Source organism: Mauremys reevesii, linkage group 1 (genome assembly GCF_016161935.1).
Source record: "Mauremys reevesii isolate NIE-2019 linkage group 1, ASM1616193v1, whole genome shotgun sequence".
NCBI lineage: Eukaryota > Metazoa > Chordata > Testudines > Geoemydidae > Mauremys > Mauremys reevesii.
Window position 1 is genome coordinate 203,504,504 of NC_052623.1, and position 119,452 is coordinate 203,623,955.

Consider the following 119,452-nt stretch of genomic DNA (forward strand, 5'->3'; position numbering starts at 1 on the left):
GACTTCTGGGTTCTGCTATTCTGGCCACCCCTTGTTAAAGGAATTTGATAGTTTACTACATGCCCCCAGATTTTATGTGGATGAGGTTTTGAGGTAAAGACATGGAAGTAAGCTACAGTCCCAATCATTAAGCTGGGCCCCTGGTCACTGGTAGCTACAAATGAATGGGGAATCACTCTCTGAAGATCTCCTTGGACCTACAGATGGGTGTGTTCTACCAGTATTCTGACTGTCCAGTTGGAAGCTCCCCTTCTCGGTAAGACAGCGTGTGACTGGCAATTGTTGCAGTCCGGCTCCTTGTTACAAGACATTTACAAATCTTCCCTATTATCTTGTGAATGATGGACAGCTAGTGTTCATTCTTGCTGTTGTTCTGTTTGTCTAAGTACGAGCAGCTCCTGCTTGGCTGCCTTAGAAAGGTGACAGTACAGTGACAGCGCTTGGGAAGGCTGCCTTCCCAAAGAAAACTTCAGGGGGATGGGTAAGTGAAAACTTGGAATCTGTAGCATGTAGCAAAATCCTAAAGCCACCCTCTACTTTTTTGGCATATTCTGCAACTGGAAAGTACAACCAGGTACTGAAGATTCCTGAATTCTTCAGTTATTAACAATAATCTACTTAAGTGGATGTGGCACCCATTATGAGAGCACGTGGGCTCAGCTTCTACGCTGATGGAGACTGCATAAGAAAAAAGATAGATTAGATTTTATTGTCTCGTTGTCTCGTTGTCTCCTTGTATGCTCCCCCATATGTCTGTATCCACCTGTTGTCTTTTAATTCATACTTAAATCGTAAGCTCCTTGGAGCAGGGGCCATCTTCTTGTTCAGTGTCTGTATAGCACAAAGGTATCTTGGTCCATGAGTGCGGGGCATAGGTGCTACCATGACAATTATTAATAATAATAATTCAAAATACTAGTCACTGGAAACAATTTGCATCAATAATTCCGCTTGCCTGCTAGTGTAGATGGGGTGTCACAGCAAGCATGACTGGAACCTCGTGGAACATGGAGCTCAGTGGCACTTTCTGTAACAGTGTTGGAAATGGTTTTGGCCCTTCTGGACTAGCAGTTAACCAGTTTTCAGCACCAGCTGATGGGAGTGGGAACAAGAAGCACCGTTTGCTGCTAATCATTCACAGCAGCAACTTGCCCTTCTGATCCTGAGGTGGCCAAAAACACCAATGGAGCAGATACACGGCGTTAAAAGTCACTTGTCTGGCCATAAACAAACAGAAAAAAGGAAAGGTATAGAGCATGGCTATGTAATATCTTTGTGGCTCGATACAGTACCTGAGTTACAGAATCCAGTGCTATTACTATTCACCATTTTGCTGCTGCTCCTGCACTGTACGTACTATATAGCCATCATTCATTGCCATCCCACTGAAATCAGTGGCCTACGAGGACTACCTGGTACTGTATGTGACAGGTTGGATCACAGAACCCCCCCTTGGAAGCCACCACCTGATCTGCCAAGACTACTTCTACCCCTGCTTTCCCTGCCAGCTCCGGACCCCAGCACCCTGTTTTGCTGAGCCAGACACGCCCGTCTGCTCCAACAGACCCAGGGTCTGAATTACTTGCCCCAAAGCTGCAGGTTTACCTGAAAGCAGCTAACAGAAGTGTGCTTGTCTCTAACACCCAGATGCCCAACTCCCAATGGGGTCTAAACCCAAATAAATCGGTTTTACCCTGTATAAAGCTTATGCAGGGTAAACTCATAAATTGTTCACCCTCTATAACACTGATAGAGAGAGATGCACAGCTGTTTGCTCCCCCAGGTATTAATACATACTCTGGGTTAATTAATAAGTAAAAAGTGGAGGATTTAAGTGGTTCCAAGTAGTGACAGAACAAAGTAAGTCACCAAGCAAAATAAAATAAAATGCGCAAATCTATGTCTAATCAAACTGAATACAGATAATCTCACCCTCAGAGATGCTTCAGTAAATTTTTTTCTCAGACTGGACACCTTCCAGGCCTGGGCACAATTCTTTCCCCTGGTACAGCTCTTGTTCCAGCTCAGGTGGTAGCTAGGGGATTCTTCATGATGGCTTCTCTCTCCTCTTTGTTCTGTTCCACCCCTTTATATATCTTTTGCATAAGGCGGGAATCCTTTGTCCCTCTCCGGGTTCCCACCCCTCCTTCTCAATGGAAAGACACCAGGTTAAAGATGGATTCCAGTTCAGGTGACACGATCACATGTCACTGCAAGACTTCATTGCCCACTTGCCAGCACACACCTATATGAGAAGACTTACAGGTAAAACAGAGCCATCTACAGACAATGGTCCTGATTAATGGGAGTCATCAAGATTCCAAACCACCATTAATGGCCCACACTTTGCATAATTACAACAGGCCCTCAGAGTTATATTTCATATTTCTAGTTTCAGATACAAGAGTGGTACATTTATACAAATAGGATGATCACACTCAGTAGATTATAAGCTTTGTAATGATACCTTACAAGAGACCTTGTGCATGAAGTACATTCCAGTTACATTATATTCACTCATTAGCATATTTTTATAAAACCATATAGACTGCAACGTCACACTGTACATTCAACAACTTGGTATGAGTTTTCCAGGTGGATGTCCTTAGAATATCTAGCAGCACAGAAGGTTCGTTTTACATAGATGCATCAAATATATTCAGTGAAAAGCAAAATACCTTCTGCCAGAACATATGTGGAGCATGCCAGCATATCTTGTGCATTTCACCTGGATGTAGCTGGCAAGTTTGGCAGCACCCAGTGGTTTCAAAATGTTCTTTCTTGTTGACACCACATTTCACCAATTTTCACTAATATTGCACATATTCTCTGCCCCAGACTTGGAATGCCTTTTCAGAATGTCCGATCTTTGGCCCTAGCAGTAAACCAGCCCTGCACACGTTGACATCTCACCAAGGAACTGCGCAAATTGTTTGAAACGTGTTCTCCTAGCTTTCTCTCCTACATATATTTTCATTTTTTAAAATAGCTTTTCAGACTATTTTTAGTGCAGGGAAAAGGTGTGGTATTAGCAAGCCCTGGAGACTGGTACTGGATCTTCTGTTCTAAGCATGGGACAAGTCACTAGGGTGACCAGATCACAACACTAAAATATTGGGACAGATTAGAGTGCCGTCAGCCCCGCCCACAGTACACCCCCCATCCTTCCAGGTTCTGCCCCCACTATGCCCCAGGTCCCACCCCCTCCCCGTTCCACCCCACCCCACCTCACCCTTCCTCATCCCCCTGCTGGCTTGCTGCGTCCCTCCTCAGTCCCCTACCCACCGCTCGCCTCCTCACACCCCCCAACCGCCCGCCGCTTACTCGCCTCTTCACCCTCCCCGCCCGCCACTCACCTCTTCACACACACCCCGGCCGCCACTCACCCCTATGGTGCCGACTTCCCCTCTGCCAGGTGGGTGCTTGCCCACCCCTCGCCTCTGCCCGCCCAAGCATCCGCCCTCGCTCCATCCCCATTCCACCCCCTTCCCCCAAGGCCCTGCCTCTGCCCTGCCTCTTCTCCACCTCCTCCCATGAGTGTGCCACATCCCCACTCCTCCCCTCTCCCTCCTGGAAAGCGCTAAGCACCACTCAACAGCTGGTAGGCGGCGGGAAGTGCTGGGGGGGGAGGAGCGGGGACGTGGTGCGCTGGGGGAAGGGGGGAAGAAGGAGGCAAGGAGGGGGCTGTCCCATCTACTTAGAGTGTCTCTTCCTATATACAGCACCTAGCACAATGAAACCCCCTCTCAACTGGGGCCAGTGGGTGCTATTGTAATATAAATAATGAGATCAGGTGGACCAAGAGCTCCTCCCCCACACTGTCCCCTGTCAATGTGCCTCAGCACATATCTGAAGGGATCACCTCTAGGGATAAGGGTATAGTTCACTCTTTGTGACCCATTCATACCTGGAAATTTCTGCCAAACCTGCACACGATACTTGTGGTGAATTCTATGATGTTAGCATCTGTTCACCAGGAAATGGACTGGCTCCCAGCGGATCTTTTTCACATGGGCCTCTGGGGAGCAAGCAGATGGTAACAACTTTGGGCTACAAGTCTCAAGACCCAGGAATTTCTTTTACATTAAATAAATCTGATAATGACAGCAGCTTTCCCCCCCTAGTAACTGGGTCTCCTTTTTCCACCTACTCTGCTGTTCTGCTATGAAAAGTGGCAGTTGTGGGGTTCCATGTTCATTGTGTCTCCTGTTAAACTTTCACATTGCACAGGGACTGATGGAAAAGCTGTCACTGGCTGTGCTGGGCTCTGGATCAGGGCTATAAAAAGGCTTTCCTGACTCATGTCCCTGAAACTTCAGCCTTGGAGCTGAGAGTCAGTCTGGGTTGCTTAGAAACTAAGGGGTTAGTGCCATTTGGCATTAATGTGGATTACATGCCTGGGCAGTGAGGAGAATAAGTCACATAAGAAAAGGTGGGGACAGCAGGGACTGCAGCCTTCTCTCCCTTGCCGTTTCTGCTGCTATGGGGAAATTCTGATGTTGTAATGTGCTGCTCTGAGGGGCATGCGAATAGCACTTCCCCAGGACTATAGTGCAATCCGCGGTTCTGCTGCAGTGATTTTATTGCTCAGTGCTTTGTTTAAAAAGTCAAGTGAGATGACTGGCAAAATATAGAGTGCAACTTCAGATCCCAGCTGTATCACAGAAAAAATGCTGACCAAGGAAACACCATTTCTGATACATGCCCTGCACTGGGGTGGAGATGAGCCAGACAACAGGCAAAACCCCAGAGCAGGAGTCCCCTGTCATTGCAAAAGTAACTTGCAGAGAGCACAGGGAGGTCTCAGATATTATCTCTCTCCTCAGTGTCACAGGGTTGCTAGTAATCTCCATACAGGTGATACAGAGACACTGTTTCCTTATAAACACACTAGGATGTTGTCATACTATAAGTGGAAATCCAGTTAGGAAAACTCTCCTTTTCACTACTTCCTTGTACTCCCATTGTTTGTTTGTGGCATCCACCTATTGCATTGTATCTTATAGTAAGCTGTTTACAGCAAGAGCCAGAAATTATGTGTGTGCGTGTACAGTGCCTAGAACAATGGGGGCCCTGATCCTTGAATGGAGCCTCTAGGCCCTACCATAATAAACCATCATCATCACAATAGACCTTATTGACTTACGCTGAATGTCTGTTCTTTGGCTGGGGAGCGCCACTGCTGCTCTTCCCAACACTCACCAAAGCAGAGCTGCCAAGTTCTGCAGAGCTCCTCGCATGACATATTTCACAGAGGCGAGTGCCTTTTTTCTGAATCAGCCTATCGCCCCGTCTCTAACACCAATGCTGTATTCACAATAATATTTTGTCCTTGTACGGCACCTATCATCCAAGGATCTTGAGGCATTCCCACCTACCTGTGAAGTCAGGAAGTAGCATTAGCCCTATCTTACAGGCAGGGGAAACTGCAGCACAGAGAGGAGAAATGACTTGCACCCAATGTCACACAGCCAGTCAGTAGCAGAGCTAGATGCTCACCTGCCTCCTAGTCCTTTGCATGAGCCATGAGCATCTTCTCCGTTTTCTCCTGCCCTTTCTCCTCTCTTGGTCCCCATTTCTACCCCATCTCCTTTTCTCTCCACTATTGCTGACCTCTTTGCCCAGTAGGCCTTTCTTCTCACATTGATCAGATCTCACCCCATTCCTCCCCCTCAATATTTTCCCTCCCCAGTATGTCCCTGCTGTGGTCCCCTCTCCCTCCCTCTAATTGATCCAACTCTGTTCTCACATGCGCGCACACACACACACACACACATTCACTTTCACACACACACCCTGCCTTGCCCTGTCCTGCTCAGCCTGGAAGCAGTAACAAGATCTCTTGACTTCTGCAGTTTTTCTTTCCATTACTCACCATACCAGCTCGACATTAACACGTCAACGTTGGCCCTGGCAAACCACCACAGAGCAGGCAATCATTTACAGATGCTACAGCAGCCTGTAATGCGAAACCACCATCCATGGAAATAACTAGACTTGTGGCTGGGTACTTAAAAATATCCCTGTTTAATGTCCCCCATGAAACGGGAGTACCTAGTTCAAAAAATAGCCAGCATAGTAGATTTTCATGGATATAGACACTTCCTTATTATGTAGTTTGAATGAAGCCTAATTAAATTGCCTGGATAGATTTGATGTCCTGCTTTTTGAAACAGGGAAGGCAGCTCTTCCCACGCCTGCCAAGGAGGAGGGGGTGCTGTATGGGGAGCATGGCTTAGATCAGCAAAGTAGAAAAAGGGAAACTTCCTTCTGATTTTAGCAAAAGAGGGGAGACTGTTTGCCCCTCTTCCCTGCCCCCAGATTCTTTCTCTTTGCCTACAGGAACTCATGGGGCGAAATGGGAGTTCGCTCTCCAACCGGACTCACCTCTTGATCTTCCTGCTGAGGCTGCTAGCAATGCGATATCAAGTTACAACCTTATTTTTAGAATGTGGTTACCTCTCCATTGAACTAAGGCTACCAATATAGTTCCCCAACCAACCTCTCCTAAACACAACAAAAGAAAAACTCATCTTCTCGCTCAGCCCTGTGGCTAACGCTGGGGAAGCATCTTGCTGGGGTGATGTCTTTGGGCTGGATGCCCCTAATGGATAAACTATGACTTGAAAGACCTATACTTTCTCTTACCAGGAGTGAACCTCCAGTGACCCAAAGTGGGTCAAAACAGGTGACCTTTCCCTTGCCTTATAAAAAGAAGCAGCTAACTATAGGGGCTTTACTGGTACCACCTGGAGCTGGGATTCAATCAGATCTACCCAAATAAGCATCAGTGAACAAGGCCATAGCTTGGAGGGGAGCATTCAGCTGAATATATACAATATTGTAAGTGTTGCAGAAGATGGTGTTGATGATTTAGGATGGTACATAATGCTGTTTTGTCTTGGCAGTCCTGAACCGATACACCAGCAGCCTCATGTTCAGTGTTACTGTGCTGGTGGAGGTGCCATGTTTTAGAGGAGATAGAAAACTAAGTTCCCAGCCCTGGGGTTGTAGCCATATTAAACCTTAGCTATTATCTGCCTATGCATCCATCACTGCAGGCTGATTGCATTCTGTCTAACCCAAAACTCCACCTGAACTGTTTGTTAAATACACCACCCTGCCTCACTTCCGGTCCTAAACTACTGTTGTGCCATTAAACAGCTACCAGCTTCTACCCCAGAGGTGGGTGCATTTCAGTGATGGGTGAAATGTGCCCTGTATATACATAGTAAAGTATACAAGGATGAGAAATTCTGTGTAAATGCTAGGTGTTAATATTGACAACATGATGTTACTGCAGTGGGATCCTCATCCTTCAGTGGGGCCATTAGGTGCAAATATAAAATATAATATAAATCGGGGGGGGGGGGCGGAAACTGCTATACCAGTTGGAGCTCTATCGATGTTTGCAGAGCAGCTCCTCAGATTAGTCTCTTGTTCTCCCTTAAAGAATAAGTTCAACTTTTGAATGTAAACCATCCTGCTGGAGGACTGCCTAGATTTGCTTTGGCTTGCTTCTTCCCCTGGATTACCGCCACGGTCGAGACATTAGCTACTTTGCTTGTTGACTAGGAACATGGAAAATATGGTTCATGTAAGCTGGTGCTCAGGCTCTGCCCTGCTCTTCAAGCCAACATTGCCCTTTGCACTTGGCATCTCCTGCTCAAGGCGGCAGTTTTTCCACTTGGCCAAACCTCACCCTGGCGCCTGTTTGCAAAAAGAGCCCTTTTTCAGAGGCGACAGGGCCTGTTGTTTAAAGTCGGGAGGGGAACTGGCTCACTGGACAGATGTAACTTTTTCTGTCTGCCTCACAGGTCATCCCCAGAGGGCTTTTCTCCACTGCCCTCTGACATCCTACTTTCCAGGCTTTTAGAGGATGTCTGTTAATACCTAGTGAGTGGTCCAAGATGCCTGAGCTCCGGAGTGCCCAGGGCCAAATGCAATCCACAGAGTCCTAGCATGCAGCCTGCAGCAGAATTCTTCCTATAGCTTCAGAGTGAGGGTTAAAACCGTCTAACTGCAATGCTTATTGCTGGAGGATTCAGCCAACCAGCATGTCCTACTCCTGGGAGGAGGAAGATACAAGCATAAGCAAATACAACTGTGCAGTTTTGGTTTTGGTTTTTTTACTCAAACAACATCCTATAGATTTTTCATGCTAAATTAGGCTCTCAGATACCCTGCTGATGAGTGCGCTATAAACACCTACAACAGATCATTTAGTGGGAAGGCTCTTTGCTCCTAGCAAGTTGTCACTGTGACCTTCAGTGCCATGAAGCTCGGGCTTCCCTGTAACATACAGTTGAAGGCTAACCAAGAAGAGGTGACATGATGAGTTGACTCCTTCTCTTCTTCCCAGATTTTCCTTGAGTTGTGGTGTCTAGCGACAGGCATGGAAATGTGGTCTCAGCATCCAGTTTGAACTAGGGTAGGAAGGATGTTCTAGTACATGGGGGCTGGACTGGGCCTCAGGAGAACTGGCTTCAATTTGCAACTGTACCACAGACTTCCTACATCATTATGGGTGAGTCACTTAAGCCACCCCTTGCCTCACACGCAAATAATCAGGATATTACTTCACCCAGATGTTGTGAGGCCAAAATCTATTAATGATTGTGAGGGGTTCAGGTACCACAGTGTGATGAGGGCCATATAATTGTCCACATAGATGAGTAGGAATAATTGGCTCCTTAAAGCCAGATGTCTGATTCCAGGGTTAAATCAGCTCATAGAATATCAGGGTTGGAAAGGACCTCAGGAGGTCATCTAGTCCAACCCCCTGCTGAAAGTAGGACCAACCCCCAGACAGATTTTTACCCCAGTTCCCTAAATGGCCCCCTCAAGGATTAAACTCACAATCCTAGATCTAGCAGACCAATGCTCAAACCACTGAGCTATCTCTCATTTGCTTTCTGAAGTAAGTAAAATGAGTTCTGAGTTGCTTACTTGGTATGGCTCTTCAGGACAGAAAACTTAAAAAATAAGGTCATGCAATGGCAATTTTATGAAAATATGGACTTGCTCGGTGTCCTTGGACAAATGTCTCTGGTGAATGTCAATCTGCACCCCAGAGGTGGCTGCATTTCCCTGGCAGGTTAGGTGATTCCTGTGTGGGTAGAGCATCTAAAGTGCTTTGGGTTACTCTGGGATGAGATGCACTTTAACAACATAAGAGATTATGGGTGAAATCCTGGCTGTCTTGCATTCAATGGCAGAACTCCCATTAATTTCTTTCAGGCCAGGATTTGACTCTCTGATGACAAAGGCTGACCTTTCAGCAGTGGAAACAGCAAATGGATGAAATCTGGCTCAGCCACATCTTGGCAAGCTGAAAATGGGCTTCTGTGCAGGACAGTCTTTCCTCTTAGCTCATCTTGCTCGGAAAAGTAAATATCGTTTTAGAGAACAACCTCTCAGCCTCGAGGTCGCAAGCAGGTTAAGGGGGTGCGGGGCACATCCACTCTCCTTCTCTTTATGGCTAGCTCAGAGAGAGGCCACAAAACTTTTTCCATTACAACATACGGTCCCAATACAGAAAAGGTGAAGAATTGTTGTCCTAGACTATCTAGGGACAGGCCCAAACCCAGATCTCTCATTCAAATATCCTGCTCTTTGTGGGGGTCCCAAACCCAAACCTCACATGGGATCTGAATTGAGGAAATTGCTGTCTCTGTAGAATGACCCCAGGCCCCTGCACCGAACTCCTCTGAACTCATCCCTCCAGTAACAAAACTAACCAGGATGAAAGGCATCCCATTGCCATTGATGAAATAGTTCTGCGCTCCTCCCCTCCCACAAGTGCCCCCGAATCTCCCACTGAGTCAAAGGGGAACTGGGAGAACGGCTAAAATGATTGGCCGCTGTGTGTCTCATGTTTGCCACAAGGGAGTGAGTCAGTGTCAGCCTCTGGGCGCTTACTGGGAGTGTCCAAGAGCAAGTGAGTGTGCATGTTCAGAGGAGACAAAGACGGTGTGGGGGTGTCAAAGCATGGCTGGGGGTGAGCATGAAAGGAAATCTCTAACAGCACAAGCTGTGCATGGTTTAGCCTGCCCGCACTCGCTGGAATCCAGCTAGCGCAGGTAAAAACGGCAGTGAAAACAGAGCAGTGTGGGCTTCCGGGCTGGTAGTACAAGCCCAGCACGGACCCTGAGTACGTGCTCAGCTTGCTAGCCCGCTCTGGAGCCTGCACTATGCTGTCTTCACTGCTCTTGTTACCCAGGCTAGAGGGATTCAAGTGAGCAGGGGCAAGCTGGTCTGTGCACAGCTTGCGCTGTGTAGACATACCCAAAAAGAGTGAGTGCCATGTGAATGAGAGTGTCGGGGAATGAATCTGTGCACATGAGGCTGGAAGGAAAAACATTTGTATGTTTGTCAGACAGTGTGAGTGCGCAGATTGGCTCCAGAACTGGGGGAAGAGCACCTCTCCACCCCATCTTTAACATCTCTGATGGACAGTTTGCAATCCCATTGACTTCAGTGGGGTTGCACTCACTCACAGCAGGTCTGGATTTGACCCATAGGTTTTCCTTTTCCTTCAGAGGAAGAGGCTAGGGGGAGAAAAGATCCAAATAAATCAACTAACCTTGGTGCTATGGAACTAAGATCTTTTGTTCAATAAGAGTTCTCGGCCATCAAATGCAACTTCTGGGAGACAGTAACACTGACAAGAGTTTAATACACAGAGCAATAGTCAACATGGTTTCTGTAAAGGGAAATTGTGTCTTACTAATCTATTAGAGTTCTTTGAAGGGGTCAACAAACATGTGGGCAAGGGGGATCCGGTGGACATAGTGTACTTAGATTTCCAGAAAGCCTTTGACAAGGTCCCTCACCAAAGGCTTTTATGTAAATTAAGCTGTCAAGGGATAAAAGGGAAGGTCCTTTCATGGATTGAGAACTGGTTAAAGGACAGGGAACAAAGAGCAGGAATTAATGGTAAATTCTCAGAATGGAGAGGGGTAACTAGTGGTGTTCCCCAAGGGTCAGTCCTAGGACCAATCCTATTCAATTTATTCATAAATGATCTGGAGAAAGGGGTAAACAGTGAGGTGGCAAAGTTTGCAGATGATACTAAACTACTCAAGATAGTTAAGACCAAAGCAGATTGTGAAGAACTTCAAAAAGATCTCCCAAAACTAAGTGATTGGGCAACAAAATGGCAAATGAAATTTAATTTGGATAAATGTAAAGTAATGCACATTGGAAAAAATAACCCCAACTATACATACAACATGATGGGGGCTAATTTAGCTACAACGAGTCAGGAAAAAGATCTTGGCGTCATCGTGGATAGTTCTCTGAAGATGTCCACGCAGTGTGCAGAGGCGGTCAAAAAAGCAAACAGGATGTTAGGAATCATTAAAAAGGGGATAGAGAATAAGACTGAGAATATATTATTGCCCTTATATAAATCCATGGTACGCCCACATCTCGAATACTGTGTACAGATGTGGTCTCCTCACCTCAAAAAAGATATTCTAGCACTAGAAAAGGTTCAGAAAAGGGCAACTAAAATGATTAGAGGTTTAGAGAGGGTCCCATACGAGGAAAGATTAAAGAGGCTAGGACTCTTCAGTTTGGAAAAGAGGAGACTAAGGGGGGACATGACAGAGGTATATAAAATCATGAGTGATGTTGAGAAAGTGGATAAGGAAAAGTTATTTACTTATTCCCATAATACAAGAACTAGGGGTCACCAAATGAAATTAATAGGCAGCAGGTTTAAAACAAATAAAAGGAAGTTCTTCTTCACGCAGCGCACAGTCAACTTGTGGAACTCCTTACCTGAGGAGGTTGTGAAGGCTAGGACTATAACAATGTTTAAAAGGGGACTGGATAAATTCATGGTGGCTAAGTCCATAAATGGCTATTAGCTAGGATGGGTAAGAATGGTGTCCCTAGCCTCTGTTTGTCAGAGGATGGAGATGGATGGCAGGAGAGAGATCACTTGATCATTGCCTGTTAGGTTCACTCCCTGTGGGGCACCTGGCATTGGCCACTGTCGGTAGACAGATACTGGGCTAGATGGACCTTTGGTCTGACCCGGTACGGCCGTTCTTATGTTCTTATGTTCTTAGCTGATCCTCACCAAGAATCTGTTCATTCTGTGCTAGGCAGGCCAATGCTTGTTGAAATGACAGAAAAACGTGAGGGTAAAGAACTAGTTAAAGCTGACAAATGTCAGGATTGTGTTCAGCAGTGAGCTTCAGCAGGAAAAAGCCTTGGCATTTGATCACAGCCCAGAAGGGTGTTTAGGGAAATCTAGATAATGAAACTAAATGAGTTCTGAGCCACTGCCGAGCTCTTCAGATTCACAATTTCCAACCTCAGATTACATAGGAAATCCTAGAAATGTAGGACTGGAAGGGACCTCGAGAGGTCATCTAGTCCAGTCCCCTGCACTCGTGGCAGGACTAAGTATTATCTAGACCATCCCTGACAGGTTTGTCTAACCTGCTCTTAAAAATCTCCAATGATGGAGATTCCACAGCATCTCTAAGTAATTTATTCCAGTGTTTAACTACCCTGACAGTTGGGCAGTTTTTTCTAACGGCTAACCTAAAGCTGCAATTTAAGTCCATTACTTCTTGTCCTGTCCTCAGTGTCTAAGGAGAACAATTTATCATGCTCCTCCTTTATGACGGGGTGGCCAAACCACGGCTCATGAGCTGCGTGCGGCTCTTTTATAGCTACAGTGCAGCTTGCAGAGCCCCCCAGGTCCCCTTCATTCTCTGCCTACCAGACGGGGTGTGGGGGGAGGGAGGAGAGCTTAGGGCTTCTGCCCTGTAGCGCGGTGATGGAGCTAGAGTCTTCTGCCAGAGCCAACTGGTACCTGCTGAGAGTGGAGGGGCACAATTTAAAGGTTCAGGGCCTCCTCCAGAGCTTGACTCATGCCCCCCCACACAGACACTCACACCCCTCTTACCCTCAGTGGCCCCTCCCTGCAGCTCCCAGGTATAAGCTCCATGGGGAAAGTCAGCAGCAAAAGCAGCATCTCTCCCTGAAGCTCCAGCTATTTGCTGCTGCCTCTCCCCATGGCTTATTCCTGAGGACATTCTGTACCAAAAATTTTAAAATTCTGCAAATTTTGTCAAATAAATGTGGAGGCTCCAGCATGGCACAGGCCACTGGCTGCACAGAGGTGGCAGATCACTGTGCAGCTTCCCCCGGGACACGGACTCAGCGGTGAGGCTGCACCCAACCCTGACACAGCACAAGGACCAGGCCTGGCCCAGAAACACCCCAGGGCCCTGCCCCTCCATGCCAGGTGCACCAGGTGTGGGCAGGCAGGCTCAGCAAGGCAGGATCCAAGAGTGGAGGGGTTTAGTGTGGGGGGGATCCAGGGGTGGGGTGAGAGGGTTCTGTGTGGGGCAATCTGGGTGCGGGTGGCTCAGTGGGGGATCCGGATGCACAGGGGCTTGCTGGGGGGTTCTGGGTGCAATGGTAATGGGACTCTGCGGGGCAGTCGAGGTGAAGGTGGTTGGGGCTAAGCAGGGGAGGTCTGGGTGTGGGAGTCAGTGGGGCAGTGGGGTTCAGTGGGGTGGGGATCCAGGTGCAGCTGGTTGGGGCTCGGTAGGGTAGGGATCTGGGTGCAGATGGCTCGTTGGAGTGGTTCAGGTGTAGGGGGAGTGGGGCTCATCAAGAGGGGTTCTGAGTGCAGGGGGTGAGGCTCAGTAGGAGGGTCTGGGTATGAGGGGGTCTGAATGCACAGGGGTTGGGTGGATTTGGGTGCAGCTCCCTGTACAGGGATCCCTCCCCATGCAGCTGAGGAGCAATGGGTGCAGGAAGCAGGGGCAGGGCGGGGGAAGAGTTTGCAGAGCTTCTTGCAGCCAGGGGAGAAATCTGGGGGTGGGTCTGACCTGGCCCTGAATGCCGTGCAGGGGAAGAGAAAGTCCTGTCCTCCCCAGCCCAGCCAGGACTAGCAGCTGAGCCCGGAACAGGATAGGAGCCACCATCCAGGTCTTCCCCAGTCCCGTCTCCCACCCCACAGTGGTTTACCTCTCTGCCGACTGCCCAAAACATACTGCTGGGGATGGTCGCATGACCACCCTTGTGGCTTCCCTTTGCTTTCCCATCAGAAAGTCATTTTTCTGCAGGAAAGCAAAGAAATCTGCAGGGCATATAAATTCTGTGCATGCACAGAGCTGCAGAATCTCCCCAGGAGTAATGGCTGCAGCTCCCGCTTGCCGGCTCCAGCAGCTGCCATGCGGGGTGGGAGCCGGTGGCACTATGAGACCAAGTGGTGCCAGCAAACTCTGGCAAAAATCAGGGGGAAGTGGGAGGCAGGAGCAGGGCTGAAGCCCTGAGCCCGGGCAGGAACCTCCCATGGGGGTGAAGCCCTGAGTCCCCGCTCCCTGCAGGGCTGAAGCCCTGAGCTCCGGCAGGCATGCCCTGGCTCTTGAACTTCTGAAGATTGTTGTATGCAGCTCGGAGGTCAGTAAGTTTGGCCACCTCTGCTTTATAACAACCTGTTACATACCTGAAGACAGTTGTCTTGGCCCCAACTCCCGAGCCTTCTCTTCTCCAGACTAAACAAACCTAATTTTTTCAATTTTTCCTCAGAGGTCATGTTTTCTAGATCTTTACCCATTTTTCTTACTCTCCTCTGGACTTTCTCCTTTTTGTCAACATCTTTTCTGAAGTGTGCTGCCCAGAACAGTACTCCAGTTAAAGCCTCATCCATGCTGAGCAGAGTGGAAGAATTACTACTTGTGTCTTGCTTTTGTACGCTAAAAGCAGAGAGAATCTTTCCAAGGCAGCTTTTAGTTTTCCACACAAACCATACATGAGATTTATCAAGAATTAAACTGTAGCACAGGGATGTGTCACATAGGCAGGGGGCACTGTTGGGGTAGCTTATACGGATGCCTGTTTTGAAGCTATTACATGGATAAACAGAGGGCTTTACTCTCCAAACCCAGAAAAATAAAATATTGGCCCCCGATTCTCCTTTCACTTACAACAGCATAAATCAGAAGCAAACCCACTGAAGTCAGTGGAATTGTTCTGGCATAAGGAAGTGGAGAATAAATGCCATTAAGTAAGATTAAAGTCACCTGTTTCTTCCCAGACTGCATACAGCATGAGCAACAGCAGTGCTAGCTTCTCCACACCACCGTGCTCACATGCCTCAGCCCTGACCTTTAGGGACAGCCACTACAGCTGAGAGGATCGTTCCATCTCCACCCCCCCATTCGGACCTTGGCCTCGCAGTTGAACCTGTCAACCAGAGACCTGTTTGCGAAGTGGTCAAAGAGGCATCACCAATACAACTGACCACATGGGTATCCCTACCACACACGGTGCTCGGTCCTTGTCTGTGTATCTGTAAAAGGGCGCTTGTAGACCTTGTCTACCCTCAAGAATAGACCCAAAATGAGCCATCAGCAGGCAGCAATTGGTATCGCTGAGTGGCGCTGACCCCTCTGGGAAGACAAAGCCGTGCATGGGTTTGCCTCTGTTTGGCTTGCCCTTGTCTATACTTAGGAGTCAACCCCAGTGCTGAAATGGGGCTATTCCTGAGACTAGGCGAGGCTTTATTTACACACACTTTCTAACTCCTCAGTGCACCGCTTTCTGTTCACCATAGTGCATGCAGCAGGCACGGATCAACCAACACAGTGCTAGCAGCTACAGGTTTCTGCGGAACAGAAACCCAACAGCAGCAGGCTGAATACAGAGAAATGCCAAGTCGCTTTATGGAATATATTACACAGACTCCAATGAAACCAGGGCTTGCAATGCTTGCATTTTTTTTCCAGCAGAGACTGCAACCACCCCTGCTGAACGGGATGAGGATGCAACACGTGATGGCCCCACAAGAGCCTTGTTACACTTGGAGCTTGGTGAGCGCCCACTGGATCTATGCTGTTTGTGCCCCTCCAGCTGTTTAACTCCACTCCCCACTGCCTCAGCTCTCAAATCACCAGCTTTAGGAGGGCGTCAGGTGTCACTTTCAGCCTGCTGCTTACAGGAATAGAGTCTGTCAGTGTCCTGGTATTTGAAAGAAAGGGAGACCTTAAAAGTGCCAGGAGATTAGCTGTTGCCTATTGATTTCCACTTTCCTAAGTCACAGGAGGAGGATCTTTAAAACGCCCTCCCTCTCCTCAGTTCAGTAGGAGCCTAGATTTTGAACAGAGCTCGTCCAATTTTAATTTCATGTGACCATTAGTTTTAGCTTATTATTGTCATTTTAAAGAAGCAGTTTTGGTCCAATACCCTTCTCCTCTTGTTTAGTCATGATCTCCCCACAGTCCATGGGCAGTAGCAGCAGACCTTTTGGGTTGGACTAATTCAGTCTGTCTCCCTCCAATACCATTTTCTAAACGATTTTATGTAACCGTCTGAGTTGGATTTTTGCTACCCTGGACAACTTGAAGTCCAGGCCTCTGCACACCATGGTGAAAACATCTTTGAAGAAGTAACGGAGAAATCCACAAAGATAGAGGAGGAGAGACAGACACAGGGAGAAGAGGACAGATGGAGTACATCTTTCCCAGTTTGTGGGGATGTGTAACCCAGTCCTATATGGTATGGCATGACAGTGCTGGCTGGGCCACATATTTAGGGGACTGGATATAGAATTATCTATTGAAAAATGTGGATATAAAAATCAAAATAACGGAAATCCTGCTCTAATACGGAGGTAGATGAGTCTGCTACAGCCTGGGCTAGCAGAACTGGATCTTTTAGCTCAGGCAGTAGGGGCTCATGCTTTAAGAACCAGAGGCCCCAGGCTCACTCCCTGCTGCCAATGACCCAGCCGGGGACTGAGCATTACACTTGTTCTATGCTATTGTAGCACCTTGAATGGTGCTTGTGTCAGACTTTACCACCTAACCAGGGTAGGGTTGCCAATTTTCTAATTGCAGAAAACCGAACACCCTTGCCCCACCCAGTCCCATGCCTCCTCCGAGGCTCTGCCCCCCGCTGACTCCATCCCCCCCTCCCTCCATCGCTCAATCTCCCCCACCCTTGCTCATTTTCACCAGGCTGGGGCAGGGGGTTGAGGTGCGGGAGGGAGTGAGGGCTCTAACTAGGGGTGTGGACTCTGGGGTGGGGCTGGGGCCGAGGGTTGGTGTGCAGGAGGGGGTGAGGGCTCTGGGCTGGTGGTGAGGACTCCAGGATGGGACCAGAAATGAGGAGTTCAGGGTGCGGGAGGGGGCTCTGGGATGGGGTAGGGGGTTGGGGTGCGGGAGGGGGTGTGGGCTCTGGGAGAGAGTTTGGGTGCCGGAGGGGGTTCAGAGGGTTGGGATGCTGAAGAGGGTGAGTGCTCTGGACAGTGCTGACCTCAGGTGGCTCCGGGGAAGCAGCGACATGTCCCTCTGGCTCCTAGGTGGAGGCGCGGGCCAGGGCTCTGCGCACTGCCCCCACTCCCTGGCGCCGTCCCCACCACTCCCATTGGCTGTGGTTCCCAGCCAATGGGAGCTGCAGAGCCAGCACTCAGGGTTGGGGCAATGCACAGAGCCGTCCTGGCTGCCCCTCCACCTAGGAGCTGGAGATGCCAACTACTTCCCGGGAGCCGTGTGTAGCCAGGCAGGGAGCCTGCTAGCCCTGCTGCACCACCAGCCAGAACTTTAATGGCCCATGACTGGAGCTGCCAGGGTCCCTTTTCAACCGGGTTTACTGTCCAAAAACCAGACACCTGGCAACCTTAAACCACGGTGGTGCTAAGTCAGAATATGAATGGGTGCTGTGGAAAGTGGTTGATGACAGCTGATGACAGAGGAGGTGGCACTCTTCCCTGTAAGAAGGAGAGATCTTTGAGGGGGTAGGGACCTTCTTTTTGCTCAGTGTTTGTACAGCACTTAGCACAATGGGGTACTGGTCCGTAATGGGGGCTCCTAGGTGCTACGGTAATGCAAATACTAAATGAACAACAACAACAACTTCTGTGGATGTGTAAGCCACTGAACATAGTTTTCAAACAAACAGCCCAAACACAATTGCTGTAACTTGCAAAGAAACACCCGTGCCCAAAGTGTGGTGGGTGCAGTCAGCCAGGTGCCCCATCATCATCCATCTTCATTCTCTCTGATCTGCCATCCATCCCCACCATCCATCACCATCCTGGCTAGGACCACATTTATGATTCTCCTCCCCAGCCATTTACATTTCCTTTTAGCCATTTAGTTACCCACCCCCTATAAATCCCTCCATGCCTCCTATTATTCCACTTAGCTACTGTGCCTCCTCAGGTAAGGAGTTCCCTCTTGTTTTGAAATTGAACTTTTGAAGAACTTTTTTTATTATTTTTTTATAAGTTTGATTTGGTGAATAATATTTCTTGTTTTCCTCTTTCACTTTTTCAATATCAGTATTTTCACTTTTCCTTTCTTACTTTCCTATCCTCAGTCTCTCTATTTCCCTTTTCTCTTCCTCTCTCTAGTCTTCTCTCTTCCCTCTCCTCAGAATCCTAATCCTTCCCCTCCTTTCTTTTTCTAACTCTTCTTTTGAACCTTTCTCTCTTTTTTCTTTCTTTTTTCTAGGACTAGATCACATTTTTGAGAATTATTTGGAGATGTGGGCAGTACATGGATTTATATAAGGGCAATAATATATTCTTTTATATATTCTATCCTTTATTCTTATTCTCTATCCTTTTTTTTTTTTTGACCTATCCTGCACCCTTTTACTTTTCAGAGAACTATCATATCGATGACAAGATCAGACTATTTCGTTCCTGCTAAGATCTTGACTAGCCATGTGTATGTTGTATCTAGCCAGTTTTTTTCCATATGTATAGTTAGTTTATTTTTTGCATTCAATTTTATTTTTTTTTTGCCATTATTTTTTTATTTTTTTGTTGTTTTTTTTTTTTCCTCAGTTCAGTTCAATTTCTCTTCTTTCTCTTATCTTTCTTTACTATCTATCTCTAATCTCTTTGTTTCTTCATCTTTCTTCTGCCTCATTTATGAATTTTAATTTTCTCCTGATCATTTTATAAATCACTTAATTGGATGCCACCTCTCACTTTTCCCTTTCTCCTGACAATTTAATTACCCACTATTTACCCCTGTCCCTTTTCTTAACTAACCAGTTCTTCCTCCACTTTAACCAGTTCCATGATTTATTTCTTGATCTTCCTTTTTACCTTGACTTTATACCATGACAGCTCCTGGACCTTTCCTTCCTTATGGCTACCTGATGTCAATGTCCACGATCCCCCCATTCCACATTGTTTGTTGACCCTGTTGGACCCTTCAAAGAACTCTAGAGACTTAGTAAGAACTATTGTTGAACAGTTTAGACAGTTCATGTTTTTTACAGTTTTTGACTTTTTTTATTATTTCACAATTTTTTTTCAATTCAACTGTATTGTTTACCTAATTTGCTGATCTTTTAATTTGATTACTATTACTAAATTAGATCACGATTAGCTACTGCCTTTTTTAATTATTACATTATTACTGGGCAGTCATTTACTTTTTTAACAGCTGATTTTAAAGGACAGTTACAAACCTTTTACTAGTTCTTTTAATGTTTTACATTGAAACTGAGTTCTTGGTTTTTGTTTGTGTTGAGTGTATCAATTAATTCTTAATAATGTTTTGTGTCTTGATTGATTAATGTGACTCCTCCAATCTGTCTCTGTTCCTTCCAGTTGTCATTTACAAAGCCAGCTCAGGTTAGCTCTCAGCTTTCATCTCCTCAAAACGAGATATCCTCAGAAGTGAAGACTGACTTTCTCCTCTTTGACTTTTTCTTCTTTTTTTCTCTTTTTGATTTTTTTTTTTATTTTTTTCTTGGCTTCCCCTTTGGTTGTTTTTGCTTTTTGATCCTGCTTTTTATTTAAAAAAATTTTTTTTTTTGCTTTTGTTTTTTTTCTTAGCTCTTCTTCAAACTCCTCTTTTTCTCTTTTCTTGCTTGTGTTTTTGCTTAAGTTGTTTTGTTTGTCTTGCTCCTTTTTTTTTTTTTCTTTGACTTCTTTTTTATCTCTTTTCACTTCTTTTTTCTGGTTGTTAAGCCTTTTTTTGGTTGTTTTTTTTTTTATTCTTGTTTTTTTTTTTTTTTTTTTTTTTTTCTTATTTGGGCATACATATAATATCTCTAAAAAGGGCCCTGTCTTTAAAAGATTTCACTTTTTTGCAGGGTAACTTTTTTTTTTTTAACTTTTGTCTTTTTAACTTTGTCTAACTAATTTTTTTTTAGTTCCCCTTTTTCTTTGAAATTAAGTTGACATGTTTGTCCACCATGTTGATGTGGAATGCATTATTATTATGGTCACTATTTCCAAGCGGTCCTCCTATAGTCCCCTCTGCTACCTTAGCCCCTCCAGCCAGCTCCGCGCTCACTCAGGATTAACCTCTCCCTCCGGGGTTCCTGCATTAGCTGCCCATCCAAAGCAGCAATTTAAAGTATAGAAATTTTATCTCTTTATCTCTGCCCTGAAAAAAATGAAGTCAATATCCCAGGGAATAATGAAATCCCCATTATTTATACTATCTTAATTAATTTTGCTCTTTCTTCTTTCCTTATTTATTCATCTCATCATTACTTACTGTCCTGTCTGGTGGGTCGATAATATAGATGTTGTTTTTTTTTTTAGAGCATGAAATTTCTATCCATAGAGACTCTATGGAACCTGTGGATGATTTAAGATTTTTTTTTTATTTTCTCTTCTTTTCTTTCTTTAACATATAGTGCCACTCTCCTGCACGGCCTGTTCTGTCCTTCCGATATATTTTTATAATATGATTGTGTCCCATTGATTGCTTGATCCACCAGGTCCACCAGGTTTCTGTGATGTCTATATATCCTATATCCCCTTTATCAAGGCACTCTAGTTCACACCCATATTATTATTTATTTTTTTTTTTGTGTACAAGCACTTTAAAAACTGGTCCCTGTTTATTAGCCTGCCTTTTTCTGATGTGCCAGATTCTTTTTATTACACTGTCCCATGCAGCCAAACTTGTGCATTTAATTCAAGTGAAATACATTTCAGATGATTTTGGAAAGGTACTTTCCAAATTACTATTGCACATTATCAACCTCACAGAAACACTATTTTAGGGCTGGGTTTTTTTTCAGTGTGGACCTTTATTTATAACAATTGAAACCAGTTCTTAAGGGCTAGGTGCCTAAATAGAAGCCTCTAACCAAACAAAGTTTTGTATTCCCCCCCACACACACATCCGGCTCTGACAAACACATAGACATGCTCTAGCGCCATCTAGCTAGACATCCAATCACCACACCTTCATCTATCCCTATAGCCTTTTTCTTTCAACTTAGGGTGACTACCTGTCTTGTACTTCAAGGTACATCCCTTATTTGCTGTGTAATGTCCTGTATCCCCTGTCAACATAACGTGCTTTCTTCCTATCTCAAGGAAGTATTGTCACCCTGCACATCTGGCCATCAGGCAATTTTCAGCCATGGGTACCATTCCACCTAACAGCTCCCAGTGTAGAAGGAGTGGCTAAGTGAAAGAGGGTGTGGCTAGAGCACCCCTGCAAAATGGTTATTTTGAGCTGCTGAAACAGTCCCTTGGGGGTGTGGTCCCCAGGCATAAGTAGCACTAAGGCTGTCCTAATTTAGCCACCTTTTCCTCCCAATTGGGGCCTGTCCAAACACAGCTCAACTAGACCCAAGGATCAGAGTCACTGTTCCCACAGATTGTATCCAAGCGGCAGGGGAATTTTAGGTAGGCAGAAATAATTACCCAAGTGGAATGAGGCCAGGACACTGGGTTTATTGCCCCTACTTCCCAGGTAAACAGCATCCCAGTGTTCTTCTGCAGAAAATGACAGCCTACTCTGTGCAATCACTCTCACACACAGTTGAACCAGTGCCATCCAAATGCTGTGTGTGCTCCTTCTGTGTGGTGACATTGAGGTTGCACAGCAGGGCATGAGATGAGACTGCAATATCTCTGAAAACCCAGAGTCCTCGTTTCCTACATGCTAAGGTCCCTGACCTGGGTAAATTTCCATTGGATGCAGCACTTTCCCATTCCGACTCAGCATTTCTGACACTCCACTGCAGCTTTCAGAACAGTCTCCTCTTACTCGTTTGATCATTTCTTGGTAGAAGGAGGAGCTAACAGACATTGCTGGAGTGATCTGGCTGCTGTCCAGCAGTGTGTGTATTACTCACAGGTTTTCCTGCTGGCAGAGGGCTTTTCTTTTCTCTCTCTCCGGCAGCAGCCTCTTGTTATCAGCATCATTAGATAACTCAGAAGGCCAAGGCTAAAAAAGAAATCTCTCAGGCTTTTTACAATCAAGGGAGGAAAAAGCCAACCCCTGATGAATCTTCACTAGATTCGTTCTTTGTAGGATGACCAGATGTCCTGATTTTATTGGGACAGGCCCGATTTTGGGGTCTTTTTCTTATATAGGCTCCTATTATCCCCCACCCCCGTCCCAATTTTTCACACTTGCTGTCTAGTCATCCTAGTTCTCAGACACTGCTGAAAATGTGACTCTGGGAAAACGGATATTTATAAGATGTGCTGCCCCAACTGGGTATAATACAAGAACTAGGGGTCACCAAATGAAATTAATAGGCAGCAGGTTTAAAACAAATAAAAGGAAGTGAAGGCTAGGACTATAACAATGTTTAAAAGGGGACTGGATAAATTCATGGTGGCTAAGTCCATAAATGGAGGATGGAGATGGATGGCAGGAGAGAGATCACTTGATCATTGCCTGTCACCTGGCATTGGCCACTGTTGGTAGACAGATACTGGGCTAGATGGACCTTTGGTCTTACCCGGTACGGCCTTTCTTATGTTCTTATGTTCTTATGTTCTTATGGGTAAGTCTCAAGGTCATCGGGGAAAGCAATGGCCAATTAATGCTTTTCTTACCCAGCCATCAGAGGACTGCAAGACCTTCATCTCCACCTCTGAAATTTACAAACAAAATAGGATCCTACCCTTGTCCTGACAACCACCTTTCCTGAAGCTGTATCAAGGAAATCTCAGGGCCAGAAGCTGGGCTGCTCAAAATGTGTGAGTGACTTTGCACCGGGAGAATGTTGTGATGATAACGCTAATCCCCTCCGAGACAAAAGCCAGCCCATCCACAAATTCATTTCACATTCAGTCTCATTTGAGTTCGGCTGAACAAGTGAAGGATCCTAGGGGTCGAAATGCCGGCATTTCAGTTTGTGAGCCCTTTCTGCCTCTCGAGTTTTCTAGAGGGAATTCTGTATGAAAGCTGTAGGCCAGCCACTGTGGGGTTGCATGAAGGGGAGAGAGAATCCCAGGAATCTCCTTCCACTACACCCCATTGCGCTCCAGCAAAAGGCCTGGTCAGAATCCTGCTACTAGGCTGGAACGAGGACCGCATTCTCCTGTCGTCGTATCTGAGCACCTCACACTCTGATGTAATATAGTCACCCTCGGAACACCATTGTGGTGTAGGAACATGCTCCTATCCCCATTCTACACATAAGGCACAGAGAGGAGAAGTGACTCGCTTGAAGTCATACAGGAAATCGGGGGCAGAGCAAGAGCCATAAACCCAGGTACTCCCATGTATTAAGCGTGTGCTGTAACCACCCTAATTTCATAGTGTAGACATATCCTTACAATGCGGAACCAGGTAGATGGCAAGAAAATATGGCCCAGTGGAATTGTGAGAAGGCACTGGAGGACTACCAGCGCCCGAGTTGATTAGTCAGCATCCAGGCTTCAGTGTGGGTATGTCAGGGTTCCTTCCCCACTCTCAACTCTAGGGTACAGATGTGGGGACTCGCATGAAAGCCCCCTAAGCTTATTTCTACCAGCTTAGTACGCTGGTACGCTGCCACCACCAAGTGCTTTAACAAGAAACAGGGAAAGGACCACTTGGAGTTCCTCTTCCCCCAGAATATCCCCCAAGCCCTTACACCTCCTTTCCTGGGGAGGCTTGAGAATAATATCCTAACCAATTGGTTACAAAGTGATCAAAGGTCCATACCCCTGGGTCTTTGGACAATGGAAAAATCAGTCAGGTTCTTAAAAGAAGGAAAGAAAAGGGAAAAATCATGTCTGTAAAATCAGGATGGAAAATAACTTTACAGGGTAATCAGATTCAAAGAGTCCAGAGGAACCCCCTTTAGCCTTAGTTTCAAAGTTACAACAAAACAGGAATAAACATCCCTCTAGCAAAGGTAAAATTCACAAGTTGAGAAAACAAAGATAAACTAACACGCCTTGCCTGGTTGTTACTTACAAGTTTAAAATATGAGAGACTTGTTCAGAAAGATTTGGAGAACATGGGTTGATGTCCAGTCCCTCTTAGTCCCAAGAGCAAACACCACCAAAACAAAGAGCACAAACAAAACTCCCCCCCCCATCCCAAATTTGAAAGTATCTTGTCCCTTTATTGGTCCTTTGGGTCAGGTGTCAGCCAGGTTACCTGAGCTTCTTAACCCTTTACAGGTAAAAGGATTTTGGTGTCTCTGACCAGGAGGGATTTTATAGTATTATAAACAGGAGGGTAGTTACCAGGGGCAGCTCTATGTATTTTGCTGCCCCAAGCACGGCAGTCAGGCAGCTTTTGGTGGCATGCCTGCGGAAGGTCCACTGGTAACATGGATTCGGCGGCATGGCTGTGGGAGGTCCACCGGTCCCACACCTTCGGCATACCCGCCACCGAATTCCCACCAAAACCGCAGGACCGGCAGACCTCCCACAGGCATGCCACCGAAGGCAGCCTGACTGCAGCCCTCCCGGCGACCGGCGGGCTGCCCCCTGTGACTTGCTGCCCCAGGCACACACATGGTGCACTGGTGCCTGGAGCCACCCCTGGTTGTTACCCTTCCCTTGATAGTTATGACAGGGTAGATTACCAGGTCAAGTATAAGCAGCACCTGGGCCCTGTAGCTCCAGATGGGCCAGCTAGCCCATGCTGAAAGGACCACCAAAACACAGGTGAGAGGTTCTTGTGTGGGAGCAGGTTCGGGACAACACCTGAGTAAGTTAACTTTGCAGTGAAGACAAGCCTTAACTGTGAAAAGTGTGGTACTGTGCTGACAGGAATGTATGCACATGTAAGAAACAGAGAAATAGAATAAGACAGTGCTGCATCATCTAGATCATCAGAGATCAACCCACACTTGGTGCTCTGACAAGAAAGACCACAACAGACAGTCCCAAAACGCGGACTTAGATATAGAACATAAGAACATAAGAACGGCCGTACCGGGTCAGACCAAAGGTCCATCTAGCCCAGTATCTGTCTACCGACAGTGGCCAATGCCAGGTGCCCCAGAGGGAGTGAACCTAACAGGCAATGATCAAGTAATCTCTCTCCTGCCATCCATCTCCATCCTCTGACAAACAGAGGCTAGGGACACCATTCCTTACCCATCCTGGCTAATAGCCATTTATGGACTTAACCACCATGAATTTATCTAGTTCTCTTTTAAACGCTGTTATAGTCCTAGCCTTCACAACCTCCTCAGGTAAGGAGTTCCACAAGTTGACTATGCACTGCGTGAAGAAGAACTTCCTTTTATTTGTTTTAAACCTGCTGCCTATTAATTTCATTTGGTGACCCCTAGTTCTTGTATTATGGGAATAAGTAAATAACTTTTCCTTATCCACTTTCTCAACATCACTCATGATTTTATATACCTCTATCATATCCCCCCCTTAGTCTCCTCTTTTCCAAGCTGAAAAGTCCTAGCCGCTTTAATCTTTCCTCATATGGGACCCTCTCTAAACCTCTGATCATTTTAGTTGCCCTTTTCTGAACCTTTTCTAGTGCCAGTATATCTTTTTGGAGGTGAGGAGACCACATCTGTACGCAGTATTCGAGATGTGGGCGTACTATGGATTTATATAAGACTAATAATATAGTCTCAGTCTTATTCTCTATCCCCTTTTTAATGATTCCTAACATCCTGTTTGCTTTTTTGACCGCCTCTGCACACTGTGTGGACATCTTCAGAGAACTGTCCACGATGACTCCAAGATCTTTTTCCTGACTCATTGTAGCTAAATTAGCTCCCATCATATTGTATGTATAGTCAGGGTTATTTTTTCCAATGTGCATTACTTTACATTTATCCACATTAAATTTCATTTGCCATTTTGTTGCCCAATCACTTAGTTTTGGGAGATCTTTTTGAAGTTCTTCACAGTCTGCTTTGGTCTTAACTATCTTGAGCAGTTTAGTATCATCTGCAAACTCTGCCACCTCACTGTTTACCCCTTTCTCCAGATCATTTATGAATAAATTGAATAGGATTAGTCCTAGGACTGAACCTCGGGGAACACCACTAGTTACCCCTCTCCATTCTGAGAACTTAACATTAATTACTACCCTTTGTTCCCTGTCTTTTAACGAGTTCTCAATCCGTGAAAGGGCCTTCCCTTTTATCCCATGACAGCTTAATTTACGTAACAGCCTTTGGTGAGAGACCTTGTCAAAGGCTTTCTGGAAATCTAAGTATACTATGTCCACTGGATCCCCCTTGTCCACATGTTTGTTGACCCCTTCAAAGAACTCTAATAGATTAGTAAGACACGATTTCCCTTTACAGAAACCATGTTGACTATTGGGGGAGGGATAGCTCAGTGGTTTGAGCATTGGCCTGCTAAATCCAGGGTTGTGAGTTCAACCACTTAGGGATCTTTCCAGTTCTAGGAGATTGGTATATCTCCAATTATTACCTTTTTTATTTTATTGCTCAACAGTTTATGTTTTTCTATGTGTCTGACAATTTTATTCTTAACTATGGTTTTGACTAATTTGCCCGGTACTGACGTTAGACTTACCAGTCTGTAATTGCCCGGATCACCTCTAGAGCCCTTTTTTAAATATTGGCGTTATATTAGCTAACTTCCAGTCATTGGGTACCTAAGCCGATTTAAAGGACAAGTTACAAATCTTAGTTAATAGTTCCGCAACTTCACATTTGAGTTCTTTCAGAACTCTTGGGTGAATGCCATCTGGTCCCGGTGACTTGTTAATGTTGAGTTTATCAATTAATTCCAAAACATCCTCTAGTGGTTTTCTTCCTTAATGACAAGCCAGTACCATTCAAAACAGACACAGGAGCAGAGTGTAAGATTATTGGAAAGGATGGACTAAGAACTGAAACCTCCCTGTGAAGAAAACAAAGAAAAAATTGTAGCAAAAGGTGAATCCTTGTGGAAAAGCAATGCTGGCATGACACTCTGAAGAGCAATAAGCTTGGAGTATATGAGTGCCTGGTCTAGAATGTTCTCTTAGTGCTAGGACTAACCACATGTGTGATACTAACACACTTAAGAGAATCTATACCAAGGGTTGGCAACCTTTGGCACGCGGCTCGCCAGGGTAAGCACCCTGGCAGGCCAAGCCAGTTTGTTTACCTGCTGCGTCCGCAGGTTCGGCCAGTCGCAGCTCCCACTGGCTGCGGTTTGCCGTCCCAGGCCAATGGGGGCTGTGGGAAGCGGCAGCCAGCACATCCCTCAGCCCGCGCCACTTCCCGCAGCCCCCATTGGCCTGCAGAGGCGAACCGTGGCCAGTGGGAGCCGCGATCGGCCAAACCTGTGGACGCGGCAGGTAAACAAACCGGCCCGGCCCTCCAGGGTGCTTACCCTGGCGAGCTGCGTGCCAAAGGTTGCCGACCCCTGATCTGTAACATGAAGGCTGTGACTAGTGCACATGACATTCTCAAGTATTAAGAAGCATTTCATGGGCTAGATTGCATCAAAGGCATAGTCTCTGTCATATCAGGGTGAATCCTAATATCCATTCTGTACTCACACAGCAATGCAAGAGCAACATCAGGCCACAGTTAAAAAAAAAATTTGTGGAAGAGGATGGTGTTGTTGAGCACATCCCAGACCCTGCTGGTTGGGTCAATGGGTGACTAGTAAAATAAATCATAATTCAGATTTGTATGTAAAATGTGTAAATGCACCATAGAATCATAGAAACGTAGGGCTGGAAGAGACCTCGAGAAGTCATCAAGTCCAAACCCCTGCGCTGAGGCAGAACCAACTAAACCTAAACCATCCCTGACAAGTGTTTCTTCAACCTGTTTTTAAAAGCTTCCAATGACGGAGATTCCACAACCTCACTTAGAAGCATATTCCACTACACTTCTAGATAGAAAGTTTTTCCCAATATCTAATTTAAATCTCCCTTGCTGAGATTAAGCCCATTACTTCCTGGCCTAACTTCTGTGGACATGGAGAACAATTGATCAGAGTCCTCTTTAAAACAACCATTAACATATTTGAAGACTTATCAGGTCCCCCCTCAGTCTTCTTTTCTCAAGACTAAACATGCCCAGTTTATTTAACCTTTTCTCATAGATCAGGTTTGCTAAACCTTCTATCATTTTTTGTTGCTCTCCTTTTGACTCTCTCCAATTTGTCCAAATTTTTCCTAAAGTGTAGTGCCCAGAATTGAACACAGTACTACAGCTGAGATCTTCCCAATGCTGAGTAGAATGGGACAATTAAATTACCTCCCGTGTCTGACATACGACACTTCTGTTAAATACACCTTAGAATATTAGCTTTTTTTTTACTTTTGCAATGGCATGAAATTGTTGACTCATATTCAATTTGTGATCCACTATAACCCCTAGATCTTTTTCAGTAGTACTACTGCCTAGCTAATTATTTCCCATTTTGTAGTTGTGTATTTGATATTTTCTCCCTAAGTGTATACTTTGCACTTGCCTTAATTGAATTTCATCTTGTTGACCTCCATCCTAATAGATCTAGAGAGAATGTCTTTTCCAGAACTCACAAAGCAAAAACAATCTGTGTTCCAAAAACCAGGAGTATGATAGCTATTGGTGTAAATTCTGAAGTGATGCACGGGAGTGGGGCTTATATACCAAATATCTGTGTGTGTTTTTAGGGTTCATTACCAAACACAGGCAGGGGTGCTGGAATGGGGGAGGCACAGGACCAAGCCCCTCCCACTTTTTACCAGCCATAAGGGCAAGGGAAGGGGGAGAAGGGGAGGAGAGGAGCAAGCAAGGGGTGGGCCTCAGGGGAAGGGGCAATGCGAGGGCAGGGCTCAGGGAGAAGGGGCAGTGCGGGACCAGGGGCTCGGGGAAGGGGTGGCATGAGGGCGGGGCCATGGTTCAGGCGCCAGTGGCACCCCCACTTTTAGGGACCTTCTGCCACACTTGAACATGGGCATATTGAGCAGTCACTATTTTATGTCTGCCTTGTTTAGGCAGTGAGCTTGTTTTATACAAGGCTGAGCAGATTGTGAGGCAACACATGGTTGCAGTGTAGCTGGTTTGAGCTGGTGAAGCCAGGGAGCCCAGAATGGGGGCATGAGGTACCACAGCAGCACTTCCAAATAGAATTTGGGGGGAGGGGGGATTAGCCAAAATTGCAGGGGAAGGAGAGTGATTTTTCACAACAACAAAAAAAGTCTAAATTTTCGGGGGGGGGGGAGGGGGAGTATTTTCTGACTAGATCTAGTAATGATATATTTACTAGTCGTATACTATTCAGCCAGTAGATGCTCTGTGTGTTGTACAGAGTTCCAAGCAGGAAATGGCTCTTGGTAAACAAGGGAGACAACGCTGCAACGCAAGCAATGTAAAAGTCTGTCTGTCGTTTTCTTTCATTACATCTCTCACTGAAGGAGGACTGTGATTCCAGGTATCACGACATGAGGAAAAATCCTGGCACAACAGGCTTTTGCACTGGATGCAGAGCTAACATAGCCAGCTCTATGCACCCCAGGCTGGAGGCTTGGAGCCCCTCATACAAGTTCAGAGGCAGGGGAGTGTTTTGGCCAAGGCATTCCCACACGTGTGTTGTTCCCAGGCACTGCAACACCCTGTAGGGCCTTTACAGCTGGGGCACAAATTAGGGCAGCACCATTGTAGGCACTTATGTAATAAGAATAGTACGTCTCCTCATGCCTTATGCATGTGTGTGTGAGCTCCATGCATTCAGTCATCTTTCTCCTCTCCTTGAGTAAGAAGACACCCTTCCCATTTAAAACATGACAAAGCAGAGGATGGATTCTGCCAGTCCAGTCTGCATCTTGTGGCAGTGAAAGCTTACAGGTTTCTCACTGGCATTTTCACTCATTTTAAACTGCATGTTAATCACTCTGACCTTTCTAGTAATTTGATTCTGACAACAGGAAACGGAGCTCCAAGCTATCATTTTGACAAGGGCCAGCAGAGAAAATTATTACTGCTTTGAAAATCAGAGCAAGTGCTGTTCTTACAAGCCAGTCTGGGGCCCCCTTAGTGAAAAGACATCCTCCTCCAGCTCCACCCCATTAGCCCTGTGCTTACCATAGAGATGTTGCAGCCTGGTTAGCCAATATAAAGGCAAATGTGCTGCAATCAACTCAGGGTTCAATTTAGCCCAAGGCTTTAAAAGGAAGTGCAGAGACTAACATTGTATTTTGGAATCACCTTCTATTATTATTTTCATCCCAGTAGCAACTGGAGGTCCCAACTGAGATCAGAGCCCCATGCTGCTAGGTGTCCTACAGACATAGAGTAAGAGACAATCCCTGCCCTGAAGAGCTTACAATTAGAGCTGGACAGAATATAGGAGCTTTTCCTGCAGAAAATTTCAACAACATTTTCTCCTTCATTTTCATTAATTTCTCAGCAAAGTATTTTAGCCAGAAATTAGTTTTTCAACAAAAATATCAAAATTTTCTGCAGAAAGCAAACACTTTCCATCAAAAATGTAATTTAGACAAAAAAAACAGTTTTCCAGGGAAAACCAGTTTGAACTGCTAATTTTTGACCAGTGCTACTTACTGACAGGACAGGAAAAGATGGGAGAAAGGAAGTTGTATTCTCCTATTCTATTCGATATGGGTTCTTATACTGCACTTGCTGCCAGTAATATCTGCATTGAGTAACATGACCAACATCTGTCACGTGTTTCTCCTCATGTTACAGATGTGGAACTGAGGCACAAAAAGGGTCCTTGTCTATGACTCGGGCTCCTCCTAGGTACCACAGTACAAATGATACCTGATAATTAAGTGAATTACTTGATTTCACAGAGTAAATCTGTGACAGAGCTAAGAACTGAACACATTTTCATAGAATCATAGACTTAAGGTCAGAAGGGACCATTATGATCATCTAGTCTGACCTCCTGCACAATGCAGGCCACAGAATCTCACCCACCACTCCTGTATCAAACCTGTATCTGAGCCATTGAAATCCTCAAATCATGGTTTAAAGAGTTCAAGGTGCAGAGAATCTTCTAGCAAGTGACCCGTGCCCCACGCTGCAGAGGAAGGTGAAAAACCTCCAGGGCTTCTGCCAATCTGCCTTGGAGGAAAATTCCTTCCCGACCCCAAATATGGCGATCAGCTAAACCCTGAGCATGTGGGCAAGACTCACCAGCCAGGAATTCTCTGTAGTAATTCAGATCCCACCCCATCTAGTATCCCATCACAGGCCATTGGGCATATTTACCACTAATAGGCAAAGATCAATTAATTACCAAAATTAGGCTATCCCATTATACCATCCCTTCCATAAACTTATCAAGCTTAGTCTTGAAGCCAGGTATGTCTTTTGACTCCACTGCTACCCTTAGAAGGCTATTCCAGAACTTCACTCCTCTGATGGTTAGAAACCTTTGTCTAATTTCAAGTCTAAACTTCCTGATGGCCAGTTTATATCCACTTGTTCTTGTGTCCACATTGGTACTGAGTTTAAATAATTCCTCTCCCTCCCTGGTATTTATCCCTCTGATATATTTATAGAGAGCAATTATATCTCCCCTCAGCCTTCTTTTGGTTAGGCTAAACAAGTCAAGCTCTTTGAGTCTCCTTTCATAAGACAGGTTTTCCATTTCTTGGATCATCCTAGTAGCCCTTCTCTATACCTGTTCCAGTTTGAATTCATCCTTCTTAAACATGGGAGACCAGAACTGCACACAGTATTCCAGATGAGGTCTCACCAGTGCCTTGTATAACGGTACTAAAACCTCCTTATCTCTACTGGAAATACCTCGCCTGATGCATTAGCTTTTTTCACAGCCATATCACATTGGTGGCTCATAGACATCCTGTGATCAATCAATACTCCAAGGTCCTTCACCTCATCTGTTACTTTCAAGTGATGTGTCCCCAGTTTATAACAAAAAATATTGTTATTAATCCCTAAATGTATGACCTTGCACTTTTCACTATTAAATTTCATCCTATTACTATTACTCCAGTTTATAAGGTCATCCAGATCTACCTGTATGATATCCCGGTCCCTCTCTGTATTGGCAATACCTCCCAGCGTCCTATCATCTGCAAACTTTATTAGCACATTCCCACTTCTTGTGCCAAGGTCAGTAATAAAAAGATTAAATGAGATTGGTCCCCAAACCGATCCCTGAGGAACTCCACTAGTAACCTCCCTCCAGCTTGACAGTTCACCTTTCAGTACAACCCATTGTAGTCTCCCCTTTAACCAGTTCCTTATCCACCTTTCAATTTTCATATTGATCCCCATCTTTTCCAATTTAGCTAATAATTCCCCATGTGGGACCGTATCAAATGGGGCCTTACTGAAATCGAGGTAAATTAGATCCACTGCGTTTCTGTTGTCTAAAAAATCTGTTACCTTCTCAAAGAAGGAGATCAGGTTGGTTTGGCATGATCTACCTTTTGAAAAACAATGTTCTATTTTGTCCCAGTTACCATTGACCTCAATGTCCTTAACTACTTCCTCCTTCAAAAATTTTTCCAAGAATTTGCATACTACAGATGTCACACTAACAGGCTTGTAGTTACCCAGATCACTTTTTTTCCCCTTTCTTAAAAATAGGAACTATGTTAGCAATTCTCCAGTCATATGGTACAACCCCTGAGTTTACAGATTTACTAAAAATTCTTGCTAATGGGCTTGCAATTTCATGTGCCAGTTCCTTTAATATTCTTGGATGAAGATTATCTGGGCCCCCCGATTTAGTCCCATTAAGCTGTTCGAGTTTGGCATCTACCTCGGATGTGGTAATATCGACCTCCATATCCTCATTCCCACTGGTCATCCTACCATTATCCCTAAGCTCCTCATTAGCCTCATTAAAGACCGAGGCAAAGTATTTGTTTAATATTGGGCCATGCCTAAATTAAATTATCCTTAACCTCCACTCCATCCTCAGTGTTTAATGGTCCCTCTTCTTTCTTTGTTTTCTTCTTATTTATATGGCTATAGAACCTTTTACTATTGGTTTTAATTCCCTTTGCAAGGTCCAACTCTAAATGGCTTTTGGCCTTTCTCACTTTATCCCTACATGTTCTGACCTCAATAAGGGAGCTTTCCTTGCTGATCCCTCTCATCTTCCACTCCTTGTAGGCTTTCTGCTTTTTCTTAATCACCTCTCTGAGATGCTTGCTCATCCAGCTTGGTCTACAGCTCCTGCCTATGAGTTTTCCCCCCCTTTCTTGGGATGCAGGCTTCTGATAGTTTCTGCAACCTTGACTTGAAGTAAATCCAGGCCTCCTCCGCTTTTAGATCCACAAGTTCTTCAGGCCAATCCACTTCCCTAACTAATTTCCTTAATTCTTTGAAGTTAGCCCTTTTGAAATAAAAAACCCTAGTCCTGATCTATTTTTGTTTATTCTTCCATTTAGTTTGAACTGAATTAGCTCATGATCACTTGAACCAAGGTTGTCCCCTACAACCATTTCTTCTATGAGGTCCTCACTACTCACCAAAAGCAAATCTAAAATGGCATCCCCTCTTGTTGGTTCAGCAACTACTTGGTGAAGGAATCCATCAGCTATCACATCCAGGAAAATCTGAGCCCTATTATTACTACTAGCACTTGTCCTCCAGTCTATATCTGGGAAGTTAAAGTCTCCCATGATCACACAATTCTCATTAGTATTTACTTCCTTAAAAACATTTAAGGAAGAGAATGGCCCAGGATAGAAGACTATGGAGGGCATGAATGATGAATGAATGATAAAAACATTAAAGAGGTCTCTATCCATCTCCAAATCAGATCCCGGCGGTCTGTAGCACACCCCAAGCACTATCCCAGGGGAGGCTCTAGTAGCTTTCTTCCCCAATGTGATTTTTGCCCAGACAGACTGTGTCTTATCCATTCCATCCCTTCTTATTTCTTTACAGTCTACCTCATCATTGATATACAATGCTACTCCACCACCTTTGCCTTTATTTCTGTCTTTCCTAAACAGCACATACCCTTCAATACCTGTACTCCAGTCATGACTACTATTCCACCATGTTTCCATTATCCCTATAATATCTGGTTTCACTTCCTGCACTAATATCTCTAGTTCCTCCATTTTGTTACCTAGGCTCCTCGCATTGGTGTACAAACATCTTAATTTTTGCTGTTTGGCTTCGCTCACATTCTTTACCTGATTAGGTCCAGACATTCTACCACCAGTATCACCTATTAGACTGGTATCTACAGTACCCTTCCTCCTTATGTCCATTCTCCTACTCACAGCTGTATCCTTTCTTACTTCATTTTCTTCCCTCTCAATGTTAAAATCTGGCATTGAGATTACCTGGACATCTCCCAACCATCTCCTCCAAATTCCTAGTTTAAAGCTCTCTTAATCAGTTGTGCCAGCCTCCATCGTAGAAGTCTATTTCCCTCCCTACTCAGGTGAAGTCCATCCCGAGAGAACAATCCTCTGTCTATGAATGCTTCCCAATGGCTATACATCCCAAAGCCCTCCTTATAGCACCACTGCCTGAACCATCTGTTGATCACCATAATCTTGTCATGCCTTTGTTGCCCTTCTCTAGGAACAGGCAGAATCCCACTGAAGATCACCTGAGCCTCAATTTCCTTAAGGGTCTTCCCTAGTCTGGCATGGTCTCCCTTGATGTGTTCCAGCAAGAATCTAGCCATATAATTTCTTCCCACATGAAGGACAATCAGCAGATTCTTTCCCGCTCCTGTTAGGATCCTCTTCAGCCTCAGGTCCACATCCCATATCTTAGCACCGGGCAGACAGCACACCCTTTTGTTCTCTGGATCAGCTCTAGTTACAAGCCTGTCTATTCTTCTCAGTAAGGAGTCCCCAATCACATAGACCTGCCTTTTCCTGTTGATGGTGCAATTCTCCGGTCTATCCTTTCTTCCCTCTGGCTGCAAGTTCTCTCGATTCCTATTCTCCCTTGCAATCCTCTACAACCCATCCTGTATCCTCCTGGGGCTCATGTTTGGTGTTATCTCCATTGACTCTTCCCTTCTTCCTATAGGACTAGCTGCTCTTCTCTTCTTCCTTGCCCTCTCACCTTCAGCGACCACCTGCTGTGCCCCTTCTTTTTCCAACTCTGCAAACCTGTTCCTGAGCTCTATTGCTCCTTCACTAGCCCGTCTTTTCCTCTGCCTGGTTCTCTTAGTCACATGCTTCCACTGTCCACTTTCCTCACTCAGCAGTCTCCCCTCAAAGCTATTTGGTCCTGCTTCCATCTGCAAGTCTGAGCTTTTCCCTTCAGCCTCCTCATGTCTTTGCTCCATCATCTGCTCGAACCACCTTCTAAACTCAAACAGTTTCCATCTGCATCTCCAATCCTTGGATCTTTTCTTCCATCAGCTCTATCAGGTGGCACTTCATGCAGACAAAACTCTTTTCAGGTACCCCCTTCAGGATCACGTACATGCCGCAGCTTCCACATCCAGTCATCTTGGTTGTGTCTTCCACTGCTTGGGTCACTAACACTGCTGCCTCTGTATCTGTTATAGCCTTGCCACCTAAGTCCTGTTAGTCCGGGAAACACAAACCAAACCAAAATACCACCGCCCACCACAACTGTCATAAACAGATAGTTAAGGGTTAAAGTCTCTTTTACCTATAAAGGGTTAACAAGCTCAGTAACCTGATGAACACCTGACCAGAGGACCAATCAAGGGACAAGATAATTTCAAATCTCTGTGGAGGGAAGGCTTTGTCTGTGTCGTTTGTTTGATTTGCCGTTCTCTCTTTGGATTTAAGAGAGGCCAGACATATTCTTCAAGTTCTTCAAGGTTTCCTGAAGTATTTTCTTCTATTCAGTATAGTGAGTATTAGAAGGCGGTTTAGTCTTATAATTGTTTTCTACATTTGCAATTGTGTGTTTGCTGAAGAAATATCTTTATTTCTGTTTGCTGTTACTTTGATTATTCTGAGAAAGGAGGGGGGGGAAGCCTCTCCAGGTTTATAAGTTAGACCCTGTATTTTTGCATCCTGGTAATACAGAGATAGTGTACTTTTTTTTCTTTCTTTAATAAAATCTTTTCTTTTTAGAACTTGATTGATTTCTTCCCTTGTTTGGATTTTCAGGGGAAAGGGAGGGGGAAAAGTGAATCCCTCTTTGTTTGATTCAAGGAGTTTGAATCAAGGTATCTCTCCCAAGGACAAGGGGAGGGGGAAGGAGGTGGGGGGGAATGGATTATTTCCCTTTGTGTTAAGATCCAAGGAAGTTGGGATCTGTGTTCCCCAGGGAAAGTTTGGGGGAACAGGGAGTGTACTAGACACTGGAATTTCTAGTTGGTGGCAGCTTTACCAGATCTAAACTAGGATTTTAGTTTAGAGGAGCCCATGCAGGTCCCCATCTTGTGGACGCTAAAGTTCAAAGTGGGGAATAAACCTATGACAACAACACAAACCCCCAACGAGCACCAAAACACTGCCAGACCACCACACACTCCCTTTACTAGCCTGGCTCTCTTAGTCTTCCCCTCAAACTCCCCTTGCAAACTTCCACTCAAACTCCTCTGTTTGCTGGCTCCTGTGCCCCTGCAGCTGTCTATTCAGAAGTCAATAATGTGTAAAACTGGTGTTAGTAACAGCAGCATCGAGTCCTGCATTTTGTTTAAATCATAAAACATTTCCATTCATATTAGCTTTTATTTTAACATATCCTCCATTTGTAGCTTTAACTCACTGATAGTGTGTCCCCTTAGCAGTGATAGTTCAGGTTCTTGTTTTATTTTTAGTTTGTAACCTTCACATTTCAAAAATCAAACAAACAGTATATTAAATTAAAATCTAATTAGCTGTTCCACAAGCTTGGCAGAGGTATCCATGGCCTTCTCATTTTCTCTCCCCAAGCCCTTCTTGAGGACAGTCACTGGAAAGCATGGATTTAAAATAGAACAGGGTTGAATTAAAGTGGTTCAGAATCCAATCCCACTGTCCAAAGGGTAACTTTTGGCAAATAGCTACTTTAGAGGGTTGCTGGACTCTGAAAAGTGCCTGTAAAAATCACAAGAGGAAATTCTGTATTGATCGTCTGCCCTGAATTAAAATCAAATGTGTTCCGTTTACAAGTAATCAAACAATGATTTTTCCCCCTAACTGCCAGCCTGCAAAATCAATTCTGGGTTATTTCCTGATCACAACTAAACATCACAGCTGACAGAAAAAAGAGAAGTAGAATTTTTCATGAAAAAATTCTAAATTCATTTTTTAATTTTGTTTGAAATTTTCAGTGACAAAAAAATTGAAAGGGAATTTTTTGAAATTTTAACTTTGAAAAATTTAATTTTAGCAGAAATAAAAACACTTGCATTTAAAAAAAAAACAAACCTCTTTTCCATAAGAAAAAGTAGAGGAAAAGTGAGAATGGGAGGGTTTTTTCCCCCTATGAAACAAAAAATGTTGATCTGCATGAACATTTTTCATAAAAATTTTCATTGAGGCATTTTCAGTACCAAAAAAACCAAACCAAACCTTCAACGGAAAATACATGTTTGACCTGCTCTAGCCATCATCAACAATACAGAACATATAGTAGTCTGTTGGTTATGCATGAGCAAGAAAAGTCTCTACCTGCTTCTCCCAGAGCTCTCTTGGTTCTGCGGGGCTGACTTTTGTAAAGAGAAATAAAAACATATTTTAGCTCCCAATTTAGCAAGGTACTTTAGCATGTGACTAACTTTAAGCCCTTCCATAGTCCCATTGAAGTCAGACTGTAGTCAATGGAAGTTTTAAGATTGCAGATGGAGCTGGATGTGATGTATATGTGGTCTGCATATGAGATGTTTTACTGGCATAACAGAGGATTTATCTACACTGCAATCAGAGGTGTGACTGCAGCAGGTGGAGACTTACACAAGCTAGCTTTGATCTAACTAGTTCAAATAACCATAGCAGTGAAGCCATCACAGCATGGGCAGTCACTCACACATATATAGTCCTGCGCAGGCTTGTACAGCCTGAGCTGCCATGGCTTCATTGCTATTATTCTCACTACATCAACACTTGCTCAGTTACGTCTTCCTGTGCTGCAGTCACATCTCTAATTGCACCTATGTTGGTAGGATGCATAATTTTTTGTTAACATAATTATACTGGTAAAAGTGTTAATGTAGACCATTTTATTGGTATATAGGTGACTCAGACTGGTATGGCTTGTTTCATCTCCTGAACCAGAACAAGTTATATTGACCTGAGCACTTTTATACTGATAGAACTGCCTCCATAGTACATTATACTAATAAGCTTAAAGCAGCAGAAACAGTTAAAGCAGCAAAACTTTCTAGTGCAAACAGTCCTATCACTAAAGCCCAGACTCTACTTGGAATGGATACAGGGAACTGATTGAGTGTCAAAAGCCGCAGTGTTGCCAACCTGAAACATTCAAAGATTATTAGTCAGACTCCAAAATACTCAAGAGATTGGTTTAAAAAACATGAGCTTTAAATATATGTTGAATGTTGGGGTCTTTGTATTTGCCATCTGAATTCTGATCCTTTCCATTTACACTCAGATCCTGTTTTTAAGAGTTCCTCTGCAACCATAAGGAATAGACAGTTCCTTGTTATTTTTTTAGTGAAAGCTGGGGCTCTCAAATAAGCACCTGATTCCAGGAGCTGGGACTTTAAGTAATACACCAAATATTGCAAGACTTGTGATAAAAATGCATGTTAGCAACAGCAAGGTCCAGTTTTATAATCACTTTTCCAGACGTTAACTGTATAGTAAGGCTTTTTATCGCCACTAGTGCAGCCTAGTGGATAGTGCATTGGACTGGGACCCAGGTGCCCTGGGCTCTGCCCTTAGCCTACCTTGGGCAAGTCACATCACTGCCCAGTGCCTCAGTTTCCACATCAGTAAAATGAGGATAATGACACTGCCCTCCTTTATAAAGTGCTTTGAGACTTTAGATAAAAAGCACTAGATAAGAGCTAAGTATTATTTATTAATTATTATTATTATTAAACCCACTGTAGGTGGTTGGGGAGATGCAAAGAAGGTTTGCTAAATGCAACTGTAGAATATAGGAACAGATATTGGAAGTATATTTTACATTGCATTATTGTATAAATAATATGATCAGTCGTTTTCCCAAATAAGGTAATAATCACTCTTCAGATAACACAGAAGTATTGATCTGCAATTCACCATTCACACAGAAGACAGCATTCAGCAATGAAATACGGACACCACATTCTCCTTTTTGTACCACTAAAAGCTGAAGAAAAGAGCCAACATGTAGGCCCCAATCCACATCAAAGTTACTCAATAAGTGATCTGGTTTTTAGAGGTGCTGAACAGCTGTAGATTCCATTGACTTCAAGAACGATTCACCTGTTTCAATCTAATTAAACTTCAGTAGTTATGGGGACTCTGACTTCATGGGTGACAGCAGGTGTTCAGCCCCTCTGAAAATCAGGCCATTTATTTTCCGTGCCCTTCAAGCAGCCAAGTTTGAAAGTGTTGGCATTAGTCACAACAATCAAAAATCAATGTAGTTCTGATCAGAAATGTCACAGGGTGAAATTTTCAAAAGCACCTAATGGCTGGTATACACACAGCTTTTCTTTCACTTTAAACTATACCAGTTTGAAAGCAGTATAACTAAAGCAGTACAACCCTGAGTGTGGACACAGTTATACTGGTATGAAGGCCTTCATTACTTGGAGCTGGTAAAGCACCAGAGCAGAGCAATCCAGCACATAGTAATGGCTGAACTCATTAGGGTTTTGCCTAGCAAACATGCAGTTTTACACGTCATAGGTAGGCTTAGCAGAATTCGTTTTTTATTTTTGTTATAATTTTGATGGATAATATCAATGTTTATTTTTAAACATTTTTTTCAATTGTTATCTATTTAAATATTTATTGTTGTAGCATATTAGGTGGGCGGGGCAGGTCAGACAATAATAATTTAATAACAGTAGACACTGAGATTCAAAAGGTTAAAACTTTAACCGTTAATTGTCAGCATCACGTGTCACAATAGACAACGTAAATATCCTTAAACTCCAGTAAGTTTTCAAGCAGCGTTTTTCTTATTTTGCTTATCTGAAAATTTCAATTATTGATGAAAATATTTTTTCATTAGCTTATGTTTGTACAGTGAAATTGAGGTTTACAGACATTTACTGATAAAAATCTAATTCTTCCAAGCCTAGTTACAGGCACCAAGGCGTTAAGACTCGGAATCAAAGAAACGGTGAGTTTTACTAGAAAAGTCCAACCCATCTGCACAGCTGACTAAGCCCCCAAAGTCCCATACCAGCTGGCACTAGGCCCAGGGAAAACTTGGCATGGATTCTGTAATGGAGGCCGCTCTTTCAGTTGTTTGAAAGTCCTAGTCAAAGATCTCGAGTGGGGGGGAGGGAATCTTCCTAGGACATTACATAACCCACCCAAGCATAATATTAAGGAATTAACATTAATAAATAACAACGTTTTAATCTCTAAGTTACTCAAACCTGAAATGCAGAAAGGTACTAACAAACGATATTGGCAATAGATTCATAATGTGTGTGTAGGATTTTTCATCCATACTGTTATTTAACATTATATTGCAGTTTCATTTAGCATCCCCCCCCCCATCCCCAGGATCAGGACCCTTTTGTGTTCGATGCTGTTTAAACTAAGAAGTCCTCTGCAAAACATTTACAACCGGAAACATTCTCAAAGCACTGTATGAAGTTGAGCAAGTATCAACCATCCCCATTTTACAGATGAGGAAACTGAGGTACAGAGCGTGGAAGAGAGTTACCCAAATACCACGGCAGAGCAAGGACTAGAACCCAATGGAGGCCCAGCTCTGTGTGTTAATCACTAGATCATGCCACTGCCTCAGTGAAATCCCCACCATTACTACAGTTTGATCAGTTTAAGGTAGTTTGATCAGTTGGTGCCAGGGTTCTACAAGGACATTGCCCTTTGATCTAACATTTCTCATTGTGGGACCTTCTCCTTTTTTCTTCCAAAGGGAGTCTGGTGGGGGGAGTTGATTCTTTTCACAAGACAACATCTTTCTTAAATTAAAATAATCCCCTCTGGGCATTGTTGGCGTTTGGAACAACCCTCTCTGTTTAGGCACACTTTGTGGTGTTGAATGGCTGAATAATTCATAGACGCCACCTGGCAGGAGCAGAGACACTGACATTTGAAGAGACTCCGTGCTGATGACACAGGAACCTTGTTATCCCATGACAATCAGAGAATAAGTAGCATTGAGGCTAAGTTTATATCAGTTCACCTCTCTACTCCCCCTTCCCACCCCAAAACCCCCTCTAGCCCCTCCCCCAATCACTGACCCTAGCCTTCTCTGCCCCCCCGCCCCCAAAGAAACCAAAAATGTCCATTTGGACATGCCACCATGGTGCCTCATGGGAGTTGTAGTTCAAGTGCTGCTTGCCCCCATTCTTCTCCCAGGATCCCTACTCAAAACTACCACTCCCTCTGCTAGTTCCCTCCGTTTCCCCACATCCCTCCTGCTTCAGCCTCCAACCCATTCTCTCTCCAAGCCCTGTGCACACATGGTCCCTGTTGATCCACCATCCCAATCCTAAAGCAAGGTCAGGCATCTGTGGTGAGGAGTTGGGGGGGTCCTGTGGGAAGTGCATTCCAGGGGACTAGTGAGGCTTCCCAGTACCGGCAAGGTGCAGCAAGTTGGAAATCACTCCCAACAGAAATTGCCCTCTTTTGCAGCTACAGGAAACACTCCCAGAGCCCCAAAATAACGATCCCATGGATAACTTGTGCCCAGGTGCCTTGGAAATAGAGATGGGGCCAAGACATAGAATTCTGATTCCGATTTTGCCCACTCCAGAAATCAGGGGCTCTCGAAAATGGGGCTTTGCCTTGTGCCCCCATCTCTACTGGGAACTGACCAGTTTTCAAAGGGTTAATTCCCTCTAAATTCACTGACTTTTCAAGCTACTATTTTTGGCTTTTCTATGACATTTGTGGCTGTCTGGTATGCATGGCCCTGACCTAGATAAATTAGGAGGCCTTGTTTTTGCTGTTTGAGCAGCACAGGCATTTTTGCATTAATTAGATGTTAGAGTGAAATATACCAACTCAATATAATGTGCCTCAAATCTCAAGGAGAGTGAGAGAAGAACACATACACACGTAGACAGACAGACAATCAATCAAAGAAAGGAAAACAGAGGAAATTAAAGTTCTGTTCTCAATCTGGTTAGTTTAAAAATCACCATTGAACGTAGGGTGACCAGACAGCAAATGTGAAAAATCGGGACGGGGTAAGGGGTAATAGGAGCCTATATAAGAAAAAGACCCCAAAATCGGGACTGTCCCTATAAAATCGGGACATCTGGTCACCCTAATTGAACGCTAACAAATCGTGTATTATTTCCCTATCCAGAGAGCACTATTAGAATGTAGAGTATGTTGCATATTCATATCCACTGTCCTACTCTCATCACTTCCATCACTGCACCCTCCACTGATCTAGCACCAATCTTGTCTCCTCCTTGCCAGTTCACAGTCTGGACCCTGTGTATGTGTGTGAGCCCTTTCTTGCCTGCATCTCCTACCATCACCCTTCCTCTCTGTCTCCACTTCGTTCACACTCTACAACTTTTCCAATCTCATCTGCTGACAACATTTTTTTTTCCTTTTATCTCCTTAATTCATTTCTCCCTTTGCTCCTTCTCAGGATTTAATTATACTTGGCACCAATCTTCAAATTGCTTTGCAGATGTTAACTAGCTAAGTGTCATAGCAGCCTTATGACATAGTATTATCCACCCCAAGTTACAAATGGGGAAACTGAGGCAGAGAAGCTCAGTGACTTGCCCAAATATGCTAGTATCAAAACCAGGCTTGGAACTCAAGATGTTTTGGCTCCCTGTCCACTGATCTCACCCAAAGCATCCACTCTCTCATAAGTTTGCAGAGGTATGGACTTGATAGAGCCAACAGTCTTTTATTCTCCATCACTAACCTGTAGATGGGATTACTATTTAACTTTGCCCCTATACGGCTTAAGCAGCTTTTTGCGAACCCTCTGCCCAGGAGTGAACTGCACAAGGGTGAATAAGGCCCAGCCACTTGTAAATAAGGTCCACACTAGCTAGCTTTGAAATGAGCTATTTATTGCAGAAACATGCGACAGAGGGGAGCAAAACCAAACATTCTAATTCCTCTTCTAAAGGAATTGCTACACCTCTGCTATATATTTGTCCTCCTTGGAGAGAGCTGTTGAACGGCTGTCAGCACACGGAAGGTTTTTAAAGTACGCTAAAAGGGCCAACCTAAACTTCTCTCATCTGGTCTGCATAATCTGCCTGATCTCACTGTTCCTCCGAACAATGGAAAATTGCCTGAATATTTAAACACGTATTGTTCTTAGGGAAACAAAATGTTCAGCTAGTTCAGTTGCCCTGGCAACATCCACTTCTAAAAATACAAAAGAGACAATCCACAAAATAAAGGCGTTTGTAAAATAGGCTGCGGGAGAAAGTGCTTCCCTGTCCCTGACCCAGAGCAGATACCTGGTTGCTGGCTCAAAGTGCATTAATTTAGATTTAGTTGGTGTTTGTCATGCTTTGAGCAGGGGATTGGACTAGATGACCCTCTGAGGTCTCTTCCAACCCTAATTTTCTGATTCTGTGATCTCAGTAGAGGATTTAGAGCACGTCTACACACTGAAGTCCCACAGGTTTAATTTAAATCAGTTTAAATCCTGATTTAAGTTAAACCAATACAAACCCCTGCATGGGCACTCCTATTTTGGTTCAAAACAAGTCCTATCAGTTTAGCTTGCACCTGTAAGTTTACAGCAATATAAGCCAGGTTTAAATCAGTTTAAGAATGTCCATACCAAAAGTTGCACTAGTTTAAATTCACCCCTTCAGCTAAGCCAGTGCAACTCTGTTTGTAGAACAAGCCTTGGGGAATGATTCACAGAATGTTGGGGAAGGGAAGAATTTATCTCATTTCAATAGCATGCTCTCATAAGCTGCATTTATTGCTGCTGGTGAGAGGGAAAGCATCAAACTCACCCCACAGCTCATCAGTGAGGTCAGAATCTGAGACCTTCAGCGCCTGCCTCTACCATTTGAGAGCCCCCTAATGTAGCAGCTGCTGCATATACTTTATATGGGCCAGCCACTAGAGGGTGACAGGCTTACACACCCTTTACATATCAGTGTGTTATAATAGGGTTAAGTCCTATATATATTAGAGTCTGTCTACCCAGGATGTAAGTTGAGTCTGGTTCTTATTAGGGCTGTCAAGCGATTAAAAAAAGGAATCACGATTAATCATGCAATTAAAAAAAATTATCGTGATTAATCACACTGTTAAACAATAATAGAATACCATTTATTTAAATATTTTGGATAGTCTACATTTTCAAATATATTGATTTCAATTACAACATAGAATACAACGTGTACAGTGCTCACTTTATATTTATTTTATTACAAGTATTTGTACTATAGAAAAACAAAAGAAATAGTATTTTTCAATTCACCTAATACAAGTACTGTAGTGCAACCTCTTTATCATGAAAGTTGAACTTACAAATGTAGAATTATGCACAAAAAAATCTGCATTCAAAAATAAAACAATGTAAAATTTTAGAGCCTGCAATTTCTCTCAGTCCTACTTCTTGTTCAGTCAGTCACTCAGACAAACAAGTTTATTTACATTTGCAGGAGTTAATGCTGCCCACTTCTCGTTTACAATGTCACCTGAAAGTGAGAATAGATGTTCTCGTGGCACCATTGTTTTGTTTTTGAGTGCAGTTAAGTAACAAAAAAAATTGACATTTGTAAGTTGCACTTTCATGACAAAGAGATTGCACTACAGTACTTGTATGAGGTGAATTGAAAAATACTATTTTTGTTTATCATTTTTGCAGTGCAAATATTTGTAATCAAAATAATATACACTTTAATTTCAATTACAACACAGAATACTATATGAAAATGTAGAAAAAATCCCAAATATTTAATAAATTTCAATTGGTATTCTATTGTTTAACCGTGTGATTAAAACTGCGATTAATCGCGATTAATTTTTTTTAATCTCATTCATTAACTGCAATTAATCAACAGCCCTAGTTCTTATTGTTAAACACTCTAGGCACTTAGATGGCCCTTGTCACTCTTGTATCTAAGCACCTCATGAAGATTCCTGAATGTGTCCTCACAATACCCCTTCAGGGAAACATCCCCATTTTATAGCCTCAAAGGGATTGAGTGATTTGCCCAAGGTCACACAAGATGTCGTAGTAGAAGGGCACACCCATGTCCGAAGCAGGGTGTCATTTCAGAAAAATTCAGTGCGGGGATGGGCAAAATGTGTCACCCTACAGAACATTATATGTGATTATAATTGATCCTGCAAAGTCTGAGGGGGGGAGCATACAGCCCTCTGAAAAGTCAGGGGAGGGGCAAAGGTCTGAGGGGGACAACTGCCCTCGTTGCCCCATAGCAAATGAGGCCCCTGCTCCCAAGGCCCTAGCCAAAGCCTTAACCACACGACCATCCTCTCCCAATGACACTATTTCCTCTTGGTTTCACCCTCCCTCTCATTTAGTCTGACTCCGTCTGTCCTTCTGCTCCCCTGCACATGGTCTCTTTTTCCCCTGCTCACGTTGCCCGGTTCCCTACTCCTCTGCATACACCATCTGATTTCTCCGTTTGTTTCTTTGTTTGCCGCATTGCTAATTCTCACATAGTCCTTGCTATCACAACCATAAAGTGCCACGGGTGTAGTTGGAACATTTATATACAGTATTTGAGGCTAATCGTTGGCTGTACAATACTTGAAGGAAGTTAATTATTGAGACTCAAGCTGTGGGACCAGAAATGGAAGGTGGGGCTGCCAAGAGTTCTGGGAGAGCCCTTGGGCTACTGGCTTTACTTACCTGTCGACTGTAACGTTGTAGTTATCACAAGAGGTTGTTGAAACAACCTGAAAGGACTTTCACTGAGGACAGTTTTATGGACCTCTAAAAACAGATAAACTTGCACGTATCCCTCTCCAAGTACACCGAGCCATAGCTCATTGCCACGTGTGCTCTCTTTTGCAAGATCATCCAGATATGTACATTTGCAAGCTGAATTGTAATTATTCTATGCATAGGAACATGTTTCCAATGCAAAGTCTAGCAGGGTTTTGCTTGAACAATTCCATTACAAAGTGACACTCAGCGCAGGTTTGTGAAGTGCTGATGGTTCAAGCACCTGCATACATCCTCCCTAAAATGGGCACATTACAACTCATTAATTTTTCAGCCAGAATTATTGATAGAGGCTGACCTCATCACACCTGTATCCTTGAGGAGAGAGTCTCCAAACCATTCATGGTGTAGCCCACATCTAACAGAAAGACTGTCGCAGAGATACCTTCTTTCACAACGGCCCAGTCATTTTCTCATTTGTGGTCATGCAACATCCCTGTTGCAACTGTAGCAGATACTTACAGGGAAAACTATTAGTAGGGAACAACTCAGTAATTTGTAAGTGTGGTTTATTCCCCAAGTGCTTTTGTCCCTTAGGAAAATATTAATCCTCCTGGTGCAGATTTTCAGCTCTGTCAAGTTCACAGTGGTTCAGTGGGGAAGGGCAGGGTGGGAGAAGGTGACTCTGAGCCACCTTTCCATTCTTCCAAACTCAGCCTGCCAGAGAGCAAAAAATCAACCACAATATAATTTAAAGAGGAGCTGCTCTAAACTATGCTGGATGCAAAAGCCTCACAGAGACAGCTGCGCTGCCTGGAGACCAGCTTTGGTGGAGATGTAAATTCCAGCTCAAGGAGACATAGCCACATAAGCACTGATCAAGCTAGTGTGCCAAAAATAGCAGTGTAGTGGTGGCAGCCTAAGTGGTGGGAGGGGCTGGGCTCCCCAAGTATGTACCTACCATCTGGGACAGGTATGGACTCAGAGCAGCTAGACGCTTCCGCCACTTCAGCTACTCTCTGTTTTTAGCACGCTAGCTTGATCAGAGCTAGTGTGCGTCTATCTCCTCAAGATGGGAAGTATACCTCCACCTTGAACTGCAGATGCACTCCTAGTGTTCTCAGCTGTGCCCTCTCTGCCTCCTGGAAAGCCCCCAGTTCCTGGCCCTACTCAGCAGGAGGAGCAAGTGGCATAGAGTTAGGTGTTCTACACCACCCAAGAATTCCCCATAGGGAATCCTTGGCTGCCCCTTTAAAGTGGCTTCCTCCCTGCTTTATGCTGCTGAGTCACCATGCAGAATTGGGGTCAAGAGTCTGTCTGATTCTCTCCCTTTCCACTTTTTTCCACTTCTTCTGTTCCTCTCTCACCCTTGCTCCTCTGCACGTGCTTCCCTTCCATCTGGTCTTCTCGTTCCCCAGACACATTGTCTTGCTGCCAGGATCCTGTTTCTGTTTAGGACACCCATGTGCCTGGTTCATTTCATCCCTTCCCCCCAAACAGTGATTAAAGTAGGTTATGATAGGTGGAGGAGCTCAGCAGATTTGGAGGCTGTCATCACAGGCTTTGGCAAGTGAGGTGGTGATGTGACACTGTCCTCTTACATGGATGGGATGCAGTAAGAAAAGGAGAATGGGAACAAGAAGTGAACGCTGTCCAAGTGGGGGTCATAACCCCAGGCAGGCCCAGCAACAGAGTGGGTGGGTGTCCACGTGTGCAGTGTGCATAGCTCTGTAAGGCACCTCCATGGTGTTCCCTTCCCACTTTCTACTAGGATGGAGAATCTGCACTGATGTAAAAGCCAGTACCAATGGGAGGTCCTGGGGATTCTCCACACATGCAAACACACGCACCATATATACTTTGCTTGTGCTTTAAATTCAGAAAGCTCACCACAGTCTCAATGTTAGGGATTATCAGCCTGCTCGGAGCAAGAAGGAGATGGGGGAAGGGGGGGAGGGGATGTGTCTCCTTAATCTCTTCTCCCCTGCCAGTCAGGGAAGGCAGTCATGGGTCTTTGCCTCTTCCTCTCCCCACTAGGGGAGCCAGCTGAGTGAGGAGAGGAGGTGAACAGGGGACTCCCAGCTGGGCATCTCTTCTACCCCATCTGCCACTGTTCCTGTTTCACCCACTGGCAGAAAACGCTGGAAGCCCCAGGATCTCCCCAGCCAGAATCAGCTCCTCCTGCTGCTCCCTCCGATTTCCCTGCCTGGTGAGTCCGCACCTCACCAGGCAGTGATGGGAAGGAGCTGGGCCTCCTAAGCCTGGGAGAGGGAGAGAAGGAGAAAGAAGTTGGTCCATTCCCTCCTTCTTCCCTTTACCTTAATCCCTGATTGTGAGATCAACTGAAATGCAGGGAACTCATTGGTCAGCAGCAGACCAGAGCAGGTGGGATTGTCAGTAGGCGGCACAAGGGTGATGACCTTATCTCTCCAGTGTGTTGTATCAGAGCCAGGCCCTGCCCTTCAGTGTCAGTTAAAGAAAATCTGATGTCAGGACTCTGGAACATAGAGCACTGAAGCTGGATCTTGCCAGAATAAATACTACTACTCCCCTGAGGGGATTTCCTGCACCTACAAGTGCAGAGTCGGGTATTACTCAGCAGGGCTGAGAGCAATGGGTTTGGACAGTGACCTCCCATCTGGTGTGAGCTTAAAGGATGGTCTTGGTTTTTTCCTCCAGGTGTCCTGTGTTGTTAGAGGCACAGTAACATTAGTCCCAAGTGCTCTAGCATAGCTCTAGCGTTCTGGGGCAACTCTGGCCAAAGCAGGCGGCACCCTGGAGCCCAGCTGATCCTTCATAAGACCTGTCCTAGGTTATATCCCCTCCAGGGGGCTGTGAACCAGGAACTAACTACATTAGTGATAAGTCATGTCATATCCAAAGCGGAAAGAAGTAAATGCACAGCACCAAGATCTGTATTAACATTAGATGCAATCATTTGAATGAACAGTGAGTTTAAGGTCACAATTAATGAAACAGGGGCTCTCAGAAATAGTCTTTGGCCAGTGGGGAAGATTTATTTCACACTCTAGTAAAGGGGACATATTTCTGCTCTCTTGAAGGGTGTTTGGCAATTGGAACTAGATCGACACTCCAAAGAGAACATGACTTTAAATCTCTAAGGTAGCAGCACTATAGGTTGCCTTATAGTATTTCAAGTACAGCTGCTGTTTTTCACTCCGGTGAAAATATATGTACGAGACTGAAAAGTTGTAAGCAACAGAAAATGACCCCGAAGAATGGAAACACTAATGTGTCCTTCACTGAAGACTGCTATCACTGCACATGCTGCCCATATTTTACATAACATTCACACACAGTCAACTCAGATAAAATGCTACCAGATATTTTAAGGTATAGTGTTGTCGACAAGCTACCTGACGCAAGTACAGCCATTCCACTCCTGTACAATCTTTACGCACTTCTGCTGGAGTGGATCTTACACAAACAATAGACGCAAGAAAATGCATAACCATGATAAGATGCAGTGCACCACTGCACAAAAATCTTAAGGGGGAAAAAAAAAAGACATTGAGCAAGAGAAACCTACAAAAGCAAGGGAGTCTTTAGTTAATAGGCCTTCACAGAGCACCTTCACCCTGCTGCATCTGAGACAAACTACAAAACCTTTTATCAGAGGCTCCAATGAGAAATGAGTCAAACCAAATTTGGGTCTCTATTAAATAGCTTGTAAAACTGAGCATGAAATCGCTGATATCTGTTCACACAGGTAACAAGGACTAAGCCCTGATCTCTGATGCATGGATACACTAGTGAAGAAAGCAGGCAAAGGGAGTGGGACCGGTCAAAACTTTTCTGGAAGATTGTTGTTTTGGTTTTGACAACAACAAAAAGTGTTTCCATTTCCCATGGAAAATGGGGGCATTTTTCCTCAAAAAGAAAGAAAGAAACAAACAAACAACAACACCACACACCAAAATCAAGAAGTTTTAGCCACGAAAAAAAAATCAATTTGGAAATGCCATGCTGCGCCTCATGGGAGTTGCAGTTCAGTTGCTTCATATCCCCATTCTTCTTTATGGGATGGGTGTTCCCTCTTCCCCCCAGCTACAACTCCCATGATGCACTGCAGAGGCTAGGCAAAAGGGGAGACTATGATGAATCATAGGGCCTGTATTCAAGTAACCTGGTCAACAGCGGAAAATTGGGACATGTGGCATCACAGACACATTTCCAAACTGAAATAGTTTTCAGCCAAAAACATTAAATTTTTGGTGGCAATTTTCCAACTTTTGGCCAAAAATGTTGACATCTTGATTTTTCACTCTAGAGTTGAAATTTTCCATGGCGGGTGGGGGAATTCTGAACAGCTCTAATGGGGACCCACAGCCCCAGGAATCAGAGTAGGATTTTAACCTAGTGTTTAAGAGAGTTCTAGGGAAAGAGACCGGATTCTTCTCCAGTCAGGCCCGAAGGAGGCATGTTCTGTCAGCTAAGTGTGTCAAGTCCCCAGGTGGCTAATGTGCATGCTCTCATTTACAGTCTATGCTACGCAGGGACGAATGCTGCTTGTCCTGTACATCCCTTCCATCCCCCCGTGTGGACCATCCCGCTGCCTGCCAGCGATGGGCTTCCGGATGCACACCTGATGCTAGTCATTTCCCCTCACCCTACTAATAAGGGTAGGATTTCACCACATAAGGCTGTTTAAAACTCTCCAGTGGTGGTTCTCATGGACTTGTATCCACTGAGTGTACATTTAATTTGAACCCACAATGCAAAGGCCAATGAAAGCAGGAAGTTCTGTTCAGCTCCATGTGTTGCCTGTTAGTTCATGTGGTTTTGTGGGACCCAGAAAAGCTACTGTGCATGGGAAACAAAAAGCTTCATTATGAAACTAACAGCAAGTCACACAACTTGGTCTTGAAAGATTTGTGCCTGTCCACAAACAGCAGATAGCTTTGTGTCAAGATCTAATAGAACTGGCCCAGAACCAGAACAAAGTTCAGATGAAATTTTGCTTGTTTTGTTTCTAAACTGAAACCAAAATTCTCCAGATTATGTGGTTTGGGATTATGGAGCTAAGATTTTGCACATCACTAGTAAGTAACTATTTTCCTGAGTAAGAGTTACCATCAATCAGTGCTATAGCCATTGTAATACATGCGCATACATCATATGTGCTGTAATATGTACTGTAACACAGGCTTGAAGTTAAAGTTGCTGCTGAAACCTTCATTTAGAAACCCTCAGTGCAGGGGCGGCTCTATGTATTTTGCCACCCCAAGCACGGCAGTCAGGCAGCTTTCGGCGGCGTGCCTGCGGGAAGTCCGCTGGTAATGCGGATTCGGCGGCATGGCTGTGGGAGGTCTGCTGGTCCTGCACCTTCAGCGTACCTGCCGCCGAATTGCCACCAAAGCCACGGGACCAGCGGACCTCCCGCAGGCATGCCGCCCTCACGGCAACTGGCAGGCCGCCCCCCCACCCCCCGTGGCTTGCCGCCCCAGGCATGCACTTGGTGCGCTGGTGCCTGGAGCCACCCCTGCCTCAGTGGCATTAGATCTTTAATGCCTCTCTACCTGTGGGAAGTGGATTTCTTTTTCATGTATCACCCAAATGTCAACAGTCAGGTTAGTGAGAGTTTTGCCTTTGACTTGAATAGGGCCAGAATTTCACCCCCAGTGTCTGCTTCCTTTAGCACCACCTTCATACCCTCTCTTTATGCCTGGTATACCCTCCCCAAAGTGTTTGGCCTGCCACTACCCTCTTCACATTCACACCTACCGAGGTGCCCACAAAAAGTCAATCAACATCATTGGGGTGCTTTTATAAAACATTATTTTAGACATATTTATTTAAACATTTTTAATTGTTCAACCATTCTGTGCACAGGCCTTGGTTGCATAACTGGGGGATCTTATTATGGGGATCACTGGCCTTCTTCCCCAACCTCTCCACCTCACTGATTGGTTACCCCTTGGTTGCCTCACATCTGAAAATTAGATTCTAGGCACTTCAGGGTAGGACCTTTCCAGACACTGCAAAAACAATAGTAATCCACCAGAACAGTAGCCTCTAACAAGTTGCCTCAGAGAGACGAGCGCCACCTGCTGAATCACCAGCACTACTACTAACAGCTCAGCTTCGCTTTTGGAGGTAGGTCTCCTTCACTTTGTTTTTCTCTCGTTGGCTTCTGGAAGATCTGAAGGGATCACAGTACAGCAGTAGGCATTACACAAGACATCCTGATGACTGCCCTAGAAGTCATGATTTAGCAATGTTGTCAGCACACAGCGCTCATTCTCAAGCCACAGCGTTTATTCTGGGACCACCTGAGATCTTTAGAGGGCCAGCCTTTGCCAGGAAGCTATCCGCGCTGGTGAGCTCTCCTTCAGATTCTCTCACATGCCATCCAATAAATGTTTAGAAACCTAACCTGACGGAGGATCTGACTGAGAATTCTACTTCTGTCTGCTGACATCATGAGAGACAAACTCCAAGGGCTCTGTAGTAATCAAGAAGCCTCTCTAATAAGCATCAGCTTTATCATGTGCTTTCACTTGTGGAAGAAAGTCTTATGTTTCTGTATAACTTCAGGCTGTGCTCTTATTGGTTCCCAGCATGCTTTATAGGGTGGCCAGCCCTTGGATAGGAGACCTGCTAGGTGAGCAAATGGAAATTTCAAAATCCTTCCATGAGGTTAAAAGCTCTAGAGATGAAGGATGGTCTTGTGATTGAGGCAGTGGCCTGTGACTCAGAAAATATAATTCAGTTCCCATCTCTGCTGCCAGCTTCCTGTGTGGCCTTGGGCAAGTCACAGTCACCCTGTGTTTCAGTTCCCCATCTTTAAATAGGGGAGGATAATCCTTCCTTTCTTTCACCTTCTCACTGTCATACTTATTTCAGTGGTAAATCCTCTGAGGCAGGAACTTTCTCTCACGCATTTCTGCAGTGCCTAGCACGACAGAGCCCCCATCTTGGATGGAGCCTCTTGGCACTAGGAAAATACAAATAATAGGTAATAATTGGAGTAAAGGGCAATGCTTTGATTCTGTTAACTCCTTGGGAGCCTTGTTGTCTCCAGGCCATTTTGACTCTGTAAAGGTCCCAGCAGACACCTTAGCCCATCGATCCGAGCTACAGCTATCTACAGCTCCAAGTGGATATGTGCAGGCTGCTAAGAAGTCACTGTCAAATGCTGCATTGTAAGTGAAGGCACCTAGTTAACCCGCTTTGGCTGCCTCATCCAGGATGTCAAGATCCACTTTCAGCTCTGCTGACATGGACTTGAAGAGAGAAGCTAAATCAGGCTGCGTAGCACTCATGGCAAAGGCTTATATTTTGCGTGATAATTTGAAGGACAAAGGCATACGCGTCAAATACTCCTCTGAGGGTTGTACCCACCTTTGTGACATGACATCTGCAAAGGAGACAACCGCATCAGAAATGAACTGCAAAGTAGCAGTATCTACTGTAGGGGGAGACCTAAATGTTAGCCACATCCTATAGCGGGAGAGAGCATCCTTGATATACTGTACTTCCTCAGTATATCACACCTGTTCAACAGGCTGTGTCCCTGGGCCACGCTCTCCTGAATAAAGAGGCGAAAGCAGCATTGTTTTGTTCAGGAGACCTTGTTACACAGACATCTCTACCTAGCCTCCCACAGAGTCCTTGAAATGATGGGCTCTAGGTACACTGGACAAGAGGAGAGGGTCCTGTCAGATTCTGTTTCAATATAAAGGTTAACTAACATCAAGGAAACCCTTGAATATATATATTGAAAAGCTGAGGGGGATAGGGAGAGAGGGAGCTGGGATGGGCCAAAAAAGAGGTTTGTGAGAGGGAGAAGTTGGGGTCAGAGGATGAGTGAGAACAGGAAGGAAAAGATGGGACTGCGAAGAAGAAAGGGGCTGAAAGTGGCAAGAAAGGTAAGAGGGGTGTTTGCAGTCCTGGGCAAAGGAGTGAAAAAGGGGGTTGACTATGGGGGGATAAGAGAAGTTGTGAGAGGAGGGCAAAGGTGACAGGGAACGGAGTGAGAGTAGAGAAGGGTGGAGACAGGGCAAGCTCTTTGGTGAAAACATTTATTTTACTAGGTGCTTTAGATCAGGACTGTGACTTCCTATCTGTCTGGCGCACTTAGAACAATGGGGTCTCTCACAGTCCTCACTGGAGGCCCTGTGCCCTACTACAATATAAATACTTCTCTCTGTTCCCTCTGGACAGGGAAGATCATTGTTATTTCTAAGAATGCACCAGATCTCTCGCTCTTGACCTGCATAAGGATCCCAGAGCTGCAGAACAAGCTAAAACAAGGACGTTTTTGCAAATACACTTACAAATAATGACATTTTTTCAATGTCTGGAATTCCTAATGCCACCTGGTCCCATGCTAGTGTGGGGAGAAGGCTGATGCCCAGACAGCCATTCACTGACTCCCCAAGCAATTTACAGTATTGCCAACTGCCATGATATTTGGGATTTTTCTCTAAGTCCCACCTCTTGGAGTCATGTGGTTATGTGCAACTCTCAGCTTTCAATGTTTAATAAAAGTAAGTTTCTAGCCACTGTGGTTGTGGGGAAACGTGTGAAAACATGAACCCTAAAAGGTTCAAAAATCAGGAGGCAAATTAGAAAAAATGATTTTTTTAAAAAACTCTCAAGATTTTAAGCAAGTTTCATGACTATTTGAAGTCTAAGTCATGATTTCTGAATATTTGGGGTTGGCAATATTTTCCAAAAAGGAATGGCAGTCTCAGGCTATTTCCTCCCAGTCTGTTTTATTCCCAAATCCCGTTCACACTGAAGTGAGAAGGCAAACACAAGCGAAAAGCTCCACCAAGCTAATTCCATTAGTAGAACTGCAGATGAGGGCTCATTTCTATTGGGTGAATTTGCATGGATGAAACTACAGTAAGTTACTGGGGTGAGTCACAGTGGAGCAATGTCTCAACAATGGGGTTTGCACAAGCAAGTTTCCCTAGTCCAGATAAGCCCTAAAACGCTGCTGTGTACTGTCCTACTGTCCAACTCTGGGACCTACCTCCACTACTCTTGTCCCTCCACTTTAGCCCCCCCAACCCAAACCAACACCTCTACACACCTTGTGACCTCTTGTTCTCTCTACTGACCATAGTTTGGTCCCAGTGCAGTCAGATTCTCCATCCAGAGAAAAGACAGTAGTCAAACTGACACAAGTATCCTTAACTAAATCTTTGGCTGTGGTGGTCAGAGAACCTTATCCTAAAATGGATTATTTCCTTGAACAAATAGCTTCAATTTATACTTTGACATAATATCTAGTAATGATTCTTTAGAGCAGGGGTGGCCAACCTGTGGCTCCAGAGCCACATGTGGCTCTTCAGGGGTTAATATGCAGCTCCTTATATAGGCACCGACTCCGGGGCTGGAGCTAAAGGCGCCAACTTTCCAATGTGCCAGGGGGTGCTCACTGCTCAACCCAGGGGAAGCTCCAGGCCCCAGCACACCAAGCGCATGCTTGGGGCGGCAAGCCGCAGGGGGCGCTCTGCTGGTTGCCAGGAGGGCGGCAGGCAGGCAGCCTTCGGCGGCATGCCTGTGGAGGGTCCGCTGGTCCCGCGGCTCTGGTGGACCTCCCGCAGGCGTGCCTGCAGAGGGTCCACTGGTCCTGCGGCTTTGGTGGAGCCGCAGGACCAGTGGACCCTCTGCAGGCACGCCTGTGGGAGGTCCACCGGAGCCGCGGGACCGGCGACTGGCAGAGCGCCCCCCGCGGCATGCCGCCGTGCTTGGGGCGGCGAAATGTCTAGAGCCGTCCCTGACTCAACCCCTGGCTCTGCCACAGGCCTAGCCCCCACTCCACCCCTTCCCCTCCCCTGAGCCTGCCATGCCCTTGCGCCTTCCTCTCCCCCCCAAAGCCTCCTGCACGCCACGAAACAGCTGATCAGGAGGCACTGGGAGTGGGGAGTGGAGCTGATGGGGGGCTGCTGACGTATTACTGTGGCTCTTTGGCAGTGTACATTGATAAATTCTGGCTCCTTCTCAGGCTCAGGCTGGCCACCCCTGCTTTAGAGACAAGCATCCAAATAAGTGTTATAGACTATATATACATATATACAATACTTTAAGTACAGCCACTACTAGGGTGGAACAAGGAAACTGTTTAGTAGTTTACTGACCAACAGTTTAGGACAGGGAACGAAGTAAGACATTGTATCCACCTGATGCTACAAGAGGAACTATTTGACTAGTCACAACAGCAGGAATAACAAATTTACTTTTACAAAAAGTTTCATGAGAGGTTTACTAACTGCTAGTGATCAGTGTGATAATATGTGGAAGCACAGTCTGTCTTAAACAGGAGGTATTTTTAAAGAAAAAAATACAACTACAGAAAAAAAAGTTTCCACACAGCTTGAGTTCCAGCTTTGTCTCTTTTGTTTACCATATTTAAAGAAATCATGTTGGTCCCTCTTCTCTGCCTGCAGCACATAATGATTTAGTCTTCTGAGGGCTGTAATACCTTGGTCTAATGTCAGTTGTTGGGTTTAGCATGGGGGTCCTGGGTGGTGTTGGTGGCCTGTGATAAACAGCTGGACAGACTAGATGATCTGGCAGTCCCTTCTGGCCTTATGTTTTATGATTATGACTCTATATAGTTATAATCAGTACCATGGTTTTATATCTCATTTAAAAGACAGCACCCTCAATAAAGCACAGCTCCCCCCAGCACCGTGCTAACACAGTTCTTCACCACTGACTCAGATGCAAGAGTGTCACCAGCATTACTTCCTGCAGCACCCTGGTCTTCCTTGGAGGTTTCTCTCCGTGTACTAACAAGCCAGCCCTGCTTCACCTGTGAGATCTAATCAGCATATAGCCCAAGATGACATGGCGGCAAGATTCTCAGTGACTTGGCCAGTAGAAGGTTTAAGAAAAAAAGATTCTTGAGAAAAAAATATTTCACTGAGATTTAACAACTCTTAGCCTAGAAGGCCATTTGCCTCCCTCTCTCTGCCCTCCTGTGGGGAAAGTGAGGCAACTTTCAGGCCTTGAAATAATGAAGACTCTGCCTCCTGGGGGCAGGTGAGGCTTGGTGCTTTTACTTTGGGGTCTGCATGAAGTTTATAATTATGTAAGAATTGAAAGAATTACACAGAAGAACAGAAAAATATGATGTCCCACACAACCAGGGCCGTCCTTAGGATTTATGGGGCTCTACGCAGTATTATTAAACTGGTGCCCCTATGCTCCACTGAAGGCAGTCCCCAGCCAGCCCCACTGGCCCCAGTGTGTTGAGGGCACACAGCCACCCCACCTGCCCACCCACAGACCCCCTCCCCATTGCTGACACACACCGAGCTTCGTACACAGCAGACGCTGCGGCAGTGGCTCAAGGCAGGCTTCGCGCTGTCACATGGGAGCTGCATCTTGCCAGAGCCCATGGCCCTCCTGCAGCCCCTAGCCACTCCTAGCTCACCATGAGCATTTTGACAGGAAGTACCAAGCAGTAATAACAACAACAATAATGCAAGTGTGTGTGTGTGTGTGCATGCGTGAGAGAGTGTATGAGACAGAGCCAGTGTGTGTGTGTATGTGACTGGGGGGGGGGGGGGACTAGGGTGACCAGATGTCCCGATTTTATAGGGACAGTCACGATATTTGGGGCTTTTTCTTATATAGGCTCCTATTACCGTCCACCTGCTGCCCTGATTTTTCACACTTGCTGTCTGGTCACCCTATGGGGGACTGTGTGACAGAGTGTGTGTTTGAGACTGTGCGTGTGTGTGTGAGACATAATCTGTACTGAGGAACTGTGACTCATGAGAGGCAGAGTATGTGGTGTGAGAGAGACAGTGTGTGTGCGTGTGTTAGGGAAGTGTGAGAGACAGTGAGCTCACTGTCCCTTGAAGTCCCCTCCTCGCCTCAACCCGGCTACTCCCCCCACCCCGCTGACTCACATGGAAGTTTCACTTCTTCTGTCCTGACCTGGCCTGGCCCCCACCAGATAGCAAGTGGCGCAGGCAAGCAGGGTCCAGGGAGGGACTTCGCTCCAGGCGGCAGTGGGCCGGGCCTCCAGTGACCGGCCGCGCTGCTCTGGGTTCCCCGGGGCTGGGGCAGCAGAGCGGAGGCTGGAGCCCTCTGCCAGCCAGCTGAGGAGCGAGTGAGGGAGGAGGAGGAGTGGGGGGTGCGGAGAAGCCCACTGGCCCAGCACGGGGGTGGGGCCAGAGAAGAGAGGATTCCAGCCACGGCCAGCGAGGGGAATGGTGCCCCCTATTTTCAGGTGCCCCACGCAGCCATGTATGCCTAAAGATGGCCCTGCACACAACTCCCTTCCCCCTCATCTTCTTCCTCGCAACACACAATTAAGGAAGCAGCCACTTTTGTTTCATTTGGTGTTTTGTTGCACAGGTTGGGCACCAGTTTGTAATAATTCATGGCTTCCTACATAGAGAAACCATGGCCACTGGATAACGGGTGCCATGCAGCATGGGGAATTAGAATTTAGACCTTTGGCACTAAAAACATAGGCCTCAGACCTGGTCAGCTAAAAAAAGCAGCCCTAACAGGTTAGCCCACAGAGGGAAGATTTACTCACTGAAACAGAACTGAAATGGAAGTCAGGGGTATATACCCACAGAGACACATCCACATGCAAACATTCACATATACATGTGTCATGTGCAAACCTGTGCTCACGCACACAGGCACTCCCATGTACCACAAACACATTTATCCACTTGAACAAGCAGGCTTCTGCACACACACTCACATATAGCCACATGCTCAAAGCCACACAGTCACATACAGCTTTCCTTCTCCCTCAGCCCAAGGGGTGAAACATCTCCCTCAGAAACAGGCAGCTAGCTCTAGGTTCTCCTCCCCCTCCCTCTGCTGCTGGTAACTCAGTGTCTCTCTTTGCTTAATGAGCTGGTTGATTGATGGTCTCTTTGGTACGATGTTCTCACTGGCAGTGGACAGAAATGACAGTACTCCACTGTGCTGAATCCTAAGGTAACGGTTTTGAACCTGCTCAGTACTGACTGAGATCTGAGCAGCTCTCCCATTGCTTTCTAACTCCCTCCCAGACTAGCTAGCATAGCCTGTGGTGCTCATCACAATGGGCACTCCCTACGTCCTGCTCTGGACTTAACAGTCATGGACTGTAAACTTCATTACACTCCAGGACAGGGTTGTATAGAAGGAAGCATAGTAATATAGCCAGTGACCCTTTCCTTCATATTGTCCCCAGCCTCAGTGGAAGAATCACCAGTGGAGAACAGGGTGGGTAGGAAACTGCACCAATGAGGCAAGGCTGAACCAGGGAACCAAGAAGATGACTCAGCATCCGAATTATCAGGGAGCCGCATAGTCATCAAGCCTGACTCAGAGATGGAGGAAGTAGTTTAGTGACGCAGGGGCTAGGCAGGCGGTAACAGCAATGATGGGGGAGGAGAGAAGGCCCAGGAAAGAGAGACAAGGTAGCAAACTGTCTGTCTGTATGAAGAAATGGACAGCAATGAATAACTGGCTAGAGCTGCTGGAACACAGGGGTGGGGCACTAATAGAATGCTACGCGTGAGAAAGGCAAATTGGACTCTGTTCTGGTTTTAGTTGCTCCTAAGTAGATTGTATCTAAATGACTGAGAGCCCTGTTAGTAATAGATTTGTGTGTGTGATTTTATATATATAAATAAGCAAACACAGCATCTTTTGTCCCACAGGATTCCCAAATATTGTATGTACAATTCCTGGAATCTTAAAGTTCCACTTGCCCTGTAGGAAAGGAAAGGGTTTTTGTTGGTTTTTTTTTACAAGAACTCAATATTATTAAATGGGATTTTCACTGTGGGGCAGGAAACACTCTGCAGGACTGGAGGAATTTGGAGATTCCTGGACTTTACAAAATTAATTTCCCTCAATGCTGAAATGTGGCTTCTTCTGGGTTGGAAAGCAGCACCTGTTTAACAGTGCACAACATCCCTATGCAATAGTTCAGGATAAGAAAAGAAGAATCCTAGATCAGACAGAAGCTCCTAGGAGAGATTTACATAGGGAGGATGTAATTAGCCATATGTATTTTAGCCAGGACATATGGGTAACACCCTTGTGAAAAAAATACCTTGAGATTTTTAATAATCGCACAGAGGGCAACTTCAAGAACACAGCACCGGGGCTGCTGGAACAATTTGTATAGTGGAGGTGCTAAAAGCCATTGAACCAAACTGTAAACCCTGTGTATGACGGAAACCACTTCAAGCCAAGGGGTGCGGCCGCACATCCAGCACCTCTAGTTCCAGCACCTAAGCACAACATCACCCCAACACAATCCTAGGGACACTGGTTCAGCCCTGCTGCAGTACTCCAGTACCTACACCACTTCCAGGAGTGGCTTTCCCTTGAGTCCAATCCAAGGGCTGATCAAAAGTAAATCTGCTTAGCAGGTGAGATCAAACAAGATCACAGAGCAAAGTGGCGTGACTCCATGCAGGCATTAGAGAGGAAAACATATTTAAAGTCAGTGAGAGTATGACTAGCCATCACATGCTGAGCTCTTTTGAAAATCTAGCCCTATTCATTTCTAACAATTTCATTATTAACTTAGTCAAACAATTCAATCACCAGGCAGCAAAGACCCATGAACTGTAGATCTCTGGAAAGAGACATGGAATAAAAATGGTTTATAACTAATTCAACGGAAAGAACTAATTCATTTTTAACGTTCTGTCATTCCTGGGGGCGGAGAGGGAGGGGAGAAAAACAGAGGATGCTGTGGTAACTTGAAGCAGTAGTGTGACTAAAGTAATTAAAGTGGCCCATATGGATTTTCAGACCACCCACCCACCCAAACCTTTAGTTAAGTCAAAACAAAGCATTAACATTTTTGAAGAGCAGCAGCTACGGAAAAATATAGGCCTCTGAAAAGCCTGTTATTAGACACTGCCAAGAGGATTTTTGATCAGCAGTTCTGTTAATTTGGCAACCTGAACAAAACACCAGAGGTTTCAAGTTGATATGTAATATAGGCTGAAGCTGGAGTTTCTTTGAGTCTTTCCTTTCAAGACTTGTCTCTCATGCGTAGGAGGCACAGGCTGGGGCATGAGACCTAGTGTTGTCATGCATGATATATTGTCAGTACTGCCAAGTTTTCATGCACTGATCTCACAGATAAAGTAACACTCTGGGAGTCTGATTCTCCTCTCACTTACAGGGGGTAAATCAGGAATAACTTCATAGAAACCAATGGATTTATACAGGCATAAAACCAGTCTGAGATCATAATCAGACTCTAGACATATAATATAGAGCTGGGGGCTACAATGCCCACATTGTGTGCACCTCAGTCCCTCTTATCCTCTGCTTGTGGCATACAATGGTTTAGTCTCCTGAGGGCTGTAAAAGCAGCAAAGAGTCCTGTGGCACCTTATAGACTAACAGACGTTTTGGAGCATGAGCTTTCGTGGTTGAATACCCACTTTGTCGGATGCAAAAGTGGAAATGTCCAGGGGCAGGTATATATATGCAAGCAAGAAGCAGGCTAGAGATAACGAGGTTAGTTCAATCAGGGAGGATGAGGCCCGCTTCTAGCAGCTGAAGTGTGAAAACCAAGGGAGGAGAAACTGGTTTTGTAGTTGGCAAGCCATTCACAGTCTTTGTTTAATCCTGAGCTGATGGTGTCAAATTTGCAGATGAACTGAAGCTCAGCAGTTTCTCTTTGAAGTCTGGTCCTGAAGTTTTTTTACTGTAGGATGGCCACCTTAAGATCTGCTATTGCGTGGCCAGGGAGATTGAAGTGTTCTCCTACAGGTTTTTGTATATTGCCATTCCTAATATCTGATTTGTGTCCATTTATACTTTTCCATAGAGACTGTCCAGTTTGGTCGATGTACTTAGCAGAGGGGCATTGCTGGCATATGATGGCGTATATTACATTGGTGGACGTGCAGGTGAATGAACCGGTGATGGTGTGGCTGATCTGGTTAGGTCCTGTGATGGTGTAGATATGTGGGCAGAGTTGGCATTGAGGTTTGTTGCATGGATTGGTTCCTGAGTTAGAGTTATTATGGTGCGGTGTGCAGTTACTGGTGAGAATATGCTTCAGGTTGGCAGGTTGTCTATGGGTGAGGACTGGCCTGCCACCCAAGGCCTGTGAAAGTGTGGGATCATTGTCCAGGATGGGTTGTAGATCCCTGATGATGCGTTGGAGGGGTTTTAGCTGGGGACTGTAGGTGATGGCCAGTGGAGTCCTGTTGGTTTCTTTCTTGGGTTTGTCTTGCAGTAGGAGGCTTCTGGGTACACGTCTGGCTCTGTTGATCTGTTTCTTTATTTCCTTGTGCGGGTATTGTAGTTTTGAGAATGCTTGGTGGAGATTTTGTAGGTGTTGGTCTCTGTCTGAGGGGTTAGAGCAGATGCGGTTGTACCTCAGTGCTTGGCTGTAGACAATGGATCGTGTGGTGTGCCCGGGATGTAAGCTGGAGGCATGAAGGTAGGCATAGCAGTCGGTAGGTTTTCGGTATAGGGTGGTGTTAATGTGACCATCACTTATTTGCACCGTGGTGTCTAGGAAGTGGACCTCCCCTGTAGATTGGTCCAGGCTGAGATTGATGGTGGGATGGAAGCTGTTGAAATCGTGGTGGAATTTTTCCAGAGTCTCCTTCCCATGGGTCCAGATGATGAAGATGTCATCAATGTAGCATAGGTAGAGAATGGGCGTGAGTGGACGAGATCTGAGGAAGCGTTGTTCCAGGTCAGCCATAAAAATGTTGGCATATTGTGGGGCCATGCTGGTGCCCATAGCGGTGCCACTGATCTGGAGATATATATTGTCATCAAATTTGAAATAGTTGTGTGTGAGGATAAAGGCGCAGAGCTCAGCAACCAGTTGTGCTGTGATTCTTTTGTCTAATTATGGTGGTTAGACTTGGTGTGGAGGTGGCAGGGTGGTGTTTAGTGGTCTGTGATATACAGTAGGTCAGATGAGATGATCTAGTGGTCCCTTCTGGCCTTTGACTCTAATTACATTATTTCTAGGGTTGAGCCCAAACCAAATTAGAAGTCCCATGATATGAACAGCCACAGGCTTTGGGGTGTTTGAAATTGGAACCTGGATCTTACTATCACAAATGGTCCCAGGGTCAAATTATCTAAAGCACGTAAGTGGCTTAGGATCCTACTTCCCATTTACTTTCAATAGGAGGTAGGCGCCTAAGTCACATAGGTGCATTTGAAAAATTTACTCCCTTCAAAATGGGCAAAACCAGATTCCCCAGCTCCAAGCATAATTGAATTCTAATACATTCAAGATCTGGAACTGATTTTTTGTAGCTCAATCCTTTCTCATTATTCCCACTACACTGATACAATATTCTCATGTCAAAATGGTCAGGGAGTTTACAGAGTGTGGGGGTTACCATATAAACCCATGGACATCAATCCCCAGGACACTGCTTTCAAACACAACAAACAAATATATACATAAAAGACAATGCCTGCAAACCAGTGAGTGTGTTCATTTCTTACAAGACCAGTTTTCAGGTAGGACATAATGGACCCAATTTTCTTGAGGGCTAGAATATGTTCACCAGTCCAGAGACATTTGAACTACTGGGCCCTGATTCTCCAACCTCAGGATACAAAATAGCTCCCATTTAAGTCAATGGGAGCCTGAGCAGGTTGCATTCTCCCTCTGCTCTGAAAAAAAGCAAATATACTCCATGTACAGTCAGCTCCTTTGAACTTGGCCCAGTGTATAGAGAAGTGTGATTTGGGCAGTCAGAAAGGGGGTCAGGATAGGACAAAGTTTGGGATCCTTTGCATTAAACGGTGTGCTTTAGAATTAGTCTTTTTATTCTTGTTTTTGAGATGTTAAATTAAATTTTTGCCAGACACAGTCAGAGGTAGTTAGTGTGATACAGACAATGGCTCGGGAACATCAGTATCACAGGCAGAGCAGAGTGAGCTTTTCAATAGTCATTGACAAGACAAAGTGAAGAGACAGAGCAATTGCAGCAAGTACATTTTCAAGGTCACTCTATGATAGGGAAGCAAAAGACAGCAGACTTTGTGGTCTGGCAGCTGCTGGGTTGGACTCTGCCTGCTTTATGAGCTGGAACAAAAACACAGCCCTGCATATTATGCTTATGTTTCAGGTGGGTGAGTTTTGAGAGATACTCCAATACTTTAACAATCCAAGTTCCCACAGCTGTGCTAGGTAGAAATCAAGGTGAAAGATACTTAGGGCTTGTCCATAAACAAAAGTTTTACTGCTTTAGCTGTACGAGTATAGTTAAAGCAGTGCAACGTCCCTAACCTGGATGCAGCAGTATGAATATGAAGGTGCCTTATACCAGTATAGCTCTTCCAATGAGTGTAGACAAGACACACACACATTCCCTCTGAAGTGAAATAGATATGCCAGTACAAAAACTGTGTGTAGGCCAGGCCTCAGAAATACTTACACTAGATAGATGGTTTACACCAGCCAGCTGCAAAAAAAAAAGACACCTAGACATACAGCTGCTGCACCCATGCCCATGGCAGGGAGGGAGCTCATTTGGTTGAAAGTCACTCCACTGAACTTGCCCAGCTAAAAATCGGGGCAAGTTTGTCAACATTTTTGCTCAGGTATCCTGGCATTTCAAGCAAACCTGAGCTCAGCTTGGATTCTCTCTGGGAGTTGAAACAGCTGGGGGAGGAGGGTGTTGTTTTTTTTAATATAGCTCTGTAGGGGAGAACCTGTTACCTTGCTAGTGTGGAGTTTGTAACTAGGGTGACCAGATGAGAATTCCAAAAATATCGGGACCGCTGCAGGGGGAGCGCCTTTTCAGTTGTTACACTCACCTGTCCAAGTCTTCAGCGGCACTTCGGCGGAAGGTCCCTCAGTCGCCGATGGTCTTCGGTGGCGGGTAATGAACCTTGCCGCCAAAGAAGGAAGTACCCGCCGCCGAAGTGCCGGGTGAGTGTAGCAATTGAAAAGGCGCTCCCCCTGCTGGTCACCGCCGCCTAAGCAAAAAGAGGGGTGGGGGGAAACACCCGAAGCAAAATATCAGGATAAATGGCATCCTGACCGTACTTCAGTGGGGACGTGGGACAAACTACTTGATATCAGGACAGTCCCGATTTTATCAGGACGTCTGGTCACCCTATTTGTAACCCACCTTAGTTCCCCTCTGCTCAATCGCCTTACCTTGAAATGGTTTCTACTTGCCTCAGTCCACTGAATGAGAAATCTAGCTTGTCAGGGGCACTAGCGAGGAGCAGTTGTACTCCAGCTTCTGTGGGATGGGAAAGGGAAAAGACTCTATCTCATTTTGCTAAATAGCACTCCCTTCTAGCCAATTAATGAGCCACACTGGACGGCATCGAGGGGAAGTCCTGTGTAGTTGGTGGTCTCAATTGTGTAGACTCAAAAGGGGAGGAGGTACAAAGTAGAAGAAGAAGAAAATCATATGTATTAAATGTTAGGATATAGATATTTAGGCCTGTTTGCAAAGGCCTATACTTTAAGAATGTAGGTGCATTCTTATCACTTAGCTAGTTATAGAGGTATAAAAGAAAGAATTAAAATTTAAGACCCTGTTTTTAGGCTAAGCAGCAGAGGCCAGACATAAGCTGAAAAGCATATGGTTACATTTTTACATTATAAACTAGTTACACTGAAATTAGGTGCTATGGGCTGTTAGGAATACAATTCTGTTCTGATATTTTTATTACCTTCAGAGAAAGGGAAGAGCCTAGAAGATGTAAAAGAAAACTGAGTTTGATAGCATTTTGTTTCGCAAGAACTTACTTATTAATAGCTGGGATGTGAAATTTTTATTTTTGTATTGTTTTATTACTGTAATTTTTACTTTCCTATTGTTTGTTTGTATAATTTTTGTTCCTTTTTGTGATTGTTTTTGTCTGCTGTATAATTAATTTTGTTGGGTGTGAAACAATTAAGGCAGTGGGATATAATTGGTTAAATAATTATGCTACAATATGTTAGGATTGGTTAGTTAAATTTTAGTAACATGATTGGTTAAGGTATAGCTAAGCAGAACTTAAGTTTTACCATATAGTTTGCAGTTAATTAGGAAGTAAGGGGGGAATGGGAACAGGGAATGGGGGTGGGGGAATTGGAATTATGTTTTGCTAAGGGTGGGGGAATGGGAACAGGGACACAGGCAAGGCTCTGTGGTGTCAGAGCTGGGAAGGGGGACACTGAGGAAGGCAACTGGAATCATGCTTGCTGGAAGTTCACCCCAATAAACATTGAATTGTTTGCACCTTTGGACTTCAGGTATTGTTGCTCTCTGTTTATGCAAGAAGAACCAGGGAAGTGAGAGAGTGAAGGAATAAGCCCCCTAACATTGAATCCTGCTATATTAATGGCTGGAATGTAGAAGACCCTGTAGCTCATAGGTTACCCAATGCAGCCTGTGTTTGCTGGTATTATGAAAAGGGAACTTTACCTGGTTGATTTCCAGTTCCCTTTGCCTGGAGGGTTTCAGCCATCAGTCTCTGTGTTTTTACCTTTCATGAAACCTACAATTAGAACTCATTCTATTTAGTCCTCCCTAAACTCACATTACTTCATCAGAGTTGCAGTTAACTTATAATAATAATAATACAACCAGAATTATCTCAAATTCCTCCTCCTCCCTATGTAATATCAACAGATATTATTTAGTAGTCTACGTTGCAGTACTGGAAACAGATGACTATGTCCCATTGTATTTGTGCTACTGTATATAATAAAGGTGGCATGATCCAGTGGACTGGGCAGTGGAGAAGGAATCTGTAAACCTAGGTTCTAGTTGTGACTCTCTTGTGTTTGGCTGTCATCATCTGTCTGTGCCTCAGTTTCTCTTTCTGTAAAAGGGGTTTAATGATACCTGCCTGTGTAAAGTAATTGCAGACCTATGGTTGACAAATGCTAAGTATTACTGATCATGGAACCTATCTGTCTTGTCCACACTAGCAATGTGGAAGTCCACAAAATAAGTACATATTATCAAGATAAATTGCTGGCTAAAGAAACCCAGGATCCTGCAGACCAAGCGGGGAAGTGAGGCCCAGAATCAAAGACCTTTCTTTGTGATCACTCTGCCAACTGCCTCTACTCATTTAAACCAGGGAGTTTTACACTCAGCTGAACACAACAGTAACTGTACTGTGTTCTCAAATCCAGGCATATAAGTTAGGACACCCAGATCCATATCTGTATGCTCAAATGTGTGCTTAGGAACCTAAGTGAAGTATGAAAGGGGAAGAAAGATCTTGTGCTTAAGGTACTAGCCTAGGACTCAGAGATCCACCTTCAGTTCCCAGTTCTACCAGAGGCTTTCTATGTAACCTTGGGTAAGTTACATAATCTCTAGGTGCTTCAGTTTCCCATCTGCAATGTGGGAACAACAGCACTATTCCACCGCACAAGGGTCTGGTAAGCATAAATACATCAATGACTGTGAGATGCTCAAATATTAAGCTGATAGGGGTCACACAAGCAGCTAGATGGATGTGCCTAACAGCTGTTACCCTCATTTGTTTCCATTCCCATACTGACCTGGGCACTTTTCCTTACAGATAGAAAGCTATTGCATCTGCAATCTCTCATGGCTTAACTTTTAAATAAACAAGTTAAATGCTTATTAAACCCTAAGCACAAAGTTCATAAGACACAGTTCCCTCAGGAATGCTTATAGCAATAACCTGTAGGGTGAAGCTAAACTTGGGATCCACTTATGAAATCTTCCCATCACTTCTCTGTTTTTGTTTATCTTTGCTTGTTTTTATATATCACTACTGGGTCACTGAAGGAATACAAGGGAATACTCAGGGGTGTTTTTTTGGGGGAGACTCAGGTTAACAATCCAGGAGCTGTGCAGTAGTTCTCCTCCCCCTCCCACTTTTTTGAAAATATTTTTTGAAATTTTTTTTGACTTTTTGAATGAAATAAGCGAAAGCCTGAAAGCCCAGAGGATAGACTTTGCCAGTTGTTGGAGAGATCCATCCTCCAATTTTTAATGAGGTTATTTTTTATATATTGAAGTACTTCTTTTCTTCTTCTTTCTTCTAGTTTCTCCTCCTCCCAAAGATGACTCTTCTCCATTCTTTGCCTCACCCATTGCTTTGTGATGTAGCATCAGTACATGATGACGTTGCAGCAGCGTGGCACAACATTGCACAAACATGCAGGAGCTGACCTCTACGGAACTACTACTTTGGGAAATGATGGAAGGAAAAGGTGGACAGGAGGAGTTTCTGGTCTGCTTATTGGACTGGACTGCAAACAGAACTAACTCATTTCATTTTTTTTCTAAAAAACTTAGTTTAACTAAGGTTTGGAAAGCAGAAAGAGAAAGAGAAAGAAGAAAAAAAAAAAAAAAATAAATTAAAAAAGATCTGTAAAGATCTATGATGACTGTTTTTTTCACACTGCAGGGTAGGCAACCTAGGTAAGCAACCCATGGGCAAGCCTTAAAAAGCTGCAGCAAGCTGCTTTTCCATTTCAGTGCACGCAGCCCCAGCACAGCAGTCTGGCCTTTTATTTTATTTATTTTAATTAATTTTAAAATTTTTTTAAACATTTTAATTTTTTTTAAACTTTTATTTACATACAACAATAGTTTCAAGTATCAGAGGGTGGTCGTGTTAAGCCTGTTCTACCGTTTAGCTTAGTTTTAGTTTTAAAACCGAAAACCGTCCACACTACAAGGCACCCACACCTTATATTCGATTTTTATATTCTTTTTTAATTTTTCTCTGTACTCTCCTCTCTCCAGGAGTAACGGAGTAAGTAACATATTATTAACGGATTACATTTAGGTGGTGGATGCTGATCGACGGCATTGGCCTCTTGGAGCTATCCTACCCAGCACCAGTGACCGACCTGGACCGCAATCTGAACTCGGATGCAGTGGTCAGGTAGACAGGAAAAGCCCGCGAACTTTTGAATGTTTTTGTTGTTTGCCAGCGCGGGAGCTCCGATCGCACGGGTGGCGGCAAAGTAAAAAAAAAAAAAAAAAGAGCTCATGGACGGCGCATGCGTGATCACTGTAGGGCAGGCAAAAATCTGTTCTATCAGCGCTCCGTTACAGAAGACGAAATTCAAAATCATTTTTTAAATATCTCCAGACAGACGCCATAGCAGGGACTCAGCGCACTGCTGCGTGGCAAGCGTAACGGAAAGCCAAAGAATCAAATGGACGCTCATGGACTGGAGGACTCAAGCTATCCCACAGTTCCTGCAGTCTCTGAAAAGCATTTGCATTCTTGGATGAGCTCCAAATGCTTCTAGGGTCAAAAACAGTGTCCGCGGTGGGTCAGGGCATAGCTAGGCAATTTACACACACCCCCACCCACCCCCAGAAGTGAAAGGGAAAACAATCCTGTCTTGACTCTTTTACATGTCACCCTATCTTTACTGAATGCTGCAGATAGACGCGATGGTGCAGCACTCAACACCAACATCCTTGCTCCCCCCCCGCCATGGGTGGCTGATGGTACAATAAGACTGATACCCATTGTCATCATCAGCCTATTGGCACATGGGGCAATGCAAAAGGCCTGGTAACCATGCGTACTAGCATCAGTCAGGTCGATCAAGGGCGCCTGGCCCTAATTTTTCCTGGTAGATGGTACAATATGGCTGATAACCATCATCATCATAGCAACAGGGGGCTGAGCTTCATCAGCCCCCACCCTTCATGTGTAAAGAAAAGATTCAATTGCCCCTGGACTAGAAGCAGGATGCTGGGCTCCTCTCCTCCACACTCCTTAATGTCCTATGTGGACTATCATAGCAACTGGAGGCTGCCTTCCACTCATTTCTCACTAACAAGTATTCCTGCATTCTTTATTACTTCATCACACAAGTGGGGGGACAATGCTATGGTAGCCCAGGAAGGCTGGGGAAGAATGGAATGAACAGGTGGGGTTGTTGCAGGAGCACCCCCTGTGAATAGCATACAGCTCATAATCTATGCAGGATCTGACACAGAGCAGCTGTGCTCTCTGGTTCTCTGATACAGTGGTTCTCTAGTACACTTGCCCATATTCTAGGCAGGACTGATTCTATTTTTAGATACTAAAAAGGAGGGATTGACTCAGGGAGTCATTCCCAATTTGTTTTTGCGCCCCTGGCTAAGAGCAGCCAGGGGTACTTATGACAGCAGCAAATGGAACAGTGCAAAAGGACTGGTAGCCATGCCCATCTTATTACCAATTTATGGTATGGTAGATGGTACAATATGGCTGATAACCATCTCTGCTATCATGCAAAAGCAAAAGCATGCAGCTGTGTGCCACTGCTGAATCGCCTCTGTGAGCGGCATCTAGTACACATACGGTGACAGTCACAAAAGGTGAAACAGGCTCCATGATTGCCATGCTATGGCATCTTCCAGGGCAATCCAGGGAAAAAAAGGCATGAAATGCTTGTCTGCCATTGCTTTCCCAGCGGAAGGAGTGACTGACGACATTTACCCAGAACCACCCGCGACAATGATTTTTGCCGCATCAGGCACTGGGATCTCAACCCGGAAATTCAAAGGGGGGGGGGAGGCTGCGGGAACTATGGGATAGCTACGGAATAGCTACCCACAGTGCAATGCTCCAGAAATCGACGCTAGCCTCGGACCGTGGACGCACACCACCGATTTAATGTGTTTAGTGTGGCCGCGCACACTCGATTTTATACAATCTGTTTTGTTAAACCGGTTTATGTAAATTCGGAATAATCCCGTAGTGTAGACGTACCCTTAGTCTGGTTCTGTAGAAGCAGCAAAGAATCCTGTGGCACCTTATAGACTAACAGACGTTTTGCAGCATGAGCTTTCGTGGGTGAATACATTGCATCCGAAGAAGTGGGTATTCACCCACGAAAGCTCATGCTGCAAAACGTCTGTTAGTCTATAAGGTGCCACAGGATTCTTTGCTGCTTCAACAATAGTTTTGTTATATATTATAGACTTATAGAAAGAGACCTTCTAAAAACATTAAAATGTATTCCTGGCACGCAAAACCTTAAATTAGAGGGAATAAATGAAGACTCAGCACACCACTCCTGAAAGGTTGCCGACCCCTGGTATACTGTAATTATAATGTGATCCTGCCAACCACTAGTTCATGCCACTACATGACTGAATTACTTTATTATTCCTCAGGTTTGTACTTAATACATCTTTTCAGAACACAGATAAATTAATTACACTGTGATGACAACAAAGTTATCATTCTTGCACTTTTTGTGGAGGTTGCATGTATCCGAAAATAAAGCTACAAAGTAATTAGTGTAAACTGCAGTGTTTTTTAATGTACCTGGATTCCAAAAATGCATATATTAATTACCAAACTCTTGGGGTAGATGCAAGTAGTTTGATTTTTAATCATAAAACTTTGCAGCAAGTTTAACATGAGGGTAGTTACAATGCAGTGATTTAAGTATTTCAGGTCTTGTCTCCATTTAAAACTCAACAGTGGCACAGCTGTATTGCTGTCATGCTTCAGTGTAGATACCACCTACACCAATGGGGAGAGGGGGTTCTCCTGTCAGCTTAGCTAACCCACCTCCCCAAGAGGAGATAGCTAGGCCAACAGAAGAATTCCTCCACTGACCTAGCACTGTCTACACTGGGGTCTTAGGTCAGCTTTACACCACCACTCAGGGGTGTGAAAAATCCACACCCCTGAGAGACATAGTTAAACTGACCTAATTTTCTAGTGTAGACCAGGCCTCAGTCCTATAGTTTCAATTCCAAGTACATGAATTAGTGGATATTTGGGATTTTGAACAGTGTCATCACAGCATAATTACAATGCAACTGCAATGTAATTAGGGTGCACTTACAGTCACTGTATTATACAGAGTAAAAACCTACACACACTGTATTCACTTAATAAATACTGCACGCTGTGAGGCGGCCTGCCTTTTCACCAGGGCAGAAACAGCAAAATCAGACTGAGCCTGTCTTTGAAGGGCCCCTCATTGGTGGGGAAAGCACAAGAACTCTGAGAAATGATATACATGGTATCACTTCATGCACTGACACTTTTCTTCCAGTTAAATGAAGGAAGGAAGTTAATTAAGCTTGGTAGTGCTGCCTTAATGGGAAGATTGTGCTGCCTAATTCTCCAGGCTGAACTGCCAGTTTTTGACTAGAACACACAAAGGTTTTCAGAAACTTACTTTTCTGAAAATGCTCTGGTTTGTTTGCCCTTCAACTCTACACCCACACAGAGCACTCCCTAGATCAGGCAACTGCTAATCAGGTTTCTGGCTTGCCTAGCACAATGGTAAACGCTGACCTTTGAGTAACTTCACACTGCAGGTTTTACGTTACACTCTCAGCTCCTTGCAGCTCAATGAGAGGAACCTACGTCAAGGAGTAGTGGCTCTAATTATTGGGAATTTACAGCACTTACTCGGCAGTGTCGCAGGTAATGTGGGCAGTGATACAGAGGAGGCGGTGCTATGTCATAGTTAGAGCAGAGGATCATTAGAAAGCCTGGAATCTGTCCCCAGATCTGCCACTGACCTGTGTGGTGGCATTAGGCAAGTCACTTCACCTCTCTGCACCTTAGTTTCCTCATCTGTAAAACTGAAACAACACCACCAACACTTACTTGGTACAATCATAGTTGCTGAGGGAAAGTGCAATGCCCATGAATGGCATGAGGCTGCTCTCCTGATTTGTGATTCATGGTGCAGCCTGATCACTCTGATGGCTGGAGAGGCAACTCTAGTGAACTTAGTGTTTGTGACCAGGCTGTTGGCAGTCATGCCTAATGGTCAGGAAGGCTGGCCTAATGGTTGAAACAGAGGTGACTAGGCCTAATGGTCAGAGCCCAAATCAGGAGCCAGGTTTCCAAGTCCATTGAGTGAGACTGAGCTGGAGCCAGGAATTGGGAAGCCAGGGGTCAGAGCCAAGGTCAGAAGACAAATACCAAATCCTGGGAACAAGCTAAGGCCAAGGTCCAGGAATCAGTGGCAAAATGTGCAGATAACTCAAAGTTATTAATGTTAGTCGAATCCAGAGAAGACTGTAAGGAACTTCAGAAGGACTTAACCAAGCTAGAGGAATGGGCAACATGATGGCAGATGAATTTCAATTTCAATAAATTATCATTATTTATTATTTGCATTATCGTAGTATCCAGGAGCCCAAGTGATAGACCAGGCACTGTACAAACACAGAACAAAGAGAGAGCCCCTGCCAAAATGCTCAGTATTGGACATTGAAGAGGAAAATTTGAACTATTCATACACCTTACATGGGTCTAAATTAACTGTAGCAGCTGAGGAAAGGGACCTGGCTATCACTGTGGATAGCACAATGAAGGGTTCCATTTAGAATGCATAAAGAAGCAGGTGGAGAATAATGCAGAAATTCTTATAACACCATTATGTAAATCAGTGGTGCAGCCTCACCATGAATACCATGTGCATCTCAAAAAAGATATTGCAGAAATAGAAGGGATTTAGAGAAGGGCGACAAGTAGATTAGAGTGATGGAAAAGCTCTCATGAAGAGAGATTGAAAAGATTTGGACTTTATTTTAGAAAGGAAATAACAGGGGACATGATTAAATCAAATAAAATAATGAAAAGTCTTGTCAAGGTGGGTTGGGAGTTTCTGTTCTCTGTGTTTCACAACAAAGGAACATTCAACAACAAATTCAAGACAGCAAATTCAAAATGAAAGACAGCAAATTCAAAACTGATAAGAGGAAATTCTTTTTCACTCAGTGCTCAATTAGACTGTGGACCTCACTGCCACAGGATTTTTGAGGCCACAAATTTAGCAAGATTCAAAGAGGGATTGGACATTCTTCACAGTTCCTCACTTCAAAGGAAATTGTCCATCAGGCAAATTCTCAGAATGCCTTCTCCCAACAAAGCTGCTTCAGTTTCCCCTTTCTAACCATATGAAGCATCTAGCTGTATCATACCAGCTATACAGAAGGAAGTAAATAGGTCAGATGTCCAGGTGGTACCCCATAATTAAATCTTCTCTGTCCAGTGACAGATAATTTAATTCCACTCCATCTGATTGGGGGAATTTTGTGACTAATGAATAGGCTGCTCTATTTTCATTTCTTTCAGTGCCTTTTAAGGCCTGGAATCAAAACTAAACCGTGTTTATTTAGCACCCTCTCCCCATCATTCTGGTATTGGATAGGATATTCTGTAATCCTCGGGCTCTCAACCTGGAGGCCACAACCAGGTTTGTAGGGTTGGGACTACCCTCTCTTTCGTTATAGAAAAGGGATCCCAAAACCTTTTGCTCTTGTAGCATGGGGAAGGAAGAAAAGAGTTCAGGAGAGTTGGCAGTTTTTTTAAGAAACTTTATTAAACTCACAGGAACAAACTATCCCAACGCAGAGGAAAGATAGGAAGTATGGTAAAATATAATCCTGGCTTAACGAGGAGATCTTCAACAACCTGAAACTCAAAAAAGAGTCACGCAAAAAGTGGAAACTAGGTCAACTTATGAAAGATGAATACAGAAAAACAACACAAGCATGTAGGGACAAAGTTAAAAGGCCCAGACACAAAATTAAGATTAAACTAGCTAGGAACATAAAGGGTAAAAGAAAACATTTTACAAATACATTAGAAGCAAGAGGAAGACAAAGGACAAAGTAGACCCATTACTCAATGATGGGGAAGAGACAATAACAGAAAATGCAGCAATGGCCGAAATGTTAAATGCCTTTTTCTATCGGTTTTCATCAAAAGGGCTAGCAGTGATTGGAAGACTAACATAGTGATTATTAGTGTAAATAGGGTAGGATCTGAGGCTAAAATAAGGATAGAACAAGTTTAGAATTACTTAGACAAGTTTTAGATGTCTTAGAGTCATCAGGACTTGATGAAATACATCCTAGAATATTTAAGGAACTGGCTGAAAGTGATCTCTGAGCCATTAGCAATTATCTTTGAGAACTTGTGGAGGACGGCAGAGATCCCAGAGGACTGGAAAAAGGCAAATAAAGTTCATGACTATAAAACAGGAGTAAGCACAACCCATGGAATTATAGACCAGTCATCTTAACGTTGGTATCTGGAAAGATAGTGGAGCAAATAATCAAAATCAATTTGTAAGCTCCTAGAAGATAATAAGGTGATAAGTAATTGTCCAACATGGATTTGTCAAGAACAATTCATGTCAAACCCAGCTAATCTCCTTTTATGACAGGGTAACAGGCCTTGTGGATGGGGGGAAGCAGTAGATGTGACATATTTCAACTTTAGTAAGGCTTTTGATACTGTCTTACATGACCTTCTCATGAGCAAACTAGGGAAATATATCCTAGAGATGAACCTATTATAAGGGGGGGTGCACAATTGATTGGAAAAGCATACTCAGAGAGTAATTATCAGTGTTCACAGTCATGCTGGAAGAGCATATGGCGTAGGGTCCCATAGGGATCTGTCTTGTGTCCGGTTCCATTCAATATCTTCCTAAGTGATTTGGATAATGGTGTAGAGAGTATACTTATAAAGTCTGCGGATGATACCAAGCTGAAAGGGATTGCAAACACTTTGGAGGAAAGGATTAGAATTCAAAATTATCTTGACACACTGGGGAAATGGTCTGAAACACATAGGATGAAATTCAATAAGGAAAAATGCAAAATACTACATTTAAGAAGGAATAATCAATTGCACAAATACAAAATGGGAAATGACTGTCTAGAAAGGAGTACTGCAGAAAAGGATATGGGGGTTACAATGGATCACAAACGAAATATCAGTCAACAAAGTAATATTGGTGCAAAAAAAGCAAACATCATTCTGGGATATATTAGCAAGAGTATTGTAAGCAAGACACGAGAAGTAATTGTTCCCCTCTACTCAGCACTGATAAGGCCTCTACAGGAATACTGTGTCCAGTTCTGGGCAGCATACTTTGGGAAAGATGTGAACAAATTGAACAAAAATGATTAAAGGTCTAGAAAACATGACTTACGGGGAAAGATTGAAATAAATAGGTTTGTTTAGTCTGGAGAAGAGAAGATTGATGGTGTATGAACATGATAACAGTCTTCAAGTACGTAAAAGGCTGTTATAAAAATGAGGGTGATAAATTGTTCTCCTTATACACTAAGGGCAGGACAAGAAGTAATGAGCTTACTTTGCAGCAAGGGAGATTTAGGTTAGATATTAGGAAAAACTTCCTAACTATGAAGATAATTAAGCACTGGTACAAATTACCTGAGGAAGTTGTGGAATCTCCATCATTGGAGGTCTTTAAGAGCAGGTTAGACAAACACCTATCAGGGTTGGTCTAGATCAGTGGTGGGCAACCTGTGGCCCGTGGGCTGCAGGCAGCCCATCAGGGTAATCCACTGGTGGGCTGCCAGACAGTTTGTTTACATTTGCGCGGCCAGCCACAGCTCCCAGTGGCCGCAGTTCGCCATTCCAGGACAATGGGAGCTGCAGGAAATGGCGCAGGCCACAGGGATGTGCTGGTTGCCACTCTCCGCAGCTCCCATTGGCTGGGAATGGTGAACCACAGCCACTGGGAGCTGCGGGCGGCCGTGCAAATGTAAACAAACTGTCTGATGGCCCGCCAGTGGATTATCCTGACAGGCCACGTGCAGCCTGCGGGCCGCGGGTTGCCCACTACTGGCCTAGATAATACTTAGCCTTGCCTCAGTGCAGGGGACTGGACTAGATGACCTATCAAGGTCCCTTCCAGTCCTACATTTCTATGATTCTATGAGGTCAAGGTATGGAAAAGATTGACAATCAGTGCTATATTTAATCAGTGCCATGTGAGAGAAAAGAGGTGTAGGACTAGATCCTCAGGGGAATCAATGTAACTCTACTGACTTCAGCTGAGCTACACTGATTTATACCAGCTGAGGAACTGGCCCATTCTTTCAGTTACTGCTGCACCCAGAAACTAACCCAAACACTCCTGTGAGATGCAGCACCACATCTGATAATGTTTAGGGTTACCCTGTTCCAGAAACAGGTAGGGTCCACTCACAGCATCATTTTGCACATTCCTTGGACTGAAGTTCCCCATCTTCCTTTTTTCATGTTCCATTATTTAGCCACAATCAACCCAAGACCTCTTGTTTTAAACACAAGAGGGGACAGCTGGACAGCCTGGTGCTCTTGTAGGAAATCCATAGTCATGTATCTACAGGCACCACCTGTGCATGAGCCCAAGGACCTTCTCTTTCCAAAAGACAGAGCTCAGTCATTTGAGCTAAAACTGAATTGCCTTAAGCGTACTTAGATCCCCTTTGCAGCCCCTCCTACCATCACAAACTCTTGAGTCTTAAACTGCTTCGATTCTCTTCAGTAGAGGGCAGTCGTGTTCATCATACCAGCTGGTACATTACACCACATTTCAAAAGAGGGGAAGAAGCCTGTAAGCTGTTTATTAGTGATAACCTTCAGCACTGATCCACAGCAGACAATCTACACCCGCTTTGTGAATGAGAAAGTAAATGAAATATGATCATGCCCAGTTCCCTATCTCGTGTTCATTCATTTATTTCAATTATATTTATTCTTCTGTGATTCCTATGCCCATCTGTGCTGTAGGTTCTTATATATACCCTCCACTCCCACTCCAACACAATGAGCCTTGGGTGTGGCTAATCCAAGGAAAATAAACTGCTAAGGGCCTGATTTCCAGAGGAGCTCCCATTGATTTCAATAGCACTCTGGGGGACTCAGCACCTCTGAAAATCCAGTGCAATCTGTTTAATAGCACTTTCACTTAGTGCAACATTCTAAGGACACCAAATTGTTTGTGTTCCTTCATATCTTCATATTATTCATAAATCTGATTTGCTCACTCCACACCACTCTCATCAAAGATGAAATTCATCCCTTTGCAAAGCCTGTGCACCACTTAAACCCTATTTTGAAAGTTGAAATTGGGTTTAAGGGTAACATAGGCCCCTGTACACTAGTGAATTTCACTCAAGTAGAATTTTATACACTAAAAATAGGGTGACCAGATGTCCCGATTTTGGGGGCTTTTTCTTATAGAGGTACCTATTACTCCCTGCATCCCCATCCTGATTTTTCACACTGCCTATCTGGTCACCCTAACTAAAAAGATCCCATCTTCCAGTTGCAATGAGAAAAAACTGATTATCCCTATCACAGATCTCAGCAGAGATCTGACAGAGACCATGTATCCATTCACAATACTCTGATCAAAACAAGCCATGCCTCACCTTGTGGTTTACCTGAATGAAATGGCAGCTGTTTATTATTTCATGTACTATGTATAGCCACATGTTATTGCCAAGAAATTCTGAGCATTATACCTTGTAGCAGACCAGATACTACTCTCTGTTCAGAAATCCTATTTGTGTTTGAATCCTAGGTGTTACGGGGAATTCTACATGTATTGAATTATCATTTTTTTAAATTATGATCAGAAGAAAGATACTGACAAAGTGCCTTGTTGACACAGAGCCTGACGAATGCAAATTCAAAAGAATCCCACAGTCATGGGAAGAGAGCCGTTCTTGGGGTGCAGAGATGTTAATTTTACTTGGGATGATAAGAGATATATAAATTATATTATTATTTACTACTTGCCTTATCATAGCACGAAGAAGCGCCAGTAATGGAGGAGGTCTCCATTGTACTGGATACTGTACAAACACAGAACAAAATGTTAGTCCCTCGTTCTGACCTTGTGTGATAGGAATTGGCAACATCCAAAAAGAAAAGGAGGGGGAGAACCTGTGTCGGCCTATGGGGACAGGAACTAAAATTCTTTACCCAGGAAAAGAAATGGAGTCTTGGATGAAAATGAAACATACACTATATATTGGACCAGAGCAAAGATGCTGTATGCAATAAGAGCAAATGTTATTGTCCAAGTGGTACGACAAGGAATGCCTGGTATAGTACTGGGCAAGGTCACATCAGACTACATCAAAGTGGCCTGCAGAGTATAATTGACAAACCTGCACTACACCTGGAGTGGCTTCTGGCAACTCATTAAACCTACAGCTGGTTGCTGAAAAATTCTGACATTCCAAGATAGACCCAGAACTGGAGAAATATAGCCATCCTATTTTCTGATTTTGTTTCTCTACCTTCAAGGGTGTGGGCCTAGCTGGATGAGTTTAGGGAGTCTTAGATATAGGTGTGTTTTCTGGTATCATTTGTCTTTTTTTTTATTTTTGAGTTCTTGATATTTTTGACAAAATTTCATTTGATTAACGACATGTTTGGGTCTTGGTCTCTTTGAAGGAACAATTCACTACAACACATTCTCCGAGACAATGAAAATCAACTTCTGTTCTCTGCTGAGTGACAGAAATGGGTGGGGAGGCGGTGGAGAAAGATACCTGGCCTGGGGCACTCCCCAAACCCAAAGATGATACCCCATAGGGGTCACCAAACACTGCATAGAATTGATAAGGTGTATGAGCAAAACCTGAAAACCACAAGGAGAGACAGGTACAGGGGATGTTAGCTGATCAACATAAGGGTGAGGGAGGAATTTTTTCCTTGATGTCCAACATTGCATTGTCCATGTGCACTATGGGTATTCTTCGTCTGAAGGATTATGCATTGCTCCATTCCAGAGACAAGATACCAGACTTGGTTGGCCAATGGTCTGATCTGTTATTGCCGATCTGGTATGTTCTAGAAAGAATCCCATCAGGAATCTACTTGAAAATTCTTGTCAGACAGCCCAGTGAGATGTACAGCAAAACAAATGTGAGAAAGATAAGAGTACAAAAAATATAAGCCTCATAACCAACATGTTCATGAAAGAATAATTGCTTTCATCTGTTTAAGAAAAGCTGAGTACTCACTGCAGACTGCCCCCGAGTGCATTTCACATTCTAGCTCTTCTCTTTCCATTGAGAGTCTGGCTAAGTCCAGAATAATTGGCAGAAATTATATTAGTCCCCTTGACTGAGGGAGGGTGCCTGCAGTTTCTTACTGAGGCTTGCCACCAAGGAGTGTTATTAGATCCCCCACTGCTCCTAGATATCCCGGTACTAGCTGTTGCCAAGACTGTGTTTTACCATCTGTGCTTGGCATCCTTTCCTTTTGGCTGTGGACTTTGGTACCATTATTCATGCTTTTGTCACCTCGAGAGAAACACAAACAGCACAGCTGCATGCAGAGAACACAATGCAGTTCTGGAGTTATACAAAACTGACCGATCTCCCCGCCTACTTTCATCTACTACCATGAACCAGAGGATGTCACTGGAGGGATTTTTTTTTCTTATTATTCCAGTTTTTCTTTCCATAAAAGGCTGGCAATTGCTAAAGGGTCTCAAAACCTTTTTCATGAGGCATGGTCTAAGCATCCCATTTCCCAGCTTTCAAGTCTATTTACACCATGATTAGGATAAACAAACTACAGGCAGTTGCCGCTCTCTGCTCTGTTCTCTGGCTGGAATTTCACTGTTGACCCAGGCCTGATCCAAAGCCATTAAAGTAAAAATTCCAAGTGACGTCAATGGACCGTGGATCAGGACACTAGGGCCCCGTCCAGCATTTCTTGCATGGCCAAAACTGTCATGGATTTCAATGGGAGTTTGCAATGTGCAACGACTGTAGCATCAGGCCCCCTAGTGGAGGCTCTCTCTGTTGCCCTCTGCACAAGTTGCAAACATTTACACCACTGCAGAAGGGCTGGGAAACACGACCATTCAGATCTGGTAGCATTTTACATGCACGCTGCACTCACTTTTCATTGGTGTAAGTAGATAAGCAAGACGCAACACAACAATGAATCACCCTTGAGTCTTACAAAGGTTTGGAAATGGTGACTGGGTTTCACTGGTTTTAGGGATAGCCAAATTGATTCAGAGAAAGTAACTTCTGACCCCAAACCCTCCTCTAAACTTTGAACGAACCCCTTCCCCTTCCTTTGTGATCTTAGGTTCAAAATCATTTAGTTGCCTTTCTTTTAGAATGGCCTCTTTTTTGTACATCTCTGCACTCTGGGCTCATAAGTGTTAAAATAATATACCTGTCTCATAGAGCTGGAAGAGACCCTGAAAGGTCATTGAGTCCAGCCCCCTGCCTTCATTAGCAGGACCAAGTACTGATTTTGCCCCAGATCCCCCTTAAGGATTGAACTCACAACCCTGGGTTTAGGAGGTTAATGCTCAAACCACTGAGCTATCCCTTCCCATGAACTGAAGGTGCAAGTTCTATTTTGAAACTTGATTGTGTAAAAATGGCATCATTGGGCTTTGTGATCATATGTGCTCAGTTAATATGTAAAAAGATGTCTATTTTTTCACCTAGCAGCCCTGTAAAATCCCCAGTGGATCCAAAAGTCAAGCTGTGTTCTTTACTTCTTGCACATCAGCACTAGTCTTAAAGTTTCTGCAGGCCAAATTCTACTTTAATTTTGTCTTCAATGAGTTTGCACAAGTACAGCTGATTGGAATTTAATAAGTAATTAATTACACATGGTGATGCACAAGAAAGAGTAGAATCCAGTGCATTCTCTTAGTACTGTAGAGCTAAAAGAAAAAGAAATCCATATTGTAGTCAGCTAAAATCAGCAGATTTGACTCCAATACACTCTTGAGCAGAGCTGTTGAGTAAGAAGTGGTCATTTTTATATGGCTATTTTTCAGAATACAACTGCACTTCAAAAAAACATTAAATGCAAATTCTTTGAAGTAAAGAAGCGTGCATATTGCATCTTCTTCCTTTCTTAGTGATATAATAGAAAAGTGCAGATATGACACCTTGTAAGATCTACATCACTAGTTCTTAAAACAACTGAGATTACAAACTTTTAACAGTAGATTTTTTTCTCACTTAAGAAGTTGATTCAACCTTGTAAACAAACACATTCTTCACAGAATTAAGTTTATTCCATTTTTAATGAGCCACATGATGCTATCTAAATATCATTTATCCTATAATCGTCTTTCATGCAGAATCCCAAATGTTCTGATTGCCTCATTAAGGCGGCATTCCCAGATTTCTTTCTTTTATATTTGCCTGGCTTCCGAGAAACTGGCTACAGCACATTCCGATGTTTGAATGCGTGCATTCTAAAATGTCACAATATTCTAGGTACAGACTAACTGTCCAGTTAATACAAGAGTTTGTCTCCAACAATGGTCAATGCTGGATGATTCAGAGGAAACCGTACTCCTGATATGCAACATTGTGCCCTCCAAGGAAATGTCTTCCTGACCACAGCTGGTAACCAGTTTATGCCTAGCTAGTGTAAGTATAAGTGCTGTTCTTATTCATGATCTTTTATTTTAATAAGTTAGCAAGCTCTTTATTTCACTAATCTTGAGCTATGCAAGTACCAGACAACCCACTCACAATGGCCATTATTACAGTATGTCATAAACCAAACAGATAGACAGGCTTTCATCAAGAAGAATCCCAAAGTGTTTTATTGTGCTTATCTGTTTGATATATTGTACAAACTCCAAAGTATTATATTAAGTGTTCACTTAACCTCCATTGAAATGGAACCATTCCTGGAGTGAAACATACTCAGTCTCGAACAGCACACAGCAACATTACACAGACATTTAGGGCTATTTTATCCAATTGAAACTGCAGGGGAAAATCTGGGAAGCCAACGTCCTTGCCAAAATCCCCTGTGGATAAGCACTCCCGCTCTTGTAAAAGCAGCATGAGAACTTTAATGACCACAAGTGGACAAGCCCTCTGTTTGACAGCCCATTCAACAGACAGGGACACTGTGCTCCCTGTAAGGTTACTGAATCTCACCTGTCTTCCATAACTTTCAAAGATAATCGCTAATGGCTCAGATATCTCCTCAGTCAGTTCCTTGAGTATTTTAGGATGTATTTCATCAGGCCCTGCTGACTAGAAGACATCTAACTTTTCTAAGTAATTTTTAACTTGTTCTTTCCCTATTTTAGCCTCTGATCCTACCTCATTTTCACTGGCATTCATTGTTAGATGGCCAATTGCCATTAAACTTTTTGGTGAAAACTGAAACAAAAAAAGTCATTTAGCACTTCTGCCTTTTCCATATTTTGTGTTATTGTTTTTCCCCAGAACTATATCAGAACATAAGAATGGCCATATTGGTTCAGACCAAAGGTCCATCTAGCCCAGTATCCTGTCTTTCAGCAGATGCCAGGTGCTTCAGAGGGAATGAACAGAACAGGTAATCATCAAGTGATCCATCCCCTGTCACCCATTCCCAGCTTCTGGCAAACAGAGGCTAGGGACACCATCACTGTCCATCCTGGCTAATAGCCACTGATGGACCTATCCTCCATGAACTTATCTAGTTCTTTTTTGAACCCCATTATAGTCTTGACCTTCCAGAGGTCTAGAAAAGGGCAAATACAGTGCCAATCTATAAAAGGGAGAATAAGGACAACCCGGGTAATTACATACCAGTCATCTTAACTTCAGTATCCAGAAAGATAATGGAGGAAATAATTAAGCAATCAATTTGCAGACACCTAGAAGATAATAAGGAGATAAGTAACAGTCAGCATGGATTAGTCAAGAACAAATCATGTCAAACCAACCTAATAGCTTTCTTTGACAGGGTAACAAGCCTTGTGGAGATATTAGCAGGAGTGTTGCAAGCAAGACACAAGAAGTAATTCTTCTGCTTTACTCCACACTGATTAGGCCTCAACCAGATTACTGTGTCCAGTTCTGGGTGGCACATTTCAGGAAAGATGTGGACAAATTGGAGAAAGTCCAGAGAAGAGCAACAAAAATAATTAGAGGTCTGGAAGACATGACCTATGAGGGAAGATTATAAAAACTGGATTTGTTTAGTCTGGAGAAAAGATGACTGAGAGGGGACATAACACTTTTCAAGTACATAAAAGGTTGTTACAAGAAGGAGGGAGAAAAATTGTTCTCCTTAATCTCGGAGGAGGGGAGAAGAAGCAATGGGCTTAAATTGCAGCAAGGGAGGTTTAGGTTGGACATTAGGAAAAACTTCCGAACTGTCAGAGTGGTTAAGTACTGGAATAAATTGCCTAGGGAAGTTGTGGAATCTCCGTTATTGGAGATTTTTAAGAGCAGGTTGGACAAACCCCTGTCAAGGATGGTGATAATACTTAGGCCTGGTCTACACTAGGACTTTAATTCGAATTTATCAGCGTTAATTCGAACTAACCGCTCAACCGTCCACACCAGGAAGCCATTTAATTCGAACTAGAGGGCTCTTTAGTTCGAATTTGGTACTCCACCCCGGCAGGTGGAGTAACGCTAAATTCGACATGGCTAGCTCGAATTAGGCTTGGTGTGGATGCTAATCGAACTTAGTAGCTCCGGGAGCTATCCCACAGTACACCACTCTGTTGACGCTCTGGACAGCAGTCCAAGCTTGGATTCTCTGGCCAACCACACAGGAAATGACCCGCGAAAATTTGAATTCATTTTCCTGTCTGGGCGGTTTGAATCTGACGTTCTGGTTGCACATCGGGGCGAGCTCCGCAGCACCTGCAACGATGCAGAGCTCTCCAGCAGAGGAGTCCGGGCAATCCCAGAATAGAAAGAGGTCCCCAGCATGGACTGACAGGGAAGTCATGGATCTGATCGCTGTGTGGGGCGAGGAGTCTGTGCTCTCGGAGCTGCGCTCCAGCAAGCGGAACGCAAAGACCTTCGAGAAGGTCTCTAAAGCCATGAAAGAGAAAGGATACAGCCGGGATGCGATGCAGTGCCGCGTGAAAGTGAAGGACCTAAGACAAGGGTATCAAAAAGTCAGAGCGGCAAACGGACGCTCCGGAGCCCAGCCCCAGACATGCCGCTTCTACGAGGCACTGCATGCCATTCTAGGTGGGTCTGCCACCACTGCCCCACCAGTGACGGTGGACTCCGAGGACGGAATAGTGTACCGACAGTTCCTCCTCCATGTTGATGGGGAAGATGAGGAAGGGTCTTTGAGGACGGCGCAGGCGACATCGAACCCACTCCCGCTTTCCCTGACAGCCAGGATCTCTTCATCACCCTCACAGAGATCCCCACTAACCGCCCGTTAACCCGGACTCAGAATCAGGGGAAGGATCAGGCGGTAAGTGCTACAAACAGGGAAACATTTATTTTTTAAGAAACAGGTATATATATAAAAAATAGAAATACTATATAAAAATTTTTAAATATCAAACTATACAAAAAGTAGGTCTACACATATAGGAATCGAGCAATAATCCTCTGGGGACAGTTCAAAAAAGCTCTCAGAGAGCAGCTGGAAAAGCCTCAGCAGGAGGTTTCTTGGGAGAGGTGCCTTATTGGGTGCTCCGTGGAAGCACACTCTTCCGCGCCAGGCCATCCTAAGGTAAAGGGGAAGCATCGCCTCTATGAGCATGGCAGCGTATGGTCCTGGTCTGTGCAGGGCTTCTGTTAGCATCCGCTCTCTCTGAGTCCGCCTGACACGCCTCAGGGTAATGTCATTCTGGAAGTGCTGCATCTAATTAGGGGAATTAGTGTACTGTTACTATTGTGAATGGTAGACTTTTACTTTGCATAAGAATGACCAACAGACTTTTACTTTGCATAAGAATGACCCTCGCTAACAGCCACGTGTTGGAGGCCACAGAGGAAAAGCATACAGTGATCTTTCCCATGCACTGGCGGGAGGGGCTGCAAAAGGGTCATCTTTTCTGCTTTGCACATTGCCTTTAGCAGGAGAGCACAGCTAACCACTAACTGATAAGCAGTATGTACTGTAAGGCTTACCAGGACTTTGTGCAAGAGGGATGCAGCTGTCTCTCGCGCTATCGAGTGCAATGGCGCCGCCAATGAGAGCGTATTCCGAAATCTCGGACTAGTTCTGAGATCTCCTGAGACTTGGTTCCCTCTTTGGTCTTGTTAACTGAAACTGACTAGACTGTGTTTACTGTTGGCAAACATGTATGTGTTCAAGGAAATCACCTACTTTTTCGCATCACACAGCCCTTCCCGGACTGCCCGGCATCCCCACGCAGAGGCTGGCTCAGATTAGACGCCGAAAGAAAAGACTAGGGACGACATGTTCCAGGAACTGATGGCCTGCTCCAGAGCGGAGGCGGCAGAGCAGAGACAGTGGAGGAGACCCTGTGTCAGCAGCATCGCACACACCTGGAACGGGAGGATAGGTGGCGGCAGGAAGACCAGCAGGCGACTCAAACGCTGCTTGGTCTAATGAGGAGCAAACGGACACGCTCCGGCGCCTTGTAGATGTTCTGCAAGACCGCAGGCAGGAGGAGAGCCCCCTGCAGTGCATCTGCAACCGCTCCAACGCCAAGAAGTCCTGTCCCCTCACCCAAAGTTACAAGAAGGAGGGGCGGTAGGGGCCATGAGAACTGTCCCTGCACCGCAGCAGACCGATAATGTTCGAGACAACTCTCGCTGTAAATTTGTACAAGCTCTTTCCTTACAGCATCAACCAGTCCCAACTCCAAGTTTAAACCCCCACTGTGTACTACATTATTAAAAGCGGTTTGGTGTTACTCACTGTTTCCACGTTTCTGGTGTCAGAAGACTTTCTGTGGGTGTGGGAATTGTAATTTCAGTGCATAGCCCACAGTGCCATGCTACAGACTTGGGTGCAGGGTCAACTGCAGAGCACACACAGACTGCAGTCACTAGGCACCAGGGACAGTCTGTGTGGTGTATGCTGCCCGGTCTTTCCTTGATGTGTATGCTTGTCCAGGGTCCTGGTGCCTGCCATCCCGAATGTAAAGGCAGGCTTCCTTCACATGCACTTGGACCGTAGCCACGATCCTCCCGGTGCCCTGAGCCCCAAAAGAGCCCTCATCCAGGGGCAGATACTCACCCTTCCCCACACCCCTCACCTTCCAACGCCCAAACCCACAGCCGTCATGTTAACCCCTATCCAAAGACGGCACCTCGCCCTTCCTGCAAACCCACCCATTCCTGCAACCTCCCCTACATGCACAACCACCGTAAACCGCCCCCACCCGCAGACCTATGTAGGAGCAGGAGGCTGTCCGTCCTCTTTGGGACAAGCGGTCTGTACATCAGTGCACACCTTACCCAGCACAGAATGCTTCCATGTTTCAACCAAGAAACAGAAATGCAAAGTCAACGAAAGATTTATTATTAATTACTGAAACATGTCCTTAGTTTTAAAACGTCCTTTGGAAGTGGGGGAAACTTGGTTTGTGATCAGGCTCTCTTAAAATCAAGTGGACAGTCACAGGTTACCCTGCTCTGCGAGGACACTCGCCAAAGCCTCCCTGATGCACATCGCTTCCCGCTGGGATATTCTCTCGCACGGGTGTCTGGCTGATCGTAAACAGCAGCCAGGCGATTTGCCTCAACCTCCCAAGCGGCCAAAAGGTCTCGCCTTGCTCTCACAGAGATTGTGGAGCACACAGCAAGCAGCAATAACTACGGGATATTCTTTTCGCTGATGTCCGAGCGAGTCAGTAAGCTCCGCCATCTCAGCACACTCCACCACCATTCTGCACTTGCTCAGCCGGTAGTTGAAGAGTTCCTTCTCACTGTCCAAGGCGCCTGTATAGGGCTTCATGAGCCAGGGCATTAGCGGGTAGGCCGGGTCCCCGAGGATCACTGTAGGCATCTGCACATCCCCAACCGTTATTTTGTGGTCCGGGAAGAAAGTACCTGCCTGGAGGCGTCTAAACAGACCAGAGTTCCTGAACACACGCGCGTCATGAACCTTGCCCGCCCACCCGACGTTGATGTTGGTAAAACGTCCCCTATGATCCACCACAGCTTGCAGCACCATTGAAAAGTAGCCCTTTCGGTTAATGTACTCGCTGGCCTGGTGGGCTGGTGCCAGGATAGGGATGTGAGTCCCATCTATAGCCCCACTGCAGTTTGGGAATCCCATCGCGAAGCCATCTATGATGACCTGGACATTTCCGAGAGTCACCACCTTTGAGAGCAGTTGCTCAACGATTGCGTGGGCTACTTGAATGACAGCAATCCCCACGGTAGATTTGCCCACGCCAAAGTGGTTCGCTACTGACCGGTAGCTGTCTGGCGTGGCAAGTTTCCAGAGGGCGATGGCCACTGCTTCTGCACACTCAGGGCTGCTCGCATCCTTGTGTCCTGGCGCTTCAGGGCAGGGGACAGCAAGTCACACAGTTCAAGGAAAGTGCCTCACGCATCCTGAAGTTTCGCAGCCACTCTGTGTCATCCCAGACCTGCAGCACTATGCGGTCCCACCAGTCTGTGCTTGTTTCCCGGGCCCAGAATCGCTGTTCCACACCATGAACGTGACCCATTGCCACCATGATCTCCACTGCCCGCTGCTTTGTGAGAGGTCTGCGCCACTCTCCTCACTGCCGGAGCCTCCTCGCCCGGTTTCTCAGCAGCTGACTGTGGAAGAGGTGGACGATAAGATGCGAGGAGTTGACAACGGCCATAAGTGCAGCGATGATCGCAGCGGGCTCCATGCTCGCAGTGCTGTGGCGTCCGCTGTAACCGACCAGAGAAGGCGCGAACAGATTTCCGGCGCTTTCAAGGAAGAGAGGGAGGGCGTGATTGACGGTTCAATGACGACACTAACCCAAAACCACCTCGACATTTTTCCCCAGCATGCATTGGGGAAATCCCAGAATTCCAATGGGAACTGTGGATAGCTTCACAGTGCACCGCTTCCAAAGTCGAAGCTGGCCCCGTGAATGTGGACTCAGAAGTTCGAATTTGTGTATTTAGTATGGATACACAAATTCGACTTATTACGGTCGAATCCACAAATTCGACTTAAGTAGATTCGAAATAGTCCTGTAGTGTAGACAAGGCCTTAGTCCTGCTATGAGTACAGGGGACTGGACTAGACTTCTCGAGGTCCTTTCCGGTCCTTCAATTCTATGAATCAGTCCTGACTCAATGAGAAGATCTCCCTCTGCTGAACCACCAGCTCCTGGGGTTTCCTTTGAGATGTGCCATCCTGAGCAAGATTGAACCTGCTTACTTTATGTGAGCTGACAGGATCACAATCTGAGTTGAGGGAGGGTTCTCCTTCCCCACCCCCCACCCAGATAACTGGGAAGACGATGCATCTAATTTCATTCCACCTGTAGGCTGTATTGCCCTGCCAGCATTACATGCAGAAGTGGATTATTTCAATATTTATTTATTGTATATATGGGTAGTATTACTGTGCAATGGATACTCAGCTGGCTAATCGAAAATGGACCTAGTGTAATTACTAATGTAACGGTGGTGTTCAGGCCGAGAAGAGACGTCAAATGGAGTGATCCATACATTTCATTAATGGGTTACCTATGATTTAATATATTAATTAACAACCCTAAAAGAACCAGTGGAAGAAGGTGTGCTTATCAAATCTTCTGATAAGAGATCAGAACGGGAAGCAGCAGTGAACTCTTTAGAGGACCGAGCTTAAAATATAGCTTGATCCTAAAAGGTAAGAGAAATGGGCTGGAATCAATAAAATGTCATTCAGCAAGAATACATGTAAAATGTTTCACATGGGGAAGAATAATCAAAGGCACAAAGAGAAATTGGAGAATTCTGACCAGAGGGCAGTAGTACAAATAAGTCAGTTTCACTGATTCATTCACTCCTAGGCCTCTCTGCTGGGCCTGCCTGAACTTCATTCTCCAGGGTTGTGTCCCCACTAGCTTTCCCTAGCTCTAAACTCCCATTCTCTCTCTCTCTCTCACACACACACACGCACACAAATGAAAAAACTGAACTTTTTACAACTCACAAGAAAGTTTTATAACACTTGCTGGGAATGGGTTTGGGAGCTTCGATTTGCACTTCCCCAGGTTGTGAAATGTTGTGACACAGCATTATCCCCTTGGTTTAGTGAAAATGTTACTAGGTTAAAGTTGATATTTTTGAGGAAGCAACTGTGAATGTTCATCAAAGGGACTAGCAAGGGATCTTAAAAGAACTGTTTATAGCAGCCGATCAGAATCGGCAACTGCGTATCCTCTCAGAGGCATTCAGAAGTAGGGTGTCCAGATGTCCCAATTTTATAGGGACAGTCCTGATATTTGGGGCTTTTTTTCATATGGGCTCTTACTACCCCCTACCCCTGTCCCGATTTTTCACACTTGCTATCTGGTCACCCTATTCAGAAGTAATCAAATGGTCAAGGTTTGGGGGTTAAAAGGGGATTTTGTAAGTGGAGAATTCTAAACTAGAGCTGGGTGAATAATGAATAAAGTATTTGGGAATGTTTGCTTCATTATTTACAACTCTTTTCATTTGCTTCCCACCAATTTTTCATCTAATCAGGAAGTATGGCCAGCTTGCCTGGCATGTTACAGTGATTTAAAACAAAAAAGGCATGAGATCAGGTTTTCAGAGGTACTGAGGTACAGCTAGACACCTAGCATGATTTCCAAGAGCCCTGAGGCACCTATCTTTGACACCTAAATACCTTTGAAAATATGGCCCATGAGCTCTCCTGCATTGAATTTGTATCAATCCCATAGCATGCAAAGAAGTTCTGAGGCCTGTTCTACACATAAAGTTCCACTGATTTGCTAGTGCTGTGATTTGAAACAAGCTTCATTTCTATCAGTTTAAAAAACTAGCTCTTATGTGTTTAGCTTGCACTTGCAAATGTTCCCATAAATAAACCAATTGTCAATTAATTTTAAATAATGAACTCAGCTGTGAAAATGGAAATCTGTTTGCAGATAATCAGAGGAGAAAACAGAAAAAGGAGCTAAATTCTTCAAATGAATTGTTTTCTGCAAATAGTTGATCCAGCTCAATTCTAGACAGAGAGAGAGTGAGTTTTTCTATAGCTCAAGTGGTTTAAAATCAATATGGTTAAAGCAGTACAATCCCCTTGCACGGACACTGTCATACTGGTATAAAGGTATATTGGTATAGCTTACTCCTGTCAATTACAGCTGCTGCAGACATGCCTAACAGTGATATTAAAATGAAGGGGGAGAGTCTCCCATCCATAGAGAGGGAGTCCACTCCACTTGGAGACCACTTCTCCACAAAGGTTCCCTGGAGTTCAGGCTTTGAATTCAAGTAATACCTTTGGAGCCATGCTACCAGGGAGTGAAATAGTGAGTGGCTGTCTCCATAGGGAAACATACTCTTCAACTTGCAGTAGCCAAAGCTGTGCAGGATTTAGCCAGACTCACTCTCTTGTACAGGAGTGGCTGAGTGGAATCACAGCAGAATTTTGTGTCTTGTTTTCCTCAAGTAAAAGCACCTTTGAACTGCTGGGACTTCAGTTTTTCCTTTTACCTTGGTCGCATCAGCTGTGCTCAATTTAAAAATAGTAACGTGACCGAACATAATTTCTCATTAGTCTAAGCCATCACTCTAATGCACCTTGTCAGATATAATCACAATAATATGCCACAAGAAAAGCTCCGTCAGTAAGAGAAAAATGCAGGTGCTTGAAAGAAAAAGGAACTCTTTTAATAATCAGGTCTCACATGCACTGATCTTTAAAATGAATGATGTTTCAGATGATTTGCTATTTTAAGAACTACAATCTGACCTTGCAAGATACTCAGCACCTCAAAGTCATGAGTAGGAGCAATATACATGTAAAGCAGTGCTATTAACTTAAGGCTAGATCTTGAGCATACACACACGCACTCTCTCTCAGCTTTATTTACATAAGTAGTCCCAATGGCAAGCCCAGGGCTTTACTTTAGTGCAGCTAATTTCTTTCTCCCCGCAATCAACAAAAAAATGTTGGTTTTACACAGTCCAAAGTTTCTTTACATTTCATTGACACTTTTATTTCAAATTTAAACCTTTCCATTGCTGTGGGCACAGGAGCAGAACTAGGAAGCGAAACTAACTATAAACAGAGAGTGAATCCAGTGGACTAGCTCAGTGATTCTCAACCTTTCCAGACTGTATCCCTCAGGAGTTTGATGTGTCTTGTAAACTCCACGTTTCTCCTCACTTAAAAACTCCAGCTTTGGCTTCAGCCCCTTGCAGCGGGGCCCAGCATTTGCCTTTCTGCCCTGGGCCCCAGAAAGTCAAATGCTGGCACTGGCGACCCCATTAAAATAAACTCACAGCCTGCTTTGGGGTCACAACCCATAGTTTGAGAACCGCTGATATAGTCTATAGAGCAGTATAAACAAGTCATTGTCTGTATGAAATTTTAGTTTGTACTGCTTTCACTAGTGCTTTTTATGTAGTCTGTTGTAAAACTAGGCAAATATCTGGATGAGCTGATGTACCCCCTGGAAGACTTCTGCGTACCCCCAGGGTTACACATACCCCTGGTTGAGAACCTCTGAACTAGTTTTACTGTCCCAGCTATGGGAAGAGCAAAACAAGTAAACAATCAACATGAATAGTGGAAAACAGTACATTAGGTCTTTAACGTTCTTTCAGTTTTAAGAATCTGTGTGGTGGCACTAGCAACACGGGTAAGGATTCTGTTTTGAAATCTATAATTTTTTAAGGATTTACATTATAAGGAAACAAATCCTAGCCCATTTTTTGCTCTTCAAGGTCACCTTTATCGTATCTGATATAGCACTCTGAAGAAGGCAGGCCCAACCCTGAAGTCTGCACTTAAGTAAAACTTTTATTAAGCCAATGGACGTTTGCCCTGAATCTGAACTACAGGAGCATGCCTGTAAAGGACTAAATAGTATTGTTCTGCTGGGGGTTGGGTGAAATCTCATTGAAGCTAGCGGACATGAAAGCCACCCTTCATTCAGGATAAATATAAGAAACCAATCAAGCTACTTGATGGAATAAATAGCTGAAACAACAGAAGCCACCACCCAAAACACAGGCCAGACAGGGCCAGTCAGGAATCTGAACTATGCTGGTGGAGGGGCTCCACTGTGGGCTGAATGTAACGGCAGGGATGATGGGTATTGTTTTTCTGAATTTGTGTGTGTGTGCATGAAAGAGAGCACAGATGCAGCCAGGCACATCACAGACAGGCACAGAGAATCAGGAAGGAAAGAGGTGGAGAAATTGGAGAGAGTCCAGAGGGGAGTAACAAAAATGATACAAGCTTTAGAAAACCTGACCTCTGAGGAAAGGTTAAAAAAACTGCAAGGAGTCCGGTGGCACCTTAAAGACTAACAGATTTATTTGGGCATAAGCTTTCGTGGGTAAAAAAACTCACTTCTTCAGATGCATGGAGTGAAAATTACAGATGCAGGCATTATATACTGACACATGAAGAGAAGAGAGTGTTACCTCACAAGTGGAGAACCAGTGTTGACAGGGCCATTCGATCACGGTGGATGTGGAGGTGTCAATTCCAGGAGACTAACATGGCTACCCCTGATACTTTGAAAAATGGGCATGTTTAGTCTTGAGAAAAGAAGACAGAGGGGGAGCCCTGATAATAGTTGACAAATATGTTAAGGCTGATATAGAGGGTACAGGGATCAAATGTTCTCCATGGTCACTGAAGGTAGGACAAGAAGTAATGGGCTTAATCTGCAAACAGGGAGATTTAAGTTAGATATTAGCAGGGGCGGCTCTAGGGTTTTTGCCACCCCAAGCATGGCAGGCAGGCTGCCTTCGGCAGTTTGCCTGCGGAGGGTCCGCTGGTCCCGCGGGTTCGGAGGACTGCCGAAGCCGCGGGATTAGCGGACCCTCCGCAGGCGGCAGCCTGTCTGCTGCCCTCGTGGTGCCGGCAGAGCGCCCCCCGTGGCTTGTTGCCCCAAGCATGCGCTTGGTGTGCTGGGGCCTGGAGCCGCCCCTGGATATTAGGAAGAACTTTCTAACTCTAAGGGTAGTTAAGCTCTGGAACAGGCTTCCAAGGGAGGCTGTGGAATCCCTGTCGTTGGCAGTTTTTAAGAACAGGTTGAACAAACGCCAGTCAGCGAAGGTCCTGCCTCGGCACAGGGGGCTGGACTTGCTGACCCCTCAAGGTCCCTTCTAGCCCTATATATCTATGATTCTATGAAGCATCAGACACAGTTAACACTGGTAGCATAATCTTAGGAAAAAGAGTGGGAGAGAGGGAGCCTTGAGCAAAGTGCTGGCTGGAGAGGGGCTTAGAACTGTGAGCAAAGAAATTATCTCCTGTCCCTTGGTTCCTGCTGTGTTCAGGAACACAGGACTAATGTATACTTTATTTGTAAATAAACAAGATTGCATGAAAGAAATTGTGACAGTGTACCCCATAAGGCTTCATGGGAATATGCTTATGAATGTATATATGATATAACTGGAATATGTTTTATGCTACATATGCCATGTAACATATCTCTGCAAAGGTTATGATCTACTGAATACATTCCTCCTATTTGTATGCATGTATCATTTTTGTACTTGTAGTTAGGAATATTGGCTGTATACTTGCAAGATAGCCTTAGTAAAGCATTTGGTCAGCTTCTTGAGAAAGGAATGTGCAAATTAAGTGCCCAATCAAGAACCACTTAAGCCAACAATGAACTCAAAGACACCAATCCACATCGGAGCTTTCACAGGGATGTGGCTTGGCTGGTAAGAAACTGAGTCATGCATGGACATGTGACTTGTCCATGTGACTCCAAAACTCCATCTTGGAGCTGGACTTTGCATAGGAGAGGAGGGGGTCTCCACCCACAAGAGAAAGTCTACTTAAACCCCTGGGAGACCCCTCCATTTTGTCTTCAGCTGGGTAAAGAGAGAGCCTCTCCACCCAACGAATACCTGAACGAAACTGGAACAAAGGACGGTAACTACAGGGGGTGTGAGTGATTGCTGGACTCAGACTAGGAGACTAGTCTGTAAAAGAAAACTTACTGGGTGAAGTTTTTATCTGTATTCAGTTTTCTTAGACATAAACTTGCATGTTCTATTTTATTTTGCTTGGTAATTCACTTTACTTTGTCTAGAGCAACAAAGAGTCCTGTGGCACCTTATAGACTAACTGATGTATTGGAGCATAAGCTTTTGTGGGTGAATACCCACTTCGTCAGATGCATGTTCTGTCTGTTACTACTTGAAACCACTTAACTCCTACTTTCTGTATTTAATAAAATCACTTTTTACTTATTAATTAACCCAGAGTATGCATTAATACCTGGGTGGGGGCAAACAGCTGTGGATATCTCTCTATCAGTGTTATAGAGGGCAAACAATTTATGAGTTTACCCTGTATAAGCTTTATACGGGGTAAAACAGATTTATTTGGGGTTTGGACCCCATTGGGAGTTGGGCATCTGAGTGTTAAAGACAGGAACACTTCTGTTAGCTGCTTTCAGGTAAACCCACAGCTTTGGGGCACATGGTTCAGACCCTGGGTCTGTGTTTGAGCAGACTGGCGTGTCTGGCTCAACAAGACAGGGTGCTGAAGATCCAAGCTGGCAGGGAAAGCAGAGGCAGAAGTAGTCTTGGCACATCAGTTGACAGTTCCCAAGGGGGTTTCTGTAATCCAACCCATCACAGAAATAACTGGCTCCACCATAATTTTCTCCCCCTAATGGAAACAACAGTCAAGACCCCAAATCTTGGCAAACTGCTCAAGTCAAAACATTATAGTAAATGCTTTGGAGCAAAAATCCCATTCACCTCATTCATGTCAAAGCCCCCACTGAGATCAATGGGAATTTTTCCAGAGTAAAGTGAGTAGGATTTGGTCCCAAATTAGAATCAGCAATGGTCAAACCTGGAAAGCATTGGAGGTTCACTTAGGACACACACCAAAGTTTAGAGACTTATCCTACTATCCCAATCTCTGGACAAAGAAAACAACCCCATGGAAATATATTCTTTGTATCTCTGCTGAATAAGCATGGGCCCTTGGCAACACAGTCTTCTCATGAAACTTCCTGGCATGGGAAGCATGGGCCAGGGGGAGGCCGGGCAGCAGTACAGGTGAGAGAACCTCCGTGAGGACAGCCTGGAAACCACAGAGATGCTTGGACTGCACTGCAGATCCTTGGGGTCTGCTAAATTCACAGCCCTCTTTGCAGTGCTACAAACTCCCTCAGAGAAAGGAGGATTAAAGTGAACTAATTGACATCCAGCCTTGATGTGGAGCCCCTTTACACTGTGCTGGCAGGTGTAAGATGCAACTAGCACCTATGCATTACACAGTACCAGCTTTAAGGGGAAGGGATAGCTCAGTGGTTTGAGCATTAGCCTGCTAAACCCAGGGTTGTAAGTTCAGTCCTTGAGGGGGCCATTTGGGGATTGATCCTGCTTTGAGCAAGGGGGTTGGACTAGATGATCTTCTGAGGTCCCCACCAACCCTAATAATCTATGATTCATCTGCTCTGTGCTACTCCTGGAACAGAGGGCATTCCTGGGATGTGGAGGAATGGGTGTGGCAAGAACAGACATGTGCCCCAGGTATTCTAGGCCTCTGTGCCCATGGGGGTCATTGATTTAGGGACAAGCCCTCACTCCCCCAAATGGAGGAGATGCAAACTGGCTCTGAGTTTCTACTAACAGATCTCTGAGCAAATTTTACCTTCCTGCAAGCTGATCTGCTGGAAGGTAGCATGTCTCCTTGAATGAAGTTTATAGACATAGGGCCTGATTTTACAGTCCTTACTCAGGCAAATGCCCAATCAGTTGTATGAGGTACAGAGCCACATAACTTTTGTTATAGCATCGTTCTCTGGGTACTGCGCCTCGGAATGTCAGCAGAGGCAGCTACCGTTTTGTGAGGCCGCTTGGATTCAGTCTGTTCTGGGGAAGACACCTGCTCGCATTATGCTCTTTCATGGAGACTTTATATTTATTCTTCTCTTGATTTGTTGGTCCCTTAATTTAAACAGAAGGCCATCCAGACTGACATTATATGGTTGTGCATTGTATATGGAAAAGCATCCCTCTGCTAGCCCTAGGGATGTGCAGGAACTGAGAAGAGGTGGATTGTTCCTCCTCTATTCAAGGGCAGTCACAATCCAGGTGCTGCCCCAGGGCTGGTCTAACGTGCATCCTTGCTTTAACGGCCCATATGGACAAATTTAAAAATGTGAAACCTCCAGGGTATAAGAATGTGCCAGCCATATCTCCTCCCCATCCCTCCAACCTGCCCCTCCCTAGACTGTTCACTGCTGCTCCTGTTGATGATCAACAGCATTGATGATGACCCCCTACCCCAGGAAGGTTTACACCTGACCCGTGGCATCTTTGCACCAGCCTACCTAGGAATCTGTCCCAACAAGTTATATAGGAGTTTTTCTTGAGTAAGGACACCAAGATCAGGCCCTGAATTAGCAGCACTACAACTAGAGCGAACATTTTGAATTTTATGGAAATAGCTATGTTCTGTGAGACAATGTTTTCAGTGATGTGTTCTTAGAAGTTGTTTTCCCCTCACAAAAGCTACGTAATCATATAAAGTGAGTCAGGATTTATATTTAAATCAGATCTTTGGAGCAGAATTAATTCCTCATTTATTTCTGTGAATTCACTATATCTCTCAAAAAATATATAATACTTGGAAAACTCTGTAAAATACATTAGCAGCACTACATGACTTGCATCTGAAGAAGTGGGTATTCACCCACGAAAGCTCATGCTGCAGAACGTCTGTTAGTCTATAAGGTGCCACAGGATTCTTTGTTGCTTTTACAGATCCAGACTAACACGGCTACCCCTGATACTCTGTAAAATACATTAGATGCTACTACATATGAAAGTGTGTAAGGGCAGGTCTACACTGGGGGGGGGATCGATCTAAGATACGCAACTTCAGCTACGTGAATAGCGTAGCTGAAGTCGAAGTACCTTAGATCGAATTACTTACCGTCCTCATTGCACAGGATCAACGTCCGCGGCTCCCCATGTCGACTCCGCTACCGCCGTTCGCATTGGTGGAGTTCCGGAGTCGACAGGAGCGCGTTCGGGGATCGATATATTGCGTCTAGATGAGACGCAATATATCGATCCCCGAGAAATCGATTGCTACCCGCCAATCCGGCCGGTAGTGAAGACGTACCCTAAGAAGTGATCACATTCTGTATGACCTATTGGCCATGAAGTTTCTAAAAGCATTTATTTGCCTTCTATAAAAATCTTAGCCAACTGTATTGTTATTATTACAAAGACCTTCTGATCATTGCTGGAATGGACCTTTTCTTAAAATCTAAACATAGACAAACTGATATCAGCCAAGTCATTCACTTTAAAATAAAAAAGTAATAAAGGTTATATAACTACTATCCTAATCACCAGATCTTTATTTGTAAATTTCCAAGATTAAAAAAAAATCCATTGTTAGGACTAGATCCTCAGTTGGTGTAAATGGAGCTGGTCCCACTTATTCCAGCTGAGGAGCTGGTCCACTGATTTAAAAAAATAAACTAAACACAGCCCTGAATGGCACACAAAAAATGCTATATATTTATGACATTTTAAAGGAAGGAAAAGAGAGAAATAAATAATACAATCCCTTTTGAGCCAGAAAGCAAATAACCGTTTCTTAGCTGAAAGCAGAGAAGAGCAAACAAGCCCTGCCCTCAGTATTAAGTGGCTCCAGCACTGAAAGGAATTATATTCAAGTGACCCGCAGTAAAAAAAAGCAAAGACAGATGGAAGAAACTAAACCTCTAAGCCTTTTGTCTAACTTTTTATCTACTTTTTGGCTTACTAAATTGGCCTTTGACTTTCAGGATTTAAACATGGTTCTATTATGGTTAAAACTGACACCCTATCTGCGTTTCCTCTGCAGCACCTATTACAAGTGCCTTCTCAAACATATACATATTATAGGCAGCGCTGCCTGCCTTAACCTATAGTTAAGATTGCCCAATATTTTCCATTATAAGACTCTGTTTTCGGTTGGTTATAACTTTGCTAACCTTTAACTGTTCAGGCTGAAATTTTCCATGCTGGGTGTCTGCCTCAGGCTGAATTATTTACTTATTTATTTATTTATTTATTTACTGAAAAATTCAGCAAAAACAGTCTGCTATTTCTCACAATGAGGTGAGGGAAAAAATATGTTATCTTGCCCATGTTAGAAAAATTCTTACAACCATTTCATTCAGAAGCTCCAGCACCTCCAGACTTTGGGGGCAGAGATTTGAAATATGACAAAGGGGTATTGCCCCGGAGGTATAATGTGCCTTGGCAGCCCCATGAAATTTTGCTCAGCTATGGGCATGTTAAAAGCCTCAAAAAAAATCTCAGTTGGCACATGCTCAGTAGAGACTTATTACAGTTTGAGAGCTAAATTCTCCAAAGATTCTGTCTGCACTGAGCATGCTCTAGCCCCACCTGCTCCTACCTGCTGACTGGCCTGTGTATGTGTCGTCCCCACAGAGCGACTGAGCATACTGAGCATGCTCCATCTTGGGAATGCAGGGGCTAAGGAGGACTTTCCCTGCAAATGCTGCTCTCACTGCTGGGAACCACTGTGGCACTAGGCACCAGAACCGACTCAATGGAGCCTGTCTGTCCCGGGCTGTCAATGATCCCCCTGCTGGGCCCAGGCAGTCAGGAGGAGAAGGAAGCTGTGGAAAGAGGCAGGTCAGGAGGGGAAGCAGATAGAAGACTGGGGGCAGGGGGAGAGCAGCAGGAGCTAGTGGGGGAACCAGGGGCAAAGAGGGTCAGAAGATGGGGTGATAGGAATAAGTGTGGGGAGAGGGGCTGGAGCAGAGGGGTCTGGGAAGAGCAGGAGCTGTTCAAGGTTAGGAGCAGGAGAGGGAACATGGGCAGAATCTGGACAGCGAAGGAGATGGGGGCAGGGGCAGGAGCCAGGCAGGAGAGGATGGGTAAGAGTCGGGGGGTTAACAGTGAGGCGGCATGACAGGAGCAAGGGCTGGAGGCAGGAGTAGGAGGACAAGGGGACAGACTGCCCTGGAGGCTAGGGCAGATGGCTTGTAGCCACTAGAGCACAGTCCCCTGCAGAACCTGGAACTGAACCCATTATTCCTATTCAGCAAATCGCTGTGAAACCCACTGGCAAAGTGCATGTCTCCATCTCTGTTTAGTGGCAGGTCTGCCTAGAAGATAACAGCCTTCTTCTGCTACCAGTTACTCTGGTAGCTCAAGTGGTAAAGGACAGTGTTGTGGATCTAAAGATTCCCAGCTCTGTTAATGACCCAATATAGTGTGGGCCAATATGGTTCCACAGGCAGAAATGTTTCTATTTTTTTAAACTTTAAAAAAAACATGAAAATACCTATTGGCTTTTGGAGCATCCCTCACAGATTCCGAGAAGACCAGAGTTCCTTGACTGCATTTGGTTATAAGCCTTGTTGGACTTAATTGAAGCCCATACCGGACAGTTACTTGAAGACTGGTGACAGTCCCCTACACCCCTCATGGCAGGCAAGAAGGAAATGGATGGCCAAAAGAGCATCACAGCTCTGCATTGTGATGTCATCTTATCATCACAAGCCCAGCACTGTGGAGTCAGTGGTGAGGTCATCACAGGACCTGAGTGAGAGCTGACTCCTGACCTTCCTTTCAGCAGAGTTCAGCCCAGAGGGAGAACAGTTTCTGGGCCATACGGACACTCAGGGGAAAGTGAGGGGGAGACAGAAAAGAGAACATTTAACGACATCTAAGAGGCAATGTGGGGAGATATGGAAAGGAAGGAACCCAGGTGAGTCCCTGAGAACTAACAAGTGCCCTTTTCCATGCTGTGCTACTGACATGGGAGCATCTGTGAAGGACAAGATGTGTGCTCATGAACACGGGAACAAGACTGGGGAGTGCCCTAAATCAGCACAGCTATGAAGATTTGACTCATTGCTGAGTGCCAGGAATGTGATGCCAGAAGCTCCAGGGATTCTGGGATATTTCTAGTGCTGGGAATGGGAATACTTGGATTTTTCTCTAATTGTGCTGAGAGGCCAGGAAAAACAGTCAGGAATAAAGCAGACTCGAGACCTGAGATCAAATGTGCTTGCAGCTCATGGTCCCTATCCTGTCTGTGACCCTAGCTCAGGTGACAAAGCACTGATGCACCGGCAGCATTAGTGTCTTGCTGCATAAAATTAAAAGGAACAGGGAAGTCAGGAACAGAGGTCAGAAAATGGAGAGTGCAATGGGGAAAAGTTATCAGCATATGGTATGAGAAACAGAGAAGTACTGTGGGGTGGGGACAGATATCGGGATGGGAAGGATGCTAAGACCATAGAGCCATAGATTCCAAGGCCAAAAGGGACCATTGAGATCACCTAGTCTGATGACCTGCATAACACAGTACAAAATAATGCCTAGAGTAGATCTTCTAGAAATCCAATCCAATCCTGATTTTAAAATGGTCAGTGATGGAGAATCCACCATGACTCTTGTTCAATTGTTCAGATGGTTAATTATCTTCATTTTTAAAAAAAGCAAACCTTATTTCCAATCTGAATTTGTCTAGCTTGAACTCCCTGCCATTGGTCACGTTATACCTCTCTCTGCTAGACCAATGGTTCTCAACTGTGGTACGCATGCCCATAGGGGTATATAGAGGTCTTCTAAGGAGTACATCAACTCATCTAGATATTTGCCTAGTTTTACAATAGGCTACGTAAAAAGCTCTAGCGAAGTCAGTACAAACTACAATTTCATACAGACCATGACTTTATACTGCTCTATATACTAGACACTGAAATGTAAGTACAGTATTTATAGTCCAATTGATTTATTTTATAATTATATGGTAAAAATGAGAAAGTGAGCAATTTTTCAGTAATAACGTGCTGTGACACTTTTGTATTTTTGTCTGATTTTGTAAGCAAGTAGTTTAAGTGAAGTGAAACTTGGTAGTATGCAAGACAAATCAGACTCCCTAAAGGGGCACAGTAGTCTGGAAAGGTTGAGAGCCACTGTGCTAGACTATCAAATATTTGTTCCCCATGTACTTAGACAGCAATCAAGTCCCCTTTTAAAAACATACTGCCTGAACAGAGATTTGAACCATGGACCCTGAGATTAAAAGTCTGTTGTTCTACTAAGACCTTGTCCTTCTGAAAGACAGCATAGGAAGGACCTGCCTTGAATTTAACCTGTTGTCCTGGCCATGTGATGGTCACCAGGAAGGCTGACTTCACTGAACGGTGGTAGATGGAGTGAGTAACCACAGGCTTGAATGGAGGCCTCATCAATCCCATCGGTGCTACACACTGAAATCCCAAAAAGGAAAGAGGGGTGGGTCCCATGCCTGAATGACGGCCACTGTGATAGAAAGGATGTCTGCTAAGATGAAATACTAAGATGCTGCAGCACCCCCAAATCTTAACACCACTGATCTCCAGAATTCCAGAGCAAACGCCCTCCCTCAGAACTAAACAATATTCAAAACTGTGAACAGACTTAAAAAGACAATAAACTAACCACTGAGGAGTGGGGTCAGAGGATCATAAATTAAAACAAGCCAAGTATCAGAGGGGTAGCCGTGTTAGTCTGGATCTGTAAGAGCAGCAAAGAGTCCTGTGGCACCTCATAGACTAGTAGACGTATTGGAGCATGAGCTTTTGTGGGTGAATACCCACTTCGTCAGATGCATGTCGTGAAAATTTCCAGAGGCAGGTATATATATATATATATATATGCAAGCAAGAATCTCCAGCCTGATTCTTGCTTGCATATTTATACCTGCCTCTGGAAATTTCCACTACATGCATCCGATGAAGTGGGTATTCACCCACGAAAGCTCATGCTCCAATACGTCTACTAGTCTATGAGGTGCCACAGGACTCTTTGCTGCTAAAACAAGCCAGATCACTACTAGTCCCTAACCAGAACCTTCCTACTGGCAAGATCCCTCACTGCAAGGGGTCCAACAGAAAAATAAAAGAAAGTCGAACACACTACAGAATCTGGAGTCACAAACCGGAAGAAGAAAGTGGGACATGCAAGGCACACAACGAACCCAGATATAAATGACCATGCCACTGACATGAAAGTAGAGAGATCAAAGCTCAGAGAGATTTTCTGCTCCATCATCCAAGCCAACAAAGAATGAAGAAAGAATTTGTGAAAAGTCAGTCAATCTACATCCAAGCACAAGGGAGTAAAACTCCTGCCCAGGTCAATAACAATGGAAGGAGACAGCAAAGACAGCATCTCAGCTCTGCGTTGTGATGTCGCCCTACCAGCCCTGTGAGGCCAGCAGTGAGAGATGAAGCTTGGCCTCCCGTCCCAGAAGGGACCAGAGACTTCAGCACAGCAGCTGGGTGCACCATCTCCTAGCCATAGGGCCACATGAAGGAGAGACAGAAAATTGATAAAGAGGAGAGTCAAGAGGCAATGTGGGAAGGAGGAAAGAGACAGGAATTCAGATGAGCCCCTCAGAACAGATAAGTACTGTGTGGAGAGCAAGTTTGTGTGGGTGAGGGAGGAGAGTGGGGAAGTGAACAGGGGGATAACCCAAGGAAAACCCCTAGATAAGTGAGGCTGTGAAGATTTGACCCCACTGTTGAGTGCTAAAGAACATAAAGCTGGAGCCCCATGGACTCTGACATGTTTCTGGTGCTGGAAATGTGGATTCTGGAATTATTTTCCAATACACTGGGAGGCCAGGAAAGCGATCCCAGGAGTGATGAGGTTGTGCTACCTGAGGCCTGGACTTGTAAGAGACAATAGTGTGGATCTGGCATCTTTTCTTGCTGAGGAGGGGCATTTAACATATAAAGGTGGAGCCTTACTGATAGTTTGCCTGTGGGGTACTGAGGAGCAGATTGGGAAAGATGGTTTGGAGATTATATAAAAAAGGCTTATAAAGATAACATCTGTATTCCATCTGATCCATTTCAAAGGGAGAACAGGAGCTTTAAGTGCCTCAGGGAGTTTGACTGGAAGGGATTCAAGCAGAAGGAGTAGGGGATTGATTGATTCATGGGCCTAGAGTTTGGACTATGGAGTTTGCTGCAGGTGTGTGACTGGGACTTGACTGAGTCTGCCACTGTGCTGCATTTTCACCTGCCAGCTGGGATGATTTGCCTTATTCCCCCCTTTCCCCTCCCTGCATAAGCAGGGAATGAAAGGAGAGTATCTTCCACCTGACAAAAGCTATATTCTGCCCTCACAAAGCCTTCAGGCGAAGACCCAGGAGGTGGGGGTGGAGATGGGAGTGGGAGTGGGAGTGGAGGGATGGGCCCATGGAGAGTACAAGCCCACAGGAGCATTTGACAGAACAATGACATGAAAATCCCAGCAACGAGGGTGAACTCAATGGGAGCTGGAAAAACAACATTCTTACTGGAACCAGTGGCTATAAGAATCATTGAACTCCCCCACAAGCCTGACTCTCTCAAATCTAACATCAAAATTATTCCAGATCAGAAGAGTGGGGCAGGGGCTGATGTCTGTGAGTTAACCCCTTCCCATTTCCTAGAGGTAACCAGTGGGGACTTTTGACAGCAGGTTTCACCTTTTAGCAGCTGTCCAATCTGTACCAACAGGTCGACATTCAGGGGGTACCTGGGCGTTCCCCCTTTATGGAGACTAGACAGCAGTGCCCGGTCACTCCGAGCAAGTGGCTGGGGCATGGCTCTACTGTGCACTGCAAAGCACCTTGCCCTGTGATGTCCCGGTCACAGGAGGGGGGCAGCAGCTAGCTCTTTGTCTCTAAGGGTGCCTTGGCTTGCTGCACTGAGTTGAAGAGGAGCAAAGGGGAAGAGAGGCAGGGAGGCAAATCCAAACCGTTCCACCTTTCAAGGTGGAAGTAAGTGTGTGATCTCAAGTGCTTCCAGGCTCAAATCTCCCCTGAGGACCTTTGTCCAACTGCTCTGAAAGGAAAGACTACAGCTTCCCCTGAGCTGGCCAACTATCCGGATTATTCCCCTCCTTTGGAGAGGCATAGCTGTGAGATGCAGGGGCACACCAGAGTGTCAGACATGGAAGCTAGGAAGATTTCTCCCATTGCTGAGCACTAAGTACATATGTGATGCTGTAACTCACGGCTTAAGGGTCTTTAAGAAATTCCCCTTTGCAGGGAATTATAAATTGCATTATGTAATAAGATCATTTCAAGTGGTATAAGGAGAGGCCTTATTTTAAAGCATGAGCACAAGGGGGCAGAGTTAAAAATTGAGCTTTCAACCTTAAATCTGTAGTTCCTGATTTCGGACTCCTTGGTTTTTCAACATTCAAGTCACATTGTTTTACATCTGCCTTCACCCCCAATTTGTGTGTAATCATTCCAGGTATGATACTGGGAAAGTCATGTTAACCAAACTTTTCACAGGTGGCCACTGTGCATTCCTCATTTTCTGGGTACCCAACATGACATGAGACTCTGGTGTCTGAGCTGCAGTACTGCTAGACTCTTCACCAACATAGCTGAAGGCGGTGGGAGCGGTGCTCTGGACATACAGGGTATGTCTACATTGCGATAAAAAACCCATAGCACTGAGTATCAGAGATAAAGTCAGCTGACTCGGGCTTGCACGGCTTGGGCTACGAGGCTAAAACTTGCACTGTAGTCATCTGGGCTCGGGCCAATGTTCAGGCTCTGAGTCCCTTCCACTTTGTGGGATCTCAGAGTCCTCATGCCAGCCTGAGCGTCTACACAACAATTTTAGAGCCCCACAACCCTGCAAGTCTGAGTCAGCTGACCCGGGCCAGCTAGGGTTTTTTGTCACATTGTAGACATGCCAATAAGGTGTTATATAATGTTAAGTACTCTGAAAAATAAGATGCTAAGTATTTCAAATTGGGCACTCAAAATTATTTGATACTTTTGACAGTTTGGGCCTTAATCTCTCTCTCAGTTCCACATGTGTAAAATGGAGATAATAATACCACCTCACCTCACAGGGAGGTTGTGAAGATAAAACTAAGATACTGTGCTGAAACGCCCACAAGGTAATTAATAATGATGTATTCAGAGCAGGGTTTGGATGGTGTGCAGTAAATAAGGCCTGGAGCCATACACTGAATGATGAGGATAAGAAATAATATTGAATAGCTACCCAGTCCTGTGCAGGGTTGATGTAACCACTAGGCGAACTAGGTGGCCACCTAGGGCACCAAGATTTGGGGACACCAAAAAGCGGTGCCCCCCAATTTTATTTTACACTATTGCTCCCGGTGGGGGGACGGACTGCTCGCAGCTGTGTTAGCACCTACCTCTGCAAGCGTCTTCTGCAACCGCGGGCCCCACCGCCTCCCTCCACCGCACCCCACATCACTGCCCGCCTGCACCCCCACTGCCAGCCCGCAGCTGCCTCCTCCCTGAGCCCCCGGGCTGCCGCATCGCTCCCTAGCCCACTCCCTCTGGCTCTGGCAGTCCCAGACCCCCTGCCACAGCAGCGGCTGCTGCCCAAGGGCTGCCGGCTACAGATCGGAGCAGGAGACATCAGCCCGCCTGCAACTGGCCCTACTGACAGCAATGCAGTGGCGGGAGCAGGGATGGGGTGGGGAAAAGGAAGAGGAGACCGTGGCCACCGGTCCACCTGCGGGGGTGGATCATGGCCCTGCCAGAGGATACAGGGTTAAAGAGTTGCAAAAGTGTAACCATCCTCAGCACGTACCACCTTCCAAGGCTTCATCCCCATCAATCCCTGCAGCCTTGTGGAGCAGGTGAATAGAGCCCCATTTGGGGGGAAACTGAGGCAGCGAACAGGGACGTGACTTGCCCAAGGCCACTTGGGGAGTCATTGTCGGAGTCCTGCTTTGAACACAGGAGATCGAGGCTCCTAGTTCTGTGCTGGTTCAGACCATTAGACCAGAGGCCTTCAAGCCCCGAGCTCTGCACCTGCCCACACAAGGTATTAATCTGGGATTCAGGGGCAGCATACTGCAAGTTTTCAGTGAAGAAACACGGCTGTCTGAAGCCCTTATGGCTACAGGGAAAATCTTCCAAAGGTAATGGGCATCTAGCCGACACAGTTCTGTCTGCCTGAGTCTGCAGCCAGCCTGGGACAACAGCTCTAGAAAATGCAGCAGTAACTGTTAAGTTTAATTACGACTCCGTCAGAGCCAGATTTTCATGTAACACGGGTGACCAGTTGCGTGGTGCACAACCACTGCAAGTGTGCGAGCAACTCAGGTTAAGTGCAGCTAAACCCTGGGCAGGCTGCAGCACCCAAGAGATTTTTGTTCTCCTGCTGAATGACAGCAGATGCACCAGTAACTTTACTAGGTAGAAGTTTAGTGACCACATTAGGGCCAGCTGCCCCCTATCATTCTCCTGATTGCTTGCACTGTTATTGATGGGAGATCTGCTGTGGATTGAGGGGTGTTTATGGACCTGCCTTTGCAGGCTCAGTCCTGGCCCAACATTTGAAATAAACTGCCCTGAGTTTCAGAAGTACTGAGAACCCTGGAGTTCCCACAGACATCGGGGGAACCGCAGGTGCTCAGCATCTCTGAAAATCAGGCCCAGAATGACACTGACCCCTCTGCCCTGGCCAGAGCTCTCTGAGTAAGGGGCTTCAGCAGCGATTGGCATGGGGCAGAGCAAAGCAACCAGGATGGTCATGACGGAGGCTGGAACTCTGTCCTCACCTCACACCTGTGGGGAAGACAGGCCTTCAGACACCCCCTCCCGCCTGCATTGCACTTTCCAGCCCAGGAGCAAGGAACCATTTCACACCTTAGTGCTGTGGGGAGCTGAAGCCCAGAACAGGGAAGTAACTTGCCTGAGGTCATGCAGTGAGTTGGTGCCAGGGTGGAAAATAGAAGCCAGATCCCGACTCCCAGCTCTGTGCTCTGATCCCCAAAACAGCCCTTTCCAGATCCATGGGTGTGGGGGGGAACCAGGAGGGATTCTAGCCGAGTGCAGGAGACCCAAGGCCATTTATTTTCATTAAATATGTAGACTAAATAATGAAATTAATAAATTTTCAAGCCGAACGTGTTTTAATTCTAATGAACAATGCCACATTATGCAGTATTCATTTTTGAAAGTTTATAATAAGCGATGCTCCAGGGGGAGGGGAGCGAGGAGCACAAGGTGGCAGTTTCGCCTAGGGCACAAAATATCCTTGCACCGGCCCTGATCCTGTGCACAGAATGAGGCAGGAGTGTTGTTTGAAAAAACAATATGTGATCATGCAATTAAAGTCTGTATCATAAAGTATATGCTCAAGGGGACAAACTCAGATTGCACAAGCAACCTTTATTCTGGCATTTCCTAACTTTTGAGTACTTGACTTTGCAACCTTAATAATGTTCTTTTAGCATTTCATGTGTAATATAATATACTTGTTCTACATTATTGAGCATTTTCTTTTCCTTCAATCATTTTATATTATGTTTGTAATTCTATTAACTGCTTGCTTCTGTAATTTCCTGTGCATAATTGTTGATCCTGTTCTATTTTGTTATCTTTAGTGATCAGTTTTGCTATAAAACAAAGGCAGCCTAAGACATGACTGTTTAAGCATCTGCAATAATGAGACTAAATGTTGGCATTAAAGAGCCAGTGTGCACAGAGCCTCTTTTGTGAAGAATTCCTACTGGAAGTTGCTGAGATCTCTCTTTTTTTTAAAAAAAAAACCCTTTTAAAATAAAGTGCTCCCTGTATTCCCTCTGTCCTCTACATCCCTGGCAATTCTTTTTGTCAATCAACAAATTAATAATCAGCAGCAGTAGGAGCCCATTGTGCGTTTGAACTGCGGGGTGACTTTCTACTGACATGAGATTTCAGGTTTGTGCTGTGTTAAATGCCAGAAGTCAGGGCCAACCTGCAGGGAGCCCTGAGCTAGGTTGTTTGGGGAAATGGAACTGGGGCTGACCTCACACACCATGGCAGCCGGGGAAAGGAGTATTCATCTCTGAGATGATGTTAGACCTTGTCTACAGTCAGGGATAGCTCCAATACTGCAACTGGTGTAGCTGTGCCACTGGTGACTCTCACAGCATTACTACACTCAGAAAATGCATCTTGTTAGAAACTAACACAATGTTGCCTTCAGGACAGGAAAGGACAGTTGTGTTGGAAAATGTGTGAAATGAGACATAGGAGCAAGGTGTATTTAACAGTCTACAAAAGATGTTAAGTCATATTTTACATCACATTTAGTTAAAAACATGTTAGCACATTTTCTACCATGAAGCACTTTCTCAGCGTAGACATGGCCTAAGTGTAGAAAAGGGCAAGCCAGGGTTTGCACTGATTGCCAGCCGGGGCTAAACTTATTAGCTCAATCTGTGCAAATCCCTGCGTATCTTTGTCTACACTTAGGGGGTCAGCATTAGTGCAGTTACTCTGACCTTTGGCCACCCAATTTTGAATCAGGCCTGATTCTGAGAGTATCCTTGGGGCTGAAACTTAGAAACAGAAAGGGGAATTCACCCATGTTGCAGTCAGCATAGCTGTCACAAATTGACCCCAAAAGCTCTCCATAATGAACCTTCCAGTGCAAAGCTGGCTTTCTGTGGGTGCTCCACTTAGGGTGACCAGACAGCAAGTGTGAAAAATTGGGACGGGGGTGGCGGGTAATAGGCGCCTCTAGAAGAAAAAGCCCCAAATATCGGGACTGTCCCTATAAAATGGGGACATTTGGTCACCCTAGTTCCAGTGCAGGAATTATTCTGGGGTAGGGTGGGCAAAAGGAGGGAAATGTGTGGGTGTTGCCAGAGCAGACTAGTGCTTCAGTGATTTCTCAGTATGGCAGTGTCAAGCATAAGTTAGGGCAGTGCCTTGTCCCTCAGCAGCAGCAGTAGAATAGAAGAAAAGTAAGCAGGCTCCCCCAGGTCTCTAGCCATAGTGCAGGATTGAATCTGACCCAGTGTGTCATGAGGGCTTGGGGGCAGAGTTATTTGGGCTCCCCTGAGGGGCCTGGCGTGTTAAGGTTCCATCTGGAAAAGAGGGAAGCTGGGCAGTGTTGAGAAGTGTAGCAGGAGACAACCGGCAGATGGAAGGTGAGACAATGTTGGAGGTGGGTGGAAGGAGGTCTGGGTCATTTGTCTTGGGAACAGGACATCAGCATACTCAAGACACTGCCTGGAGTCTACAGCCCCCTGTGTACTCTTAGGGTTAAAGGAACCTAGGCTTAGCAAGGCTGCATTGAGATAAAGTGTGGAAGCTAAGCCAACTCTAGGATTATGATCAGTAAACCAAGGAGGTATTTTAACTATATAATGGATGTACTTAGTGTTATTTACTGACTTGTCAGGCCTTGCTATTGAAGGTGACTTGCAAAGAGGAAATAATATCCTGGCTTCATGTTCTCTTTTGCTTTCTTAATGTATGAAGCAAGCATGCCCGGCTTGTCGGAGTTTTATAAAAGGTATTTTTGTTACCTTAGAAATATCAGTGATGTCAATTCGATTTTTCCTGTGTGACAAAGTCCAACTGGAGAGCTGCCAGAGAGTGGTCCTATTGGGATCCAGGAAGTGGGCGGGCAGACTGCTAAAGGACCCTCCCCCCAGCTTAAGGGGAGGATCTACAGGACCTGGAAGCCAAATGATTCCAGGGGACAACTAATGAGATAACAGGGACAGGAGTGAGGTCAAAGTGTCAAACGATGGTGGAAGGCCCATAGATTAGCCCTAGAATTCTAAAGGCCCCTTTCCCCGTGAGCTGAAAAGAGGTTACCTCAGGTCAGCTAGGGACACCTGAGTCCAATTAAGGACTACCTGGGGGGGAAGGAGGTGAGAGAAGCTATGTCTCCTGGGTGGAAGGCTGCGCTCCTCCCTATAGAGGAAGCAACGGGACTGACTGACTGTTTGAGGAAGGACAGGCATCCAGAGGCCAGCATAACAAGGCAGCACCCTGGAGAGGGGGTAGGGAGTGGTACATTATATTCCCTTCTAGTATAATGAATTTGCTTCTTTGTGTTTGGCTGAAGAGTCCTACTTGGACCTACCCTGAGGCCCATCTTGTAAATGTTGAAAAATATTACCTGAGTGGGGAGTAATAAAAACTCTCTGGAGCAGAGGCAGTGAGTTGTATGGGCCCATGGTGCCCATGCTCCAGAAATATTCAGAGCAAGGGGGCCCGGCTCCACCAATGTTCAGGGCCTGGTCTCTCCCCTGGCTGCCCCTGCACACCTCCCCCAAAGTTTAATCTTTACTAGTGAAGCCAGGATTTCACCTTTGGTGTTTTTCTTAAAGCCCTAGCAGTAGCAGGAAGGGCGGCCAGCATGTTCCTCGGCCCACGCTGCTTCCCTCAGCCCTCATTGGCCTGGAATGGCAAACCACAGCCAGTGGGAGCCACAATTGGCCGAACCTGAGGATGCGGCAGGTAAACAAAGTAGCCCAGCCTGCCAGGGGCTTTCCCTGAACAAGCAGCAGCCCTAGTTTGAGAACCACTGCTCTAGGAGATGCTGGTGATGAGGTGTGTGCTAAGCCCCACCGCTTGCTGGAGATAGGTGTCTCCCTGCAGACCAGACTTAGGTAGGATAACCATACATCCTGTTTCCGCCGGGACAGTCCATTTTCAAAGCCCTGTCCCAGCCATCCTGACTTATTTGACAAAAGTAGGCATTTGTCCCTGATCGAGTTGGCAAGAGAAAATGGAACAAATGCCCACTTTTGTCAAAAAAGTGGGGTGCGGCGCTGAGGAACATGCGGGGGGCAAGCAGAGATGCCAGCCCCATGCAGGGGGGAGGCTGGGCTGGAGGAGGAGGAGGGAGGGAGGAAGGGTTCCAGTGTGTGGGGGCAGGCAGGGTTCCAGCCACAGCCTCAAGCAGGTGGCTGGCAGGGTTTGAGTGATTAGGGACAGCCTTGAGTGGGGGTCCAACAGGGTTAGAGTGACAAGTGACAAGGCCATCCTAGATTTTATCTATTTCTGCTTGCATTCCAGAACCAGGAACCTGCTCCCTGGAGTGAGGTGCCTAAATCATTTTTTGAGGGAATGAAAGGAGCCTGCCTGACTCCACACAAAGCAGCAGCTGGTGGTGCCCATGTCATAACTCTTAGCTCTGTGGATGGAGTACTCAGCTGGGATGTAGGAGACAGGTACAATTCAACCACCTCTGCCTGGTGGGAGAAAGGATTTGCACAGGAGTCTCTCACTCTCAGGAGAGAGCTCTAACCAGTGAGCTCTGGGATATTCTGGTGTAGGGTTCCCTCAGTCTCTCCTCTTGAAACTGTTCCATTGTGAATAAATAAGCAAAGGAGTAGGGGGACTGGAGCCCAGGTCTCCTACCTCCTGGAGGTGGGGTAGCCCTAACCTTCAGGTTATAGTGATTCTTCCTCACCTTCTCAGGCCTAATGACTAGTTAAGTAATCAGCATAGCTCAGTGGTTAAAGCTCATGCCTGAGAAGTAGGAGACCTCTGCTGAAATCCTTCCTTCCCCTTCCCCTCCTGGAGGGAATTGAACCTGGATCGCTAACATCCCAGCAGAATGCTTTGAAGATCATAAAATGTCCAGCTCCATGCCATGGAGCCCAAATGGGGCCTAACAGAGTGAGGCCCTGTAGGAAAGAGAAGTGTTTGCTCCCCGACCTTCCTGTGGTTCATGGATTGGATGGTACAGGCATCCTGGTGACTGGACTAAGGCAATAGTGCACATGCCCAGAGACATGAGTACAAAGGGAACTTCTACAGCAGAAATTTAGGCCCCAGGTGAGTTTAGGCACTTACAGAGTTAAGTGTCAGCTGACTGGGAGTTGCAGTGGAACCTAAAACTGAGGTTTAGATGCCTAAGTACCTTTGTTGATCTGGACCATACCTGCTCTGTGCCTCTGTTTCTTTGACTGTAAAGCAGAGATGCCAGGAAGTGCTGCAAAGCTTCACAAAATAATGTATGTGAAGTGCTTGGGGAGATCTTTGGGTATAAGTGCAAAGAATTACCATTATGATCACTATTATTATTGTCTTAAGTGGAAATCTTTTCAGCTAATAAGCAAGCCACTCCCAGCCCTTACTGCTGCTGACTGCTTACCTAACCTACACTTTGAAAAGATAGCCCCTTGTTCCTCCTAAAATCTTATGCCTAGACAGTGAGTGCTTGGTTGCTATTTCCCAGGTGCCCAATGTAGCTAATGTGGAAGGAATAGATGACCCATACATGGGTCAGATTTTCAAGCATTCATCACCTACAAATGAGGCCAGATGTAAGTCCTCAGCAGCACCTGTTGTGATACTTCTGGTCTGCTTTTCCAAACGGCTCAGCACCCAAAATGCTGATCTCCTTTATCAATCAGGCCACTTATTTTGATAGTAAGGGGGAGTGGAAATGTGCCCCCTTCCATTGTAGCTATCTTGCAACTTTGGGCCCTAGTGCATTTTAAAAATGAAAAGCAAATGAGAAGGTGAGATAAGACAAGACTTAGCAGCTAATTAGTATCTGGCCAGAGACAGGAAGGGAGTAATGCATTAGGGATGGGGAGAGTGATCCTACAAAAACATCCTATCTCCCAAAAATGTGTTTACATTGTATAGGGTAATGAATAAACACAGCCGTCTTTCACTTACTTCCTTAATATGACTGCTAATTGTCTGCTGTTCCAGGGTTTGTTTTGCCACGTGAGGGGCTAGCAATGGAGTGCCCAGGAACCACAAGTTCCCCCCATCCCCTAATGGAAAACGTGCGAGGCGAGCATGTGTCTGCCAGTGAATACATTCAGCATTATTACCCATTGGGTGTGTTATATACGCATATATACCATGTGGAAACTTTCTTATTTTGTTGTCATGCCTCGGGACCCAGTGAGATGGAGGCCCTTTTGTGCTAGGCACTGTACAAACAGAGTAGTACAGATCCCTGCCCTGAGCAGTTTGCAAGCTGAATAGACAAGGAAGACCCAGGGTAGGGAAAAGAGATAGTGCATATGAGCAGAATCAGTGTGATGACAGCAAATGGCACATTAGTGTCATGTTGTGGCGGGGAGGGGGGTTAATATTTTTGGATGGGTTTAGTTAGGCGTGATTAGCTATGTGTATAGAAAAGGGGACTGGAGAGAGGACAACAATGAAGGGGGATAGAGGAGGGGAGGAAGGTACAAGCAGTGGGTGTGGGGTGAGGCTGGGGTGAAGCGATCACAAGGGGAGTTGGAGCAAGCAGCCAATCAGCACAGGGCAGAGGCCTAAATCCATGAAGACCAGGCCTAGAGATCAGAGCCCATAGGTGGTGGGGTAGGAAAGTATTGTTTCTGATTTATGGATCACTCTGGGGCTTAGGCAGAGCCAGTGCAAGGATATTTTGCACCCAAGGTGAAACTTACACCTTGCGCCTCCCCCCCCCCCCCGCACCTCCACCCTGGGGCATCCCCCCCCGCGGCAGCTCCGCCCTGAGGCACCCCCCTTGCGGCAGCTCCCCACCTCCTACCCTCCGCCCTGAGGCACCCCCCCACCCCAGCTCACCCCTGCTCCGCACCCGAGCACCCCAAGCACACCATCGCTGCTTCACTTCTCCCGCCTCCCAGCCTTGCGGTGCCTAAGCTGATTGGCATCTCAATCTTGGGAGGCGGAAGAAGTGAAGCAGCTCACCCCTGCCCCTCCTCCTCCCCGAGCACGCCGTGGTGCCGCAAGCCTGAGAGGCAGGAGAAGTGAAGCGGCCACGGTGTGCTTGGGGAGGAGGCGGGGCAGGGGTGAGCTGGGGCGGGGAGTTCCCCTGCGTGCTGCCCCCCCCCTTACTTGCTGCAGGCAGCCCTCCCCACGCTCCTCTGCCCCAGCACCCTCCACCTAAATGCCAGCGGCGACCGGGGCAGCCGAAGATCCAGCCACTGCGGTCACTGCTGAAGAAAATGGCGCCCCCCAAATGCCAGTGCCCTAGGCGACCACCTAGTTCGCCTAAATGGTTGCACCGGCCCTGGGCTTAGGCAGGACATGGGCATCCTGACACTTAAAGTGACTCATTGTCCATATGCACAGAGGCAGAAACTTAGGTGTTTAGGGAACTTTTACAGTAAAATTTGGGCACCAAGTGAGTGTAGGCACCTGTTGGGTTAGACTGCAGCTGAGTGAGGGTTTTGTGGCTCGCAGTGATACCTAAAACTAGGATTTAGGTGCCTAAAACTAGATTTTTAAGCACCTTTGTGGATCTGGCCAGAATGTCTGGAGTTAATACTCTGAAAACATCCTCAGTGTTGGCTGGTCTCTGCTAAGGCTGCTTTGATGCCTGCTCCTGCAGGCCTCAATTTCATTGAGCCCTGGGGTTGGCTCCATCCAGAATTTGTCGGTTTCTTCCCCAAGCTCACCTGGTGCTAGGGTGACCAGATCACAACACTAAAATATTGGGACACAGTGGGGTGCCGTCAGCCCCACCTACAGTCCACCCCCTCTCCTTCCAGACTCCGCCCCCACTCTGCCCCAGGTCCTGCTCCCCCCCACTCATCCCCCCCCACCTCACCCTTTCTCATCCCTCGGCCTGCCGCAGGCTTGCTGCATCCCTCCTCAGTCCCCCACCCACTGCTTGCCTCCTCACTGCCCCCCGGCCGCCCGCCCCTCGCTTGCCTCTTCACCCTCCCTGCGCGCCACTCGCCTCTTCATCCCACCGCCCACCACTCACCCCTACGGTGCCGACTTCCCCTCTGCCGGGTGGGTGCTGTCCACCCCTGCCTCTTCCCGCCCAAGCACTCACCCTCGCTCCTCCCCCATTCCACCCCCTTCCCCCAAGTCCCTGCCCCTGTCCTGCCTCTTCTCCACCTCCTCCCCTGAGCGTGCCGCATCCCCGCTCCTCCCCGTCGCCCTCCTGGAAAGCACTAAGCGCTGCCAAACAGCTGTTAGGCAGCAGGAAGCACTGGGGAAGGGGGAGGAGCGGGGACGTGGTGTGCCGGGGGAAGGGGGGGGAGAAGGAGGCGAGGAGGGGGAAGCTTGGCAGCCATTTTTCCCCATGGGTGACTCCACGGAGTCGGCACCTCCCTCCCACTCGCCTCCTTACCTGAATATCGGGACAAATGGCTTCCCGCTCGTACATTGATTGGGGCACGGGACAAAGGGTTAAATATCAGGACAGTCCAGATTTTATCGGACATCTGGTCACCCTACCTATCTGGTGCAGACAAGGGAGGGAGGGTGCACTACAAAAGACCCAGTGCTCCCAAAAGGAGGTATCTCCTCTTCACTAATGTGAATGTGGGAGATGTTTGTCTTGCCTTTCTTCCTCTTTAGTATCTTATTAGTTAGCTGTCAAAATATTAAAATATCATGCTGTGTTTCTTTAAGACAACTGTCAGTTAAGCTAAAAAAGAACTGGAGCTGCTCTAGTCTTTATCTCCTCTCTTTAGGTATCTCTGTACTTGAAAAAGGTGAGGTCTTACCCCAGGTTAAAACAGCAGTGAAGAGATGGCAACTCAGCCATGGGTGAGCAGGGAGTCTGGGATTGCAGTTGAGCAGCTAACCCAAGTTGAAAGCTGAGTTGCCAGATCTTCACGGCTACTTTAAGCTAAATTTAGCTAACTCATTAGCCAACCAGCATTAAGGCCACATATTTTATTTGTAGTATAGACCTACCCTTAAATTGCTATATGACGTTACTGTGCATTGTTAGCTACAGCCGTGTTCCACCACAGAGATGGCTTCACTTCCCTTCTGTAGGGGACAAACAAGTCCTCTATATATACATCCTATAAAATCCCATGGGATCCTTTCGGATGGGAGTTACTAAACAAACAGACTCTACAGTGATTTCCCTTTAATTCACAGCTCTGCATTTGCTTAAAGTCAAGTCAGTATATTGCCTTGACTGGCCTCCCCATAGGCCTTTTGTTAGCCCAGATCTGTAGAACTCATTAATCATTTTGTATTGTGTTTATTTACATGGCACTACTTTAAACGTTGCAGGAAGTTTTGCTTGTTTCTTTTTAAACAAAAAACTTCCTCTTGCTATTATGCCTTTTGTCTCTGCCGCTGCATTGTTCATTTATTTGAGTTTCCTTTGTGCCTTGTCTCAAGGCTGTGACCAATGGCGCAGTACAGGATATGCATTGCAGTAAGACACACAGGGAAAACAAGTCTTATTCAGCAACTCAAGATTGTGGGGTTTGGGGTGTTTTTTAAAGCAGAAACCACATCATATGAAGCTTAATGGTTGTATTGCACCTTTTGCATAAACTGTGTCCTTGAGCAGAGTTAAACCTCCTACTGTTTGTGATAAAATAGTAATCGGAGAGAGAAATAGACAAAGGAGAAAAGAAATGAGAGAGAGAGCTGATGCGGTAGAGATATACAGGAGCTCAGTGGTTTGAGCATTGGCCTGCTTAAGCCAGGGTTGTGAGCTCAATCCTTGAGGGGGCCATTTGGGGCAAAAATCTGTCTAGGGAGTGGTCCTGCTTTGAGCAGGAGGTTGGACTAGATGACCTCCTGAGGTCCTTTCCAGCCTGATATTCTATGATATAATGAAAGCTGTTCCCCACAGTAGGCGCTTCAGAAGAAAGATTTAAATTAAAGGGAGATGGGCAAGGCAGATGCTGAATGAGAAGAGTCTCACACCTGACAATGTGAAAGCTGTAAATAAGGACCTGTGGGGAGGAAAAAAATAAGGCTGTTCTTTTAACTCCACCAAAATGCATTAGACTGAGTTTAGCCTTGGTCTAAAGGGGATACAACTCCCATTGTGAGGTGTTGTGAAAGCTTGTGCCAGGACATCTCCCCCGCCCCCACATCAATTAAAGTTAGGATGACCAAATAGCAACTGTGAAAAAATGGGACAGGGCTGGGGGATAATAGGCACCTATATAAGAAAAAGTCCCAAAAAACAGGACTGTCCCTTTAATAGCAGGACATCTGGTCACCCTAATTAAAGCGAAGTTCCCAAATCAAGAATGATTTTAAAAAAATACAACCCTATTGTACAGGAATGATTCAGAAGCCTGCAATGACACTCTTCCCAGCTATAAGCATTTTGCAGCAGTGACTATAGAAACACAGTAGCAATCCTTAAACACAAGGGAATGCTGGGTAGTGTCTTGTAGCTTTTACACTCCATTTGCAGAGGTGTAACTAACACAAGGTACAAGGCACTGAAGAATTATGCCCCAAGAGGGCTGCTTGAAGGGTTCCTGCAATGAATAGGGAGCCAGTGGAGTTGTTTAATATTAGGAGGATGTGGCTGAGTTTCTTGCAGATCCCACCCACTTCTCTCTGTCCCACACCTACAACTACTTAGTAAACATTGTTCTGCAGTGTGAGTTGCTATTATTCCTGGCTTGGCTTTATCTATAAGTCCACTCTTTAATAATTTCACTCTAGCATTTGCATTGTAACATGTCTATGACAGAGCAATCCTGCCAGAAGGTGTGATTTGGAGATACAATGAGTGTGTATCTGAAAGATCACTTCATATTTATCCCTGCAATGGTGACTGAATCTGAAACACAGAGAAACAAAATCTCCAGCCCAAAAGGACAGCGTGACTTCTGTTAGGCAATTATGTCCAACACAGGTCAATCAAATTATAATGAGCTCTAATCAGCACTCCCTTGAGCTGTAACACACACCACCTGCAGCTGAACAGTCCTTAGGAAAAGGTGTGAAATTATTTCCTGCCTTGGAAACACATTATAGAGCAATCCCCTGCAGTCAGAGCCTTGAAACCAAAAGCCCCACAGTTTAGGTAAGCTAGGGGCAAACACAAAAGCATGCAAAGGAACTGGCTTGTGGAGAGCCATATAGCCAAGAAATCACTACACATGGCGATGAGTAAAACGCAGTTCTACTGTTTTTCTTCTCAGCTGAGAGGCTTTCTAGCCTGTAGAAAATACTTAGCTCTTATAAAACACTTTTCATTAACTAGTTGCAAAGAAGGGGTGCAGAGAAAGACAAGCAGCCATCTTCTATAAAGACTTAATTACTCTAGTGAAATATGACATAATGTTTGCTTCCCCTAGCATATCTATAACCTGCCTAGGTCCCTTTGGGTATGTCTATGCAGCAACTAAACACCTGCAGTTGGCCCATGCCAGCAGGGCCCGCTTTAGGCCAATTCCCCCAATTCCCCCGAATCGGGCCCCGCGCCCAGTGAGAATCTCTTCCCTGGCTGGAGGCGCCTTTTTAATTTTTACTCACCCGGCGGTGCTCCGGGTCTTCGGCGGCACTTCAGCGGCAGGTCCTTCAGTGCCACCGAACACACCCGGAGCGAGTGAAGGACCTGCCGCTGAAGTGCTGCCGAAGACTCGGAGCACCGCCCGGTGAGTACAAGCCCCATGTGGTTTTTTACATAGTTTTTTTTTTTTTTTATAGTCATCCCTGCCGGGGCCCCGTCAAAACTGTTCAAATTGGGCCCTGCACTTCCTAAAGCCGGCCCTGCATGCCAGCTGACTTGGGTTCAGGCTGTGGGGCAGTTTAATGGCTGTGTAGACTTCCAGGCTCTGGCTGCAGCCTGACCTCTGGGACCCTCGCAAGGTCCTAGAGCCCAGGCTCCAGCCTGAGCCCAGAAGTCTAGCCATGAAACTGCCCTGTGAGCCCAAGTCGGCTGGCATGAGCCAGCCATGGGGGTCTGGTTGTTGTGTAGACATAACCTTTGTGGACCTGGGCCTAAGTGACTTGCTCATGGTCACATGGAGAGACTGTGCTTTCCCATAACTGTGAAGTCAGGTTTCCCATGTTCCAAGTTAGCATCCTAACCCTGGCCTATCCTTTCTACTCCCCCTACTGTCCCATAATACACCAGTCACCACTATCTGGTGTCCTTTCTGTGTGCCACTAAGCAGGGATCAAATATGGAAGCCGTTTACTTGCCCAGATAGTGCTCTGTTGCCCCATTCTGATCTGGTAGTGTTTTACACCCACTTTGCACTGGTGTAAATAACTGCACAAGAAGCAGGGCAATACACAAACAGATCCGCTGCGTGTCTGGCAATGGGTATGTTTTGCAGTGTAGTCACGGCTTAAGACATAAGCA

At 45.2% G+C, this 119,452-nt stretch overlaps 2 long non-coding RNA genes across 4 annotated transcripts; one reads left to right on the forward strand and one right to left on the reverse strand.

The window, feature by feature from the left end:
* Nucleotides 1–36,791: 36,791 nt before the first annotated feature.
* LOC120399351 lies at nucleotides 36,792–100,096 on the reverse strand. Of its 3 annotated transcripts, none has more exons than XR_005595106.1 (5): nucleotides 99,955–100,096; nucleotides 66,438–66,510; nucleotides 65,171–65,258; nucleotides 37,695–37,732; nucleotides 36,792–37,118 (listed from the first exon to the last, which is right to left on the reverse strand). It is a non-coding gene; the product is annotated as an uncharacterized LOC120399351 (long non-coding RNA). The 3 variants fall into 3 exon arrangements; XR_005595111.1 differs by lacking the exon at nucleotides 65,171–65,258 and adding an exon at nucleotides 83,343–83,410; XR_005595109.1 differs by lacking the exon at nucleotides 65,171–65,258.
* Nucleotides 100,097–100,204: 108 nt separating this feature from the next.
* On the forward strand, nucleotides 100,205–108,251 carry LOC120399342. The gene is made up of 2 exons (XR_005595102.1): nucleotides 100,205–100,380; nucleotides 108,051–108,251. It is a non-coding gene; the product is annotated as an uncharacterized LOC120399342 (long non-coding RNA).
* The last annotated feature ends 11,201 nt before the right edge of the window (nucleotides 108,252–119,452 follow it).